Source organism: Juglans regia, chromosome 3 (assembly GCF_001411555.2).
Source record: "Juglans regia cultivar Chandler chromosome 3, Walnut 2.0, whole genome shotgun sequence".
In the NCBI taxonomy this organism is placed as follows: domain Eukaryota; kingdom Viridiplantae; phylum Streptophyta; class Magnoliopsida; order Fagales; family Juglandaceae; genus Juglans; species Juglans regia.
In genome coordinates this window covers 29,950,371-30,094,549 of record NC_049903.1, presented here as the reverse complement: position 1 = coordinate 30,094,549, position 144,179 = coordinate 29,950,371, and the positions used below count along the sequence as shown (strand labels likewise).

Below are 144,179 nucleotides of genomic sequence, written 5' to 3'. Positions count from 1 at the left end.
TAAGAAGGGTAGAGCTGCAACTGGAATCAGAGAAGGCATGCCGGAGGAGGGAAAAGATGGAAGAGATTGAGGCAAAGGTGAAGGCTCTCAGGGAAGAGCAGAAGGTTGCTATGGATAGAATTGAAGCAGAATACCGGGAACAATTAGCGGGACTGAGGAGGGATGCAGAAGCCAAGGAGCAGAAGTTGGCTGAACAATGGGCTGCAAAGCACTTGCGTCTTTCCAAATTTCTTGAGCAGATGGGCTGCAGACCAAGGCTTGCAGAGCCTAATGGCCGATGAGGAAGATCTATATACACAACACAATGGGGTTGGTTGTAACATGTTTATCTGAATCGTCGTATGCTTACCTTGTTTGCTTGATCATGTGTCCATACTGCTCTGATATTCTATTATATAGGTAATACGCGTCTTTATCTTGCACTGTCTATTTATTGGCTGGACCGACTGAATGAATGTAAGGCAGCATTTGCTGAACCTGGGTTTACTTGCATTTTCCTTTTTCTTTTTAGCTGTACATTATAATTATATTCGCATTGTTGCTTTTCTTTCCCGTGTCTTGGGCGAAAACTCAGACTCGTTTGCTGCCTTTTTTATGTTAGACCCAATTTCATTTTAAACGCAATTAGAGCACTCATCTTCCGAAGTAGAGGAGATCGAACTATGGAAGTGGCCTTTTAAGATTTATCATCTATGTGCCTTTAACTTGTTATAGAGCCACTCATGTAGAGCATAAAGGAAGATAGACAAATGAAGTGGACCTTGCAACATTTGTAACTGCACCCGTGAGTTGCTTGAGTAGTATTAAATTCTAATAAATGTTATGAGTTCCACTTCATTCTTAATAAAAAATTTCATTAATATATGATTTTCATAATTATCAAAATACACATCTTATCGAGAAATTTGAATTTTAATATATATATATACCTTAGAACATCTCTATATAATTGCTTTATAAAGACTTATTCCTTGTATTTTTAATTCACACTAAATAACAAAAACGTGGTCTCTAAAGTTTCTCTCTCTCATTGTCGTCCTCTTTTTCATTTTGATAACGTTACCGTGAAATACTTCTTTTTGTTACATTATACCTCTAATGTTATTTCTATCATGAAATCTTTACCAAGATTAATTCAACCATATATATTTTGTTACAAATCAATGCCTTTCGAGCATCTTTGTTAGCTGTTGGCCTCTTTAATTTGATTCTCTGTTAGTCCAATTATTCTTTATAGTATTTGGGAACATAGCAGCTTGAAGCCACATACCCGTTTTGTTGATCTTTTCATTTTTGATCTTATAGTTGAGTACGGCCATATTTAGCCCATTAATAAATGATATTTACAGTTCTAGGGTTTGCAAGTCCAACGCATTTCCTTGATCTCATTTTCATGTAATTTTTTTTAATAAATAAGGACGCATGCATTGTATTCAATTCACTGCGAATAATAATAAAGTAGTTCTCAAAGTTTCCCTATCTCATTATCCTTGTCTCTTCCATTTCAATATATATTATATTCTAATCTCCATCACACCCACATTTCCGCCCTCGTGGTGTGGGATTGCATGGGAGGACATATTGTGCCTCTATCGATGAAGTTGAGGCACTCCAAAAGTCAATTGCCTTCCTTGTTGCGGGCTCATGGTAGGTGTCAGTTTTACACCACACGGGCAGAATAAGTGATCTTCTTGTCCTAATATCGTGTGGGGATCTCAACGTGGAAAAATGAGAAACCCAAAGTTATTGTAATTTCCATTATTTTTTTAGTGTCTTCATACTCTTAAACTATAAACTCATACTACCGCTGTAAGACTCAAGTTATTTTGTACTTCTTTTATGTAATGTTGCTCAAATAAATTTCTATGTTGCCTAGATAACTAATCCGGGGGATATGTAACGCCTCACCTAAAAAGATCCTTAGGACTTGACATAGTAACCATAACTTTAGCTAAATACAAGTTGTGATTCCTAAGAAAGGAGAATTTTGGAGTTTGAGTTGGCAAAGAAACTTACATTATCAACTTAGTTAGTATTTTTAGAAAATTCTAGTGCAATATTGATTTTGACCAAAGAAGCCAAGAGGCTAATGGAAGAATGACAAGTGGCATTGATGAGCTAAGTGATTTGATTAAAATACTAGAGGATTTGGGAAGGCTCGAGAGGTTGGTTTAATAAGGGCCCTAGCTTATTAGGTAAGACGAGAGACTAAGGCTTAAGTCTAACTTGTTGGACACAAGACTATGAGCCTCACTTATTAGACACAATATATTAGGCCCAACCTAGTAAGCATAAATTTATTGGGCTCAACTTAGTAAGATTCAAGGCCATCAGCCCAATTGAAGAAAGACCCAAAATCGGGATCCAACCTAGTGGACTATTGAGGCCAAGGAAAGGCCTAATAAATATAGACATAAAGCCTATTGATAAGTCCACATCTAGGCCCACAATAAAGGCTTGTCCATATGGCCCAATAAAAGCCCAACACTTGAAGCCCTAGCCTTGTATTCCATTTCACTATTCCGAATGAAACCCACGTACACTATACTATCGGTTTCCATCTTACCCAAACCCCCAACCACATGCCCCTAAGGTTCTCTTCCAACCATGATAGGGCCCCTAACTTGAGTTAACATTGCTATTCATCTCACCCATGAACAGTGACTCAAGTATCATGAATTTACATAGTTTTCTTGAAATCTTTTTTTTCATAATTTAAGATCTGAAATTTTTATCTTTTACACTTGTTTTGCATCACTCTTAGACAACCCTTGAATGTTAGAATTAACCCAACCCATGTCACTTGAAGCAAAGACATGTCAATGCCACCGGAGCTCACCAATGGACTTCTCGGTGCAAAACCGAGTGACCCACACAACAAGCCACCAAAACCAACGTCTCTTCAGAAATTTTTCAAGAGGTATTCTGCACCTTTCAGCCATCATTATATCCCCTAAAACCAGACCTAAGACTCGTTCAAAAACAATTTCATAAGCTAAGCCAAAATCACCACTATTCACCTAAGAATTGAAGCTTTGTCCCAACCGTATACCCTTGCTATTTCAAGGATTTTCTGCACCTAAAATGGCCACCCTCTCATGCCACCACCTATGCACCTTTCACCCTTAAAAATTGCTTCAAAGCACTCAATTACAAGCTTGGACAGTCCCCTTTTATAAACCTCAAAACCGATTGGCAAATGAGAAGGCGAAGTGACTCATATTGACTGAAACTATGTGCATCCAAAACTCTTCCTTCATTTTCAGCTCAAACCCAATCAATTGGCAACCAACCCCACCTCTCCCCACCTCTTTACCCACCAGATAAATCCACTCAATGGTGATTATTATGCCCTCAAATCAGACCAAGAGGCTGGGACAAGAACGGGATCAAAACTGCACAGCTTTGAAGAAGCAAACCTGTCGGCCATCACTTGTTTGTCTTTGTGATTTTTGGTTTCAAACTTCTAAACCAATGCAACACCTGCACCTATGGACACCTTCTAGCACTAGACCATGGTTTAATCATGCGAATTTAGGTAACTATTCAACTGACCAAGCCATGACACAACTGAATTTTACACTCAACACTCCACAACCCACTTCCACCACTCACCATACTCACCCTTAAGCTAAACTGTGTCCCTTCTTGACTCTCACCCCTCCATGGAGTCCTATAAATACCTCCCTTCACCCTCACTTCTTCACACAATTTCCTCTAGTGCTCTTGAGAGCAAAACACTTAAAGTGTGAGAAAATAAATGTTGGACCCGAGTAGCTTGAGTGAGTGTGAGAAAAGGTCATGATTTTTGTAGATATTGCCTTATCTTTTGTTGGGTGTTAGATTGACATGTTAGGCTTTGAATTATGGTATGAGAATGAGGATTTGATTGAGTTATGAAAGGTTTTACATGAAGAGATGCATTTCGGTTCATATTTGAAGTTGTGTTTGAATAAATTGTTTTGGTATGAAATTTTAGACATGACATGTCTTGATATGATCTTATATTTTTTACTAATGTCTTGAAAGATTTACTGAAGGCTTAAATTTGAGAAAAACAGCATGTCATAATAGAATTATTAATCAATATCTTATGTTGATCATCAAGCATGTTTCGGTTTTCACTTGGTTGAAGTATATTTTATGAAATCATGGCTAAGTCTCCAAAACATGAGTGATAAGCATCTAGAAATACTTTGTTATCAAAATAAGAATTAGAATGAATGATTTTTTTTTATTATTATATATATATTTTATTGAAGGAGGACGGAACTTTTGGATCTTTATTGAAAAAATCATCACTTTTGACAGATGAATACCATGATTACAATCAAATAACCAACCAAAGAACTTTTAAAACCAACCCGCACTAGTTTATAGACAGCCAAAAAAACAAATCTGTGCAGGATCAAGCAAAACTGTGTAATAATTCTACCACGCATCTTCAATCCAAAAATCATTGAACCTTCCGTAACTTTGCCAAACCACTTCACTCAGTTCGAATAATACCCTTCAACCTGTGTGTTAATTCCTCTGTTGTATACCAGTCCATATTGCAACCACTACTTCCCATCTGAGCAAGGAAATCTGCTGCCATATTCCCCTCCTGAAAGACATGTTGAATTTGAAAATTCAACCTAGCTAAAAGACTTCTGACTTCCTCCCAGAAATTCTTCAAGTACCATATGTTGCATTTTTCCTTTTTTAATCCAATTAACAACCAACATTGAGTCCATCTCAATAAGAATATTTTTAAAACCCATATTATGGCACTTCTAAATTGCCGTCAACAACGCCAGCATCTTCGCCTAATTATTAGTGCCCCGATCCTTACTAGCAGCAAAAGCAAACCTCAAAGTTCCACCTGAATCACGTAGGATCCCACCAACACCTATGTCCCCTAGATTTTGCAAACAATTACCAGCAACATTTACTTTGAACCACCCAGGATGTGGTTTATGCCATGAGACAACAATAATTTTTTCTTTTCTGTGTGTTCTAATCGGCAAGTGCAGCAGAGTAAGCACCTCTACATCTCTTCTCCCCAACCAAGAACCAGCTTTCAACTTAATTCCCACCCAGTTGACCCAATATTTTATCAAGTGCCACAAAGAACTTACGGAAGCTTTATATCCTTCCATCCTTCCATTCATTTAGGTTTTAAACCTCATATTGACAAAGAGAAACTAGAAACATCATGCATGCACACAGTTTGAAAGTTTTATGATGGTTTGGTGTATTCAATGCATAAGTGTTGGGATAAACTCGTGTGGCATGAATCTAAGTTATAAACATGCCTTTAAGATCATATTTTTGGATTGTTAATTGATGAAGTTTGATCACACATGCATAGATATAAGCTATAGGTTTGAAATCACTAAAATGGTCACCAAAAGCATGCCACACGTTGGGTATAAATTTCACGGTAGTTATTTGAATCTTGTAATTCTAAGGTCACATATCAATTAGAACATAGAAAATATGAGGTTTGTGAACGTTGGTGAAAATATGAGGTTTGTGAATGTTGGTGAAAGTTTAGAGCCTAAGTGGCAATTTCAGGAAATGTAGGGGCATTTTTGTAAATATCATTGTTTGACCCCTTTTGATTATGAGCATTTTCCTTAATTATGCAATTCCTAACTTTGAATAACTTTTATTACAGCCGCACCAATTTCCTAAGTACCCGGAAAGTTTGTATAAGCACCAATTTATTTATGATTCTTGTATAAGCGCCGCATTCATTTTATTAAATATCATTGAGCATGAAATATCATATGATACATCCTTAAGCATTTGATTACTTGCTTATATGATATGTAAAATTCTCACTATTTTAGTATATTGCATCTATAAATGTCATTTTTCATGAAACTTACGCATATGTCATGAAATACATTTTTCAAGTATTGTAGGAAAATAAATTTTGTCAAAACCCCAAAGGCTAGGATGAGAAATTATCCTAATGGAAATCCTATGTCCACTCTAAAGTGAGTAAAAATAGAGTGGTAATCCTTGGGTTGACAAAGAACTGTCAATGGCTTTCGAATAGATTTTTTTTAAAGAATGAGAGCGAAGTCATTTGTGACAACGAATGCTGATGGGTGCATACATTATGATATTATGTTATGATGATGATATGTTATGATGAAATGTTATGATACCAATGCATTGTGTAACGAGTCTGTAGACGACGTTGTTCCAACGTGAGTTGTACTACGGTTATTAGCAGGTACTCATAGTGCATATAGGAGAGTTGTAACGATACTATACGTTATGTTATGTTAATGATGGCTTGAATAACGAAGAAATGTTATGTTTTTTAAAAGATGAAGTGAAAACTGTTCTATGCAAGAAAATGTGCATCAAAAGTTTTTGGAAAATGCTGAGGAATCTCGATGGAAGACAAATACGGATTTTTCTGCATGTCTAGCATGCATTTCATGTTTACCACGTGCATATCTTACCTATATGCAAGTTGGTTGTTTAACTTACTAAGATTTCAAGGAATCTCACTATTGTAGTTCCACTACCATTCCACCTAGAATGGTAGACGTTGTGTCAGGACTGGCATACGACGAGCAGGATGAACCGTTGGCTTTAGATGGTTGAGAATGGGCCCGATCTTGAGAATAGGGTTCAAGAGATGCAAACCTGATTTTAGTAATTAATGTAAGGAGTAAGGGTTCAAGAGATGCAAACTTAGTATTTTAACGAGGTTCGAATCCACTACCAACGTTGTCGCCTCAAACTAAACCTTGAGGATTTTCAAATTCACTATTCAACCTCTTTTAGATGAAAATAGAAGCATATTACACATTTGAACATAAATGCTTCAAGGAGTTTGTGTAGAACACTTTTACGCATATAATCACCTTACAATTGGTGATTTGGCTATTGCTCTATGTAGAACTTCTATTACACTCACAAGGATTAATACACTTCTTTACAGTTACAAGAAAGTTGATAATGAGTAGATTATCATAATACACTCTTAAATGAGTGAAATGAAACAATACAACACAAATTATATCTCTTTATAAAATGAATAAGTGATAAGGCTTGATACTTAAAAAGGGTGAATGAACATAAACATAATTTATATTCCCCAACAATTGGGATGTTGGCACACCAAGCTTACACATAGCTAATCCAATGCCCCTTCAAAATCTTTGGGCTTCCTCTATCTTGGACAACCACTTGGGCTGGCCCACAACCTTACGCAATAATTAAATATCAATAGATGCCCCCCATGGCTATATTAATGAAGAAGATATACATTGGAAAATGATAAACTTTCAATTCTATTTCAAATTAAGGTTAGTCTATAAAATTGAGATTAATTTTTATGAAAGGGCATAATTACATGTGTTGTTTATAAAATAAGACGTAAAATATTTAGTAAAGAGTTGCAAATGTACCATTACCCATAAATAGTAGTTGATACCAAAGAACTTTTAAAACAAAGTACATATAGAAACAGATTTTGGGCGGAAATGAAGTAGTAAAGTCCATAACCAGTTACAGACACAAAATAAGTTATAAGCATAAACAAAGCCAATAAACCTCATGATTGTAACTTGGGCACAAATTTTACAACCCCTCATTGTTTTGGCCATTGTTATGATGGAAATATACAACCTCATGATACAGGGGGTTGTAAGGAAGATGGTTGAGCACACTACACTCTTCATTATAGTTCAAAATGGCTCTAAGGGATGCATCCAATCTAGCAATGTTGTCTTTCTCTCATACAAGTCTTGCTTGATCATATATAGGATCGCATGTAACATAATCTAAGAATTGGACTATACCTTTTTTCCATTCTTCTATACTTGTCTTCTCAATAATCGCCTTGTTGTTTCCTGCAATCATTCAATCAATTAGAGTAAATAGTTGAAGTAACACCAAACACTATTTTTACTATATACATCTTGTAATTAGCAACCATACAGTTACCTTCTGGTTGTATTGGATTAGTTGAAATAAAATCTTGGGCTGGGGCTACACTGCTTTGTCCTTCTCCTAATGGTGCAAATCACCCCCTCAAGGTTTTTGTTATTACTGAAGGCAAAATACAATCCTCAAATAGCACTACACTGCTTTTTCCATTCTTCGAGATTGGGTGAATTCTCCACTATCACTATGTCGTTTCCTACAATCAATGATAGTAAAAAATGTAGAGAAACACCAAACTCCACTTTCACTATCCGCATCATGTAATTATTGATATAGTTACCTTTTGCCTCTAGTATAAGGTTAGTTGAAACAAAATTTGGGAAGACGATTACATTGCTTTGCCATTCTTCTAGATTTGGCTGCTCTGCTATCCCTCTATTGCTTCCTGCAATTAATGAAAGTAGATGATCATGTAGAGAAATACCAATTACAACTTTTATTGTCTTCATAATGTAATTAGAAATGATGTAGTTACCTTTTGGTTCTAGTACAGGATTAGCCAAAATGGAGTCTTGGGCTGGGGTTATATTGCTTTGCCATTCTCCTTGTGGCTCAACGGTCATTTTTTTATATTCCTATAATTAGTGAAGCTGAAATAGAACCTTGAGCTTGGGATACGCTCTCTTGTCCTTTTCCTTTTGGCTCCGTGTTCTTCTTCTTTGTTCTTGCAATCATTGAAGTTGAATTAGAACCTTGGGCTAAGGCTACACTACTTTGTCATTGTCATTTTGGCTCAACGTTTCTCTTCTTGGATCTTGCAATCAGAGAAGCTGAAATAAAATTTTGGGTTGGGGCTATACTGCCTTTTCCATTTCCTTTGGGCTCAACTTTCCTCCTCTTCTTGGTTCCTGTGAAAAATGGAGTTGAAATAGAATCTTGGATTGGGGTTACACAGTTTTGTTATTCTCCTTTTGGCTCAAATCTCTTCCTCTTCTTGGTTGCTACTATCAATGAGAGAATACAATGTAAAGGTAAACTAACAATAAGATATATATATATATATATATATATTAGATAGGAAACATAGTCCACAACAAGTAATTAACAACAGTGCAGGTACCTTTTGGGATGGTTTCTTCCATGTCAAAGTAATTAAGCAGATTTTTATGTCCTGCATCCAAAAATTCCTCAACCACCTTTATTTTCCTAGCTTGTTTCTTAGACTCAGATGAGTACACTGTTTACTTTTCTACTTCACTAGATCCATGGTTCAAGCTATTGAAGCCGCTAAGAAGTGCTTCACAGTTTCAATTGTATCTCCTTCATGAACCTTGGGTGAGAAACATTTCTTCTCCTTTTTTAATTTACAATTGCTTTTACAAACGAGAGATATCCACTTTCTCTTTAGTATTTTCTCCCTATATTCATATTTATGTGCCTAAAAAAAGGTATGTACCATCAACATAATTTACAATCATCAAGGACTAATTTACTACGAAATTAATATAAATATATATATATATATATATTTATATGCAACTCACTAAATTATCTCCTTCTAATGCTCCCTTGTTTACCTTTTGCATTTTGTCCGGATAAGCCTCGTATAGTAGAAAACTGACAACCTCAATGGTCAACCTGAACATTCGGCATGCCTTTTCGTGATGGTAATAGTGCATCCATGGAAGATTCCATCATGTATATACATAAATGTAACATATAATTTACCAAAACTAACGTTTTAGTTATGATCCTTTTCATGGTAAATAGATAGATACCATAGGATTTTAGATGTTCGTATTTGAATTGGTTTCATTAATAATTTATTTTGCTTTAGAGTTAATACAAACCAATAAAAACTAGTATTACCAGAACACGAAGTGAACATATATAATTACCAGGTCAAATCTTCCATTACTACGTTGTTTGTGTTCAATTCTCCATTTTTCAAGCCTCTCAGAAAAAGAAAACTGATGTGTTGGCAACCTATGTCATTGTAAGAAAATCAAGCAATCACTACAAAAATAAGGTAACTTTGTCGCATGCGCACACACACACACACACACATATATACGTTCACAGAGATATACAAATGATGCAAAATTATTTTGGTTTTTGAGTTACTTAACAATTAGTAGCTAAAGAAAATCAATAAATAGGCTATAAGAAAAATACCTTGTCCACCATTAATATAACATCAATGTCACAATCTTCAGGTAGTAATTGGAAGGATACTTGAATTTCTCCAGCTAGACGAGTTGGTGTATGCTTTTTCTTCAATTTTGGTGCAACCAATTTGAGATACAAGTGCAAAAATCATGAAGTTAACGATGCTATATATATGAAGATGGATGAAACTAAATTAACCAATAAATAATATGCTATTCAAATTACTAAATCAATTTTTTATCACAAAGTTAACATGTAATCAAGTGAATAGAACAAGAAATTAAACTTACGACAATCATTTCTCTGAGGAGTTGCACTAGCCAACTATATATGGTTAGTGTTTTTTTTAGTGCATAAACCCTGATCTTGTACTGGATTTGTAACATAGGGTTGTATCTCCCACCTTGTTAAGTTTTCCAAGTCATTACCGGAATTTTGGGTGTTGTTCTCATTCGAGATCAATGAAATCTTAACCTGCATGGAGAGAGAGAGATAGAGATTGAGATCAGTAATGAAGGGAGAGATTGTGTGAAGGTGGTGGAACAAGAGAGAGCTTATATATGTAGGAAAGCCCAACGAGTCCTTCCAGCATATTGATCACGTACCTTTTTGTAACCAAATAAAACATTTTGGAAATGACACCAAATAAGTTTCTAATTTCTTTTCTAAATAATTAAAAATTTAGAATGTTGTGTACATTCCATGCAAAGTAATTCTCTTAATTACAGTATCTAAAGATTCTAAACCATAATTCTTAATGCAAGAATAATGTGAGACAGTAATTAACCATAGTTACTATGTTTACCAAATTCAATGAGGAAAATGTTGCCTTCTACACCATTAATATTAAATGTGAATACTAGAAACCATTAGTTAATTTTCCTAACTCTCTATTCGCTAATTTTTGTTTCTTTCCAGGTTATCTTTTCTTTTATGCTTCTTTTTCCTAGTATTTTTCTCTTACAGTGGGGAGCAATACCAAAGTTTCATGTGATTCTTATTTGGGATCTACGTACGTACCATGCAATATCTATGCATGGTGACTAGTACTCTTCAATCCTATGGCATATCATGTGCTAAAAATGCGGCGACTTTTAAACTAATTTAAACGAGTTGCCACATATATAGTTGCAATATTTATCTTCTATATATCAATGCTATAGAAACTCTAATACCTTTTAAATAAACTCAAATTATGGACCAAAAGTATGTGATATTTACTCATTATGAAGTGATTCTGTTAATGGTATACGATTAACGGTCTTGTATTAATGACTATAGTCCAATCTTAATAGATTATGTCAAATCCGACTTCATTAGCATTACATAGCAAATGATTAATTAACGATTAACGATCAATGATCGTGTCTTGTAATTAATTAAATTCTTCAAATAGATCCAATTATAAAAGACAACAAAAAATGTGCAGGTATATCATATTAAACTAATGTTATCAATTAGAAATACTTCCTACAACTAACACGTGTCTAGTCCAACGGGAACGCGCAACAAACAAACATGAGTTGCTCTATCGAAACTACCACTGGACAAACTAATTAGTGATTCTGATAACTATAAACGATTAACAGTCTTATATTAATGAATACAATCCAATCCTATTTGATCATGTAAATTCAATTTCATTAGTATTAAATAGAAAATAGTTAATGGTTAACGATCATTGACCAGGTTTTGTAATTAATTAATTTAGTCAACAACATGGCTCCAATTATAAAGATGACAAAAATGTGTAGGTTTACCATTCTATATCAATCTTATCAATTAGAACACTAAGTGATCTTATATTAATGGTAAACAATCGATTAATGGTCTTAAATCAAAAAATGCAAAAGAACTTAATATGAGCTGTGAACTTACTTCTATTAGTAGTAAATAGTATATAGCTAATTGACTGTCAACAATCATCTCTTGTATACTATATATATCTTATTTGAATAATGATGAAGAATGTGTTAAACTCAAATATGTCTCACAAAATAAAATGTAATGAGAAGAATTGCAAGCAAGAAGGACATGAGGACACTGAGCATCAAAGCTACAACACACAAAGCAACATATGCAGTAGCAAAAGCACTTCAAAATAATTTTCACAAAATTAAAATCATAAAAATAAATCCACTAAAATTTCAACCAATTTTAAAACAAGAGAATAAATTTTAAATTAATAAAAATAATCATTCATTAAAAATACACTAAAACACGGGGTGTTACATGTGTAATTAAAATCAGATCAAAGAGAATGAGATTTTTCTCTACACTGCCTATGCATTTCGAGTTTCTCTTCATGTTTTAACATGGTATCAGAGAAGGACATCTCTCCTGCTGTGTTTTCTTGACTTGCAAACAAACTTCATCTCAATAATCATGACATCCTCTTCTTCTTCTTCTCCCTCTTCCCTTGAGGATCAAAATAGTCTCTTCTTCCTACATCACAGTGACAATGCGAATAATGTCATTGTCTCACCCCCATTAACTGGTTCAAACTATATTTCTTGGAGCAGATCATTTCAACTTTCTATTTCCATAAAAAACAAATCATGTTTCTGGATGGCACGATCACCACTCCTGATTTATCAAATTCTTCCTATGTTTCATGGCTAAGATGCAACAACATCCTTCTTGCGTGGATCCTAAACTCTGTCTCAAAGGACATTGAATCTCATGTCTTTTTCTTGACTTCAGCCAAATAGGTATGTGACAAGCTTAAGGAGCGTTTTGCACAACCTGATGAGGCTCGGATCTATCACTTCCAACAGAAAGTGGCATTGTACAAGGACACCTCTCTGTAAGTGATTACTTCACTCAACTTAATGCTATTTGGGAAGAGTTGCATAGCTATAGACCTTTTCCATGTTGCACTTGTGGGAAGTGTACCTGTGATGCTTTGAAGAATGTTGGTGAAGTTCCACAAGGAGATTATGTGTTTAAATTTTTATTGGGGTTAGATGACAGTTATGATGCTGTGAGGGGACATATCATTTTGTTAAGTCCCTTGCCTTCATTGGATAAAATTTTTTCACTAATTTTGAAAGAGGAAAGGCAAAAGCAAGCAAGGAATACATCTTTGCCCATCTCAGAACCTTCTACCTTGCTTGCCTATAAAAAATTTACAAAGAAAAAGGACAGGTCCAACCAAGTTTGCCACCATTGTGGCAAGGTTGGACATACAAAGGAGAAATGCTACAAGTTGGTGGGATTCCCACCAAACTTCAAGTTCACCAAATCAAGAATTGGAAACACCTTTGCTACACCTTATTCTGCAAATCAAGTTGCTGCTCAGATTAATGCCCCAAGCCATGAAGCACCTGCTCCAAGTGTCTCTCAATTGAACCTCTCTCAAGCACAAGCACAACATCTTATGGATCTTGTCAATGCTCGATTTCCTCTACTCAACTCAGGATAGAACCAACCTATACTGCCTACTCCTACTCCTATCAAACCCGTAATTTCATAACCAAATTCCTCAAACACATCCTACTCAAACCTAGCAGGTAACCATCATTGTCTCTCCTCTCTTTCCATGACCAATAATTACTCTCATTTCAATGATGTAAATCCTTGCAAACACAACTCATCCACTCACTTTAAACACTCTGATGTTTATGTCACACCATGAATCATGGACACAGGGGCCACTGATCACATGGTATGCTCTACCTCTTTCCATGATAAATTTTCTCCTTGCATACAAGCATTTGTACAGCTTCCAAAAGGTACAAGGGCTCAAGTCACACACATAGGAACTGTTAAGCTATCAGGTTCTATGTTACTGACTGATGTCCTATGTGTACCCTCATTCACCTTTTATCTCATCTCAGTTAGCAAGCTCACTCAAAAACCAAATACATGTCTGTTTTTCTTAAAGGATCTTTGCTTCATTCAGGTCCCCTCTTCAAGGATGACGATTGGACTTGCTAAGGTTCATGCTGGCCTCTATTATCTCCTGCCTCTCTCTCATGACAGCAACATCAAACCTTCTTTAAATCTTCCAAATCAAGCTCGAGTCAACCAAGCAACTGTTCAACATGATTTTAATATATGGCACTTTAGATTAGGACATTTATCTTCACAAAGAATGGGTTTAATCCATTCTCCTGTTCCTAATGTAAAGTCCAATGACCTACCTCATTGTAAAATTTTTCCTTTGGCCAAGCAGAAACATCTTCCTTTTCTTCCAAGTGTATCCACTAGTTCATTTCCTTTTGACTTAATCCATTGTGATATATGGGGCCCATATTCTCAAGCATCAATTCAAGGTTTTCATTATTTTTTAACCATTGTGGATGATTATTCAAGAATCACTTGGGTTTTTTTAATGAAATTGAAATCAGATACATGACCTATCTTGCAATCATTCTTCTAGCTAATACACAGTCAATTCAATAGCAAAATCAAGAAAATCAGAACTGACAATGGCCTGGAATTTGACATGACTGATTTTTATAAAAACAATGGCATCATTCACCAAAAATCATGTGTGTATACCTCTCAACAAAATGGTGTTGTTGAGAGGAAACACCAACATCTTTCGAATGTAGCCAGGGCACTCCTTTTTCAAGCTGGATTGCCTACTCCATTTTGGGGAGATGCCATCTTAACAATAGCCTACATCATCAATAGGATCCCTACACCTTTCCTTTCTAATAAATCACCCTATGAAAAGCTCTTTTCATCACCACCCTCCTATGATCATCTTCAAGTTTTTGGTTGCCTAAGTTATGCTAGCACTCCTAAGCACCACAAAACAAAGTTTGAACCTCGGGCTAGGCCTTGTATTTTCCTAGGATATCCTGCAAACATCAAAGGCTACAAGAATATATAATTTATCTGTTGATGCAATTATTAGGGATACCTAGTATGTGATCTGCCAATTAGTTGCAATATATATATATATATATATATATATATATATATATTGTAGTCCAGAGTTGGTAAAAAGGTAATTAATTTTTCAGGTTGTGACTAGTTTTCTCCACTCCATTAGCAAATTACATATGGAACTACGTACTTTTGAACCCATCTCACCTAAACTAGTACTCCATCGACAAGTTATCATGGGAAGCTTACCATGCATGCATTTCCCTAGCTCAAATCATCATGATTTATTGTTTTTTGTCACAGTATATATAGTATATAGTTGACTGTCTAATAAAGTGCGTTAGACATCCAAAATTAGCACAATATATAATAGTAATACTATGTTTCGTATGAGTACTCTTTCTTTTAGAATGGCCATGTTTTGTATTATATATAGTTGAACTCAGAATATTTCGAAAAGAAATAAACTAGATAGTCAATCAGGGGTCGATGCAGGTCGATGGTCTATACCCAATCAACTCCAGAAGTCTTTCTTCAATCCATTTCTCCTATTGCACTACTGGCAAATAAAGTTTCCGGTAGTATATGGCATGCAAGGTTTTGTCACACATTAAATTGCTTAAAATTGTTGACTTTTGTGAAAGTTGAGTTTTGGGCAAATCTACTAAACATCTTTTCATAATTGTAGTGCTTTCACCTCTTTCTTTTTACATGTTAAAGAAATTAAACGGATTTTTATGTGCTTCATCCAAACATTCTTCACCTCTTTCTTTTGCTTTTGGCTCAGCACTCCTCTTCTTTGTTCTTGCATTCACCGAAGTTGAATTAGAAACTTGGGCTAAGGCTACACTACTTTGTCCTTGTCCTTTTGGCTCAACTTTTCTCTTCTTGGTTCTTGCAATTTGTGAAGCTGAAATAAAATCTTGGGTTGGGGCCATGCTGCTTTTTTCTTTTCCTTTTAGCTCAACTTTCCTCCTCTTCTTGGTTCCTATATCAATCAATGGAGTTGAAGTAGAATCTTGGACTGGGGTTACACAGCTTTGTCGTTCTCCTTTTGGCTCAAGTCTATTCCTCTTCTTGATTCCTACTATCAATGAGAGAATAAAGGTAAACTAACAATAAGATATTTTTTATTTTTAGATAGGAAACATAGTTCACACAAGTAACTAACAACAATGCGGTTACCTTTTGGGGGTGGTTTCTTCAATGTTAAAGTAATTAAGAAGATTTTTATGTGCTGCATCCAAAAATTCCTCAACCGGTTTTCTTCTTCTAGTTTGTTTCTCAGACTCAGATGAGAACACTGTATACTTTTCCACTTCGCTTGATCCATGGTTCAAGCTACTAGTTGTAGAACTAAGAAATTTCTCATATGAAGCCGCTAAGAATTGCTCCACTGTTTCGGCTCCATATCCATCATGAACTATGGGTGAGAAACTTTTCTTCTCCTTTTTGGATTTACAACTGCGTTTACAAATGGGAGATATCCACTTTCTCTTTAGTATTTTCTCCTTATAATCATATTTATGTGCCTGAAAAGAGGTATGTACCATCAACATAATTTAAAATCACCAAGGAATAATTTACTAAGCAATTAATATATATATATATATTCATATGCATGAACTCACTGAATTATCTCCTTCTAATGCTCCCTTGTTTGCTTTACGCAGTTTGTCTGGATAAGCCTCGTAGAGTAGAAAATTGATAACCTCCATGATTGACCTGAACATTCGGCATGCCCTTTCGTGATGGTAATACTGCATGCATGGAAGATTCCATCATGTATATACATAAATGTACACATAATATACCAAAACTAACTTTATAGTTATGATCCTTCTCATGGTAAATAGTTAGATACCATAGGATTTTAGATGTTCATATTTCAATTGGTTTCATTAATAATTTATTTTGCTTTAAAGTTAATACAAACCAATAAAAATTAGTATTACCAAAACAAAAAGTGAACATAATTACCAGGTCAAATCTTCCATTACTACGTTGCCTGCGTTCAATTCTCCATTTTTCAAGCCTCTCAGAAAAAGAAAACTGATGTGTTGACGACCTATGTAACTATAAGAAAATCAAGCAATCACTACAAAAATAAGGTAACTTCGTCACACACACACATACATACGTTTATAGACATATAGAAATGATGCAAAAGTATTTTATTTTTTGAGTTAGTCAACAAGTAACTAAAGCAAAATCAATAAATAAGCTACAACAAAAATACCTTATCCACCATTAATGTAACATCAATGTCACAATCTTCAGGTAGTTGGAAGGATACCTGAATTTCTCTAGCTAGATGGGTTGGTGTATGTTTTTTCTGCAATATTGGTGCAATTGATTTGAGATGCAAGTGCAAAAATCATGAAACTAAATTATATATATATATATATATATATGAAGATGTAAGAAACTAAATTAACCAATAAATAATATACCATTCAAATTACTCAATCAATTTGTTATCATGAAAGTTAACATGCATTTGGAATAAAATTTTTATTGCATGGAAATTAAAAATGTCATGCGAGATGCTTAAACTCGACCGAAAATTCCTATGTGTATAAGTAAAAATCTAATGGAAGACTTATGTAACTAGTTTGGCTACCACATTCGGTGTTATAGCATTGATGGGAAAATCGTGATCTGCGACATTATAGGATATTGGGACAGCTACGAGTACACCATCTGTTGTTCTTTGTCCAGTTTGCACAACCGATGTTTGTCTTAACTTTGACGTTGATTGCTATTTCAAATAAAAGATGAGAAATAGTTAGCATGGGTTGTGAAAATCATATATATCGCGCATATATAATCATGTTGTAGTACTACTCATGTTTGACCAACATTAAACTTAACATGTAATCAAGTTAATAGAACAAGAAACTTACGACAATCATTTCTTTGAGGACTTGAACTAGCCGACTATGGTCGGGATATTTTTTACTGCATAAACCCTGATCTTGTACTGGACTTGGAACATAGGGTTCTATCTCCCACGTTGTGAAGTTTTCAAAGTCATTACAGGAGTTTTGAAAGTTGTGCTCATTCGAGATCAGTGACATGTTGACCTGCATGGCGAGAGAGTGATAGAGATTGAGATTAGTATCGAAGAGAGAGATTGTGTGAAGGTGGTGGAGCAAGAGAGAGCTTATATATGTAGGAGAGCCCAACTTGTCCTTCCCGTACTGATCACGTACCTTTTCGTAGCCAAATAAAACATCTTGGAAATGACACCAAATAAGGTTTTAATTCTTTTCTAAATAATTACAAATTTAGAATGTTGTGTACATTCCATGCAAAGTAATTCTCTTAATTACAGTATCTAAACCATAATTCTTAATGCAAGAATTTGAGACAGCAATTAACCGTACGTAGTTACTACGTTTACCAAATTCAATGAGGAAAATGTTGCCTTCTACACCATTAATATTAAATGTGAATCTAGCTATCAATAATATTAACACTGTATGCCTGTTAATCCCACCTACTAGAAACAATTAATTAATTTTCCTGACTCTTCATTCCCTAATTTTTGTTTCTTGCCAAGTTTTCTTTTCTTTTAAGCTCGTTTTTCAAAGTACGATAATTACAAGAAAACTACTTATTTGCAGCCAGTTAATTCTAACGAAAATGACTATTTACAGCTAAAATGAGTCTGTTTTTATCACAAATAGTCTTTTCGTCACAAACAAATGGCAAAAAATATCCGTTTTTCTTGTAGTGATTATCTCTTACAATGGGGAGTAATACCAAAGTTTTAGGTGATTCTTATTTTGGATCTACGTACGTACCATGCAAGATCTATGCATGGTGACTAGTCTTCAATCCTATAGCATATATATCATGTGCTAAATATGCGGCGACTTTTAAACTAATTTAAACGAGTCGCCACATATATAGTTGCAATATTTATCTTCTATATATCAATGCTATAGAAACTCCAATACCTTTTAAATAAACTCAAATTACAGACAAAAAGTATGTGATGTTTACTTATTTTGAAGTGATTCTGTTAACGGTAAACGATTAACAGTCTTGTATTAATGACTATAGTCCAATCGTAATAGATTATATCAAATCCGACTTCATTAGCATTAAATAGCAAATGGTTAATTAATGATTAACGATTAACGATTAACGATCAATGATCATGTCTTGTAATTAATTAAATTATTCAAATAGATCCAACTATAAAAGACAACAAAAAATGTGCAGGTATATCATATTAAACTGATATTATCCATTAGAAATACTACAAGAAAACTGTTTATTTATGGCCAGTTAATTCCAATGAAATGACTATTTACAGCTAAAATGAGTCTATTTTGGTCACAAATAGTCTTTTCACCGCAATTAAATGGTCACAAAAGTTAATTTTTCTTATAATTAATTAATTCCTACAACTACCACGTGTCTAGTGTAGTGGGAACGCGCAACAAACAAACGTGAGCTGCTTTATGGAAACTACCACTGGACAAACTAAGTGATTCTAAAAACTATAAACGATTAACAATCTTATATTAATGAATACAATCCAATCCTATTTGATCATGTTTATTAGCATTAAATAAAAAATAGATAATGGTTAACGCTCAACACCATGTCTTGTAATTAATTAATTTTGTCAACAATACGCACAACGTATAAGAAAACTGCTTATTTGCGATCAGTTATTTCTAGCAAAATGACTATTTCCAGCTAAAATGAATCTATTTTCTTCACATATAATTCTTTTCATTGCAAAAGAATGGTCACAAGTTCCCGTTTTTCTTGTAGTGTTATGGCTCCAATTGTAAAGATGACAAAAATTATGTAGGTTTATCCTTCTATATCGATCTTATCAATTAGAACACTATGTGATTCTGATAATGGTAAAAGACTAATGGTCTTAAATCAATAAATACAAACGAACTTAACAGCTGTGAACTTAATTCTATTAGTAGTAAATAATATATAGCTAATTGACTGTCAACAATCATCTCTTGTATACTGTATATATCTTATGTCAATAATGATGAAGAATCTGTTAAACTCAAGTATTGATGATTAAATCTGGTAGTGCATGTTTGCATTGATTTATTTCTTCAGAAAACTCATGTTTGAATTTCTTTTACTTATCATGGGTACGTTTCGCCACACTATTGCATATTATTTAAAAGAAAACGATATCCATCACAAAATTACTGTAGCACTATGCAAAAAAAAAAAAAAACATTTTCAGGTTCGAAAACAATACTTCATTACAAACAGATCAGATGAAAAGTTAGGCAAACGGAAAAACATATTACCATATCTTTCCGGATGTATATTGTTCTGGCATTTTCTAAGCACTCCATAAGCTTTGAAATCGGTGCATTCCACATGTGAGTCAAATCTAGCTTCGGCGCTCGAGTAAGCATACGGATTAATGGCTGGGTTTCGCAATGCTGTCAAAATTTAAATCCACGAAATTTGTAAAGTGAGAAACTCCTGATAAAGAGTACAACAGAAAAGAAAAAAAAAAAAATCGATGTCTAATCAACTTTACACAATCATCCTCATGTTAGCAAGTCGAACAATACAACGAACACACTACTAATAATTGGCCCAATATTTTTTCATCCTCAGGCGCGCAGCAACAAAAATGATGTTCAGTGATATTTCAAATCTTCTGCTGTCATAGGCTTCTGAAACTTGTAAAACAGAACACTCAAAAGGGATGAAATAAGCGCTTGTACGAGACATTCACTTGAACATCGAAAAAAGGAAAAGAAGGAAGAGGCCGCTGAGAGGGGATCGGGTTAAAAACAGAGATAAATTTTAGTTTATAAAATAAAAGTAAATTGACGTGTAAATTATAAAAGTCATGCGTTTTTGTTTTCTTTTAATTAATTAAGAGTAATGTTAAGAATAAGTACTTCTGAATACACAAATTTTATATAAGATTTTTGTAAAAAAATGAGCCCACAAAAAAAACTATGAACCTTGAAGATTTACATACTGATCATGAAATATGATATCATGGAATATCATGTATCATACTATTTATGATCTGTTTTCATGTAAACTCAAAACAACCACTTCCCTTGTGCATGCAGTACTTCATCTTCTTGGCTACCCTTAACCTAAAGTTGTTTGCTTTGCAGCGTTTGATGTAGATTTTGAAAGATGATGAAAAGAGGGTACCAAAAATATTTTCAAAACCGTGAAACTCTTCTTCATGAAGAGATAGCGAGAGAGGAACAAACCCACCAAAAATGAGATATTTAAGCCATAAAAAAAACCATTTATGTGCTTAAAACTCCACACTTTATATATAAACTTTTACAAAGCATTCAAAAGTAGGGGAAACCTAGCTAGCTAAATTACCTCATGTTTCATTATTTTGAATCGCATGAGGGAACTATGTTGCCCCCTTTCGAGGTAACAACCCTTCCAACATTCCGATGTGAATGCAGGCACAATGAGTTGTGTATCTGCTTCTGTGTTATTTTCATGAGCGCTGATCTCAGAAATAAGCACCATTGCGACCCTAGAGAGAAATCTTGAGAGAGAGAGAGAGAGAGAGAGAGAGAGCTTGTGTGTGTGAGAGAGAAAGCTTGTGAGAGAGAGATGGGAGTGACCTTCATCCATGCACAGTTCCATCTATTTATACTAATCTTCGTGCATGAAGAAACGTACTTGGAAGCCACGTGCTCGTTGACGAGGTGGCGAGCTGGTAATTTAAGGTTCTGGGTTGTCTCCTTGGATAAGGTAATTGATGTCATAATTGACTTCACATTTAGCACCTAGCTAGACATGAACGTCTTACGAATAGGGGTGAATACTGCCATATTTTAATGCACTGCCCTAAAATCCATATAGACAGTAATAATCTTATATTGTAAATTTATTTATTTTGGGTCGAGACTCTTAAAGTTGGTAAATAGTTCTAAGATTTTTTTTTTTTTTTCAAATGTTATTGTCATTGATTTAAACACACACAACTCAGCATAATTGTGCTAATATAAACTTCCAATTAAAGGCTTAAACATTAAATTGTAGGATGAAAAAAGAAGAAGTAATACTTTACGTGAGATTGCTAGCCATAATTAATTTGATAGTGAAGTGGCCTGGGGCCACTAGAAAAAACAGTAAGAAAATCAAACCTTTGTTTTCCTACCAATTATGGAATACCATATATAGTACTTCAACTTGGCAGATATGCTTAACCTCACCTAGATTACGTTTTAAATGCAAAGATTCAACGTCTGGCCGTCTATTTATTTTACGTTTTATTAATTTATACACTATGAAAATTTAATGCACCGCAAAATATATATATATCTACTTAAACATTATTTCTCTTTTCTTTTCTACGTTCTTTCTTAGCAATGGAATATTTAAACCTTAGAGAATTCACATAACTAATTGGCCTCCACTCACGATTAAAACAAAAGCCACTACAAGAAAAATAGTCTTTCTCAGCGGCAAAAATCACTTGCGACTAAAGATTCGTCGTAAATAGTGGCGATTTTAATTCGCTGCAAAAGTATCTATTGTGGCGATTTTACCATTCGTCGCAAATTAATTCGTTGCAAATAAGTGAATAGTAATTTCAGCATTAGCATTTCGAATACATTGCGTTGAATTTCAGCGGCAAGACAAAAATCGCAACAAATAAGGGTTAATTGCTAGAAAAGACCTATTTTCTTGTAGTAAGATGACTAGAAGAACTTGTTTAATTTGACTTAGAATTAATATTATTAATGGTGCTAACCAAGATTTTGGATCCGTTTAGCCTCATATTTTGTCAAAATGAAGATATTACCCATAATCTATCAAAGTGAACATTTGAACTTCAAAAAGATTCAGCTACCACCTAAGTACAAAATTTCCTTCTCTAAAAAAAAAAAACAATACAAAATTTCATAATTATTCGACAGAAAATGTCATATTCTTACCGGCGAAAAAATTAAGTTTGTGTACACATCTTTATTGGCGATTTTTTTATACCATATGCGGCGATATAAAATCGCCGCAAAAAAGCTTTTTTGATTAACTCAAAAAATCTGACAGAAAATTATTTTTTTGCACTAGACAAAAAATGAAAATTCTGATTAACGGGCAAATTGTTGCCTGAAATAATGTATCTTGACGATTTATAGGTGTTTTGTAGCTACTTTTGCTCACTGCAAAATGAACATTTGAACTTCAAAAGGATTCAGCTACAACCTAAATACAAAATTTCCTTCTCTCAAAGAAAAACAAGTACAAAATTTCATAATACCGCTGCATGATATTGTTGATCATCATTAATTAAAATAAAAAAAAACAAGAATTTCTATACTACAATAACTTTTGGATTATAATTAGCATGTCAACATTTCATCTGGCTGAATATAATAAATGGATAGAGTTCATGTATTGTCCTAACGTTCAATTACAATTAACTGTCATACATCTGAAATCGTGAAGTACTCTATAATCATCTCCAAATATAAAGATGCCAAAAATAATTGATGAATTGAGTGATTTTGCTTAACGACTATTAACTATTAACAGTTTTGTATTAATGAATATATTATATCAAATCCAATTTCATTAGCATTAAATAGAAAATGGTTGACGGTTAATGATCGACGACTATATATTGCTATGGTCTTGTATTAATGAATTAAATCCAATCCTACTAGATCACGTCAAATTTTATTTCGTTAGCATTAAGTAGAAAATGGTAAACAGTTAACGATCAATGATTATGATGGTGGCTCTAAGACTGTTCATCCAAGCCGGGTTTTGTTCCAGCCCGATCAGAACCTGGATAATTGGGTTCCGGTCCAAAACAAACCCGAGCCGATACCTGCATAGTAAAATCCGGATAAACCTGATACTTTTTTTTTTTTTTATATCCGGATTCAACTTCTTCTTGTTCAAATTTTGTGATCACGCCACAATATTACAATATTAATTACGAGACCCCCTGTATGCCACTAACATAATCTTCAAAGCCCAGAAGGACCCTCAAAAAGTTATACTCGACAAATATTACATAATTTTTTTCCTTAGAACCGCACAGATTGAAGAAGTATAGAGACAACAAAAATATGTTTTTGTTCTGCCATAGCCGTCTTTGCAGTGCGGGAAAGCAAAGAAACCCCACCTCCCATAAATGAAATAAAACTACGACTATACCTTTTTGTTCTGGCACCCACTTTTTGGGTCCCTCACATTTTGTCTTTATCTATACCTTTTTGTCCTTGTTAAGTTGTTCCCTTCTTTTTTCCTTCTTAATGTCGTCTTCATCGTCACTTTCTTCTTCTGAAGATGAGAATGACAATGGTAATGGCAGTCCCAGCAAAAGAAGAGCGGAAGATTTGGGTAATCTCTTTCACGTAGCATTAGGAAAAAGAAATACTATACTAGTTATCTGATTTTTGTTTGAGTTCTAATTTTTTTTTTAAAAAAGGTTCAACTCGAAAACCTTGATTCATCCAGGTTCTGGCTCAGGCTAACTTGGTCCAGATTTCGGCCTGGATTTGAAACCTTGATTCCAGTCCAGGTATACCTGGATTCCCGGGCCAAACAGTCCTAGATGGCTCCCATTATAAAGACAACAAAAATGTGCAGGGGTCTAAACTAAATTAATCTTATCAATTAGAAGATTAAATGATTTTGATAACTGTATACGATTAACAACCGTCTTATATCAATAAATATAAACGGATTGTTATACATGTCAACTTAATTCTATTAGTAGTAGTATATAGTATAGTATATAGCTAATTAAGTACTGTCAACAACCGTCTGACCTTAGATCAATATATATATATATATATAATGATGAAGAATGTGTTAAATTAAATATTAAAGGTTAAATCAGGTAGTTGGTGTTTGCATTAATTTCTTAATATCACATATATAATCTACCAAAGATTTTCGACAATATTAATTGCATATCATTTGTAGCAATATATATATATATATAGCAAATATATTTTTCAAATTTAGAAAACAATATTTAATGCATTGAACAGCTTATTCATTACTGAATTTTGCAGTAAGATGCTCTTCTTTTGTATATAAAGATAATAATTTGGTTTCTATAGATGGATTATTATATATTCCATGTACTCAATATATAGTTTTTAACAGAATAATGTGAATCTAAATTCCTTTAAATAAAATTAAAGTGTAGTTTTAGAAAAATCAAAAAATTCCAAAAAGTCAAGCTATAGTTGTATTTCTTCTTTGATTATTTCTCTTTTATTTTCTTTTTTCCTTCTTTTATTAATAGGATTCAACATTAAAACATTCACAGAACCTGGCCTAGCTCCACTCCCGGTTAATTAACTCAAATTGATGCATGTTGATCAATTTGAGTGTATTTGAATCAATTTGATAATTTAATGACTTCCGGTTAGATATTGGGCTACGTAGTTTAATGACTTGGACATAAATTATAGCTTGACCAAATATTCATATTAATTTTAACCATGTTGTCTAATTACGTACGGACTTATATTTAAAAATTAAGTAGTACTTGTTGTACGTGTGACAAAAACATTTTCCTTTGGGTGGATCAATATATAGTTATATTAGTTTGCTAGTGATGTGGAGGTCGACACTAACGATTATAGCCAAAAAACTAAGAACATGTTAATATTGCACATCCCCCAAACTATATATATATCTAGTTATATACCAGGTTCCGACCTCAATTTACATTTAAAAGTACCTGATCAACATGATTTCTTCAATTTGCATAGCATGATGTGATCATTTAGGACCATGCAAGGAGTCTTTTAGATTCAGGTATGATTAATAAACAGTTGATATATCCCATTTTCTCTTCTTCAAATTCAAGTTACGAGTGCGAGTTGCATGTAGGTGTGAGATCTTAATTATGATCCTAATTAAATTATTAGGATATGTAATCGGCGTTCGAACAACAGTCAGACATAATGAACTCCTTGTTCGAATGGTTTCTGACCACATTTGAACATTAATTACACCTATGCCTAAAGACTATATTGAACTAGTAATATATTGAACTATGTTTAAAGGTCTTGTACTAGAAATATGTTCGAATACACAACAAAATGCATTCAAACATAGTGCATGGTCGAACACTAAATTTAACGGTCGAACGTTTCTCTATATCAATACGTTCGAACAATTTGCTTTCGATCGACCACGCAACCAAATGCATTAGAACATACTTTTATAGTTGAAAATTTAACCGTCCTAAAAAAATTTACTGTTCAAACGCTATCGAATTGTTTTGTTCAATTTTGTCACAAACAATCTTTTGGAACAATGATATTGGGACGAACTTGAGACGATTTGTTTTCATTCTAAAAAATCTTTTGGGGTGAAATCGTAGTTCTTTTAGAGGAAAATTTTTGTCCCAAAAACTCTGTTTTGTTGTAGTGTCTCTTACAACAAGATCATTCGGTTATGATTAATAAATAGTCGATATATCGTTTTTTGTTCTTCTACAAATTCAAGCAGGCGAAAGCTAGCCAATTATATATACTCTCAAGATCTTAATTATGATCTTAACTATTAGGATATGTAATAGAATAATAACTTTATTATTGTCATTTTTCGTATTTACTTTCCATTCAAATAATAGAAAGTAGATATTATGTCATAAATTGGCTGAATACAATGTTTATTGCTGGAATATTTAAAACCTACTCTATATGGTGAGCAAAAGTAGTATAACTGCCAATTAGTTGCATTATATTGTAGTCCAAATTTAGTAAAAGGTTAATTTTTCGGGCTATGACTATTTGCCTCCAATCCGGCTATTTGCCGCCATCAAGACTTTTTGTGACGCCATATTTTTGACAACCTTGCGATGAAGGATTTTAGGTCTTTCTTCCACCAGTAGTACTCGCGCGCGGAAAATACCCATATATGTTGTAGTATCCACTAGCAAATTACATCACCCAAATCAATAATTTTTTTGTCACACAGCAATTTTAATTAAGTTTAAGTCCACTAGTAGTAGTCGGTTTTCTCTCCGAGCATTTTGCTCTCTACACAGCCAAAACCCATCGAACAAAATTCAGTCTTCTCCACCCAGAGGTGGGGTGGAGCTTCGGCTCCTTCCTCCCTCTTCCCATCTGGCTAGTCCAGATACAGTACAACTATTCTTTTTCCAATGTTTTTTTTTTTAAATTTTCTATCCAAAGCAAGGAGAAACGCCGATCTGCTACCTAGCGGAGCCCAACGACCACCACGCGCACCACTGCAGGATTTCTCAACCACTAATCCTTCAGATAACCGAAGAATTTTGCAAAACGGAGCAGCGCATGAGCCACATGCGCGGATCAAAGAATGCGTGAGACCCATGCGCCACTGTACAGGGAAGCTCCTGTTGATTGATATATTTCGCTGAAGATAATTAGTAATAGTTACTAGATCAAGCAACCTTAACTACATGGAGTACTTATAATTAGAGCTCGATATATTCTAAAGTTTTAAACAGGAGATCAGGAGTACTACTTCATTCAAAGAAAACAATACAGAATCAGACATTGGACAAATTAGAATTGCATTGAAAACATACAGTACTACTATATTTATAGCTAGATATATATATATATATATATATATATAGAAACTTATAAAAGAGTATGCATGGCAAAGCATATGAAATAATGATTACTGTGTCATGAAATGGAAGTTTTTGCATGCAACTTGCCTTACCAACGTGTGCTAGCTAGCCTTAGCCAGCTAGCACCACTAATTCTCGAATCATAGTCATTGCTTAGCTAGCTAATTTCCCAGCTTCTCATTGCATATATACTTCATTCCTTTGAGAAATCATATTCACTTATTTATCAAAAGAATATCTAAACCTAGGTCGATCATGGGCTGTATGAGAGCTTTATGCGTTCAAATGGAGTATGTATATAATAATGTATCATGTAGATATTCTGAAGAAATGGACGAAAACATGTATAGACAAGTACTAGCTACATCGATCATAGTAAGACATTTTGATACATATCATGTGTGTGATTGTGTGCGCGCAACAGAAATGCCAGTTCTAATCTACTAATCACTTATAATGTTATTGTTACCACTACACGAAATAAAGCTATTTGCCCACACAATAGTACCCAATGATATATTTGTAGCATTTTATTTTTATATGCATTAAAAGATAAGAATCTCTTCTTTTTTCTTTGCATCTCTAAATAAAATAACCAACTATGTATATATTATGTACATATATAGAACATGTAGAAACTCTCTGACAATTAATACAAGGGTCTCACCTGAAATTGTAGCTACCTTTTCCATGATTCAGAAGACTAACGAGGCCATTTCAGAAAGTCTCTACGTACGCTAGCTCTTTAGTCTGGTATATAAAGCTAGCTTCCAAAATCACAGTATCCAATGTGATCAAAATCCAACACTTGTCAATTTGATCCTGCCAAACAAAGTATGCACCAAAAAGATGAGGATTATGCAGGTGAAACACCATATACACTTATGATTTTTATATGAGAAGTACATAAGTTGCGCTTATCGGAACTGGTAAATACCAAGTCCGCTGCACTCACCCAAAGTGATTTCGTCTATGATATTTTGCATTCAGCAACTTCATTGACAAAACAAAAAAAATTAAGAGAATAATGATGAAACAAGTTATTTTTTATTGGTCATATAAATGTTGAAAGATACATAAAAAGTAACAATGTAAGAATAAGAATAAATGAAAATCTACAGGTCAGTCATGCACTAATAATATTATTAAAAGGCTACGTATGTACTGATAACTTACCTTGTTATAGCAGTTTCATTGTACATTGATGACCAAGAACTTCCAATGTGCATGTTGGCAACAAGAGCAATGTACATTGCCAAACAGAAGCTACAAAATATCCTCACAACCAAAAAATATACTACCTGCCCCACACCAGTAATTGATGTACAAAAGAGGAGGTTTTAGAGATATGGGAGACATTTTGTTGCTATATTACTTTAACTTTCATCTCCTTACCAAAATTCACAAAAAATGGTTACCCTCAAATTTAGTAAGCGGCTATGCAGGTCCCTGAGTCTCTCTACGAGACTTTCCCTGGGTCTGCCTCTCTAACTCATATCTCTCCATAAACTTGTCGTACTTGACTTGTTTCTCTATTAATAGCATGACATTCACTCGTAAGTCATCATGTAAAGCTTTATAATGTGCAGCTTCTTTCTCACTTCTTTCTTCACATTCACTTAATTCTACTATTCGGACATTAGTTAATTACCTAGATTACTCGGGAATAACCATCTCGCCGAGACCCTGTACATACCCTGGCCTGTGGCCCAAAACTTCCTTAAATATTGCTGCTGCTGCCTCCTTAGTCCGCTTCTCAAGCTCCAGCTCTACCATCTTTACTGCCATTTCATTCTATCAACCATTGGAAAAAATACATAGGTTAGGTGCTCATAATATGTACTTAGCACTAAAAATATAGACATCGATTTATCTCGAACATCATAGGATTTTACTTTAACACTCACATATTTCTCTTCCGTCATGGGAGTCACAAATTTGTCATTCTTCTTTTCTTTGACCACCTGACTTCTTTAAAGAAATCAACTAAATTATCCTCATCCCCAGACTGCAAATAAGTAAATTACACACTAGCTTAGATTGAATATATGAATATCATTATGGTGTACAAATTAAAGGAGTACAAGTAGCTAGCGTTCACAATAGAGAACTCAAATCTGCATGAAATCTCTCATTCAAGCTATCAAATTAATTGTTGAGATTAGACTTACAAAGTACAAACAATAACGATTGTCGAGTGTTTTTTCATAACTAAATTTGCAAGCAATTATATTAGTCATTGATATATAGAGAACACAAAGGAAATACACAACTTTGAAGAAGCCTAACATATCAATTAGCACAAAGAAATAATAATGCTACATACAGTTGATGTAGCATCTTACAACCAAAATGGAGACTTACCCTCATATCCATTAGCTGCACAAATGACCTTCGTCCAGCCTTGTGATTGTTTTGTTGCTTCTCCCTATTACTTTTATTTCGTTCAGACATCCGCTGCAGTCACACAGGACATGATATACATCCATTGAATGTAGAGGTGTCGAGGATTATATGACTAAAAACATAAGTGGATATAGTTGACTATTTTAACAAAAACTAACCGTCCTAACTAACATTTAATACAGGTGACTATTTTACCAAAAAAATTCCACAGCATGTTAATTAAGTATACGACTGCCAACTTACCTTAAAGTCCTCGCTTGAATATCAAGCACATAACTTTATCTAAGTGGCTGGAGTCACCAACGGTGGCACATTCGCAAGTGCTTCTTCATTGCTCTCATATTGCTTGTAGGTTCTGTGTAAATCATCATAGCGAATCGCTTGCGTAGTGTCTTCGTAACCGTATCACATTGGTTCTTCTTGGTCCAATTGAGGGTGAAGTCAGCCTACAGACAAACATCAAGAGTATTAATTATAATCTCCCAACCCTGAGTTTTATATTACCAATTTTAAGCTTTCATCTACTCTATTTGAACATGTATTGCACTACCCTATTTTTACCTGAATGCATGTAATCAATTCTTCCTTCTCATTAGCAAAAAATTTACAACCTCAATGGTTGATCGGAATTCTCGGCATGCCTTTTCGTGATAATGGTAATACTACATGCATGGAAGATTTCATCGTGTATATACATATATGTACATACAATTTACCAAGATTAACTTTTTAGTTATGATCATTTACATGGTAAATTGATACCATAGAGTTTTGATGTCCATATTTGAATTGGTTTGGTTAGTAACTTATTACCTTGCTTTAGAGATAATACAAGCCAATAAAAATTAGTATTATTAGAATAAATAGTAAACATTACCAGGTCGAATCTTCCATTAATGTGGTCAACATTTAATTCTCCATTCTTCAGGCCTAAAGGAAAAAGAAAATTGATGGATCAGTTAACCTAATTTATGACTACAAGAAAATTAAGCAATCACTACAATTGCAAGGTAACCTCGCGAGTGCACACACACATATACACATGGATATAGAATTGATGTTAAAATATTTTGTTTTTTGAGTTACTCAACAAGTAACTAAAGCATACCACTGAGTAGGCAATAATAAAAATAACTTACAATTAAGTTAAGCTTCTGAGATAAGTGATGATTTCACATAAAATCAGAGCATAGGTTATGAGTTTAAATATTGACTTTATGCTTTATTCAATTTAATTAAATATTTTACATGTTGAATCCACTCATTAAGACAGAGTCTAGCCTATACATGAGGGAGAGTGTTAAAAATATAATACAAATATATAGATTTACCTCTTCTCATTATCTTAACCTTTTAAGATAAGTGGTAATTTTGCATGCTATGTCTATTTTGCGCAATCGATATTTGTTTTAACTTTGACGTTGATTTTGTTTTAACTTTGACGTTGATTGATATTTCAAATAAATTAAGATGAGATATAGTTAGAATGGGCTGTGAAAATCATATATATCCATATATCATCATGTTGCAACACTACTCATGTTCCACCAACTTCAAACTTCACCGACAATCAAGTGAAGAGAACAAGGAACTTACGGGAATCATTTTTCTAAGTAGTTGGACAAGCCGACTGTGGTCAAGGTCTTTTTCCCTTTATCCTATACTAGATCTAGAAGATTGGATTGTATCTACAACCTTTTGATGCTATCTAATTCAATACTAGAGTTTTGAGAGTTGTTCTCATTCATAATCAGTGACATCTTGACATGCACACAAACACGCGCGCAGAGAGAGAGAGAGAGAGAGAGAGAGAGAGAGAGATCATTGTGTGAAGGTGGCTAAACAAGAGAGAGCTAATATATATAGGATATAGGAGAGGCCGACAAGCCTCTCTAGTACTAGTCACGTTCCTTTTCACAGCCAAATAAAACATTTTAATTAGAAATTTATAACGTTGTATAAATCTATACAAAGTAACTGTCTTAATTACAATATCTAGCTATGTTTTATAATGATGATTATATCCTATTGAGAAGTTGTGTAAAAGTTTTAAAATAATTTTCTCTAATTATTTTATCAATCTAATCGGCCTCCTTAGAAATACATTGAACAAAACGCCCTATATATCTTTTATAATAAAGTGGTTGTTATCCATTAATTATAGCGAAATTGAGAGTTCTATTCCTTAGATTGTAGTGTCAACAAAAACTATATTTATGACTTGGGGTTAGATTGGCTACACAGTTTATCACCTAGTCATAATTTTGATCAGTTCGTGAATTGTACGTGTCATTGATCTCTGTTCGGTCATACAACATGCGGTATTATGTGCTAATTAATTTGAATGTTGAACAGCTTATAAGACATAAATTATACCGTTACCAATTAGTAATCGTATTAATTTAAATGTCTAATTACAATTTACATGATAAGGACTTAAATTTAGACATTAAGTACTCGTAGTGTGACAAAGAATTTTTTTTTTTCATTTGGGCATGGAATATCTCGCTATATTTATATCGTTTGGCAATGAAAATTTTTTCATTTTTATTTAACATGTAAAAAACTATCAATTTTTGCGGGGAGATGGTTACGCCTCGCAAATTCATTTTTTTTTTTTTTTTTGCCACACAAAGATTCACTTTTAACAGTTGATAGGGTGGTGTTGGGTAAAAATTATCATCCATCTCATATCATTTACTTTCTAAACATTACTCAAACACAAATATTTTCAAACTAATCATTTCAATTTTTCCAAACTTTCAAACAAAAAGTAAAAAAATAATTCAACTTTTTCAAATTTCAAAACAAAAATTATATTCTAACAATATTGTAACCTTAGAATATTTTTTATTCAATTCTTTCTCTCTTATTTTTCAAAATCTAAAAAATACTTAACTATTTCATTACTATTCACAAACCATCTTAATATTATTTACAAAATTCTCATCTCATCTTTTTTTTTTCTTCTACAAATACAAGCAGAACGACGAGTGCCAATTATACGTCGGTACGCAGAGATGTTAATTATGAGCATAATTATTAGGATATGTAATAGAATAATAAATTTAATTTATTACTGTCATTTTTCGTATGTACTTTCCATTCAAATAATTAAGTAGATATGTAACGATCCAGTCCAATAATACTAAGGTTGAAATATTAATAATTTTATTGGGCTTAAATTATATTTAATGTGTCATATTGGATAAGCCCACGAGCAATAGATTATTGAGGTTGATTATGAGTTTTAATTAGGCTCAATAATTAGATTAAATCTTATTTATTATTTATTGAACGAGTTAGACTCCTTTTAGAATTTAATGATCGGCCATTAGAAATTTATTTCAATTTAAAATCATCACTGATTGAAGTCCCTTACGCAGTCTTAGTGACTGTTAATCCCATATTGAATGAACTACTAGATTATATTTTTAAATTCAAACTCTTTTTTTGAATGATCATCTTCGAGTCCAACTTGAACTTGTCGATGTCCTATTCCAACAGGGATACAACGTACTCTACAAGTCATCTTCACGCTAAAACTCCTTAACCGACTTTCTTCTCAAACTCTAATCCATACACGTCTCTACCTTCCACTAGGATTCATGCACCAATAGAACTCTCTTACAATTCTACAAATCACCTTCAAATTAAAGCTCTTAAACCGACTCCTTATATATATACTCAGCCACATGCACTTTTCATGTATCTCATTCCTCTTCAAGCCCCAATATAGCTTCTATTTACCCAAAATCACGCAGAGCACCTCTAGTCCACCAACATCCTTCTCGTTTTCTCTCTCTTTCTAGTTCACCTGATTGATTTCATACCGAAAATATTGGATTAACGCTGCGAGTTAAGTAACATGATCGTACCCTTATACATATGTACGGTAAATGACAAGTCTTTTATAAAAAATATTATGCATGTACCCAAGTCATGATTAATTTGTAAATACCATGATTTTATGCATAAGTTTCGTGTTAGTTGCAAAACATGCATAAAATATTTTATGAAAATCCACGATTTATGTGAAGATTATGCATTAAAATATTTATAAAAATTCATGATTTTATGAAAGGAACTTATATCGAAAGATTTATGAAAAATCATAATTTTATGTTAGGAAACATGTGTCACAACATTTCATGAAAGAATGTGATTTCATTTTAAATCTATAATATGACAAGTACGCAAGTATGATTATGATGAAGTATGAATGATAAAATATGTAGCGGTCTATGTTATGATACAAAGAAGGTACCATATGTTATGCCCATATTGCATTGATATGTTGTACATAGTGGTAGAGCATCTAGTGTATCTTCCTATGTATGGATTTAACAACCCGCGGCCACAGGCAAAATCGAAATCTACTTAGATCACTAAACCTAACTCACAGGGGTCAACAGTGGGTATCGGCCTATGATAAGTGAAAAATAAGTTCATATTCATGTTATTTATGTATGTATTTATGAGTCTGCATATTTTTTAAGAAACCTTATGTTTATTATGTTTATTGCATGATAGTATTTGACTCATTTTTGTATGTTTTTATGTTTTAACCACTACACGTGATGATTTTTATGAGGATAGGACTACAAGACAAGGGAGGCAAGGCATAGGCCTAGACAGTTTATGTTATGCTTAATTTTATGATTTTATGCTTAATAAGTTATTTTGATAAGCACCAAATACTTTATTAATTTTAAATAAGTGCTTCTGCAGACTCTCTTTTGGATTTTAAATATTTGATAAAGATTGATTTATTTATTTATGAAATATTTTGTATCTGGTGCTTCGTTAAGAAGAAAAAAATTTTAGTCAAAATTTAGTAGCATACCGGTTCTCTGAAAATTCTAAAAATGACCTTATTGGAGAACAGGGTATTACAAGATATTATGTAATAAATTGGTTGAATACAATATTTATTGCTGGAATATTTATAACCTGCTCTATATATTGATTGAGCAAAAGTCGTATATATGTGATCCGCCAATTAGTTAATATATATAGTTCAAAATTGGTAAAAAAAATTTAATTTTCCTAGTTTTGACTAGCTGTCTCCATTGTTTTAGAAAATTACATATATATGGAACTACTTACGTACTGGCCATCGCACCCAAATCATTATTCTAGCTGTGGTCACACAACAATTTTAATTAAGTTTAAGTACTCCACTAGTAGTATTGGTATTGTTCGGGTTAATGTTTATTAGGTCCTGTTTGAATTTAAAGATGAGTTGAGATGGTTTTAGACGAGTTAAATAAAATATTATTAGAATATTATTTTTATTTTTATTATTATTTTAGGATTTAAAAAAGTTAAATTGTTTATTATATTTTGTATGAGAATTTGAGAAAGTTGTAATGATTAGATGAGATGAGATGAATTAAGATGAGTTTCGAATCCAAATAAGGCCATGTTTGGAATGGCCCATGTTTTGCTTTGTTGATCCTAGAATATTGCAAAATTAAGGAGATAAACTAGTCAATCTTTTGAGTCTACATATTAAATCGAATTCAAATAATATTCATATTTTGAGTTGAAGAATAGTTAGACTAATTAAAATGTGTTCTAGGTCTATTCTCAGTTGCCAACTAATCATCACTGTTATCCTGCATGTCTTCCATCCAAGGAGTTTCATTGTCACGGATTTGAAGAACACTCGGATGATACTTAAGGGGTCGATGGTCGAGGTGATCTATACCCAATCAATCTGTATTGCGGTAATTTGAAATAAAGTAATTTCTAGTAGTATATGGCATGCATGCATGCAAGGTTTGGTCACACATGACTAAATTGCTTAAAACTTTCCTACCATGTTCAACTTATTTGAATAATACTATTGACTTTTGTGAAAGTTGTGTTTTTGGCAAATCCACTAAACATTTTTTCTATAAATTTTGTAGTTGCACCTGATCTTCATTTTTACATGTTAAAGAAATTAAACTGATTTTTATGAGCTTCGTCCAAAACTTCAACCGTTTCCTGCCATTTTCTAACTTCTTCTTGAGACTCAAATGAGAAGCATGTATAATTTTCTAGCTCATTAATGCCATGGTTGAAGCAACCATTTGCATAATTGAGAAATTTCTCATATGAAACTTCTAAGAAGTGCTCCACTGTTTGATCAGTTGCGTATCTTTCACGAATATTGGATTAGAGACATTTCTTGATCTCCTTATTTGAATTGCAGTTGCTTTTATAAACTAGAGATATACACTTCCCCTTGAGTATTCGTCCTCTATATTTGGATTTTTGAGCCTGAAAAGCGGTACACAAATCTGAATATATTATCTCCTTCTAATGCCCCCTTATTTGCCTTTTTCAATTTGCCTGGATAAGACTCACAGCAAAAAATTCACAGCCTCAATGGTTGACTGGAATGTTCGGCTTGCCTTTTGAGACGATGATAATACTGCATGCATGGAAGATTCCATCGTGTATATACATATATGTACATATAATTTACATATAATTTACCAAGATTAACTTTTTAGTTATGATCTTTTACACGGTAAATAGATTAACTTTTTAGTTATGATCATATATGTACATTAGATTGTAGTGTCACCAAAAGACTATAATATGACTTGGGGTTAGATGGGCTACACAATTTGTGACCTAGTTCTAATTTTGATCAATTCGTGGCTATGGTAATGGTTCCTGCATCCTCTTTGCATATGGGGACAATTTATTTACTTCTACCATAGAGATCATGTTTCATAGCTCAAAAAAGAAGGTTGTGGTTTTGTCCACAATGTTAAACCATGCGCATGCTTGTGCACCTAAAGGTCAGATTGAAATTGAAAAATCATACTTCGTATCACCTCAAGTTAGAGCTTGGCTTGTTGGACATGCGACAATACATCTAAATAGTGTTCTTTGTTGAATGCCGAAATAGGCTTCGGATCAGCCACTGTTTGGCAGAAGTCGGAGCACACTTTACATGTCGGGAAAAAAAAATTTCGCTCCTCTCATCTCTGTAGATAACTCATTTCAAATTCTTTCCCCCCCCCCTCCCCCACCCCCACCACCCGCATCGCCCGTCATCTCCCCCACCCCCGTGTCGCCCATCCTCTGCGAGATTTGATAAGGGTGGTAATGGGGAGACTCGTGGTGGCTCGGGAGGAGCACGGTGGTGCTAGGGTGGCTAAGGTCATGGGTGAGGAATACTGTAAGGGAGAGGGAGAGAGAGAGAGAGAGAGAGAGAGAGAGAGAGAGAGAGGCCTTCGACTGACTAGGTGGTGGCTAGGGGAGGTTGAGGTGGAGCTAGTGGTGCTGTTGACTGTCGAGGTGGCAGTACGGTGGTGCATATCTAACCTTGAGGGAGAGAGGACTTGTGAGGGAGAGGGCATGTGAGGGAGAGAGGAAGGTCTGCATGGGCTAGTGAAGGAGGGTATGGTTGAGGGGTGGAGGTCCGGCGTGCTCGTGGGCGGCGATGTGCCACCCTTGGTGGCGAATTTGAGCTGCGATGTGGGAAAACTGTGTAGAGAGATAGGGCGTGCGTGTGAGGAAAGAGGAAGGAGCTACGGGCCTCGAGCAGGGGGAGGAGGAAGGGCTCGATGGTGGTGTTCGGTGGCTGTGGTGGGAGGCCCAGTCAATGGCAGCGGCGGATCTAGGCTGTGACAGCAAGGACCCGCATGAAAAGAGAGAAACGGGAAGGATAGGGAGAGGGGCTGCATTGAGAGGGAGGCCAGGGGACGCGGGATGCGTTTAAAATAAGTACATCCACGTTAGGTTTAGGGTGTGCTTAATAAACAATGGTTGACGAGTAGAAAGACTCTAAATTTAATCTTCTTGAGCTTTATAAGCATTTTTTTTTTTTTTTGAGTCAGGGAGGGGGGTTGAACCCAAGACCTCCATTTTGGAGGTTTGGGTGTTATGCTATCAAGTCATATGTCTTTTGAACATAAAATGAACCATTAAATTAATTTTCGTTATTCATCCAATAACCTATTCAGTATATCAAATAACTCCGAGTTCGTATGATTAATCCATCCTCCTTTTTATTTGTTCAAGTAAAAATTTTTCTTCCATTCCTTAAAAAAATAAAAATTTTATGTACAATCACTTTTGCATACTCTATGTGCACTCTATTGATGTGATTGACTATATTTTTTTAATTATATTTAATTAAAATAATGCAGCCAATCACATCAACAAAGTGTCAAGGAGTATGCAAAAGTGACTATATATAACAAAATTTTAAAAAAAAATCATCCAATTTTTACTTGCATTAATATAAGAGTAATTCTACATATAACCGTGAAGTGCGTAAAAGTCGTATAATCGCTTTGAAAAAAAGCAGGGTCCACTATTAGAAAAAATTAATTTTTTTCATATGAGTCTCATATTTTATTCATTTTTTTTAAAGTGACTATTCGATGATTAAAAAAATTCACAATTGTAAATATTTGTTTGGTCTATTGGATAATGACTTACCGAGAAGCTTGGTTCTCGGGCCTGCTTGCAACTAGGGCTATGCATAATGGGCCGTCTGCCCGATCCGTCCGAAGGATCCTACTTTTCCAACCCGTGAAAGGCGGGTTCATCGGGTCAAAAGTGAAAGACGGGTTTTAGGAAAAATAACCCGTCGAACCTGTCGAATCCGAAAACACTGAAGTCTAAATGAAAACACTCTATTCTTCTCTCCACTGCAAAAACCCTAGTCACTATCGCCATTCTCCGTCGCCATTCGCAGAGGTCATCGCTGAGGTGCGTTCTCTCTCTCTCTTTTGCAAACAACCCACTACACCATTTACTTTCGTTTTCCATGTTTGGCCTGAATACAGTGTACCCCCCTCCCCCAATCATCTTTATATATTTTGGTTTTTTCTGGGTTGATTAATCTTTATAGCTTAATTCCTCCCTTATTTGTTCCCATATTTGTCACTCGACTTAATTCCTCCCTTTAGTTTTCGATTTTGGTTTGGATCTCGGTAGTCGATCCACTGATTTTTCTTTTTTTCCAATTTGGGTATATTTTAGATTTTGGTTCGGGTATCGTTTGATTTTCCATAGAAGTGTTGATTTTGGTTGCATTGCTACACAAATCTTCTAACTCCTCTTACAAGATATATAAGTTGGAAGTTTTACAACTCTTAAACATAAGATATAAGTGTTGATTTTGACTCTGTAATTAACTGATTGCTGGGATTCAAGCAGGTCTGTGATGAGAGGCCTGGAATTTCTAAACTCAATTTGTTCATCAGATTTGTAGAAATCTAGTAGCTAAAGCTTCATAAGATTTTACTAGATTGGAAATCTTATTGGTTTGGAGATCCTTTAAGATGTTAGCAGCCCAAAAAATATTCTAGCTATAAAAAATTAAGAGAATAAGATGATTGCTTCTTCCATAAATACTGCTTAGAGATCAACTAAGTTTGCATGTTTTCTCGATATTATTATTGGAAAGAGATGAGTCGTGCCTGTCCCAAGAAATAGTTTCCAGTTTGAATGATGAAGAATAAGCCAACAAAGTCCACTCTCTCTCTCTTTCTTTTCTTTTCTTTTCTTTTTTCCATTTTCTTTGTTCGTATATATTTTCTGTTTCTCTCATGCATCCATTGCATTGTTTTTAATTTCGTACCGTATCGGCCGGTACGGCCGAAATTTTTCGTTTCGGCCGTCCGGCCGGTACAGGTACTAGATATATACCGTACCGGTCAAAATACCGGCCGTATCGGCCGGTACCGGCCGTTTCGGCCTAAATTTCGGTCTGTACCGGCCTATATTTCGGCCGGTACCGGCCGATATTTCGGCCTGTGTTTTTTTTTTTTTTTCATTTTTTCAAACTACAAGTTTATTTTTTGACCCCCAATTTTGGATTAGACTATTTATAATTTATATGTATGTATGTATTTATATATAATTTATTCATATATAAACTATTATTTTAGAATATAATTGTTATATATATTTATATATATAATTTATTCATATATCGACTATCCCGAAACGGTACACGAAACGGTACCGGTACCGAAATATTTCGTTCCAGTGTCTTGACCGGTACGCCATCCGGTACGGTATTCAAAACATTGATCCATTGTATCTATTTGTGGAATTATGGGTTTTGTTGTCCTTTAAACATATCTCTTTAGTGGTCATTCATTGGTGCTAGATTGCTTTATGTTATGTCTGACAGTTCCTCTCCCCATTCCCATTCCCAAACAAATGGTCACTAGAATTGAATCATCACTTGGTTTCTCTTTGATCATCTATTCATCTTAACTACTCAACGATCTGTGATAGAACTAGGTAGTAATAGTTTGTTGTCTAAAGTTTACAAAGTTCTATGAAACCGTTGAATCTGTGATAGAACTAGGCCTCCAGTTGTATTATTAAAAGAGACAGAACTTCAGAATAGGCAAGTGTATAATAAAACCATTAGTTGGCAGTCACATGGTATGATCAATATGTTAAATTCGTACAGAATTTCTTATATAATTTAGAGGTAAAAGGTCAACCTAGTCTCAATGTATTTGTGATTATATAATTTTTATTTAATCATATTAGTATAATGAAAAATATACGTGATTGATAGTGGTTTCTCTTTTTTTTTGAGTTTCTTTAGATCATAAAAATAGAGTAGTTTGCAGTTCATATTCTAATATCTTGATTTTTATATGTTATATTATATGTCAGCTCATATATGGATTGCTTCGAAAGTGACACTCGTACAAATTTAAAAATAATGAGATTGATACTCCTTTGGAAAACTGATCACAAATGATTTCAAATATTAACTTGTCTAATGACACAAGTCTCTCAGTCCCTCCTCGTAAAAGGAGGGCAAATAAGGATCCCTCAGCAGTGTGGGATCATTTCACTAAAATAGATGGATGCCCTTTAAATGACCCAAAAGCGAAGTGTAATTATTGTCACAAGATTTACTCTTGTCATCCCAAAAGACATAGTACATCAAGTATGCTACAACATCTTGGTACTTGTAAGCAACATCCTCATGGAATTAGACTTACGGATCAACAGACTATGAGTCGTGAGGGGGCTCTTGAGGGAATTGGAGATAGTGATGTTAATAACTCGGCAAATGCACATAAGTTTGATTCAGAAAATGTAAGAATGACAATTGTTGAAATGATAATTTGTGATGAGCTTCCATTTAGGATAGTAGAAGCCCAGGGATTTAGGAAAATATGTAGATCACTTAAACCAAGGTTCCAATTGCTATCTCGAACTACAGCGGCGAGAGACTATATTAAACTATTTAAAATGGAGGAGGAGAAGTTAAGGAAAATATTTAAGACGGTTGGGCGGGTTAGTTTAACCACTGACACATGGACGTCGATTCAAAACTTAAATTATATGTGTCTTATTGCACATTTTATTGACTGTGAATGGAAACTACACAAAAGAATTCTAAACTTTTGCATGATCCCTAATCACAAAGGAGAAACTATTGGAAAGTATGTAGATTCATGTCTAAAAGATTGGGGTATTGACAAGATCTTTACTGATACAGTTGACAATGCTTCCTCAAACGATGTTGCCATTGAGTATTTGAGGAAGTTCGTAGGAGGTCATTTATTGGAAGGGAAGTATATTCACATTAGGTGTTGTGTCCATATTATGAATTTCATTGTGAATGATGGGCTCAAAGATTGTGATGATTTAATCACAAGGGTGCGCAATGCGGTTAGGTATGTTAGATCATCTCTCACAAGAATGGATAAATTCAAAAAGTGTATAGAGAATGAGAAAATTGGTTGTACGAAATTGGTATGCCTTGATGTTTTCATAAGATAGAATTCGACTTATCTAATGCTAGAAGTTGCAGAAGCATTTAAAAAACCATTTCTGCGATTGGAGAAGGATGATGATTCTTTTTTTCGTTATTGTCGTAGTGTGAACTAGAGCCCTCCAAACTTTAGTGATTGGGAGAGAGTTAGAGTATTGATAAAGTTTTTGAAGATTTTTTATGATGCTACTGTGAGACTTTATGACTCTTTGTATGTCACATCTAATGCATATTTCCAAGAGTTTTGTGGTATCCAATCTCATTTGTCAAAAATGTGTCAAAGTAATGATGCAGTGTTGAAATATATGGTAGCGAATATGAAGATTAAGTATGATAAATATTGGGGATCAATCGAGAAGACTAACTTGATGATATTTATTGCTGTTGTTCTTGATCTAAGATGCAAATTTAATCTTTTGCATTTTTGGTTCAAAAAAATATATGGTGGTAATTTAGTCGAATAAATGATGGCAAAAATGAAACAATTAATGATTGACATTTATGAAGAATATAGTGTTGTGTATGGGAGTTCAAGTGGAGTTTCCTATTTTGAGTCTCCTTCCTCAGTTGATCCTAGTATGATTGATTCTGATTCTCAACAGAGTTTTTGGGTTGAGTATGAGCAAGAAATAATTGAAACTAATTTGATGAACAAACCAGAGATTGATCAGTACTTGGAACGTGGTTGTGAGACACTAGCTCCAAATTTTGTTATTTTAGATTGGTGGAAGATCAATGAAGTAAAGTATCCTATTTTGGCAAGAGTTGCACGAGATGTGATGGTCATTCTCGTTTCTACTGTTTCTTTTGAGTCAGCCTTCAGTACAAGGGGTCAGGTGCTTGACCCATTTCGTAGTTCACTATCTCCGAGAACAGTCGAGACACTCGTTTGTACACAAAATTGGTTGAGGGATCCAATACCCATTGATCTTCGTGCCTCATTAAATAATATTGAAAGCTTTGAGGCGGAATTGGGTAATAAACTTATTTCTTATTTACATATTTATTAAACTTTTTCATAATGTTTATTTTTATATCATTTAATAATTATCATGTGTTTTTTTAGAGTTTGATCCAAAATTAAGTTTTACTTATGTTGATAAGGAGTAACTCAAGACTTATGGTTTGCATGATGGTATGTTTTTCATTTTCACTCTTTTGTTAGAGAAACTAAACCACTTTGTATTGATTTGGATGATTTGATGTGCTATTATTGATTTGGTGTTAGACTTTTTCACAATGATATATATAGAGGAAGAGATGATAAGCTGATGTTATTTGATTGTTGGATGCTCCTCAATCCTTTATCAGTTAATGTTCATATTTTTGTAATTTAGATAGTTTTTGTAATAGATGGCTTATGTACATTTTTTTTATTAGTTCTAATGAAGGGGTAGTATGGATAAAGTCCATCCAAGGGCTCCTTGTTTTTTTGTCTTTGCATATGCTTTTTTTTAATTCACATCATGCCTTTGCACCTTTACTTCTTTTTTGGAAGAATAAATATTCTAGTTCTTTTGGTTTATTTTTTTGAAAGATTAATATTCTAGTTCTTTTGGTTTTTAATTTTTTTTTTCATTTGGTTTATGTCAATATTGTTTTGATGTCTTTTGGGATCTTAGTGAACCTGTTTTGCATGCTATATTTTTATTCCATTAAGCTGTAACTTAACACAGGTCACCAACATTGATATTTAAAAAATAAAAAATAAAAATCGAAGACCCGACCCGCACAGTACCAGGTCAGGTTGGACCGGGTTGGCACGCAAACAGTCCTGGGTTGGTTCGGGCCCAAACCCAATTAGATGGCATCGGGTTGTAGCTCTACTTGCAGCACTATAACTTCAACAGTTACAAGGCGACCTTTTAACTTCATCCTACAAAATTCCAAAGATATCATCGACATTTAAGCTCTTAATCAATTTAATTGATGATGATCTAATGTATTCGTTCCTAATATATAACTCTAGTAAAAGTTTAATTTAAAGAAAAATAAATGGGCATACATCTCCCTCGCTTTCACCATTATTTGAACAGTTTTTGTACTTATCATCTCACACACCACACACCATCATTCTTACACCACATATTTAATAAGAGAAAAAAATAAAAATGATAAAAAAAAAATTAAGTGTAGTGTATGGTATATGGATGATGAGTAGAATTTTTCATAATTTGATTCTTTCTATTCATAAGCCGGTACGAGAATACACCATCTATATCATTGTTGTGATAGGATTTGATTTGCAAAATTTAAATTTATAAAATCTTTTACAAATCAAATCATGTTATATTAAAAGTATAAAATGTAAGTTTTACGTACCGGTTTATAAATATTTTTTTTAATTTATGGTTTTTTGGGTTGGATTCTCAAATTATGAAATTTATTTTCGGTTAAAAATAAATATTCTTTAGCTAGTATTTTTGTTTGGACTCCGTTGTTTATAAGAGAAATAGAGATGTAAAACAAATAGACACAAACATTAAACACCCTAAACCCTATAATAATCTCATATTATTAGGGTGCGTTTGAATGTTAAACTGAGTTGAGTTGATAAAATATTATTAGAATGTTATTATTATTATTATTTTAATATTTTAAAAAATTGAATCATTTATTATATTTTATATTAAAATTTAAAAAAATTATAATAATAAATTAAAATAAATTAAGATGAGTTTACATTCGAAACCAAAAGACCGACTCAAAGTTATAGTTAATAGCTATAAGGTTTCCTGCCGAACCCAAAAGACCGACTCAAAGCCCGACCTTAATGTTCAATCCAACGGTCGAGAATTACCCGCGAACCACAATCTCCAAACACGTTCGACATTTAACGCGGTACCCTTGCTTGGTTGGAACTTGGAAGGAGCTCAGAGAGAGAGAGAGAGTGCCGTTTGAGGTTCAAACTTTGATCCCTAACGTTTTGACGAACCGTCAACGGCTGTTAACCGATAGGGCCCCTCTTCCAGGAATTTGATAACGGTAATAATCAACGGAGACGTCGGTGCTTTACTTACGTATCCGTTAACTTATATCTGCTAAAAATAAATAAATATTATACAATCAGATTTCTTGTCACTTCTCTCTCTCTCTCTTGTTTCAACGGGCGAGGATTTTTCGAAACGAAAGCTCGTTTTCTTTCCCAGGGAAGCTTTTCATAGGCTCCAATTTATCGGTCTCTTCGATTAGCTCCACTTCGATTCCCGCCAGTTCTCAGCGAGCAGAGGTGCTTTTTACTTCCGCAAAACAATTTCTTCTTTCTTTTTTTGTTCTCCAAAAGCGGTTCTTCTGTATTTTATTTTCCTTATTTTTTTCTAGTGTTTTTCCGAACCGGTTTTGGATTTTCTCGAATACCTGGAGTTCTGATTTTTAAAAGATTTTTTGGGTCTTCTTTAGAAATCCTAAATTCTTTGTTTCTTCTATCGGATTCTTGGTCTTACTCGTAGGTTTTGATCTGATAACTGATTGTAAGATCTGGGTTATGTTCTGTTTTCGTCTTTGGCGGTGGGGTTTTGTAAATCTTCGCCACGGGTGGGATTTTTAGGGTTTTGGGTGATTATGATTTGTTTTGTTATATAGTTTTTTGTTTATTTATTTATTTAGTTTTGGACTGCTATTTTTATTCATTAGGATTTTGGGTTTTAGAGATGATTGTGTTTGTAGAAGGATGAGATGGCTGAGGTGAAATTGGAAGAGTGTTGTCTTGAGAATAAGCAATCGACGGCCGCTTCCAGCTCCTCTGTATCCGAAGGCAGTGGTAGTGCAACTCTCAAGTCCCCAGGGACGTGTAGCCCGGCTCCAACATCACCTTCTAATCGGTACTAACCATTCAACTACTTTAATTTTGAATTTAGTTTTAGTCGTATGCGCTGTTGCTCGAAATTTGAGATAATTATTTTTTGTTCTGTCTTGCATGGACTTTTCTAAAAAAGAATAGAGTTTTTCTTTTTATTAATCATCTTTGAAAGTGTGTAATTGATTTTCTAATTGTGTTTCTGTACTCTGCCTATTAGTGGTGCTTTGTGGCTATTCTCATCGGTTGCTATCCTTTAAGTAAAGTATCTGGCTAACGACCATTATGTAAACTTGGTCTTGCAGGAGGGCCACTGGCCCAATTAGGCGAGCAAAGGGCGGTTGGACTGCACAGGAGGTTAGTATTCACTATTATACGAAGTTCTGTATATTATGATGAAGTAGGTTTTCCTACGATCCTGTGTGTCAGCCAGCTTATGAAAGTGTGAGATCAATGCAAAGCAGTTTTTATCTTATCTGCATATATTTTACGAGGTGTATGGTTCAGGAACTACTGGTTTACCACCGATTTTGTCTGTGTCATACATGTGGATTGATAAGATCTTTGAAACTGCTGTCCTATCACATGGATGTAGCTCATACATACTTGCGTTCACCTGTATTCACTTATTATAGCGCTGCCATATGTTCACCTGTGTTCACTTATTGTAGCGCTGCATATGCTGCTTCAATTTTTTTTTATTAAACTTTCTGGGCACGTGTTACTAACAACATATTCACTTTCTGTAGGATGAGACGTTAAGAAATGCTGTTGCAGCTTTTAAGGGGAAGAGTTGGAAGAAAATAGGTCCTCTCTCTTCCTCAGTAGTGCCTTGATAATGGTTCTTAAATTTTTGCTGCTTCAGTTGTCTACATTCTTCGAATGCAGCTGTTTGTTGTGAATTTCTATTTTTACGTGGCCATTTTCATGCTGCACTAAAGTAACAACGATTCTGTTTGGAAAACATGTTTACTCAGAATTTAGAATGGTGAACTAGATACGTCATGAATTAAATAGTAGAATAAATATTTTGGTCCCGACTGATATAATCTAGGATCCACTCTCTGCCCTTATTAGTAGTAGGCGAATAGTGACCCTAGAAATATTTTGGTTGAGCATAAAAAATATATAGATGGAGGGATACACAATATTAAACTTGCGGTACCATCCAATGTTAACTTTGTGATATTTAGTACACATACTCTTTTATATAATTAGTGAAACCTGCCTAATATATGGATACAATTTTTTGCAGCTGAGTTTTTTCCTGATAGATCAGAAGTCCAATGTCTGCATCGATGGCAGAAAGTTCTTAATCCAGATCTAGTAAAAGGGCCATGGACTCAAGAGGTTGGCACCCAGCTTTTTCCTTCCTTTCATAATTTTCCTTGCATATTCTGATTCAAGCTTTAAAATTCCTGTTCTTTGTGTGGTTTGCAGGAGGACGATAAAATCATTGAACTGGTGGCAAAATATGGGCCTACAAAATGGTCTTTGATAGCCAAGTCTTTGCCTGGTCGTATAGGGAAACAATGCCGTGAGAGGTAGTTTTATTAAGTGATTGTGAATAGCTGAGCATTTTTGTTTTTATAGTTTCAGTTGTACATTAGTGCATCATGTGTATTTCTCAAAATACGGTATTCAAAGTCATTTCTCCCCATTTCATATGATGATGATGATCATCATCATTAATAAATTTCCTGAGTCTCTATTTTGATAACATTGATCTTCTAAATTTGATTTCTACATGATGAAAAATAAATGGTTTAACCTCTGTTTGTATTTACGAAAGCAATGTTTCTGATATCTTCAGGTGGCACAATCATTTGAATCCAGATATAAAAAAGGATGCTTGGACTTTAGATGAAGAATTAGCTCTCATGAAAGCCCATCGGGTACATGGGAACAAATGGGCCGAAATAGCTAGGGTTCTACCTGGAAGGTACTGGTTCTTGTTTGAGCTATATTTTTTTTTTCAAGGAAGTTGAATGCTAAATTAAGGTATTAATGAGGTTGACCAAGAAGAAAATATTCCAATTAATAAGGTTTATGTGTATAGAATCTCATCTCATTAGTCCTAACGAGGTAAAATATTAACATGTGTACTTGTTCTCTCCCACCATCATGTGTGCACACAGCCAAATGCTTCTCGTTATTGTGGTTCCCAAAAATATAAACTGTTGCACAATTTTTTTGGGACTTACATTCTCGATATGAAAGTGTAAAATTCAAATAACTGTTCTCATCTGTATTGGGACTTCTTTTTTGCTGTACTGTTGACAATTCGGGTTGATTTCTTTTGGAATTTTCAGAATGTTTTATGGTGTTATTTACTTGGTTGTCAATTGGATGTTCAATATGGATGAATCATTATATTGAGTTCTGAGTAGATGTTAAAGGTCATGTCACACATATCTGTTCTTTTGAATGATGTTTTTTGGGACTTATGTTATCTGTTTGAAGGTGTAAATTTAAACAACTCTGCTCATCTGCATTGGGGACTTCTTTCTTGCGGTGCTATTTACAATTCGGGTTGATTTCTTTTGGGATTTTCAGAATGATTTTAAGGTGTTATTTACTTGGTGCTCGATTGGATGTTCAATGCGGATGAAATCATTTTAATTAGTTCCAAGTAGACATAAAGGTCATACATATCTGTTCTTTGAATTAATCCCTCAGAACAAGAATTGAAGGCAATAAGAACCGAAGCAAAGTTGATAGTGATAATAAAACTTTTAGTTTCTATTACCTGTACTGAGATCCAATGAATGATGTTTCGCTTTGATGTATTAGTTTTAAGTGAAGTCTCTATTTTACTTTCTTTCTGCAGAACTGACAATGCTATAAAGAATCACTGGAACAGTTCCTTGAAGAAAAAATTGGATTTCTATTTAGCTACTGGGAAACTTCCACCAATCGCAAAAAACAGTCCCCAAAATGGTTCTAAAGATGCAAATAGATCCTCTGCAAACAAAAACTTGTTTGTTTGTTCAAATAAAGGCTCAGATTCAACTGCCCAATCATCATCAGGAACTACAGACATTTGTAAGACAAATGAAAATAGCAAGGATCAGTTAGTGTCCTCAGCCCCGCCTCCTGATATGGGTGCCTCATCAAATCCCATCCCAAATAGTTCTGCTGATTCTGAATATGGAGAATGCAAGGCAGGATCATCCAATGTGGATCTTAGCTGCAGCAACTCGGGATCATTGCCAAATTTTGAGAATTCTGGAATCAACAGTGAGCAGAAGATTGAGAATTGTGCAATCAACAGCGAGCAGAAGATTGAGAATTGTGGAATCATTAATGATCAAATGTTTGAGAAATATAGAATCAATGGCGAAACTGATGAAGACAAAGTTAATGGAACACCTTTGCCATTTGAAACGCCAACATATGGTTCTTTATACTATGAGCCACCACAGTTAAAAAGTTATATTCCATTGGATGTGGGTCTTATGAACTTGTGTTGCATTCAGCATGAATACAACCCTAGTTCAGTTGTGTCGCCTATAAGTTTCTTCACTCCACCTTGTGTGAAGAGCAGTGGTTTAAGCATGCAAAGTCCTGAGTCAATATTGAAAATGGCTGCTGAGAGCTTCCCTAATACTCCTTCCATATTGAGAAAGAGGAGGACAGAAGATCAAAAGCATCTGCACCGCAGTAAAGTTGTGAAAGCAGATGAGGAATTGGTTGAGGATGTTGTTCATGCTTCTGATGAACAGAAAAAAAGTAAAAACAATTTGGAGAAATCTGATTCTGTAGATGGGAGTTTGTGTGGGAGTCCTACTTGTCATGGTAACAGCATTGGTGAGGCTAATATTAAGGCTTTTAATGCATCTCCTCCGTATAGGTTAAGGCCCAAACGAACTGCTGTTTTCAAGTCTGTGGAGAAACAACTTGAGTTCACATTTGACAAAGAGAAGCGCGACAGTAGTACGAAATCCAAGGAATTATCCAGAAAGGGAAGCTCCCCTGTTACTCCAGATTGCTCACATGCAGCAAAGATTGGAGTGACCTAGGGATTTTATTGTAAGTTCTCATTTCACTTACCCTAGTTCTTTTAAGTTCTGGTCCATTGGATCTTTTGTTTGAACGACTAATTCGATATTCTACTGTGGCTCCTTTGATTATTTTTCGTTTTGTTTAACATATCATCAAAACAAAAATTTGTTTCTGTTCTGCTTGAGGATGGACAGTGGATACTACAATGAGAAATTCTTATATTTTGAATGAAAGTTATTGATGAGTCTGATCACTTCTCAGTCTATGACATATCTTTGAATGCACTTGCTGATTTAAATCCAGGATATTTGCACAGACATCTAGGATATAAGGAGAAGGATATCTCAAGACATGTCACTGTGGTTTTAGTACTTTAGAGCTTTACTTTTCCTGGTAACAGCTGTGTATGCACCTTTAAATCTCTTTTTGTTGGATAGCTGCCCACAACAGTCCTCAATTTTCCAGTTTTGTAGATTTTATTAACTTTTGTTCTTTGTCCTTTTCTAGTTAGTAGGGTGTGTTTTTTTTGTATAGAATCTTTTGTTTTTGTATAGTTCCTATTTATAAAATTGACTTATCAACAATATATACCTCTTTAGACTGTTTCCCTTGCCTCCGTTAGCCTTGTATGTTTGGAACTTAACTCATCAATATAGTTAATGCTTCTAGGAAATTAAACTTGTACCTACATAAGATTCTCATATTCTGTTATCTGTTGGAATCCATGTACATAACCGTGGCTCCCTTTCCAAATAGAACAAAGTCAATTAGAGTATAAAATAAATGAATTGATTTTGACTTGAAATGTCTACCGACTGTTATAATATCAAGGTTAACTAGTTGGGTCTTGCTAAGTTCAATGATTATTTGATCAGATTATACTCTACTACCATTAAGTTATTAACTAAGCTTGATTTTGTTTGAGCATAAATTCCTAGGTTTTGTGTTGATACATTCTGCTTTACAAATTTGTGGTTCTGAGACTGAATTGGTCCAACAACTAATCAGCTAATGCAAACCTGAAGAAACCTGATGCAGCTTTAATGCATCTTGAACCCACAGTTGGTACAAGCTACTTGACTTGGCAAAGCACGGCTTTGATTTATTTGTCTCAGTAACATGAGTTAGTCACAATCAGTGTATTTCCGATTCAAAAATTCCCTGTTGGGCTGATATTGTTCAAGAACCGAGTGAAATAATAGAACTGTAATGTCCCAAGGGAGGCCCAAGCCACATCTAGGCCCATACTCCAAATGACTAGTCAATGGTATAATTGGAGCCGTTGGAATCATTATAAAAGCAAGAACTTCTCCCTTCCAAGCAATGTTGGATCCCCATACACCACCTACACTCACTGCTCATAGTGAGTATGGGGTATCACAATAACCTTCGAGGACTATCTGTGGATGACAGAGGAGCTCAAGAACTTCTTTATTAACACTCTCTTCCTTGGATTGTATCTATAGACTTTAATGGACTGGTGTTCATAAATTGAGGATTGATGTTTATATTTTATTGGCTAGATTCTTTCCTCCTTCAGCTTATACATTTCTCTATTTGGTTAGTGATGCAATGAAACTATGAACAAGTTCTCCTATATTTCTCTAACATTATTTTCTTTTTTTTGTTTGCTTGTGTTTTTTGAGTTAGGGATAATGGCTGGACATGTTTTGAAGTTGGCTGACTATTTCCTTCAATATGGTGATCAAATTATGAATTCCACAAAGGCTGCTCAAAAGCAATGGGTGATGACTTCATTACACGCTCAGAACGATATCATCATCATCATCATCATCATCTTGCAGATGACACAAGCGCTGCTGTTTTACTAGGTACACGGACAATTTTTTTCCATCATAGCTACATGGACAAAAGTGAGTGGCTGTAGGCTTCTGGTAAGTGTAGAATAAGAGACGAAAGGTCCCAAATTACCTGTGAAGATATATTTGACTGTACTGGAATTGTAGAGATACCCCCATCGTATTAGGAGAAATGATGCTTGAATGTTTTCAAAAACAAAAATTTAGCACACCCCCCCGGATTTTCATGCCTTTTCTGATTCTTTTCTGCATACAATCTTGAAGTGGGAGGTACCAATGTAATTGATGAACTCATAAGACCCCCTGTATTTAAAAAATCCAAGTGTTACTTTCAATGGTGCTTACTAACGTGTATTCAGCATGGCACTTTCTTTTTCCTTGTTATTCTTGGCAGATGTGTATGATGATCACCATTTTATTTTATTTTATTTTATTTTATTTTATTTTATGTGAGAGCCAATAGCAAGCTACTCTGATGGTCTCTCTTTTATTTTCTGATTTTTTTTTTAATCTTTTTTTTGGTTCCTAATCTTCCTTAAATAGTCGATTTTGAGTGATGGATGATCAACCTCTCTGTAAGTTTAATTTTGAATTTTTATTTTTATTTAAACACGAGTTGATTTAAACTTATCATCGATTATATTTTACGCTCACAAACAGTCCCTTTATTTTTCGAACAAGTTTTATTCATGATGAGTTACTCAATTTTGACAAAATTTATTATTTTTATTATATTGTATAATGTTGACAAACAAATTGAGTTTGTGCAATAGGAAATATCTTTATTACATACAAATGATCATATCCTTAAGGATTTAAATATATATCATATTAATTAGGAACAGGATTTCCTCTAGATTTTTTAATATTAGAAAAGATAATAAATACGAAATTATACAAATTGAATTGAGTTGTGACATTTAAGAATCAATTATAATTTGGGTTTTTTTTATTATTATTAAAATTGGATGTTTGAAACAAATTCTTGACCAATTTCGATGGTACAAGAGTTTCAATGAGTTTTTCGTAAGTACAAATCGAATAACTCAAAGAAAAAATCTCAATCTGATGATTCATAAAAATTGTTTGCATCGGGATTCAAATCTTAGAGTATATCATCAAAAACAAAAGTCTTACCACTTTAGCCAAATCATCATTCTATCATCCCTTGATGAGATATCAAAATGATGAAAAATTATTTTTTATTTATTACTTTTATATCAATAATAATTTGATACTAAAATAGAGGGGTTGAAAGGATGATTGTTGAAGGAACGATAAATGGTATTCTTTTTAAAACTTTGATCTTTCATATTTAACTTATCTTTGCGTTTAAAATAAAAACAGTAGGAAAAAAAATAATTTAACTGATGCAAAACAATAGTCCCATTGCCTATAAATATGTGAATTTGATGATAAATTTAACCTAAATGGACTCTTTGAGGCAACTCAAGTGTTAAATTGGAAGACATTAAAAGGAAAATCCAAAAATGGATACAGAATCAATGAGTTGAGATTAAAAGATCATGCAAATTTAATTAAATAGCTGGGATTAAGGTTAAATCATATATAATTCGAACTCGATTTGACGAAACAATAATACCACACACAATATTCAGAGTTGATGATTTTGTCAAAAATCATGAACCCGACACGAACACCGATATGGAATTAGCATCATAAGATTGAGAAATTTAACCCGTTTAATTAAAAATAAAGTGGATTAAGATTGACTAATATATAACCTAAATCAAACTTGAGACGATCCAAACTTGATACCTACTCCTAGTAAATGCCAATGACCTCTATTGATGGCTATTAAGGTCTTGCCAACAAAATAAAATCGTTAAAGGGGGTGCTGCCAACTCGTGCTCCTATTGAAGAGCATGGTCAAGATTCAAGACAGTACACTCCAGTCTGTCCTAAACTCCAGGAAACACTTGCACAGGCCATAAAGAAAACGAACAAGGGTTTAAAAAGATAAGCCCCCACGAGAAATCAGTGAATTAATGAACTGCTACATCGGTAAAGGATGGCCTTTCATGCACAAGATGCCCATCTACAGAGGGATTTCAACTACTTACTTACATAACCATAAGGAAAAGCAACATGTACGAAGAAATGTAGATTTTCACAATATCCTTAAAGCGGCAGCAGCTCATCATTGATGTGATGATGAATTCCCACCTAATGAAACATAGCACAATCCGCTAAAAGGGGGCTGAACAAATCTCAGCTAGAGTTCTTTAAACATTATGTGGATACTTGTAATGTAGAACTAGAACTAGAAGATTATGCCCTATTGGCATGCTCTTGTTATTAATGATGTAATCATAGAACTAGAAGACATGCCTAGTTGTATTGGCCATTTGGTCTCTACTTGATGAATAAATTCTTATTGTTCATTTCAAAAAAAAAAAAAACCTCTAATCCATAATATACCCTTTCCCTTCAAAGCACATTGCCCACAAGGTGAGGAAGTTTTTGACGAAGCTGCCAATAGGGCTCCCAAGTCCCAAGTGCCATCTTCAACACCATCACCCTGCCACTTTACTAACACCTTAACTAAGGCTCTGTTGTTTACCTCCCTACTATGGCGTTGAAGAATTTATTGAGGCTTAGTCATAAGCTCTCTGTGTAGATCAACTAGTGGAAGGGTAGAGAATGGTGACACATGCTGGCCTAGCTTCTTTTTCAAACACAAAACGTGGAACACAAGATGAAATTGAGTCTGGGAAGGAAGATGAAGCTATAAGCCACATTACCACAATACCATTCCGTGGCGACAATTTCAAATTTCGCCTAACTTCCAAAGAATGTTGTCTATAGGTTTGAAGCTTGAGATAAACCCAATCTCCCACTGCAAACTCTCTCAGTTCTGTGTTTATCATATTGTAACTTCATCCTCTCCTATGCAGCCATCAAATTATTCTTCATTGTAGTCATAATTTGATCTTGGGTACTTTTCAACAATTCATCAACTACTTGATTAGGTGTTAACCCCAGGTATCATGCCTGTAACCTCGTAGGAGGCATACCGTAGACCACTTCATAAAGTATGTGGTTGATGAATGAAAGGTGGTGTTATACCATCATTCAGCCAAGGGCAGCCAATCAGACCATAATTGGAGCTTGTCTTCTAAAAAACAACTAAAAAATGCTCTAAGCATTCGTTAACAGCCTCAATATGGCCATCACTTTGAGGATGATAAACCGTAAAATAAGATAGATTCACACCTTGTAACTTGAATAATTCCCTCCAGAAAGAGCTAGTAAATGTAGATCCCCTAGATGAAACAATGCTTTTAAGCATGCCATACAATTTAAAAACATTATCCATAAATAAGAAAGCTACATTGGCTACTCTAAAGGGATGTCTTAAGGCTCGGAAATGAGCATACTTTGATAATCTCTCCACCACCATCATAATGATAGAATACCCCTTTGATATAAGTAGCCCTTCCACAAAATCCATTAAATATATGTCCATATTTGTTGTGGAATCGGTAGGGTTGCAATAAACCAGTTGGATGCATGTCTTCAACTTTATTTCTTTGACAGACTTCACATTCTCTAATGAACATTTTAACTTCAATCTTCAACACAGGCCAATCGAAGTCAGCTCTTACTCGATGTAAGGATATGTGAAACCTTGAATGTTTTGCAGGAGAGCTAGCATGGATAAAATACAGGATCTTCAATTTCAACTCAGCACAATTAGGGATGTAGATTCTTCCTTTCTCAAACAAGTTGCCATATTTAAAAATGAAATATGAACTAGAGGAGGAACCCTCTTGTAGCAAGGTTAACTGTTGTTGTACTAATGGATATTCCTTATAAGCAACTTTTAATTCTTCAAGCCAGATTGGATTTGGGAAAGTTATGGCAACTAAGGCTATAGTCTCATCAATGTTATCCCTTCTAGACAAGGCTTCAGCCACCTTGTTTTCTACGCCCTACTTGTATTCGATACAAAACTCATATCAAAGCAACTTAGATATCCATTTCTATTGAGCAAGTTTACAAACTTTCTGTTCTAATAAGTACTTCAAACTATTTTGATTAGTTCTGACTATGAATCGGCCTCCAAGCAGATAAGATCTCCATTTTTTTACTACTATTATCAAGGCCAGTAGCTCATTTTCATACATGGATAATTGCATATTCCTACATTTTAAGGCTTGACTGAGAAAAGCCAAAGGTTTCTGCTCTTGTATGAAAACAGGTCCTAGTCCATTTTCACATGCATCACACTCAATTACAAAAACTTTAGTAAAGTCAAGTAATAATAACACTGGTAATTTTGTCACTACTTCCTTGAGTTGATTAAATGACTCAATTGCAACTTCAGTCTACACAAATGCATCCTTCTTTAACAAGGTTGTCAAATGGGCAGTTATTAAACCATAGCTTTTGATAAACTTTCTATAGTAACCTATCATACCCAAGAAACCCCTCAATGATTACACATTCTTAGGTAATTGCTAGTTTACCATAGATTCCAACTTCTTAAGGTCTACCCTAACCCCTTCCTCAGATATTATATGTCTCAAATACTCTATTTCAACACAAGCAAATTTACATTTAGACCTCATAGCATATAATTGATATTCCTCCAATGTCTGCAACACAGTGGATAAATGCACCAATGGGATTATAAATCCTATGTAAACAAGGATGACATCAAAGAAAACAATGACAAATTGCCTTAAGAATGGTCTGAACACATTATTCATATGCCCCTGAAATGTATAAGGTGTATTAGTGAATCCAAAAGGCATTACAAGGAACTCATAATGACCTTCTTGTGTTATAAATGTTGTCTTGTGAATGTCCTTCTTCTTCATGCGAATTTTCTGATATCCTGATCTCAAGTCTAGCTTACAAGACATAGTTGAGCCAAAAAGTTCATTGAGCAATTCATGTACCACAAGTATGGAATACTTGTCTTTTATTGTAGCTTCATTCAACACACTATAATCAATGCACATCCTCCATGAACCATCAGTCTTCCTTACTAACAAAACAGGAGAAGAAAATGGGGACTGACTTGGTCTAATCACACCAGACTCTAGCAATTCTTTCACAATTTTTTCAATTTCAGTCTTTTGATTATATGGGTATTGATTATAAGGGTCTCACACTCACTGGTAATGCTTCTTATTTCAAGGGTATTTGATGGTCATGAGTTCTCTGTAGAGGTAAACCCTTTGGTTCCTCAAAAACCTTATTAAACTATCACAACAACGCAAAAATAACCTGACAGCCAGCAACATTAGAGTCTTGAGGCACTGCAACAATCCCAACAGCGCAGAAATAACTGAAACTAGCTGCAGTAGTAAGCCCTCTTGCTCTATTTAAGAAATTCTTGAAATTTCCCTATCATCAATTAAGCTACTATATGTGGAGGTGAGACCTTTCAAACATATTAGCTTGCCGTTGTAAGTAAATTCCATCTCTAATTCCACAAAGTCCCATAGAATGGGACCCAATGACAAAAGCCACTTCACTTCTAACACTATATCACAGCCTCACAGCGATAGTGTAAAAAAAAAATATCAGCGCATAGGTTGTACCTTGCACCAGTATGACAATTGTATGTGCAAGCCACTGACATGCTTATATTATTATTAAAAAAATCGAGGAAGAAGAGAACGCAGACGCAAAGAAAGTTTCTCAGTTCACTTCCTCTCTCTCAAGCAGCAAAGAAAGTCTCACGCAGACGTCTACCTCTCTCTCATATTTTGTTTAATCTTGCATCTTTTTTCTCTCATCGTTACAGTATCGGTATCACGCTTATCATTCGAGAAAACTCTTGGCCGAAGCCTTGCACCCTGCTGGTGAACCCAGAGCAAACTCTTCACCGCCGCACTGCCCACCCACGGTCTTCTTCACTGCCATCGCCGAACAAGTACTCCATAAACGACTCTTCTCTCATCTCCCAGATTTACTTTGATTTCTCAAGGTAGGTTCGCATCTCTTAGTATGTGAGTTGTTGCTATATTGTTTTCCTCTCAGTTCTTTTCCTCTCTCTTAGATCGGTTGTCCACCGACACTTCTCGAGTCTCATTCTTAGCAACAATCCCTGTTTCCCGTTTCCAATTCTCTCTCTGTGGGTTTTTTCTTTTCCGCTACATGCACTGTTTCAACACTAGCCCTGCACATATCAAATTCCCAAGCATGTGAAAAGCTGCTCTCTGTTCGTCAATGGAAAATGATCCTTGGCATCCCTTTTGACAATCCTTTTTTACACAAATTATTCTTTTTCATTTTTTTAATTTATACTTTATTTAAATAAAAATGACTTGTTATTGACATGCTAAGTAGCATCATCCGTTCGTCAATTACCAGGACTAAATAATTGTAAATGCTTAACTTGCGAAGCCTGCTGCAATTGCCAGAGCAGCAAGTTCAAAAATTCCATAAACTGAACTCTGCTAGTGGAAGTAGACTCCAGAGCTCTCTTACTCAATGATCCCACTTGAGAGAAATTATAAATAATCCATAACATCTATCATGCCCGTTTCTATCCCCTGTCGATTGCAAAACTCAGTTGGGATAAACAAACAAATTATTCTTCTTATCATAAAGAAGGGAGTAACAAGGAACTTATAAATAAATCAAATCCGGGTGTTACAAGAGTTCTATGCCGCAAGTTGTCCAAAAACACTTTAATCTGTAGTAGCTGCTCCTTGGTTTAGCTCCGCAAATCTCATGCCAACACGCATAGAGTGCTTCAGGAACTTCTCGGCACACCGACGCACACACGTCTCCTCTTGCTTGGTCAAGGATTTCCGTTGGAAGGTGTCCACACAGTCCATGAAACATCTCTCCACCAATGAATTATACATCCTTAGACTGTAATTTGTTTTCATCAAGAAAACAATAGGACAAAATTAGAGGCCTTAAAACTAGAACAACATTAACGTCTTTACTGAAGATTTTACTTTCTCGTCTCACAATTCAAAACTGGCAATTTTTATAACTAGAGAAAAGAACAAGTTCTATTATACAAACACATAAGAAACCAAACCGATGAGATGAATTACATTTATCATTTATAAGTTGCAATGAGAAGTATAATTTGTATCCAAGCACAATGCAGTCCTTTCCCGTACTTAATTAGACGCCGTTATTATAACACTAATTATTTCCTTATCTGTCCACTACTAAAAGTTGCAGATATTTCTGGCTGCTAAAAATATCTGAGAACTATCCGAAGAAAGAGAGAGCCTCCTTGGCCACACACTTTACACATCCATCTCTCAGGGCAAGGTCAACAATGTAAAATCTAGATTAGATTAGGAATGATATTCTCGGAAGCATTCTTGGTTGGGTCTGTGATATTTATGGACATATAAAACACACCATATATAGAAATTCCACAGACGATTCTTGCTTATTATAGCATATTCAATTTTTACAAGGTCCATGCATATAGGCAGACACGGTAGAGGTTAGAACAGTGTAAACAATGTTTTGCACTAGAAATACCATGTAATGGATATTTAAAATCAAACAAGAATATAGACTGGAGTTTTTTTAAGGAAAAAACACAGACAGACTATGCTATTGAAGAAGTCAAAACATTAGTCACAAAGGCCTCCATCAATTGTGTACAAACAAAATAGGAGTTCAAACGCAGGGTAAGAAACAGCTTAGCAGTGGAGATATTAGCCATTCCTTGGAACCAGTAAAAGTCAAAACATATCAAACTATTGATGCACAAATTATTCAGTTCTCTAAATGTGTCATCAGCTCACTGATCAACACGTCATATATCAGCCATATAAGGTTTAGAATATAGGATTGATACCCTCCAAATGGAATGGTTTTGAAGGCTTCTATGTACTGTTTCATTGACTCACGTCTTACAAATTTATTCTTAATCTTATAAATCGATATCTTTAAGATGAATAGCTGGAAAAACAACCAAGCATTTTCAGCATTTTGGATAACACAGTGGCAACCCTCATATTAATTAGCATCATTTCCCAACAAGATAATCGCCCATTATTTTTCAATTCCATTCTCTTGCGAACTAACTACCCAAAAAATAACGAAGAAATTTCTTTTCTATCACCGCCCCTATAATTCCTTTTTCCTATCTTTGAGATGAAACTTCAATCGCAATGTTTACCTCTGAAAATCCCAATCTAATTAAGCATGCACATATCACTGCTTATATCTTGAATAAATTTAAAAGACCACAAGAACAAAAACACATTTGAGTTTGAATTCCCGTGCCTTTAAAGTTCAAAACCTTAAGCCCATAAAAAACTGCTGAAGACTAGAGTTTTGTTAACGAAAATGGAAGTAGCGGTACGATTTTGCAAATATAAATATAATCCAGGAATTGATGGGATTGGTTAGAGAGAGAACCTGTCGCGGATCTGAAGCTGTTCGATCATGGTGGACATTCGAACCTTATCTTCTTCAGGAAGAGACTCCAAGTCTGCGAGCATGGTTTTGTCCATCTTTGATTCAACACCTCTCGAGATTTAGGGTTTAATAGCTCTGCTTTCCCGGCTTAGAACGAATAGGAGAAAGTGGTGCCTTTTTAACCCGGTTCCACGTCTTAAACGCTACAACAAGGGAACGCGTAATGTTTTATTTTTTTTTATTTTTTTATTTTTTTAATCAGATAACGGGTAACGTTATATACGATAGAGTCCACTCTATTTAAATAAATAAATAAAAATGAGCATTATTATTAAAAACATAATTTTTTTATATAAATTTTACATTTATCTATTTTTTAAAAAAGATATAAAAATTACACACTGCAAGACTATAAATATCATTTATCATATAATACACCACAATTTTCATAAAATTTATTTAATATGCAATATTTTTTATTCATCATCTTTTTAATTATCATATTTTTGGATTATATTTAGGCTAAAAAAATATATAATTACTTTAATTATTTGACGTCACTTTTAAAATTAATAAAAAATATTAATGATAACATTTTTATTATTTAAAATATTAATTTAAATCGTAATAAATATTATATAATTAATTTCATGGGTCTTTTTCACTTTTAACTTTTAAGAAAAATGATTTGTATAATATTAAAATGTGTAATCTTTTTTTTTTTATCTAAAGTATGTAATTTTAAATTCAAGAGAAGTGTTATAAGCATAAAAAAATTCTATAAAAATAAACTAATAACTGACGTGATACGTTAAATTATAAAACTAATTCTATAAGTCTCACAACATAATACACCTTAAAATTCTTAGAAAATCATAACATAGTGCATTTAGACTAGACTTGACCAGACACAATCATATGGCAAGCATATGTTATTAACTTTTCTTGGTACCATATGTTTTACTTTTTAACTTCTCCATCCTCACCACTGGTTTGTCCTGTAGGCTCCTATATATTGTTGCCCAGTTCTTCCCATCACTACGAGGATGAACCAAATTAGGAATAAAAACTTAAAAAAAACAATTAACCAATAAAAGTAACATCATTTTATAAAAATACCTTTATTTTATAATATTATTATGTAAAGTGTTGTAAAAAATATTGTGCTTATATCATTACTCGACCCGCGCATCTCCAATCCTTAATGGTTGTCTTAATTCCTTATCTTCTGCTTTTAGTTTCCATTGCCTTTTGCAGCCATCCTTGATTTTCCATTAAGTTAAGTAAAAAAGATTAGGACTGACGGACTGGTTAATACTTCTAATTTCCTTTCCTAGCTAGCTAGCTGCCTTGCCCTTTACTAGTAAGTAGGCTACTACTACTACTTCCTTTGTTTACAAATGGATAACAAATTTCCTCAACAATTAAAAAAGTATAACCAAAACTGACATTTTTAATAACTCCGAACCTTCAGAGCAAAAAGAGTAGCATGCAACTTACCAAACTCTTAAGAAATAACACAAAGTCCTACTCTTAGAACCCTCGTGCGAGCTTCGTTCCCCATGTAAAGGCTTACATCTCCCTCACTTAGCATCCTGAACCCCTTGAACCTACAAAGAATTAGACACATGCTCTTCTGGTATCACCCGAGGGGGGATTCAGGGGTGGTGGTAATGATCGTTTTTAGTAGTATGAGTAAGACTAGGAGTTGGGTAAAAAGGTGTTTCTATCTTATATCCTCAAACAGTTGTTTTTAAGGTATTAGCTGTTGATTGAGGGTATTAGAGGGAACTCGTTATAGTAGGGCATTGGTGTTTTTATGTAACCCCTCCCTACTACGACTTGCCTTGCACATTCTGTTTTGTTCGCATGTAAATACATTTATACCACACGTCATTCACGTGATATGATTTGATTTAGAAAATAAATTTTAAAATTGAAATCTTTCAAATCAAATCATGTTATGTGGATGTAGTGTGGTGCATGACACTAGAGGTCGTATAAATAGCCATAAATAACTATGATATGATATCCTTTGAGATGGGATAAGGGAATTCCTATTATTTTGTTTTAATATTCTCTTTTATTCTCTTATTAAAGAAAAAAATTGGAGAATAAAATAGCAAGGAAAAAATTAGTAATAACCCAAGTAGGGATAGCTACATTCAATTCAACATTTTGCTCATTCCAACTTAATAGATTAGGTTTATCATTGCTGAAATTGACCCCAAAAAAGTAGGTATAGCTAGTCCATTAATAGCCAAATTCACATTATAAAAATCTCGATCGAACTTTCCTAATATAGGGGCTTCCTAAAAGGATTTACTAAATTCGTCAATTTATACCAAATGATCAAAATGACCAATTAATTATTAAAACAATTCCTTTGTGGTGATAATAAAGGGAACAATGATATCATAGGATCAAAATCTCATAATGGAGAAAGATAGACACTTGAAGTAAGCTCTACCATTTTTATTTAGCATTTAATACCACTTAAAAGATGCACACAAACATCAATAAATATTGTAAAATTCACTAAATTTAGTGCTTAAACTCACCCTATAACATATTTTAGAAATCATATACTATACATATCGCTGCTCACCTTGCCTACTTCTAGTAGTAGTGTCCTATCTCCTTTGATTTCCCTCTTCCCAACGATACCATTGATAAGATCAATCAGCAAAACATTAGCCCTTGACATGCGCTCCTTCCATTCATGTTCATTACAGTTTAGGAATGTACAGCTATAGCTTTCTGTATATATGTTTCTTACCTTCCCTGTATTTATTTCCTTACTTGTAAGTCAACTATAAGCGTATATAGAATACAAGCTCTACTTTGTCATCACTGTGTGGGACAGTTTATTCTCAAGTTCTTTATGGTATCAAGAGCCTATACAGTGAAATTTAGAGAGAGGTTTTTTTTTTCTCCCTTAAATGGCAAAATCGTCTTCTTCAAACATAGAATACCCCTAACCCATAACACAAAATGTCACCAACTTTGTCTCTCTACGACTCACACCAACCAACTTTCTTCTTTAGGAGACTCAAATGCTCAACATTTTGGAGAGCTATGATCTCCAGGAATTCATAAGTGATGAAACACCCCAACCTCCTTCAATTGTTGAAGGTGCAGAAACTAGGGTGATTTCCATCCTGACATTCCTAAAATGGCGGAAAACAGATCGCCTAGTTAAAGGATGGATCACTGCCACACTATCGAAGGAAGTCCTCGGTATCGTCGTTGGCCTCAACACTGTTGTTGAAGTCTGGAATGCATTGCTGCATTCCTTTGCGCGTGACTCATCCTATCGTAGCCTTGCTCTAAAGCAGAGGCTCACTTCCATTTCTCAGGGCACGAATAGTTTACCAGTGTACTTGCGCCGCTTCAAAACTATTTGTGATGATCTTTTGGCCATTGGGAAGCCAATCTCCAATCATAAAAAATCGTGGTGACTTCTTAATGGTCTCGGCAAGGAGTATTAGGTCTTCACCACTACAATGATGCGTCCGCCAATGCCATCATATTTAGATCTTGTTACCTTACTCGAGAGCTACACTAAGCGTAACAAACTGGATGCACCTCCTCCTCAAATGGCCTATTTCACTCAGAAAAATAATAAATACAAGAAGAACAACCAGACGTTCAATTCAAAGGGACGTGGTTTCCATCAAGGTAACTATTCTTCCTCAAAACCTCCAAATACAAACTCAAGACATCAGCCATCCTCTGCCTCCACTCCAAAAAATGGTCCCCAAGTATGCCAGATCTGCAACAGGCACAATCACACAGCCATCAAGTGCTTTGATCGGTTTAATCACTCCTTCCAAGCCAACAATATCCCACAAGCACTTGCTGCAATGAAACTTGCAGAGACTCTCAGGACTCGGACTGGTTCCTAGACTCTGCAGCCATTGATCATGTTACCAACAATCCAGGTAATCTCTATGACATTAAGCCTTATACTGGCTCTGATGGCCTTATGGTTGGAAATTGAGTATCTCTTCCTATAACACATACTGGAAAGGCCTTCATAGGTTCTCATCTCCAACTCAATGATGTTCTTGTTGTGCCTACTATCACCAAAGATTTATTGTCAGTTAGCAAACTCACAACAGATTACCCACTTATTGTTGTTTTTTATGGTGATGGCTTTATGATCAAGGAGAAGGCAACTTAGAAAATTCTAGCGAAAGGGCATAGGCGTGGTCGACCATATGCATTTGATGGAGACCCAACTACATGTTTTTCTTCATGATTTCAGAAGACAGATTCTGCAAGTTGGCATTCACAGCTTGGACATCCTCACCAACAAGTCTTGGATTACTTGCACTCAAATAAAATGATTTCATTTTCGAAATCTAGTAGTCATACCATCTGTGCTAGTTGTCAAAAAGGAAAATCATGTAAACTTCTTTTTCTTCCAAGAGATAATAAAATATCATCTCCTTTTCAAAAGATCCATTGTGATGTTTGAGGACCTACCCCAGTTTTGTCCAGAGAAAAGTTTCGGTTCTACACCATCTTTGTTGATGAGTTCACTAATTTTACATTGTTTTTTTCCAATGCAACATAAATCTGATCTACTCAACTGCTTTGATGTTTTCTATAAGCATATTGAGTGTCAATTTAATGGAAAAATTCGTATATTCCAAAGTGACGAGGGTGGTGAATTCTCATCGCATGCCTTTGCATCTTATTTACAATCAAAAGGAATTGTTCACCAATCATCTTGCCCACGGACACCTGAACAAAACAGCAAGACAGTAAGAAAACATTGAAACATTACTGAACTTGGACTCACAATGATGTTCCATACTCATCTACCTGCATGTTTCTAGACCGATTGCTTCTCTACAACTATTTTTCTCATCAACCGACTTCCCTCCAAATCCCTTAGCATGGAGTCACCATTCTATCGACTCCACAATAGACATCCAGATTATCGGAGTCTTAAGGATATTGGGAACTCGTTGTTTTCCCTTTCTTGGCAATTATCGAGATACAAAGCTTAACCCAAAATCTATTCCATGTGTCTTCATCGGGTACTCAAACAAGCACAAGGGGTACAAATGTTTGCATCTTCCCACTGGCTGTATCTACATATCACAGCATGTTGTATTTGATGAGTCCGTCATGCCTTACTCATCACCAACACACCTATACGGCCATGCCACTATTGATGGAGATTTATCATTTTTTTTCGATTGGGACACAAGCTGTACAACTCCTACAACAACTGTTTTGCCACTGTTTACATATGCAACTCCACTACCATTGTCGCCATCTCCTTCAGAACCTAGTGCAGTACCATTGGCCCTCTTCTTGTCGAACCACCAATTGGGGTGGTGATCCCAATGACCGAAACTCAACCTCTAGCTTTGGTGTCTTTCTTGGCAACTATCTGGTATCTTGGAGTGCCAAGAAGCAAGTTGTAGTCTCTCGATTCAGCACTGAGATTGAATATCATGCAATGACCCTTTGCACATATGAGCTTTTTTTATTACGTACGCTCTTTAAAGATTTGTGAGTCCTTCTTTTGTAGCCTCTCTTAGAGTGCCTTGGCCTTAGCTTCCAATCACGTATTCCATACACGAACTAAGCACATTGAGGTTGATTATCACATTACTCGTGAGAAGATTCTCAATGGCAACATCCTCCTCAGATGGGGTGTTTGACATCTTCACCAAGAGTCTCTCCACTTCTTGGATTTGCTTCCTTAAATCCAAGTTTCTGGTTTAGCCCCTCCTCATCAGTTTGCAAGGGCATGTTAAACCACACAATTCAGCAGGCCACATAAACTCTCCCACTACCACTTCAACCACATCAGTAAAGGAAATTGTGCAGCAACTTCAGCACTCATCACCTCGTGTCACAACACCATTTTCTAGCACAGATTATGACAACAACTCAGAATATATGATCCACATGCCTAATTAATAGAGATCAATCCTGACACCAACATTCAAAACCCACTAATTCTAGATTCTCAATTGCTGTAAATTCTATGTATAGGAAGCTACATATCTATCAAATATTGTACATTTGTCAAGTTTGATCGTTCCTTTCTAGTTTACATGTACAACTTATCTATATATTTGAAATGCATTGAATGGTTTTGATTATCTTGATCAAAGCAATTTTCTATCATATAGGATAGCACACGTTTTATGACATAAACAGAGTTGAGAAAAACATCTACCGTCTATTATAAGTTTGAGAGACCTAAAGTGAGTAAGGAGAGTGAGACCTATCTCAAGGGTGTGTCTTGATTCTCTCTCGGTCAATCCATTTTGTTTTGAAGAGTATGAACATGACTTTTGATGGTGAATCCCATGCTAGACCTAAAAGGATTGAAAACACATAGCGTACTCCCCCTCCAACATCATATTGATGTTTATGTATTCTGCATAAGAACTGATTTGCAACAAATGCTTTAAATTGACAAAGCATTCCTATGTCAAATTTGGATGGAAGAGTGTAAAGTCACATGTATCTTGAAAAATTGTTCACAATGATGTAGTACTTACACTCCCCAATGGAAGGAAGAGAGGCAGTCCAAATATCTATGTGAATCGATTCAAAGGGAGAAATTGACACTCTTGTAAATGCAGTAAATGAAAACTTTTTACAAGATAGTATTATGATGAATTGGTAATTGAAAGAAGAAAACATTGCTACTGCATTATCGTTAAAAAAATATTTGAATAGAAAGAAGATTGGTTGAGACCTTGGGACAGTGTAAAATGTGTTAAAATGAAATTGAGTTTGAGAGGGATGTATAATGGAGGAACCAGTGTTCTGAATATTGAACCATTCTCCATCACCAACAACAATTGTCTCGTGACCCTAATAAAGATATTGAGCGGTTAGATTTTCGAGATGATGAGTGGAATACACGTTGGCCTGGTTATCAGCATACCAAAGTCGATCTTGAAGCTTATAATTGAAATGTGCTACCAGTGCATCAAGTTGAGAAGGTAGGTGGAAACCATGGTAGGAGTAGTCCATTCGGTGGAAAAAATTAAGGGTTTGATGATTGGTCTTGCCATGGATTTGGCACAAAGCCTTGTTAGTTTTCTTGAAGGTTTGAACATATATATGTTTGTTGCTATATCTGGCATGCAATGAGTAGAAATAGAAGGCTTGGGAGATGCCAAAGGCTTATGGCCTGATGGCACAAGACCCACATCTCCAAAATGGAGATCATGGGTTTGACCCTCCTCCCCTATTGTAAAATAAAAAATAAAAAGCTTGGGATGCCCATTTTGAGGAGAAAATCTATATGTATGAGGATTTTTGCCATTCTTTTTTGAATTGTTAAGGACCATTTCAAAGAGAAAAATACTTGTTTGACCTGAGAAGCGCCTTATTTTTGCACAAAAAGTGCAAAGAACAAGGAGTTTGGTGTAGCAGATCGCTATTGTTGGATAATAATTTCATGATGAGTAACTCGATCATCTAGATATTTAACAAAGGACGGAGTAATATCTCGTGTGGCTAAAGAAACAGATGTAATGAAGGGCATGATCATGTTCAACCATATGTGGAGAAACTGATCCTTTTTCGCCCAAGTAGCATTGGTCAGGATTGTGATAACTTTTGTGAGATCCATAAATTCTTGTATTTATAATTCAATACATATATATATTTTATTTTGTGTGTTTTCGGTTTGGACTTCTTTTATTATTGTATTTTTATTTTACTTGGGTTGTGTGTGTGTGTGTGTGTGTGTGTGTTTTAAGTCAAGCCCAACCCATGTGAGTGATAACCCAGCTCGTGCGTTTATTGAACCCAGCCCGTGTAGCATCTGAAGCCCAGCCTTGTGATTAGAGGGCCCAGCCCGTGCGGAAGTTAGGAACCCATCCCCTTATTGATCCAAATGGCGCCATTTTGGTGTGAATCCCTTAGGGTTTCAAACTTTTTCTCCTTGCGTCGTGCGATTTCTTCTTCCTTCTTCTTTACTTCTTCTTTCTTCTTCTTCCTTCTCGATTCTTCTTCTTCCAGCAGCTACCAATGCCATTTTCTTCCCTCATTCAGTGCACGGCAGCGCAGAAAAGTACTTTCCCTCACCACCAGCCACCACCTCCTTTCCTCCACCTCATGGCAGCTCTGTGTCGTTCAGTGGAAGCTCCGTTGGCTCACTGTCTAGCTGCCACTCCACGCAGCCACCATCTTCCACCTCCTTCTTCCGTTTTCTTCTCCGTGTCGTGAGGCAGTGCACTACAAAGAGTTTTTGTCCAGCTGCCGTGCCACATGTCCACACTTTAGCCTTCCTCTCCTCCACGACTTGCGCTGCCAGATTTGTTTTCTCTACCCGTGAGGCACGCAGCCGCTTGCTACCGACTTGGTTGGCCTATAAATAGGTATGGATTCCTCTCTTCTCAAGGGATTCGAAATTTGTTCATCTCTCTTTCTTTCTCTCTCAAACCGAAATCTTGTTTTCCAAATTTTGTGGTTGTTGTCCCGTAAGTGTTGAGCCTTTTTGCCGTGAGCACCACCGCTAACCACCACACTTAGTATTTTTCCCATGGTTGTTTGACCACTCTGAGAGTTATCCGTGTGTTTCAACTTGTATTTTGACTCAACCCGTGAGTTGAGAGGCCTTTTTGGCATTGCTTCGCCTTGAGCTCCGCCGTATGCCGCCACTGTGCCGCCACTTTTGGCAACACCCCCTTTCGAGCGATCTTTCAGAAATTCTCATCTTCGTGAGTGAGTAATTTTTCATCGCAATTGTGAGATTTAAATTGACATTATAATTGGCATTATTTGTAAATTGTTGGATTGTTGGAATTGGGCCTTAGGCCGTCAAAGTGTTGGGATTAAATTGCAGTTAATGTTGGTGTTGGGCCTTGGGCCGGATTGGAATATGAGATTACGCATATAGTTGTGAAACTGTATATTTGTAAATTGTTGAGATTTTATGTAAATGAGATATTTAATATGTCATCCAATAATTGTTGTACACACTCTAAGCACTGGTCGTTAGGGTGCGTGATCCGTGTGGTTATCATTCAGGTGTCACGAACTCCACAAAAATAACGCGTGAGGGTCGAGGACGCCACAGGTGGTATCAGAACAGTCTGGCTCTGGGTAAAACCATAAAAATACCTAGATGCAGTACTTCAAAATTTTATTGTTTATTTAAATTAAATATCGAGTTTTAAAATACGCATTTTTTCAGAAAGATGGACCGATCAGGAATGCCACATCCAGAACCTAAGGATGACTTGTCTTGTATTGATGGGAATCTCGCTATGGCTAGAGCCTTAACTCGTATGACAGAATTTCTTCAGCAGAATTTTCCTCCACAAAGGTAGCAACAGAATGATTGTTCGTATGAACGCTTTTTAGCTCATAAAACCCCTGCTTTTTCTGGACAAGAAGATCCACTTCGTGCTGGGAGATGGATTAGTGATCTTGAATTTGAGATATGTGGGTGTACTGAAACCCAGAAAGTGCTATACGCAAGTTACCTGCTGCAAAGTGATGCAACTGATTGGTGGGGGACCAAGCGGGAGCTTCTTGAAATGGAGTTAGGATCAATTGCAGCGGTATCTTGGGCGCGTTTTAAAAATGAATTCAATGATCGTTTCTTCCCAAACACTATGAGGAAACAAAAGGCCCGAGAGTTCAACAATCTAGTGTAAGGGGAGATGACGGTCGAGCAGTATGCCCGGAAGTTTATAGAACTCAGAAAATTTGCTATGCATTTGATTGCTACAGAAGAAATGCGGATCGAGCGATTTCAGGAGGGTCTACGGCGAGAGAACTGTAGACAGGTCGCTTGTCTGCAAATCCCGACCTTCTAGCAGTTAGTGGAGGTTGCTACGATTGCATAGCAGGAGTTTATTGACCCTATTGCTGCTCCGATTGGTCAAAAGAGAAGAGATTTCGGGGAAGGTAGTAGTTCCGGGTCTGCACCTAAGTTTACTACCAGGACTGGGGCTCAACCGCAGATGGCCACTGGGGTACGAATGGGAGGATCAGCTCTAATATGTGGCAAATGTAATAGGTCGCATGTATGTGAGTGCCGTCTGTCTGGGATTCAGTGTTTCAGATGCGGACAAATAGGACATCTTGCCCGCAATTGCCCTACCATGATCCAAGCAAACCGAGGCGGTTACTATGGTGGAAGGACTACCCCAAGGCCAACTGTTCAGGCTAGAGTGTACGCAGTGACCCTTGGTGAGGTTGATGATGAAGCTCCGGAACCCAGAATGCTAGAGTCATCACAGGTACATATTTCTATCCAATCATTTAAAATTGCTATACCGTGTGATTTGATTTATAGATTTTATCGATAATTTTAATCCCTTTAGGTAGAGTTCGACTGTATGAATTTTATGCTTGCACCTTGTTTGATTCGGGAGCATCTCACTTGTTCATATCTATCACTTTTGCATGAATGTGCAACCTAGTTTTTAAACCTTTATCGCAGTTTTTGGTAGTGAAATTACCAAATGGAGAGACTGTGTGGTGTTCAAAGGTTACCCTAGGTTGTCCTATGATTATTAGTAGAATGACTCTTAAGGCAGATTTGATAAAGTTTAAATTACTTGAGTTTGACAATATTTTAGGAATGGACTGGTTATATCAGTATTTTGCCAGCATTAATTGCCGTAGTCAGATAGTTAGTTTCCAACTACCCAAAGGGAAGTATTTAGAGTTTGCAGGAAGTAAGATAAAGTCAAAACCTGCAGTTATATCTGCCATTCAAGCAAGTAGAGACTTAGCAAATGGAGCGAATGCCTTCTTGGTTCAAGTGGTTCTGCACTTTTGGAGAAGAAATCTTTAGCAGATATTCCAATTATGAAGGAGTTCTCTGATGTGTTTGTTGATGATTTGCCAGCTTGCCACCTGTTCGTGATTTGGAGTTTGTCATCGATCTGAAAGCCGGTGTGGCACCAGTTCATAAGGCTCCGTACCGAATGGCACCAACAGAGTTAAAAGAGCTGAAAAGTCAATTGCAGGAACTAGTAGATAAGATGTTTATTCAACTTAGTTATTCACCTTGGGGAGCACCAGTGCTATTTGTTAAAAAGAAGGATGGTACCCTTAGAATGTGCATAAATTACCGAGAGCTCAATAAGGTAACCATCAAGAATAAGTACCCTCTACCTCAAATTGATGATTTATTCGATCAACTCCAAGGCGCAACTACTTTTTCAAAGATTGACTTGAAGTTGGGATACTATCAATTGAGGATAAAGGATCAGGATATACCTAAGACTGCCTTTAGGTCTAGGTATAGGCAGTCTTAGGTACATTATGAGTTTAAAGTGATGCCTTTTGGATTAGCCAATGCCCCTACAGCATTTATGGATATGATGAATAGAATATTCCGACCCTATTTGGATTCCTTTGTGATAGTTTTTATTATGATATATTGGTCTATTCTCGAGAACCGGAAGAGCACGCCAGTCACCTCCGATTGGTTTTGGGTAAGTTGAGAGAACATCAACTTTATGCAAATTAGAACAAGTGTGAGTTTTTGTAGGAGGAAATTAAATTTCTTGGTCATGTTATGCCCCGAGATGGAGTAGCAGTTGATCCAAGTAAAGTCTAAGCTGTCTTGGCATGGCCACGTCCTTCATCGGTGCACAAAATTTGGAGTTTCTTGGGACTTACCGGTTACTATCGCAGGTTTGTGGAAGGCTTTGCTCGATTGTCTGAACCTCTCACTACTCTTACCAGGAAAAAATGTGGAGTTTGTTTGGTCCGACAAGTGCGAGAAGAGTTTCCAAGAGTTGAAAAAGAAGTTAACTACAACACTTGTTTTGGCGCTTCCTAAACCACACAAGTCGTTTGTGGTTTTTAGTGACGCTTCCAAATTTGGTTTGGGATGTGTTCTTATGCAGAAGGGAAGAGTTGTGACGTATGAATCCCGCCAATTGAAAAATCATGAAAAGAATTATCCCACGCATGATTTAGAGTTAGCATCTGTGGTTTTCGCTCTTAAGATTTGGCAATACTATTTATATGGGGAGACTTGTGAAATCTACACTGATCATAAGAGTCTTAAACATCTCTTCTCGCAGAAAAATCTTAATATGAGACAGAGAAGATGGTTAGAATTAATCAGTGATTATCAGTGTGAGATTAAGTATCATCCAGGAAAAGCAAATCAGGTTGTGGATGCGCTCAGTCTGAAGTCTTTTTCGGTTGATGAGGCTGAGTCACCAGGGTTAGACTCTATTCTTTTTGGTATGAGGAGACTTCTTGCTGAAAGTTTGCAGTAGGAAGAGGTATTGATTTCAATACATGATATACGAGTTCTTGATTTTGAGGAATTAAAACTCTGCAAGAAAATGACTCTAAGTTGTTAGATATTAGAGAAAGAGTCAAGAAGTCACAAGGACCCGCGCATTTCAGTCTAAGCAAAGATGGCATTCTTTTATTCCAAAATTTTCGGGATATTCCTACAGGTTCAGAATTTAAAGAAAGAATCTTGGCTGAGGCCCATGAAGCCCCTTATTCAGTTCATCCTGGAAGTACAAAGATGTACCGAGACTTGAAGAAAAGTTTTTTGTGGGAAGGATGAAGAGAGGCATTGCTTTGTTTATTGCAAAATGTACAACTTGTCGGCGGGTTAAAGCTAAGCATCAGAGGCCTGCTGGCCATCTTCAACCCATCCTTATTCCCGAGTGGAAATAGGACGCAATGGATTTTGTAATAGGACTACCAAGGATGCCTAGTGGGAAGAATTCAATCTGGGTAATTATTGATCGGCTGACCAAGAGTACCCATTTCTTACCTATTTCTAACACTGATACTTTGGGAAGTTTGACTCAGTTGTATGTCAAGGAAATTGTGCGTCTTCATGGAATACCCAAGAGTATAGTGTCAGATAGGGACCCACATTTCACGTCTCATTTCTGGAAGAGTTTGCAGACAGCTTTGGGCACCAAGTTGAAATTTAGCAGTGCTTATCATCCTCAAATTGACGGCCAATCAAAACGCACTATTCAGACCCTTAAGGATATGTTGTGAGCTTATGTTTTGGATTTTAAGGGAAGTTGGGAAAGTCATCTGCCGCTGATAGAGTTTGCTTATAATAATAGTTTTCAAGTGACTATTCAAATGGTCCCTTATGAAGCTCTATATAGGAGGAAGTGCGGATCTCCTATGTTTTGGGATGAAGGGAACTTGCTTGGACCAGAAATTGTTCAGGAGATGAGGAATCGGGTTCAAATTATAAGAGACAATATGGCAGCAGCACAGAGTCGTCAGGAAAGCTATTCGGACACGAGGAGAAGAGATCTATTATTTGAGGAAGGTGATTGGGTATACCTCAAAGTTTCTCCAATGAAAGACATTAAACGTTTTGGTAAGAAAGGGAAACTTAGACAGAGGTATGTTGGCCCTTTTCAAATTCTGGATAAGGTTGGACCTATTGCTTACCGTATTGCCTTACCAGAATATTTTGGAAAGATTCATTATGTGTTCCACGTGTTGTCATTGAAGAAGAGTTTTGGATAGCAAGAGTCACGTTTCGTTGACCCAGGAAGCATTCAACTCCAGCCTGATCTCATGTATGAAGTTATTCCAACTCAGATTTTGGACAGAAATGAGCAACAATTGAGATCCAAGATGATACCTCTAGTTATGGTATCATGGGGAGATCCTTTAACTCAGGATTTCTCGTGGGAGAGAGGGCAGACATGAGAAAGTTTTACCCTTATTTGTTTGGGTAGTTTTGGATGTTTGTTTTTCTTTCTCAAGCTTGTGTTGAGCTTTGTAATATATCTTGTTTTGGAATCAATAAAGAACTTGCCAATTTCGAGGACGAAATTTATTTTAAGGGGGGAGGTTTTGAGATACATAAATTCTTGTGTTTATAATTCAATACATATATATTTTATTTTGTATGTTTTCGGTTTGGACTTCTTTCATTATTGTGTTTTTATTTTAATTGGGTTGTGTGTGTGTGTTTTAAGTCAAGCCCAACCCGTGTGAGTGATAACCCAGTTCTTGCGTTTATTGAACCCAGCCCGTGTAGCATCTGAAGCCCAGCCTTGTGATTAGAGGCCCCAGCCCGTGCGGAAGTTAGGAACCCAGCCCCTTATTGATACAAACGGCATCGTTTTGGTGTGAATCTCTTAGGGTTTCAAACTTTTTCTCCTTGCGCCGTGCGATTTCTTATTCCTTCTTTTCTTCTTCTTTCTTCTTCTTCCTTCTGGGTTCTTCTTCTTCCAGCAGCTGCCGACGCCATTTTCTTCCTCCATTCAGTGCATGGCAGCGTAGAAAAGTACTTTCTCTCACCACCGGCCACCACCTCCTTTCCTCTACCTCATGGCAGCTCCTTTTCATTCAGTGGAGGCTTCGTTGGCTCGCTGACCAGCTGCCGCTCCACACGACCACCATCTTCCACCTCCTTCTTCCATTTTCTTCTCCGTGTCGTGCGACAGTGCACTCCGAAGAGTTGTTGTCCAGCTGATGTGCCACACGTCCGCGCCTTAGCCTTCCTTTCCTCCACGGCTTGTGCTGCCGGATTTGTTTTCTCTACCCATGAGGCACGCAGCCTCTTGCTATCGATTTGGTTGGCTAATAAATAGGTCCGGATTCCTCTCTTCTCAGGGGATTCAAAATTTGTTCATCTCTCTCTCTCTCTCTCTCTCTCTCAAACCGAAATCTTGCTTTCCAAATTTTGTAATTATTGTCCTGTAAGTGTTGAGCCTTTTTGCCGTGTGCACCATCGCGAACCACTGCCCGTGTGTTTCAACTTGTATATTTGACTCAACCCTTGAGTTGAGAGGCCTTTTTGGTACTGCTCCGCCGTGAGCTCCACCGTGTGCCGTCACTTTTGGCAACACCCACTTTCGAGTGATCTTTCAGAAATTCCCATGTTCGTGAGTGAATAATTTTTCATTGCAACAGTGAGATTTAAATTGACATTATAATTGGCATTATTTGAAAACTGTTGAATTGCTGGAATTGGGCCTTGGGCCGTCGAAGTGTCGGGATTAAATTGCAGTTGATGTTGGTGTTGGGCCTTGGGCCGGATTGGAGGATGGGATTATGCATATAGTTGTGAAACTGTATATTTGTAAATTGTTGAGATTTTATGTAAATGAGATATTTAATATGTCATCCAATAATTGTTGTACACACTCTGAGCACTGGTCGTTGGGGTGTGCGATCCATGTGGTCATCATCCCGATATCACGAACTTCACAAAAATAATACGTGGGGGTCGAGGGTGCCACAACTTAGCCAATAGAACTAGTAATAGTGTGATGAGGGCACGGTCTTTTCCATTGGGTAATGCCACAACCATCGTTCCTCCTTTTCCCTTTTTGCTTCCTGCTTGATGTGGGTATGCCATGGCATGCTATTTTTTTCGTTCATTTTTACTTCTTTTTTTTTTTTCTTCCCACGTCGTCTTTCCCATTTTATTTTGTCTTTCCCATACTCGCCGATCACCTCTCTCTTTCTCTCATCATCTCCCTCAACTTGTACTGTCCCCTAGCTACTTCCCTCACTGTTCTTTTGTAATTTGTTTCTTGCTTTTATTCGTTCTCTTTCAGATCTTCTCAGATACTATCATCCAATTGATACTCTAATTACCTTCTATCCGTCCTTTTCCATTTTCATTATAGCTTTATATGGTCTTTAGGACATAAATGCATACCTCTTTCATGGTTTTTCTTTCAATTTCATATAGATCTGTATTTTCGCTGCAGACCCTATTTTTCTCTTTTGATTTCCTAATTCTTAATAGTATACATGTTTTAATTTTGATAATTACTGGACGGGTATTTTGGAAAAGAAAACATTTTCTAGACATAAAATCTACATCAGTTGCTTTGTTCTGATCGAGACTAAATTCTATGTGTTCTGCTTCTACGCTGTCTCGCTTTGTTTCAACGATATATAGATGATTTTTATGCTATTCTTTGATCGATATGGAATGGGACTATGTGCTTTTGCCTTTTTACTTTCTTGAGGTCATATAGCCATTAATGACGAAATGGATTGGAGGGAAAAGACGAAATGGGAAGTAACAATGAAGGAAATAAAAAATATAGCATACCATGGTGGCATACCCATGTCAAGCTGGAAGTAAAAAGGGAAACGGTGGCCGTAACATTTCTCTTTTCAATTAAACAGATTCAACACCCGATTCTTTAGAGACTTTTCGATTCCGCCGCTGTTTTTAATGCAGTAATTGTTCAGTTTTCTTTGCCTTTTTTTTTTTTAATATTAAATACAAATTATAAACTTCATACAAATTTTTTATAAAACAATAAATTCTACTAATGAAAATATTTATTTTACATTTTTTAAGGGTTTATTTTTTTATAAAAACTTGTATAAAATTTATCTGAGACTTATACAAATATATTTTTTTTTTAAACTTCATGTAAACGATGATAATTGTATCTAAAACTATAGTAATTCATTTAATCAAAATTAATGTTGCTTGTAAACAAAGGATGCGAGGGAGTTCACTAGTCATCATTTTCTTCCAAGTTTGAACCAGCCTTTGTACGAATCAGTTATAACCAAACGTCAAAAACTCTTCAGTTCACCGTATAATTATTGGTGTGCTTAAGACTTTAGGGTCGATATAATAAAGCCAAATAAATGCCCTTTCCCTTTCATAATGCCAACTACCACCAAATTACAGGAAGGCAAAACCCATCAATCCACCAATCATCATACCCGTCGGCCCTTTGCTTTCTTTTTCTTGCATTTACTTCCTCAAGCGATAAGGATAGAAGTAGGAGAAATAGATGGACAGAGATCCTCCAATTATACGTCAACAAGCAAGCACATGATATGTGAATCAACGACAAATTGTTGACTCGGATGCTCAAGTTTTTCCGATATTTTTTCAGATGAACCGGACAGAGCCTCTAATTCCAGGAAAACGAAAATGAACTGCTATTTTTCTGATTTAGACGAAAGGAGTATTCAATTTTTCATTGGATTATAAAAAAACCAACTCTTCCCACATAAATATTCGCCAACTAAAGCAGAGATCCCCCAACAAGCATACACGACTTAAGAAAGTTAACAGACACCAAGCAAGCAGCCAAAGCTTCAGGGTAACAGCAAACCTTAGACTAGTAAGCTTTGCAGAAAGAGAGAGCCATGCTACTTTATTTTTATCAATATCAGTCTTAAAAGGAAACGAAACATAGAGAAAACACAACACGCATACATAGATATGACGACTAAATGCTAGTTATTAGTTTCATAAAGGCAAGGCCATCTCTGCTTCAAAGACTAGATCTCTCTCATTTACAATTGCAAGGATCACAGGTGCAGTTGGATCCGCACTTGCAGCCATTCTCAGCCCCAACGCCCATCTCAGATCCCTCAAAGTGTCTGCGTAATCCAAAATGATGATATAATGAACATCAGTTTGTTATATAAATGATGGAATTATCAGTTTAAACGAGATAATCCTGCTATGAAAAACAAGAGGAAGAAAATGAAATAGAACATACGTCTTCTGGGGAGCAACACCAACGATAAGAGTCTCGGTGCTGGTGGTCTCTGTGTAGCTCATGTCAGGGTACATCTTGCATCTGCACAATCATTATCAAAGGGAAAAAAGAAACCCGTAAATCCATAAATTCGAAGATCTTCAGGAACGAAATGATTACAAAAAATCTGGATTTGTTCTCGTAACAGCTTCATCAAATAGTAAGAACTTTGGCAAAATGAAGAAAACAGGAAAAGAACAAAAAAAAAAAAAAACCAAAATCATGGTTTAGTTCCTCGTGAATATTCCATGCAAGTACCCATCAGATTACTTTAGGACAACTTTTGGTCTAAGCTCCGATCCAAAATAAACCAATAAATTCTTAAAGACATCTTTCAACCAAGATTTTATCTGAATAAATCTCAAGAAATAGACACTCTTGAGCATGCAAAGTGATTGATTTTCAAACACAACAAAATAAGCACCAACTTTTTGAGACAAAGTCAGATTATCCTTATCAAGCCTTGAAAAAGATACATGTCAGACGAGAGAGAGAGAGAGAGAGAGGCTCGAATAGAAGGTTACCCTCCACAGCCGCTGCCGCAGCTGCAGCTAGAACCGCAGCCACAGTTTCCTCCGCAGCAAGACATTTTCCGTTTTCAAGAAAGATGAAAATAAGAACTGAAGAAGATTAGTGCAATCGAGGGTAAGTATCAAATAATCAACCTCAACGAGTTTCTTGGGAGACCCAGGACCTTTATTTATAGCGTGATCGAAGAGAGAGAGCGTGTAACATCCACCGTCCACGTGTTGAAATCGTGCTTCGTGGTTATCCATGCATAAAGCTCCAAATTCCAAAGTCCAAAGCTTTGGAAGTATCCGTCGTTCCACTTCTCATCCCTCGTCTTTCCTGTCGTATACGCACAGCGGATATTGTGGTCACTTCACATTATATTAACGGATAAAATAATTAAAATATTTTATATTTTACGCTAAAATATTATTATTTCAAGTATTTCACTTGAAATGAGCGTGTCATCGTCCCTTTGACGTTTGAAATTTCAATAAAATTTCACTAAATTTCAAAATTAAATGATCATTGATGAGAAACCGTCCACGTTGCTGCGTTGGAAATTAGAGCATACAAACGATCTGATCTTATTATTATAATTTTTTTAAATTTTTATATAAAATATAATAAATTATTTAATTTTTTTAAATTTTAAAATAATAATAATAATAATAAATAATATTTTATTCAATTTATTTAAAATCATATCAACTTATTATTCAAATGAATGTTTAAACTGTCTAAAAGATTCTTACTCATATTTTATAAAGAGTTTTGTTATGTACAGTTATTTTTACATATTTTTTTATGTACTTCATTTGTCTAATTGGTCAAAATAATTATGTTCTATTAAAAAAATAATGTAATAAATTACATTAATAAAATATGTATAGAGTACGTAAAAGTCGCCAAATATAAAACTTTTGTTTTATAAAAATAAGTTTATAAATTTATATAATACTAATTCTTTCTATAATAAAAATAAATTTATTATAGAAGAATTATTTTTATAAGATTTATTTAAACCGAAACATTTATCAAGATAACAACGTTTGGGTAGAAAAAGATAAAAACTGGACAATTCCACCCGGTTCATGAGTGCCCACCCCTTGTTATGAGTACGACTTTTTACCAAACTCACTTCACCATATATAGTTGAATTTTTAGGCCATTTTTTTATGGATTATGCTTTTATATTATACCTTAATTTCACTTTTTACCAACCATTAGATGAGCTTTTATTTCTTAAAATAATAAATTTAAAAATTTATATATATACTAGCAGTAGGTAACGTCTAACGAACGTTTGCCTAATCTTTTTTTTATTATTTTTATCTAGTGATTGAGGAAGTATTTTTTTAATGATGTTGTAAATTTTTTATTTTTTTTAAATGTTTATGATGATTAAAAAAATACATGAAAAAAAAGAAAAGAAAAATAAAAAAATGAAATACACATTCAAGACATATTTTCAGACTACTTTTTCGTTAGTTATAGCAGTTCTATTTAGTTAATTAAGAATATTATCATATTTAAATTATGTTAAAATTCTAATTATTTATATAATTATACTTTTTTAAAAATATTTAACAAAATTTTATCATTTATTTAATGATTAAATATTAGTATTTTATAAATTAAATTTGATAATTTATTTATGATATGATATTTATATGTTAATTATCTATTTTAAATTAATTTAAATCAGTATTTAAATTTTTACCATTTGATCAAATTTGAAAAGTTATGATGAATGGTAAGATTTAAATCCTAAAAAATTTTATTTTCATCTCGCTTTCTCTTTCTCTCTCTCTCACCTTTTTTTTTTTTACCTAGTGATTAAGGAATTGTTTTTTAATAATGTTGTGAAGTTTTTATTTATTTTTTAAAATGTTTATGATGATTAAAAAAATACATGAAAAAAAAATAAAAATAAAAAAGTGAAATACACATTCAGGATATATTTTCGGACTACATTTTCGGTAGTAATTCTCTTATAATAATTTTTGTGATATTTTATGGTGATTTTGTAAAGAGGATTGCTGTGAGGATATAGAGATGGACGAAGAAGGGAAGCAAAAAATAAGAATATTGTTTATCATTGTTTATTACTGTTCATCTTACTATTCATCAGACGATAGACACTTTTAAATATAAGGAGATATATATACGCACACATATATAAAAAGTTAATTGGCATCCTAGTATAGTAAGGTCGGCAATGACAGAAGCGTTAGATCGGCCAGACGACAATAATTAATTAGTTCATATTTTTTTATTTTTTTTATTTTTTTTCTGTTTTTGCTATTTATTTGATTCAGTGATTGCGCTGATCTCTAGAATGAGCTTGGTTACTTTGAAATTAGTAGTACTTGTGTAAAATCCTGTATGGCGTAAGATTTTCTAATTGATAGAAAAAAATAAAGTGCAATTTCAAATATTAAAATAATCTAATATAGAAGAATAAAATTATTATTTATTTATATTCATCATTTATTATGAAATTTAAATTTTATTAAAAATTCAAATTAATTAGATAGTTTTTTTCTCTTAAAAATGTACAGTAAAATTTTATCATTTATTTAATAATGAAATATTAGTATTTTATAAATTAAAATTGATTTTTAGTGTATGATATAATAAACAGTAATAAGATATGCGAAAAAAACATGCAAAGAAAAAAAAAACAGTTTCTTTATTGTTCATTTAAAACTCAAAAATCAATAATTTTTTTCCACTTTTTCTTTCTTCCTCTCTCTCATTCCCTACGCACGATTGCGGTATTGTGTCGCATATTGGCATTCACACAAAACCAAAAAAAAAAAAAAACTCTTTACTGTTCATTACTGTTCATCATACTGTTGATGAACAGTAATAAGATATGTGAAAAAACATGTGAAGAAAAGAAAAAAAAAACATAGCTGCTTTACTGTTCATTACTGTTGATGAACAGTAATGAACAGTACACGTATAGACGCTTTTAAAAAAAACATGCTCAGAAAAAAAATAGTTTCTTTATTGTTCATTTAAAACTTAAAAATCAATATTTTTTTTCACATTTTCTTTCTTCCTCTCTCTCATTCCCTACGCACGATTGTGATATTGCGTCGCACATTGGCATTCACATGGACAAATCCAAAAATAAAAATAAAAACTCTGTACTGTTCATCATACTGTTGATGAATAGTAATAAGATATGCGAAAAAATATGTAAAGAAAAGAAAAAAAAAAAACACAACTGCTTTACTGTTTATTACTGTTTATGAACAGTAATAAACAATACACGTATAAATGCTTTTAAGTAATAAGCAGATATATATATATATATATATATATAAAAAGATGAAGTATATAGTATTTTCTTACATACTCGTGTTATTTTGATCTCCAAAATTGAGTACTTTTGTATCAAACTCCTCACGCGTATGTATCATTAAGTTGGCAAAAGCCTATACTCACGTGTATAAACCTACCCTCATCTTTTAGAAAAGGAAAAGCCGAAAGTTACAAGTTGCATTACACACCACACTTTCTCGATTTGCCACATTTATTATATTTGCAAGAACGATTCTACTTATCATTACTTACCCTATGTGATTTATCTTTTTTATTTAAATAGATATATATATATTGATATATAAATAAAAATATAAAAATAATAAGTCATATATTGATGTATAGTGTGCTGATGATAAACACCAATAGTGATATTTCTTTTTTCTATTTTCGTGTATTTTTATTTTTTTTATTTTTTTTACATTGACTAATAAAATCTAGTAGAGAAGAGGAGAACTTCATAGTTTTGATTTATTTGTTTACGCTAAATGGATACTAAATCAATTACCTCATATAAATTTGGGGAGGCAAATGTCAAAAAGGTGATGTAACTTCATTGAATTAGGACGAAAAGGCCTTCATTTTCAACATTTGGGGGAACAAGTACAAGCGCGCTCGTCACACTAATATCACAATCACAAGCTATCTAACACATAAAGCAATGAGCCCTTGGAAATTACCTCTCATATAATTTAGGGAAAATGATAGGCAGTCTGCAGACCGCTGGGGATCCCACTCATTTTCTAACTCTAATTTTTTTTTTTTATATAATTTTTTTTATTTAATAATTAAGAAAATAAATTTTTCTTAAAAAAATATTTAAAAGTGTTAAAAAATTATGGGAAGAAAAGTTTTAAATATTTTTTGTTTTTTTAAATCATTTTTAACACTTTTAAATATTTTTAAAAAAGAAAAAATTCATAATATTATTAAAGAATATTTTCTTAATCACTAAATAAATAAATAAAACTAAAAAAAAAATACAAGCCGGAAAATAAACGGCAGGATCCCTAGCATTGTCCACAATTTAAAGATTTTTGTTCTTTTTTGCACAAGAGCATGTATATTATCAAAAGATCTTTTTTTTTTTTAACATATTTTGAAAAATAATTAGATTTGAGTTGCATATATTTGCCTAAACATGTCGATTAGAAGTCGTCGTTTTGAGGTTGTAATGAGAAGGAAAATTGCTTAGACTACTACATTAATTTCTTATTAAACGAGTATACAAATTGGCGTGACAATGTCAAACTGCGTATCGATGAGAATAGCACTTAATATATTAATTTTAATCCCCATATAATACCGAATGTAGTAGAAGACGGCATAACTCAATAAAAAAAAATACTCATCGTAGACTTGCCAAATGATACAACTTTAATAATGGACCCTCCCATGTATCCACCATACTTTATGTTTGATTTGAGTAAAACGGAGATCATTATAACCACATGGGGAGTGTTAATGCCCAAAAATGGCGTAGTCCGGAAGGGAAGAAAAATTCATTGTCAGACCTATTGAGATGGGTTGGGCCTTGATCAGTGAGGTGTGAAGTCCTCGATGGTGATCTGGTGCGGTTGTACGGTATTCGTGCATACATCCATGATAGTGAACAATATTTAATTGCAGAGAAAATAAAGAAAGATGGATACACAGATTTACATGGTTCGACACTAAGCCTACGTCTATGGGAGTTTGGGAATGAGAGGTTATACTATAATATGCTTGTTTACAGTCTCTCATAACCTCTCATTTCTCATTGTACAATGAGGACTGGAGATTTACTTGTTGGAGAATATGTTATCTCTGAAACTCTCTGTCTAGAGATTGAAGAAGAAGTCCCTGGCCAAAAAGTCCCTCCAAGCATTCAAAAGAAAAGAAGTCCTTGAAACTGTAGACATGTTGTCTCTTTTATCTGACTCTCTTTATGTGTGCAATTCGGTAATAGTGAGTGATGTATACTTTGCATATCCGACCGTCTCTCCCTTTGTCATTTTCTTTTGACACCTCCCTACCTCCTGACACCCTCACATCTTTGTTTACTTTTTCTCTCTCATATCTTGTTTTTTAGTGATGGCACTCTGAATGACTGGTCTTGAGAATTATTTTGGGCCTAATATATTTTACTCCCACCCAAAAGAACTATGGGAACGAATATAATGCAAATTGTAGTACAATTTGAAGGGAAGTAATGAATATTAAGCAAGATATGTAAAATGTGCTAGTACAGATGCAAAGTTGTACTACTAGAAGTAGTAGAAGAAAGAGAGGCAATGCAAGAGATACCAAATTCTGTGGAGCTTTCGGCAGTAAAGAATGGCTCTCATCTTTGCTTCTCTTCCAACCTCATATCATTGCTTTATTTATTGTGTACGGGGTGGGGTATCCAAGCTTTTTAAATCTAAGTCGGCCTTTCCCTTTTTATTTTTTTTTATTTTTTTTGCTTGTACTATGTATTTAGGGAATCTTTATGAATTATTGTTGCTATTTTCTTTCACTTTAATATTGTTTCAAAATTTTCCTATTATTGCTGTAATTTTCTTAATAATATTTCCGATTTTTTTTAAAAAGAAAAAAGAAAAAAGAAAAAAAGTCATATAATGTTTCATTACAAACTTATTTAATTTTATATGTTTCTTGAAATCCTAATGTATTTAATTTTTTTCTCTCTACACCATGAGAAGACCTGTCAGACAGGCCGAATAATGGAGAGATCAAAGAGCCCACTTAGGTACAGAAGATATTCATATAATGGTGGGCCCTAAATGAAGTTCATCCGTTGGGCGTGGGTGGAATCATTCCCTTGAGATATGGTCCAAAAAGTCCATTTTCTTCTGCTTTTTTTTTTTTTTTTCTCAGCCATTTTCTTCTGCTTTTGTTCAGCCATCATTATTATTATTAATTTTTTTTTTTTGGGGGTCAATGGGAAGCACATGCATCTATCTCATCCTATACATGATTTATGCTGCAGCTTTTTCTAATATGAATTTTTTATATAACACCAAGGAAAAGGACTAATTTATCCTCCTCCATGATCATAAAAAGTGGTACCCAATTCATGTATACAAGTCCTTGATCTGCTTTGTGATATTATGGTTTTGCTAGGGTATTTGTCACATACCCATTTGTTACCAATGCCATCCGATCATGTTCCTGCTTTTTTCAAGTGGGTTTGAACTTTATATTAGGTGGCTTTGGGCATCTCTCAACCTCAAGAGTTAGTTCAAGAGGTGAGGCTTTCCCTCACATTTATAAACAAATCACTAGCTCCTTCTACAATCAATGTGGGACAATCCTAACAATCTTCCCTTCACACATCAGGCCCTGAGTCGGAGGCAGCAACAACTCGTTTCTCTTGTAGATTGTTAGGCCTGAGACTGTTGATAAACCTGGGCTCTGATATTAGTGTTAAGCTCAAAAGTTAGTTTAAGATGTGAGATTTTTCCACATACTTATAAATTGACCACTAGCTCCTTCTACAACTAATATGGGACAACCCCAATACTTTGAAGCTGAATTTCAATTTATTCTCTCTCTTTCATCCATAAAATTAATTAGTCCAGATGTCAATTGTAACACTGACTAGCTTTTAAGAATCTTGTTACAAATAATATCAGAGTCAATCCTAATTAAAAGTGTGGGATTTGAGTCATGTCAATCTCAAAGTGAACTCATGTTTTAACTCTAATTTTGGTTTATTTTAAACCAATATGTCTCTCATAGTCTCACCATATCATCTGGTTATATCAAAACCAAAATGGATGTGGAGATGCTTGGGTTGCATGCATGCTTCTATTCTTTCTCTTAAATAAAAAAAAACTGGAGGAAGATAAGATAAAGTTAGACATTTGAGTTATAAAATATGGTGTTCACTGTGTTGGGCACCTGTAAAAAGATAACCATATTAATTCGTCCTAGCTAGCTAGCATTATGATTTCTTGTCAAAGACTACCTAGTACTCCGATATTTCTATGAAGAACAAAAGGAAGCATCACTTGACTCAAATAATAGTGTTATCATGGGAACAATTAAGGGGCCCTTGCTTGCCTGGTTGTTCCCACTTCTATGGTATAATTAAAATATCCACGACATAAATTCGAGGTTGCCGTGCGCATCATGTTCATGCAGGAACAAAATGCAGATTACACTGGGACACAGCTGATTGTGGAGTGCTCTTTCTTTTTCCATCTGAAATCAAAACGGTGTTCGAAACTCGTAAATGAAAAGGAAAAAAAGAAAAGGAAGGAAAAGAAGAATAGAATAGAAAGGAAAAGAGGTGTCCTGTAAGAGTAACAGTATTAGGGTGTGGAAAAAGATCAAAGTCGCCCACCGTGGGGCTCGAACCCACGACCACAAGGTTAAGAGCCTTGCGCTCTACCAACTGAGCTAGACGGGCTTGACGTTCTTTACTTTGAAGAGAAATAATTTGATCACTTTATTTGACTTTATAAGAGCGAATCCGGTTTTCAGACAATACCCGGGGTCTTACTTTGTGCATTGATGAAAATTTTCTCTGTTTTCTTTTCGTTTTTTCTCTAAATGAGTCAAGGAAAGTGTAAGGAGATTTTTCCTTCACAAAGCCTACTGATCCTCGACCCAATACCCAGCTCAAAGGCCACCAAGTCCGCATAAGGGGCAAAACATCTACAAAGAAAAGGAGTTGAGTGGTCGACAAGACAGGTCAGTCTGACAACCTTCGGCCGCATTCAAAACCCAGAGACTTGTATAGAGTGGAGCGAAAAATGCATAAAGACTAGAGGTGTAACCGGTCCGGTCCGGTTTTGGATAAAATCTAGGACCGAACCGATATGTACCGGTTTTGTATTTTTCAAAACCGATTACGCACCGGTTACCCTCCTAAATCGGTACTTCTGGTTTTACCGGTTTCCGGTCCGGTCCGGTCCGGTTTTCCGATTTTTTTAAAATGTAAATTTCACAATTTTTCATTAAAAATTTGTTTATAAAAATAAAAAAATTGATTTAAAAAAAATATTTTATACTTTTATTAATATATTAGACTATATAATAGTATTAATATTAGACTATTGGTATAGTTATAAGTTATATATTAGTATTAGTTATAAACTTTTAGTGATTTAGTATTAACATTTTATGTAATAATTTATAAATTATAATAAGAAATTATTTTATATATGAATATATATGTTATATATAAAATTTCACATAAAAATTTATAATTATACATTATATATAAACCTTATATATATTAATATTTAATATATATATATATATATATAATATTTTGTATAAAACTTATATATAAAAATATTATTTTTTATTTTTTTTAATCAACTGGTTCGGTCCGGTCTAAAAAATCCCCGAACCGGAACCGGCCGGTTTTTACGTTTTAAAAACCGGTTCTGGACCGGACCGGTTCAAAACCGGTAAAACCGGTCCGGTACGGTCCGGTCCGGTCCAGTTTTCCCGTTTGAATTTACACCCCTAATAAAGACCCTCGATCCATCAGTATTAAACCATCTACGGCTCACAAGGGATGAATGCAAGGCCATGAAGCCACGCCATATTAATGACGCCACTACTAAACTACACGTCACATTTATGGTGCCGTCGCAGAGTCATGCCGCTTTAAAGGACTTTGACAGCAGAAACAATAGAAGAGGCATGACCTCTGTAAGGACAAGGATGATCTTCACCTCCCCCAACACACGATATAAATAACAAGCTCCATGTACGAGAAATTTATCTATTCCCTAGACTCTCTCACTTATTTACAAACTTCTAAAAATATTTACTAACTTTGGTATCGGAGACTCCACGGCTCCAAGGCCGCCCTCTCCTAGTTGCATTCTCTCCTATCTTTTGCAGACCCATTTTAGAAGACCTGATCAGTTGTAGGAGACTGACCCAAAAGTATGCGAAACACGATGTTAACAGAAAGAATAGGAAAGTTGTTCAACAGCTTCATACTCAATATATGTATTTGGTTTTACACATTACACATTGCATTAGCCAATGGCCTGAATCTCAAACACTGGGTTAGAGTGACAGATTCAGAAGTCAATAGGGAATCACTCAACTAAAAGGAGTTCATTTTAGGTGGCAAAGATTCATGGACGACTTAATATAAAAGGGTATAATGATTTGAAAAATCCAAGCATGATGTGTAAATGATGAATGATATGTTCTGACATACTCCTTGCAGCCATTTTTTATTGGAGTCTAGGGTTCTTCAACTCAGCAATTTTCGAAGTGGCAGCAATATTTTATGGAAGTCCAATGAACAATTTGAAAGGAACCTAACAATTAACAAAGTGTGTCAACACACATGAAGTCTCTTCTCAGTCCTTAGCAAAAATAATACAGATTATCTTCTTTCACAAACTGTACAGTATGTACCAATGCAACGAGCAACTTCTTTCTCCTTTTATCTAATTTTCTTTTTCTTTTCATGATGTTTTGAGTGAAACATCAAACGACTTAGTAACAGAAAAATTAGATGAAAATAAAAAGAACTTTATGGTTAAACAAGGTGAATAAGGCAACTCCACAAGGAACTTGTTCTCTAGCCACGAGCTCATGTCTAGAAAACTTCCTCTAACAGGTCGTCAAAAATCAAGTCCTCCAGCTCAAGCCCCACACACTCAGTCTCAAATTGGAGATTCATCCACCCATCACTCTTTGAAAGGTCTCTGCTCACATAGTAATCCAGTGACTGATCAGAATCTGGTCTTGAGCTCAAGTACCAGCTCATAAGTGTCCAGACTTCCTCGAGAACATGGTGTCCTGATGGCATTGGCCTGATGTGGGAAAGGGGAGACAAGAGCTTGGGGCAATAGCTGTATGATCTTCCAAACATCTCCATAAGTACCTCATTGATTAGATCAAACAAAAGTGGGTGACTGCAATTTCCAACTTCTTTTCCAGAAAATTCAGCTTCAGGGAGCAAACAGCCTTCCACTTCCTCGTACACTGACGGGTTAACCGGCTGGTCATCGGAATGCCATGTTGCCAGGGTCTCATTCCCACTGAACCCAGATAGCTCTAGTACATCTCTAACGTAATTGAATTCAGCTTTGTCTTTTGCATCTACTTCAAGATGCAGGGTTATATTGTGATCTGAAGGAGTATTAAAAGATTCCACTTCCTCATGTTCTATTCCACGGCCTGCAGCCACTTTGAGAGTATCCATGCCAGACTCATGTCTCTGATTGGCCAGATTATCCGGTCTGTAGGAATTCCTGTCCATTACTTCTGAATCTGCTTTTGTATAACAAAATTACACAAAACATCCATTTCAGCTGGAAAGCATAAAAGTTGGAAGAAAGGAGCAGGTGATTTTGCATAACTCAGTTTTCAGGGAACACATTAGAGTCGAGAGATGATTCGATCCAAACTGTACTTTAATGTTTTAATATATGAAAATCGAAAGTTGATGTTTACCTATGTTGCTTTAACCACAAAAAGATCCCATAAATGTAAACTCACACAAATTGATGTGGGTTGATGTGATATGTTAACTTGTAAAGTTAATTTATTTATAAAATAAATCTAACATATCATATGAAGGCATTTCAGTTTGCGTATTTATATTTGTAGGATCTCTTCGTAACTATAGCACTTCTCCTAAAATAATTAGCTGCAAGAAGTAGTCAAGGTCTTAAATCTTTTAGGCCAAAGGCAAGACCTTGCCATATAACATGATAACACAATCAAAGAATTATGTACAAAATGAAGGAAAAATAAGAAACAAAATCTATGGGGAAATATAATTTTGAAACTCTAATCTTATTTCAATATAATTTAAAATGATAAAACAAATAATCCACTTAAAAAATGGAAATGATGCAACGTAATAAATATACCTAACCTTTCTAACTAGCAAGAAAGAGACAGAGAGAGAATAGATGTTCTTGGTGTAGAGACAGGCAACTCTTGAATTGGGATGATAAAATATGACGTAAAGAAAACAAATTGACAAAAGGGAATACCTTTTCCCATGGAAAACTGTTCAGGGCTCGTGGTAATATCATTTATGAAATTAGAGTCAGGCAGAGGAGCTGGAATTAGTTCTTCTAGTTTAGCAATGGCTTCCTCCATGGATCCAATATCTTCTGCTATGGAAGACTGTTCAGGGCAGGTTGTGTCCTCTACAAAACTGGAGACCGGAAGAGAATCCCGAATTAATTCTTCCAATCTAGCAATGGGTGTTGATCCAACCTCATCAGAAATACATGATGAATTATTTTCCCCAACTTTTTCTTCAATTTTACTTCCTACAAGTTTGTCTGAATGCAACTCATTTCCCAAATCAATAGGAAGGTCTAGCCTGCTCCGTTTATCAAAAACCCTAGACATCATTCCTGAAGAAAAAGCACCAGAAGAGTCGCCACTCTGATAGATATACGATTTGAGATCAGGTAAAGAATGAACCCTTGACAGGGATTTTGTGGCGCTTGATCCTGAAGGTGAAGGTCTCTCTCCTGTAGTTAAGTTGGAACTCTCACTCTCAGAGATTTGATGTTTGGATTCTCTGTTAAAACTTGTCTCGTACAACTGACAATATCTGTCCATTGATTCTTTGAGGGATGATGCTCTTCTCATGTGACGTATTTTACCCTTTCTGAGGGAAGCAACATCACTATAATCATCCTCATAACTGCTTTGATCAGGACTACCTTTACCCTCTCTATTCACTGCAGGATCCTTCAGTTGACTGGGAATCTCCTTCTCCCATTCATTGGGAAATCCTTTGCCATGAGGAATTTTGTGGAGTACAGAATCCATAGCTATCCGATGCCTCTCTTTTCTGCTTTCCTTAATTACATGCTGTATCTTCTGTTTAATATCCTTGTAACGCTTGATAGCCATTTGATTCTCACGTATCTCACCTGTTTTTGTGTTTGGTTTTAGATTTCTATCTACATCATTCTCAACTTTTGATGGCATCGACTTCTGTGATTGACTCCCAATTTGCAACTTGCCTTTTTCTTTTGATGATCTGCCTGATGAGCTAGGCAAAGGGAATGACCCCCATTTAGTCAATTCTAATTTTGCACTCAATGCCTGTTGATTGTGGAAATGTTGGGCCAAAGGAGAGCTTGGATCATTCAAAACTTTCAATAACAAATTCTTGTTTACATTGATAATGTCACGAGCATCCAGGAATTCCTTTCTATGGAGCAAACCCTGATCTGCATGCACCAACTTCTTCTCCAACATATCTTGCTCTATGCTGTACATCTTTTCCACAAAATGTGTTTTGTTCTCTGTTACTAACTCCCGATCATACTCATCAATCTGGTCATTCTCCCGGTATTCTCCCATAAACATGTTGCCGCGCTCTTGATCATACCAATGGTCGCTTGTAATTGGGTCCTCAAAACACACCAAAGGGGGCGAATCCAATGTGCTGCTGGTAGCCGAAGAAGGATCATATTTTTGTTGAAAAGTTACGTGAGGGCTTCCAATATCTGATACTATATCAGTAAGTGGATCCATAATATGTAAAGATTCCAAATGATGAATGGAATCAATCCGTCGTAAATGTGATCGAGCCGGAAAGGTTGAACTCCGGTGTTGCCAGCCCTTCTTTCTGTACATCTCCTCAGAAATCATTGCTTTTATTCGGGCTTTAACAGAACTCTTAGGTGCTGGAGTGAATCGTGTCATCTTTTCTCCAAGCTGATGCATTTTCAAATCAGACAGCAATTATTTTCTTGGAAATATCTAAATTGGAAATCTATACATCGCAATTCTAAAACCAACAAGAAAGAAAACCTGACGTTCTTTCTATTCTAATCTATTTTTATGTAAAACTACTTTCGAAAAAACTACAAAATAAATCATGCGATGCTACCAGCAACCCTTTTGCGTCAACTTACGATACGATATTGGTCCATCTCAGCACGATTCTGTTTATGCATTTTAGCTTTACTGCAGTCATTGGTATCGTTACCTGGATTTCCAACTCCTACATGGAAGAAAACTTATTATAAATCAACATTTTTTTTTAATTAGGATATTAATGATATATATATATATAACTAATCGGAAATGAAACATATACAACCTTGACGATATTGCAGATATTTCCCCACACAGACATGAAAAAAAGGGGAAAAAAAAATAAAAAACAGAAAAAGATAGAGTTGCGTGCATGCATGCTTACCGGCCGCCAGTAAATGCCTACCGCCGGCACGCCTCATGTGTGTAAAAGTTTTCTTGGCATGACGCCAGTGATGGTACTTAATAATTTGAAGTATATTCCCAGTACATCCCGGATGATAATTACTTTCTATAGAAAGAGAGCGGTCTTTGTCTTCAAACTGCTGCTTCTTTCCCATTTCTAACAAATCAAAATGCACCAGCTTTCAAACCTGCTGGATCGGTCGAGCGACAAATAAACATTACTAGATTCTGCAAAATGGGATTATGACAGAAACAAAATGGATTGAGTATTACCTAATATCGAAAGAAATTGGTAAGAAATTAGGAATTACGTACGTACGAAACAAATGGGGATCGATAAGGTCGATTAGGAATTATTAGGAAGACGGCCGATAGCTAGGCTAGCTAGGCATTTTATGTAAGGTTCTATATTTGGTTGCAGAGAAAAAGGTAGGGAAATTATGCACCACAGAATTTTCTGGAAATATAGCCGCATATACTGCTGGATTTAATCACAAGCCTTAGACCTTTTCCTTTTCTTTATTTTTTTGGGATTTCTGTAAAAATCCATATCCATTGCCGGAAAGAGGAAGAGAGAAAGAGAGAGGATCGATCAGAGCATTCCATCCCCCAAGCTTTCGAAAGCTCTCGTGGCTGCCCTCCCCACGTTCTTGGCAGCTTGCATGCATGCATGCTTTGGGCTCTAACATGGTACGTGTTGGGATGTACTTCACGGTTGTAGTACTCTCAACTAACTTATAAACTGTCTAACCTCTCTTTCTCAGTTACTTGTACGGGAAGCTGTGACATTTGTCGTCTTCTTTTTTTCTTTTTTAAATAACATTTCATTACACTAAAATGAGATATTGAAGGAGGGATGCACACCCCAACAAAACACCACATTATAATTAATACCACACATATAATTAAAAAAAAAATAGAGCCAAAACATTTTATTAATTAATTAATTCACTACAAGAAAAATGGATATTTGTGAACTTTTTTTTTTTGCTACAAAAATGATTATTTGCGACTAAAATAGACTCATTTTAACTTTAAATAGTCATTTCGTTGAAAATAACTGGTCGCAAATAAATAATTTTCTTGAAGTTTTTACGCCAAACCACAATGGTTTTACAGTCTTATGACTAAAAGTCCACATTGGATAATGATCAGGCACTATAATACAATAATTAAACTCTACTTTTTCTTAATTATAAGTATAAAGTTTAGGGATAAATATTGATTTCACATGGTATCAAAGTGGATGAGATCATGAGTTCGTTCGAATCCTAATTTTACACTCCACTCCATTTAACCAAAAATTCTACGTATTTAGCCCACTTATTAATTAGAAGGACTTTGACCCATATAAATTATTAAAATCACCCTCTTCTCATAAACTTAAATTATAAGTGCTGAAGATAAGAATAATCCACATCTTTAATATGTTATTTTCTTTTTATAAATCTATTTTCAGTTTTTTATTTTTTATTTTGTGTAACTTTTTTCTAATTTGTAATTTTGTGGAATCTTACTTTTTGTTGTTTTGTTCACTTTTTAGATTTTTATAGAAGTTCTGTTATGTATTTTTTTACTAATTTTCTGATTGTTTGTTTATTTTGATAAATTGTTTTAAGCTTCTTTTCCAAAACCTTTCATTTTTCAAAACTATTTTTATATTAGTTTATTACTTTTTTAATAAGGTGGCTTATATAGAATTGAGATGACACTTGTCAACCTATTTATTGATTAAGTGAATTAAGGTTTTGAGCAAGTTGGTGTCCTAGAATAGTTCTTTTTTTTTTTTTAAGAAGATGACGGTACTATCCCAATTTTGTTAATATCCCTCATTTATGATGGAGGAAAATCGTGGTTACATTTTAACCCCTAGGAGTTACATATATTCAAAACTAACTAGAAGGACCAAACTCAGGCATCCAAAACCAGCTAGACATTATACCGTACATTAGAACAAAATCAGCAAACTAAGTAAAACCTCCAAAACTAACAAAATAACAAAAGCAGTAAATGATAAAGATAAACCAAAATAACATAAAAGGCCAGTAAGAAAACAAACCAGTGACCAAACCTATTATTTCTGACAGAGGACGTATAAACCAACTTTATCTCCTAGAATAGTTAAAATGCAATTTTCGATAAAAAAAAGTGATCCGACCAATGTGCCTCTACAAGAGATCCATGTTAGGCTAAAATGCCCTTTCCACACATACCAATTTAATAAAATACCTATATAATAAATCGAATTAGATATAAACAACCGGCCTGATCCAAATCAAACTAGTCGATGTCAATCAGAATTCTCCAGAACAAGCTTCATCTTCATCTACTTTCGCACTCCCAACTCTTTATTTATGAACATTCTTTTGTTCTTTCTCTTCTTCTTCTACTTTAGACTTTTTTTTTCCAAAAAAAATTGTAGAACCATGCTTGTTTGTCGACCATGGCATGACCCACACAGTAGAGATGGAAGGCCGCATTAACGTGATCAAATCTAATCACGGCGCAACCCGCGACCATGACAAAGATGGAAATAGAACAACTAGAAATTTCTTCACTTTTGCACCAGATATCCACTATGTTGTTGTTGTTGTGGGTTTGAGATGGACATTTCTGGTGGGTATTTTTGTCTTCGGCTTGATTGTTCTGAGATTGAGGTTTTTGGTGTGTATTTGTGCCATCAACTTGATAGTTCTGAGAAGGAGATTTTTGGTGGAAATTTATGCCGTGGAGTTGATCAGATACTGTTGGCAATTGGTACGCTTTACATGCTCGAGAGACAAGCTCCCATGTAATCCGAGCAATTTGATTGAGAGTCAAATACCTATGGAGATCAAGCACAATACTTGAGCTTGTAATGCAAGCAAAGTGCTCGCCCAACTGATGAGACATGTTGCTCACCCTCGACGGCAAGCATTTCTAACTTTTTTGCGCTCCGAGACGAGCACTTTTGCAAACATCACCATATCATTTTTTTAATGCTCGCCCCTAGGAAGAGAGCCTCTTGAGGCAAGATCTTTTGGTCGCCATTCAAGAGGAGCACTGGTTGCTTATCCTGGTGGGACACCCTTTACTTGTCTCGAGGTGCAAGGTGTTGTTTCTCGCCACGGTAAGTTCAAACACTTTTGCTCGGTTAGGTTAGATCACTCTTTGACTGCACTCGGGGTCTAGGAACCTTTGCTTGCCCCAAGTTGCGACCACTTGCATTTCTAGGACACAAAGTGCTCGTTGTTGTTGCTTGGCCTTCATGAGGAGCACTTTGCTCGAGGGAGCTCACCCTAGGGTTTGAGATCTCTTTGCTCGCCCTGCAGGAAAGGAGCTCTCACGTGATCTGAGCAAATTGATCGTAGGTAATTAAGATACATGCTTGGTAGCCTCTCTCCCTCGTGATTTAATGCCCTATACAAATCTCATATTGAATACAAGGACTTTTGCTCCCTCTGAGCAAAGTGCTCACCGCTGGGTGTAAGATGTTGTTGCTGACCTAGAACAAGCACTTTTGAAAACATAACTTTATTTATTTTTTTGAATGCTCAGCCTTAAGAGGAACACTTCCCAGAGCGAGCTCTTTTGCTCACCCTTCGAAAGGAGCATTTTGCTCACTTGGGGTTCGAGCATTCTTTGCTCTCCCTTCACACTCTTTCACGACACTTGACAAGGGGCGAGCACCATTGCTCTTCAAAAGGTGAGCTTTGGTGCTCACCTTGGCTGCAAGCACTTTCACTTACCTTATGTGAGAGTTGTTACAGCTCAGCTCGACGTTCGAGCACTTGTTGCTCGCTCGGGATGGAGATAGTCTTTGTTTATTTTGGTCTGATCAATTTTTTCAATCGTTGGGCTTTGAACACCCTTTGCTTGCCATGGGGGTCAAATATATTTGGAGATTGGAGGTAAGATTTACATGCTTAGGAGTCGATCCCCAATCAAATTGGTTGGATCATGAGGGAGCTCGGCTCTTGAGCATGTAAAGCATACCATGATCTCCAAAAGTATTCGACCCAGACCAAATTTTTCGGATTGTGTGGAAACTTGATTCCCTAGCATGTATAGCATCCTCGTTCTCCAAAATTATCCTACCCAAATCAAATTGGTCGGACTAGGGGGTTGTTCAAGAATAGAGTTGGTTTCATCTCAAAATTTCTCATGTCCTTTCTTTTCCAAATATCATTTAAATATTTCTCATTTCATCTCATTCCCCAAGCATTTCCAAGTGCTTGCTTCGAACATGTAAACCATACCCCGATCTCCAAAAGTATCTAATCAAAATAGCTTGGTCCAAAAGGGCACTCTAGTCGAACTAGTATTTGTAGTAGGGCTATCATTTAAAGCGTACCCCAAATCTCCAAAAGTACCCTGCCCCCAATCCAATTGGTCGGATCATTTGAGAGCTTGACTTCCAAGCATATATAGTGTACCCGTTCTCCAAAAGTATCTAATCTCGATCAACTTGGTTGGATTACGTGGAAGCTCAATTGACTCCTAAGCATGATATCATACCTATTTTTCAAAAGTATCCAACCTGATCAAACACATCGAGTTACATGGGAGCTCGACTCCCGAGAATGTAAAGCATACCCCAATCCCTAAAATATATATTTTTTAGATCGTAGTACGCTTTACATGCTAGATAGCTCTTGGCTGATCGAGATACTCTTTAGTCGTCGCGGTGGATGGGTAATTATGTCTCTCATGGTTTTCAAAATATCAATTTTTTTCCTTCAAATTTAAAATAGTGTATATAGGAGAACCCTACCTCCTATTAGTGAATTAATCCTAAATTTATGAGAAATTCTAGAAAACATACACAAAAAGTAAGAAACTGGACACTTTTTGGTTTTTAGTGTGTAAAGTCATGGAAATTTTTTTTAATTATTAATATTTCGAATCGTTGACTTTGTAGTTCTTGAGATATGATTACAATAGTATTTTTTAAAATTTTTGTGTAACTGCATGCTCTCAATTTGTGGAAGTCAACTCCTCATTTAACATTGAAAAAGTCTCAGTAACAACTATTGTTTTGTTGCATTCAAATTGCACACATTACGTGTCACACGAGCAGCCATTGATAATATAGAGATGAAAGAAATGATGATAGAGAGAGCATAGATGAGAGAGAGAGACCGAGTGAGAGAGAGAACCAATGAGAGAAAGAGCTGCTGATTAGAGAGAGAGTCCGAGATGAGAGAGAGAGAGTCGATGATGAGAGAGAGACCGAGATGAGAGAGAGAGTCGGAGATGAGAGAGAGACGGAGATGAGAAAGAGACGGTATGAGAGAGAGAGTTCAAGATGAGAAAGAGACAGTATGAGAGAGATTTGATGAGAGAGAGAGGAAGAGAGAAAGGGGAACTGGGGAAGGTCCAGTGCAAAATGATTAAAAATAAAATAAAATAAAAAACTAAACTAAAAGAGTAGAAGTAGCCACATAATATGTGCAATATGTGTACAACTCAAAGTTTTAAATTTCGTACCGTACCGGCCGGTACGGCCGAAATTTTTCGTTTCGGCCGTCCGGCCGGTACAGGTATTATATATGTTCCGTACCGGTTAAAATACCCATCGTACCGGCCGGTACCGGCCATTTCGGACTGAATTTCGGCCTGTACCGGCCTATATTTCGGCCAATACCGACCGGTACGGGCCGATATTTCGGCCTGTATGTTTTTTTTTTTTTTTTTTCGTTTTTTCAAACTACAAATTTATTTTTTAATCCCTAATTTAGACTAGACTATTTATAATTTTTATATATATGTATTTATATATAATTTATTTATATATAGACTATTATTTTGAAATATAATTTTTATATATATTTATATATATATAATTTATTTATATATCGACTATCCCGAAACGTTATCCCGAAACGCTATTTCGAAACGGTACCGGTATCAAAATATTTCGTTCCAGTGCCTTGACCGGTACAACATCTGGTACGGTATTCAAAACATTGGTACAACTACCGTAACTGCTATGTAACAATACTTTTTAATGTTACTCTAAAAAGAATTAGAAAAAGGAGTACAAAACTGACGAGAGATCGACGTAGGCTCCAAAGTCAAAAGCCCACTCTTCTTCGTTAGCTTCTCCTCCATCTCTTTCAGTCTCTATCTCTTCTTCGAGAGCACACCATGACCTAGCTAGCTAGAGCTTTGTTACAACACTACAGAAAAGAAAAGCAAATAAATAAATCAATAAAACTACAGAATCATTTACGTCTTTAATTGCCTGTTCTTTGGGAAACAATATCGGTAAGGCGTGCCATTGCCTCGATGCCGCCGGAGAGATCTCCCGGCGCCAGCATGACTTCCCAGTGATCCTCTCCGACCAACTCGATGAGGGCTTGGGTCATTCCTTCCGCTACTTCCCACCTGGCTTACCCCGGCTATTCTCTTCTTCCTCCACCTCCGAGGTGGACGGCTCCTTCGCAACGACTACGTTCAGATCGATATCTGGCGCCTCCGTCCGCGCCAACACCTCCACGCCTCTTTCCACCTCTCTCCCAGACCTTTGCAGCTCCTCCGTCATTGATAGGGCCTCCTCGTTCGCGAGCCCCACATCCTTCGCTTCCAGTCCTCTCCAACCACTCCCTCGATGCTCCATCGCTGGTTATGCTCCCTTGACAACGAAAACGTTTGTGTCGGGCCCGGTAGAGGAAGTATGCGGCAAGCTACAAAATGGATGCCCCATATACAAGGCTAGAACCGAGTCGGAGAAACCTCGTTTCGTTAATATCTTCAGAAAACTGATATTTCACATGAAATCCATTGCGGCAGTACTGGTTAAAGCTGATAATAATGTCAAGAAACCCAATTCGAAGAAAAAGAATGGGAATGTGACAGTGAGGCGTGGTGATAATTTGTATTCGAAACGGGGTGATGCTTATGATCAGGAAAGTCAGTATTCTATGGAGAAAGAGAAACTTCAGTGGGCGGAGAGGAAGGCAGGGGAGGATCGAGTTCAAGTGGTGATTTCTGAGGAACATGGTTGGGTTTTTGTGGGGATTTATGATGGGTTTAATGGCCCTGATGCAACTGAGTATTTGCTTTCTATTCTCTATTCGAATGTGCATAACGAGCTCAAGGATTTAGTTTGGAATGCCAAGTTTGAGCCCACATCTATCTTATCAAATTCAATTGAAGAGGATGATCAAACACAAACGAGGAATATGATGAAGTTTGGAAAGTGTAAATCACAGAAAATTCTCAAGGAGATTTTTATTTCTGTCGAGTGAAAAACACCACTCTCAGTTTCTATTGATTTCACCAAAAATATATACAAGTGTACAGATTCTATTATAGGAAAGAAAGCTAAACTTAAGCCTATAATTACAGAGCATTTACTCGAGAATCATCTAGCTGTTACAGAGGATTTGCCTGCTGTTACATGCACATTTTCAGCCTGTAAAGCAGGAATTGTGACCTTGATCTTGATTTGCTTGATTTGAGGAGTCTTCCCTTATACGCCCCCGCAAGATGGAGGTGCCATCAGCTAATCCAATCTTGATTTTGAGGAAGTCCATGCGTTGTCGTGATAGTGGCTTTGTCAATAAGTCCGCGAGCTGATCTTGAGTGTTGACATGTTGAACATGAAGAATTCTTTTTTGAACCATATCACGAACGAAATGAAGGTCGATCTGAATGTGCTTCATCCGAGAGTGCTGAATAGGATTATAGCTAAGTTGTGTGGCACCCAAATTATCACATAACAATTGTGGTGAAGCTTTGACAGGCAGTCCAAGTTCCTTGAATAAGGACAGCAGCCATACTGTTTCAGAGGCAGCATTTGCAAGAGATCGGTATTCAGCCTCGGTCGACGATCATGCTACAGCTCTTTGTTTTTTTGAACTCCAAGAAATTGGATTTGAGCCAAGGAAGCTTATGTATGCTGAGGTGGATGTACGATCGTCAAAATTGCCCGCCCAATCAGCATTGGAGTATGTGATAAGGTTGAAGCTGGAATTTTTTTTAATGTGAATACCATGGAAAATGGTATGTTTCAAGTACCGGAGGAGTCTCTTAGCAGCTGCCCAATGAGTGACAGTAGGTTTATGCATAAACTGAGACAATTTATTGACTGAGAAAGAAATGTCCGGGCGTGTTAGAGACAAATATTGAAGCCCTCCAATGACACTTCGAAACTCAGTGCTATCAAAGGATGTGGTGCCATCAACCAATTTAAGAGCCATGCTTGTAGACAATGGAGTAGATACCTCTTTTGCACCCATCATATTTGTTTTTGAGAGAAGGTCCCGAATGTATTTATGTTGGGATAGAAAGAGACCTGATTTTGTAGGGATGACTTCCATGCCCAAGAAGAAGTGAAGCTGCCCCATGTCTTTTAAGGAGAATTGAACTCCAAGTTGAGCAATAATATGAGATACAAAATCCAAATGACTGCCAGTGATTACCAAGTCATCCACATAGACCAATAAATAGCACAAGACAGAATTTTTGTTGTATATAAACAAGGATGAGTCAGCCTTGGAATTTTGAAAGCCGAGGCTCAATATTGTCATTTTGAGTGCTGAGTACCAGGCTCTAGGAGCCTGTTTTAGGCCATAAATTGCCTTGTGTAACCTGCAAACATGATGAGGCTTTGAAGCATCTTTGAAGCCCGGAGGTTGGGTCATATAAACTGTTTCAGTCAACTTTCCATGCAAAAATGCATTGTTGACATCAAGTTGTCTCAAGGGCCAGCCATGCATCACAGCAACTGGTAGGACAGTTCGAATAGTGGCAGGCTTCACAACGGGGCTAAATGTTTCTTTGTAATCCAATCCAGGACACTGATTGTATCCTTTTGCGACAAGTCGCGCTTTAAAACGATCCACAGACCCATCAGATTTTCTTTTAACGCAGAAGACCCATTTACACCCCACGGGTGTACAGTTATTCGGAGGAGGGACTAGTTCCCACGTGCTATGACGCATGAGAGCAGTGAGCTCTTCGGACATGGCTGTTCTCCAGTGTGGCTCACGAAGAGCCTGTCCCACACAGGTTGGTTCAATAGTGCTAGGAATGGGATGTTTGGTTGTGGAATGTAATTGTTTGGGTTTATGAATGTTATTCATTGACCGAGTGGTCATGGAGTGAATTCGTGTGGGCTGTTGTGCAGGTGAGTCACAGAGAGTGGGTGCGGTGCCAGGAGACAAATCGGTGTTGTGAGTGAGTGGAATTTCATGCGAATTGGATGATTGTGTCTCAATAACATGCGATGCAACGGAATTAGGGCATGAGTGTGCAGAATTGAAATTTTGGGAATTAGGAGAAGAGAAGAGAGAGGCGTTACCTGGAGGTGGTGCGAAGGAGTTCTCCCTTGCCGAAATCACTGGTGAAGGCTGCGGAATGCATGAAGGGACTCCGTGAATGGGTGCAGCACTTGCCGAGGACGACGAAGAGGCTGAATGCACAGAGAGACCATTTCGGGTTTCATCGAATTGGACATGCCGAGAGTGATACATTTTATTTGTTGATGGATCAAAGCACTTGTAGGCATTTTGGGCCAAGGAGTAGCCCACGAAGAGACAAGGAAGAGATTTGGGCTGCATTTTGTTTTTGTTATACGGTTTAGTGAGTGGAAAGCATAAACAACCAAATTTTTTTAGTTTCAAATAATTTGGTGGTTGTTTAAATAATGCTTCAAAAGGAGAGATATTTTGAAGAAGAGGAGTTGGTTGACGGTTTATAAGATAAGCCGCAGTGGAAAAAGCATGGGGCCAATATTTCAAGGGTAGAGAGGCATCATGTAATAGAGTGAGGCCCGTTTCCACTAGGTGACGATGACGACGCTCGGAAACACCATTTTGTTGTGGTGTATGAGGAGCGGTTGTGAGGTGGCTTATTCCATGAATTGAGAAATAGTTTTTTAGAGCCACAAATTCACCGCCATTATCCGAATAGATGGTTTTGATTTTGGATTGAAATCTGGTCTCAACAAGATGTTTAAATTGAGGAAATATTGTGCTAACACCAGATTTTGTTTCCATAGGATAAAACCAAATATATTTGGTGAAGTGATCAACCAAAATGAGATAATAACGTGATCCATCAATACCAATAGAATTGGAGGGTCCCCAAACATCAGTATAAATTAAATCAAGAGGAGCATGACTTTGAAGACTAGTTTGTCGAAATGGAAGTTTGTGGGCTTTATTAATGGAACAAGAATTACAAAGATGTGAAGCATTTTCTTTTTTTATTGGAAGAGAAAAAGAGGTGACAAGTTGTTGGACAATTTTATGAGATGGATGTCCAAGACGTTTGTGCCACCCATCAACGGAGGTCCTTTCATGCATGTTGACAACCATTTTTTGAGAAGACTGCACCATTGACTCCGGAAGGGTGTAAACACCATTTTCACACGCACCTTTGAGTAGAACCGCCCCCGTGGTCTGATCCTTAACAAGAAAAAAAAGAGGATGAAACTCCACAAAAACATTATTGTGGGTAGTAAAGTTATGGACGGAGATAAGATTTTTTTTAATATTTGGAACACAAAGAGTATCATTTAAGTGAAAGGTGCGTGTGGGGGTGTGAAAACTAATGAACCAATGTGAGAAACATGCAAACCTGAACCATCACCAATGACAACCTCATCCGTGCCATCATATTCAGAATGAATAGATAATTTAGCCAAATCACCAGTGATATTGTGAGAGGCTGCCGAGTCTATAAGCCACTTTGTTTCTTGAGCGGGTGAAGTGGAGGTACAGTTTGCCGTGGCTCCAGGAAATTGAAGACGAGGACAATATTTCGCAGTATGGCCCAACTGCTCACAAAGTTGACACTTTGGTGTGTAACGCCTCTGACCATTGGGCTTAGTCTTCCTATTGTCACGTGGGCCGTTATTATTTCGGTACTGGGCCGAGGAGTTCGCATTCGGGAAGGCTCCATTATTGCGATCAGAACTATGTGATTTTGAGGAGCCCTTAGAGAGATGACCTCCAGAGGAAGAACTAGAACCCGATCTCCGATTAGAGTAGTTGGCGGAGGCTACCAGCTGCTGAGAGGAGGCTTCAAGGCGGCGTAGATAAGCATCGTGACCCACCAGAAGATCATGTAACTCCTCGAAGTTGAGTGGGCGTTCCCGTGCGCGAATAGGAGCGGCAATCTCACGGAAATCAGCACCCAGACCATTGAGGATGTAAAGCGTTAAATCATCTTCAGAGATGGGATGATCGATGAGGGAGATTTCATCCGCGAGGGATTTGACAGTGTGCAGGTACTCTTGAATCGTCTGGCTTCCCTTCTTGATCAAGGTTAGTTCCTCTTTAAGTTGCATTGCTCTAGTCCGAGACTTGCTGGCATACATTGTGTGCAATTTATGCCATGCTTCTTGGGAGGTTTTGGCGATGGAAATGAATGGAGTGATGGTGGTAGTTGTGGATGCCAGAATGGCACTGAGGATAAGCTTGTCTTGTCTGATCCAGTGAGTTCTTTGGTGAGCGGAAGTGGAGGAATCATGAAGATTAGGGCAGGGCTTGTCACCGGTAACATAATCAATGAGATTATATCCAATGAGTAGGGCTTCGAATTGGGCACGCCATTGAGGGAAGGTAGAGGGTGTGAGTTTTTCATTGATTTGAGATGTAATGTTGAGAGCAATGAGAGGAATTTCAGTTGAAGAGGGTGGGGTTGTGATCGGATTATGGTTATTTTCAAATTGGGGGATCGAATTCTCGGTGGAGGATGGCTCTCCTGATACCATGATGAAGTTTGGAAAGTGTAAATCACAGAAAATTCTCAAAGAGATTTTTATTTCTGTCGAGTGAAAAACACCACTCTCAGTTTCTATTGATTTCACCAAAAATATATACAAGTGTACAGATTCTATTATAGGAAAGAAAGCTAAACTTAAGCCTATAATTACAGAGCATTTACTCGAGAATCATCTAGCTGTTACAGAGGATTTGCCTGCTGTTACATGCACATTTTCAGCCTGTAAAGCAGGAATTGTGACCTTGATCTTAATTTGCTTGATTTGAGGAGTCTTCCCTTATAGAATATAGATGAGGAAAACGACATGCTAAGAAATGCAGATATGGATTTGGATCCCTATTCAAATAGAAATGATCAGGTTAAGAATTCCAAGGATATGCGTGAAGGGTTGGGGATGAAATGGAAGGGAAAAAGTCAAAGAAGCTGGAGTAGTTGTGAATGTGATGTTGAGAGATCAGTAGAGCCTGAGAGGAAGCTGTTAACAAGACAGCTGAGTCATTTGGAGGCTGACAGGCCAATGGGATCTGATATTCATTCAGAGGTGTTGAGGGCATTGTCCGAGGCATTGAGGAAGACAGAAGATGCTTATTTGGAGATTGCAGATGATAATGTGGAGAAGAGTCCTGAGTTAGCTCTAATGGGATCATGCGTTCTGGTGATGTTGATGAAGAATGAAGATGTTTACTTGATGAATGTGGGAGATAGTCGTGCAGTGTTAGCTCAGGAGGCCGAACTTGATGATCTTGGGCCAAGGAAAATGCACCTGGACGTCAAACAGATTAGAGAGGACACTTCAAGAAATCACAAGAAAAACAGACTTTTGTGACCAATTTATTGCGACCAAAAGACTTATCGCAACTAATTTTAGTTGCAAATAATCATTTTGCTGGAATTAACTGGTCGCAAATAAGCAGTTTTCTTGTAGATCGATCATGGTTTTGGATGGGGGGTATTACCCAATTTAATTCCCCTCCAACTCACTACTGATCACAGCACATATGTGGAAGAGGTAATTAAAATTGCTATTCAGAAATTATGTTCTTCTGATCATAAGATGAGACTAAGGCCCTTTTGGATTTCAGGAAGTTCATAGAATTAGAACTGACCATCCTGATGATGCTTCTGCAATTGAGAATGATCGAGTCAAAGGTTATTTAAAGGTCACTCGGGCTTTTGGGGTTGGATTTCTCAAACAGGTATCCTATAAGAAGCATGAAAAAATAGGAAATTCGTTTTTAGTTCTAAGATGTGCAAACCTTTGAAAAAAAAAAATGTAAAGCACACTTGAAAGCCACATGAAAAGGCCCAATTTTTTTTAATAATAAGCCTCACTTTTTTCAAATGGATTGTGTTGGACTTGTACACCTTACGATTATATCTAATATTACTCAGAAACAAATATGCATATTGTAAACAATGATAGTTAATTCCATAAAATCTTTGCATGCAACAATTGAACGCTAAATAAAAACTTGAACATCTTTTTGGTAGTTAGATTTTAAATATGTTCTTTAAAGAGTTCTGCTACTATAAACTAATGTGTAAACAAATACCCATTACAGTCGTAAAGAAAAACTAAAACACATACATTTTAGAATAATGCTAATACGTCCTCTCATTTTGACTGCTTATGTATTTAATTTTTTTTTTTTTTACTTACTGATTAAAGAAGTGACTATTAATGTATTGATATTTTTTTTTAAAAAAATATTTAAATATGTTAAAAAAATATGAAAACGAAAAATAAAAAAAATAAAAAAGATAAATTTTGCATAGACGGCACACCCACCGGTCACTACTAGGCAGCAGCCTAGCATCACTCTACTTTTTATATTAGATGATATGATAGGTTTACACATCGGTTTTTTAATAGGATTTATTTATTGGCTTGGTTCTTTGAATGGCTAGTTACCCAAGGCCAAGGATATTATTTTGATAAGAACTGAAAATGATTTTCTTTGCATGCAGCCTAAGTGGAATGATGCACTTTTGGAGATGTTTAGAATCGAGTATGTTGGGACATCCCCTTACATCACATGCTTACCTTCACTCTACCACTACAAGCTTGGCCCAAGGGACAGATTCTTGATATTGTCCTCCGATGGGCTTTATCAGTACTTAAGCAACGAAGAAGCTGTCTCTCAAGTAGAATACTTCATCAATAAATATCCTAAAGGAGATCCCGCACAATACCTCATCGAACAAGTATTGTTTCAAGCTGCTCAAAAACATGGTAATTTAGTCAGCTTTGATGTTCATCCTAAACTTTAATTATGCTTATTGATGTGTCAATGTTAAATAGTTATTATTTGAATAATTATTTTCATTAGCTACTATTCACTACCCCACACCTTATGAAAAGAATAAAAAATAAAAAACTGTTGAGTATGGAGTGTGTGGATAAATAGTAGTCAATGTATAGCAAAACCCTTATTATTTTAGCTAGTGGTTGATACACAAAACTATTTAGAATATGCCATATCAATAAGTGTGACAAAAAATTATAAGATTTAGAATGAAAAATAATATTGTTTATGTACGGAGAGGTTTGGATTCAGAGATGAGGTTGAGATGGTTTGTGAATAGTAGAATAAAAGTTGAATTATTTATTATATTTGGTATGGGAATTTGGAAAAGTTATTTTAGAATTTGAAAATTTTGAATTGTTTATTATATTTTATTTAAAAATTTAAAAAAATTGTAACGATGAGATGAAATGAGTTGAGGTGAATTTTGAATCCAAACCTCATAAACAAAATGGTAGGATAGGGAAAAAAAAATAGTTAAAATCTAATAATGAACTCAGCTCGAGGTAATTGCAATATTGCAGATATGGAGTTGGATGAGTTACTAGATATCCCACAAGGGGAGCGCCGCCGTTATCATGATGATGTTTCCATCGTTGTTATTTATTTGGAAGGACGGATATGGCGTTCATATATTTAAAGATGAGAAATTATGCTTTCCATATTAGATTGTATCAAAATCTACTAATTTTGATATGAAAATTACAAAATATATAGTGGCTTTGATGTAACTTTAAATCATGTCAATTTGTAATATATATATATATATATATATATATATATATAAAATTCTCTTTATATAAAAGCTTAGCACAAGTCCTAGCTGATAAAACAATGCTTCTCAGTTTTTCCGTTAATCTTATTCATAGCTATAGCCTATAGCTGCAAGTGGCACTATATATAGTGATTTACATCCCCAAGAAGGGCATTCCCTTTAACAAAACTAAAAATTCTCTACCCTTCTTCATTTGTACATGTAGGAGTGTAAGAGAAGCAAATAAAACTAAGTTGCCGAACAATTAACTAGAAGAAGGAAGGGGGAGACAAAACTTTCTGAATTCAATTCATTCACTATCTCAATAATTACAAGAGGTGCTAGGTTCTGGTTTATATATAACAAAGAATAACTAACTCTGACAAGCCAAAGGTAAAAGGGAATATTCATCTAAGTGCTATAGCTACGTAACAAACTGTAGAATTACATAAAATGACATGATGACTTAATTACAATAGGACCATTTCTGGTAGTTTGAGAGGAGCATTATCACAAGCTGCGAGTACATGAGGTTGCAAGTCAGATGTCTTCATGGTAGCATTATCAGCTTGATCTTGATGAATTACATTAGAGGAGCTCATGTGATGAACATGCTGCTCTAATATCCCCCCACAAGATGGAGAATATATATTATCTATTCTCATCTTGGATAAATGAGCACACAGAGTGTATGAAGGGAGAGATTTAGTAAAAATATCAGCTAGCTATGAATGTGTAGAGACATGTGCAGTTCTGATTTGTTTTGCAAGAATTTGATCTCGAATTAGGTGGCAATTCACCTCTATGTGTTTTGTCCTCTCATGGAAGACGGGGTTAGTTACTATGTGAAGAGCAGCCTGATTATCACAATACATGTCAGCTGGTTGAGGATGAGAAATGGCAAGGTCAGAGAGGAGATGCCTCAGCCAAGTGAACTCAGTGGAGAGGGAAGCCATTGCACGATATATTGCTTCAGCCGAGGATTTGGAGACCGCAGTTTGTTTCTTTGAATGCCATGAGATGAGGGAATTACCCATGAAAACATAATAACCAGTAACAGACTTTCGGGTGTCAGGGCATGATGCCCAATCTGAGTCACAGTATCCTCTTAAGTGAATGGAGGAATGGGAGGATAGCAAGATACCTTGGCCAGGGGCATTCTTGAGGTACCTTAGAACTTTATAAGCTATAACAAGGTGAACATTAGTGGGTTTTTCCATGCACTGGCTGAGAATTTGAGTGGGATAATTGATGTCAGGTCTGGTTATGGTAAGATAAAGGAGCCTACCAATGAGTTGTTTATATGGAGTTGGGTCAGACAATGGAGAACCAGTGGTTTTGCTTAATCTATGGTTTTGGTCCATGGGAATTTTGAGTGGCTTGGATGCTAACTGTCCTAAGTCAGCAAGTATATCAAGGGTATACTTTCTTTGGCAGAGATGGATGCCAATAGGGGAACCTAGCAACTTCTATGCCTAAAAAATACCTTAAATGTTGAGGCCTTTTATTTTGAAATGGTGATTTAAGAAGGATTTTAAGGTGGAAATAGATTCAAGTGAGTTGCTTGCAACCACTATGTCAACTACATAAACAAGCAAAGTTGTGAAAGTGGCACCATTGATACAAGTGAAAAGACTATAATCAGCCTTTGACTATTTGAATGAGGGATGTAGAGAACTTGTCATACCATTGTCTTGAAACTTGCTTAAGTCCATAGAGACTTCTAAGCAGCTTGCAAACTTGTCTTGGGTTGCCCTTTTGATAGCCAGTAGGTCTTTTATATAAATTTCTTCTTGAAGTTCTCCGTTGAGAAATGCATTGTTGACATCGAATTAGTGAAAATGTCATCTATTAACAACAGCCAAAGCAAGTATAGTTTTGACTGTGACAATTTTAACCACTGGAGAAAAAGTTTCATGATAATCCACTCCTTCTTGTTGAGTGAATCTTTTGGCAACTAGTCTTACCTTTTTCCTTTCAATAGTACCATTGGATCTGTACTTGGTTTTGAATACATACTTGCAATCAATTGGGATTTTACCATGAGGCAGGTCAGGCAGGTCCATGAGAACCCAAGTCTTATTGAATTCTAGTGCATCAATTTCTACTTCCATTGCTTTACACCAATCAGGGTCTTTGACAGCTTGTCTATAGGTTTGTGGGTCTTGAGTGGATGGAATGGAAGTTAAAAATAAGGAAAAACTTGGTGACAAACAATCATAAGAAATGAAAAACTTGGTGACAAACGATCATAAGAAATAAAATGAGATAGAGGGAAAGAGGTACCTGATGTCATGACTTTGGATGGAGAAGGTGAGATGAAGGATGCTTGCTTGCAGTGAAAATCCTGAAGGTATTGAGGAGCTGTCCTTGTTCTGGTTGACCTTCAAAGTGGTGGTGGAGAAGCAAAAGTAGAATTGGAAGGGAGTTCAGGAGAAAGAGAGGAGTGTGGAGGTTCAAGAGGCAAAAGGGGAGAGGGTGAAGGATCAGGAGTCTGTAAGGGTGGGGGAAGTGATGGGATAGGTAAAGGAACAGAAGAAGAAAGTGATGTGGGTGAAGAGGAAGTGGGTTTGGAAATTGGGTTGGGTAAGAAATTGTTTGGTGGTGGAATGGTGGTATGCAAAGATGGAAGGGAATGATGAAAATGGAAGATATGCTCATAGAATGTGACATCTCGAGAGAAAAAGAGTGCTTGAGTGTTAAGATCAAGTAACTTGTATCCTTTTATGCCAAAAGGATAAACAAGAAAAACACATCTCCTGCCTTGAGGATCTGATTTCTTCCTTTTTTGTGAAAGGGTGGAAGCAAAACAAAGACACCCTAACACTTTCATATGAGAATATGTAGGGGGAATGTTGAAAAGAATTAAAGGGGGGTCTTATTGGACAGAACTAAACTTGGAACTCGATTAATTATATATGCTGCAGTGAGAATAAAATCAGTCCAGTATTTATTGGGAAGATTGAATTGTATTTTAAGAGCTCGAGCTATATTCAAAAGGTATTGGTGTTTTCTTTCAACAACCCCATTTTGTTAGGGTGTTTCTACACAAGTTCTATGATGGATGATTCCCCTTTTATGGAAAAATTCTTTCATTTGAAATTCACGGCCATTGTCACTTCTAACTATTTGAACTTTTGTGTGAAATTGTATATTAGCTAGATTGCAAAAGGACTCAATGCATTGTCTAGTGTCTGATTTAGCCTTGAGTAGATAAATCCAAGTGGTTCGAGAGAAGTCATCTACTATAGTTTGAAAGAATCTGTGACCATCATATGATTCAATGGAATTGGGACCCCATATGTCACAATGTATAAGTTCAAAAATGGTTTTACTTTGATGATTGCTCATTGGAAAAGGGAGCTTATAATGTTTAGCAATGGGGCACACATAACAAGGATTGTTATGAGAAATTATAAGGTGTGATTCTGAATTGAAGCATCTTGAATTACATTTAGCTTGGAAATGGGTGTATGACCCAATCTACAAAGCCAAATATATGCAATATGATCCATACTTGTGGAAATAGTAGAAACATAAATCTGTTTGTGCGGAAAAGTAGAAAAATAATTAAGGATGGCAGTAGGAGACACTGAAGCAGTAAGCAAATTGTAGAGTACATCCTTCATCTCACCCATGCCAATTGTGGTCCATGACAAAAGGTTCTGAATAAAACATGATTGTGAAAGAAAAACAAAACAGCAAAAAAGAGAGGTAGTTAGTTTTGTTGCTGAGATCAAATTAAAATGAAAATATGGGACACATAATATATTGTGAAGAGTTAATGTATTAGTGAGGTGGATAGTGCCAATATGTGTGACAGGTGCTGTGGTTCCATCTGGTAATTTAACAACAAAAGAGACAAGAGGAAATGGAGGAGAAGAAAGAGATGACGCATATCATGTGATCTGTAGCACCCGTGTCTATGATCCGTGGTAAATGGGTTGTTGAATGGTGTGTGTGAGTGAAGGAAGTGAGGGAAAGGGAAGTATCATTCATGGCAGTGTTGACTGAATGAGTGACAATGGGAGCTTTTCTTGACTGCAATAGGGACAAAATTTGTTGGTACTGATCCTTGGTAAAAGTAAGCTGAGTATCTAATGGTGGTTCTGGCTCAAGGGATGTCATGTTGGCATAGGGAGAGTCAGGTTGCTTACCTTTGTCATGTAACTTATAGCCAGGGGGATAACCATGTAGTTTATAGCATTTATCTGCTATATGTCCAGTCATATGACAGTGTGTGCAAGTTAGTGGTTGAGCATTTCCAGTCTTGAAAGAATTTTCAAGCAAGTGGCCAGAAATTTTGCAATAGGTACAATAAGGTCTCTCACGCTTTGGTGGTTGGGATGATTTGGAAAAAGGTTTGTAGGAGAATTGAGGTTGTTTGACAGCAAGAGCCATGAAGTCAGGGGATGGTATTCCAGAGAGAATCAAATGTTGCATTTCCTACTGTTGAATCATGGAGGAAATCTTGTTGATGGGAGGTAATGGGTCCATGAGCATGATTTGATCTCGGGTCACATTATAAGTGTCATTCAAACCCATGTAACACAATTTCTCTAATATCGATCATATAAAATAGCAAGTTTACCACAAGTACAATTAGGCATGGGTTCATATATGATAAGTTCATCCCATAAGATTTTAAGCTTACCAAAGTAGACATTGACAAAGTCACTGTCTTGTTGCAAACCTGTCAAGGACTTCTTCAACTGGAAGATGCGATGGCCATTTTGTTGAGTGAATCTATCTCTGAATTCAGTCCAGATTTGCTGAGCATCATCCACCAAGATAATGCTAGATTTGAGGGCTGGGTTAATAGAGTTGTGAAGCCTGGACACAATGAGGTCATTACATCTTTCCCAAGCTTCATGTAAAGGGTCTTTTGGGTCTATTGGTTTGGGCAAGGTGCCATTTATAAACCCAAGTTTATTCTTTCCACGCAGAGCCCTGCACATGGCTCTAGACCAAGTAGTATAGTTTTCTATAGTAAGAAGATCTGGAACTAAATAAAGGGAGGGAGGGGTTATCTCCATGTTCAAGTCTATAAGGGTTGACAATGTTAGTAAAATTGAGAAAAATGGATGTGTTGGATTTGAGTGTTTCTGTTGAAATGGGTGTTTCCATTGAAATTTCTCAAGAGAACCTGTCACTTGATACCATGTAAGAGAACTAAATAAAACTAAGTTGCCGAACAATTAACTAGAAGAATGAAGGAGGAGACAAAACTTTTTGAACTCAATGCATTCACTATCTTGATAATTACAAGAGGTGCTAGGTGCTGGTTTATATACATTAAAGAATAAATAACTCTGACAAACCAGAGGTAAAGGGGAATATTCATCTTAGTGCTACAACTACGTAACAAACTGTACAATTACATTAAAGGACATGATGACTTAATTACAAGAGGTCCCTTTCTGGTAGTTTGAGAGGAGCATTATCACAAGCTGCGAGTACATGAGGTTGCAGGTCAGATGTCTTCATGGTAGCACTATCAGCTTGATCTTGATGATTTTGATGAATTACAGTAGAGGAGCTGTGATGAACATGTTGCTCTAATAAGGAGTCCAAGTAACCCTTGTTGATTCTGATTTTTTTTTTTTTATGAGAAATGTATATCAACATCATAGCAGACCAAGAAAAAGAAACCTAAGAATTTGTCCTTGCTAGGGATCGGAATGGTTGGTGTAATATCCATATGGTTTTTTGGGAAAAGATGAACATAGTTATTTTTTTTTTAAATAATCACAGTTAATTCTAGCATATCGTATAGATTTTATGAATTCAAATATTTTGGAATTCTCAAATTAAATTTAAGATTTAGAATGAAAGAGAAATAGACACATAAAATATGCCTTACAATGCGATAGGCCTACTTCATGTGTCTATCCATCTTCTACTGTAAGCTCTAAAATTTTGATACGAACTCTTAAGGAAATCAAATTTGATTCTTATTACACATAACTCTCATTCAACGTGTCGAACCACCTAATCCGCTATATCAGTATTGTTACATGGTTAGGTATTATGATAACATTATGGTAAGACTTGAAATACCTTGAGTAACTTTTAAAGAAAAAATTTCAAGTTCAATTAATCATATGTGAAGTGCTATCAACACCCTCCTTCATGTGTAGGTCAATATTGTTTCTGGTCCTTATTACAAAATAAATAATATAGACCTTTATTCATTCTATAACAGAATCTAATACTATAAAAAAATATATAAATCTAATTCATCTCTTTAAATCAATTCTACGAAAAAAAAAAAAAAAAAAAAAAAAAAAAACTGCTCATTTACCAAAACCTGGTGCCATCTTCCTCCATGCTTCCTTCCATGACGCTATATTCCTCTAAAGTGGTGGTTCCCACTTGTTCTGTGCAAAAGCATTATAAAGAGTAAAGAATCCAGATACTTGCACGCGTCTCAAGTTTCCTTGACTTTTGCTCTTCCAATATTGTAATCCTTCAAGTGGGTTACAAATAGGGATATCTCTATTTTTTTTTTTTTTTATCAGCTTACGCGTACACGAATATCTCTGATTTAATGCACTTGCATAGTGCCGAACAGACTTCACTAGAAAATAAATTTTACTTCTACGGAGGATTTATTCTCCAGTAGAAGTTAAAAAACACTCGATTTCAAGAATCATTCGATTTGATCCTAGGGGTTTTTCTATTATCACCTTTGAAAAAAATAAATAAATAAAACAAGTCTTCCGTACATTTAATATGCATAATCCTAACAGCGTCATGTTAGCACCAGTAGATTCGACTTTGAGAGACGTGTTCCTAATTTAACAAATACAATACTTGAACAAGTTAAATTCAAGGCACATCCTGGCTTGCCTGAAATTTAGGGATTCGTAGTGTCGAATTGCACAGGGTTTCAGAGAATGAGAATAGCAGCACCCACTTGTCGTACTCAAGGGCTGTCAAAGAAGGGTCATAAAATGACTTTGTAAAGGGAATGCCTTGTAGCGCTTTGTAAACTAAACCAGCAAGAAGTAGAAGCCTCAGAATTCCATCCCTCGCCTCTGCCACCATAAGAAATAAAGCTATTTTCTCATTCCAAATCCTCGACGAAAAACACCAACACCAATAAATGGCTTGTGCAAGGATCTCGTGAAAGGCCAAAACTTTCTACCAGATAAACCTCTGGATCCCAAGCTCATGGCTCCAATGGAAAGGCCGAAATAAAAACATCATCATCGTGAAAACATTGATGGCTAGATATAGAATCCCCATGAAAATCCAGCTTCGATAGTCATTACTATGGGAATGAAGTACCAAGAAATAGAATGGTATGGTATAGTATCTGAACTCAATCAGTGGAGCAGGGACCAGAACCGCAGCAGTAGCCAAAAAAAAGGCCAACACCCATATCTTCCTCTCAACTTTCCCTACCAACAAAAGATACAAGCAAGCTCTCAGTGAAACAGGAAGAAACCAAATAAAAACAGGATTTAATAATCATAATATCATTTGCTTTGTTTTTCATACTAATGGGGGGAGAAAAGATAGAATATATATAAAATACAGGAGCTCTGCTGCTACATACTAACCCAATATACTGAGGATTGAAAACCATGAATAAACATAAAGCGGGACCAGAAGATACTTCATTGACCAATGGGCATTGATTACCTTCCGCCAGAGATAGAAAGGATAATGCCGATTGTCAGCAAGAAGATAGGGATGAGCTATGCTGAAACAGCCAAATTAACCAAGTGATGAAACTGCAACAGACACTAGGGTGATAACTAACTGCAAATCCTTTTTTAAAAGCAGCAGCAGGCTATATATCAAGGTTTGATTGTTCTGTTCATATTAAGCATCTGTATATGATATATTTTTTTTAAAAAAGTGTTATTTGTAAGCCTTTTTTAATCATCATCATTTCATCATCCTCTACTGCGATGACAAACAATTGGATAAATATTCATCATGTTTCACTTATTTGCCAACCATCATATTGATCTGTCAATTATCTAATGTTACATCAAAGAATGACAAGATGATAATGAATAATAGGTTTACGAACATCATATATATATATATATTTATATCAACTAAATCAGACCAAAGAAAAGCTTAGAGAATCTCAGGAGAAAAATGATCCTTTTGGAATTGCAAAGGTCATTAAGTTGATTTTTGTAAAACAATACACTGGTAGTCTCACCACAAGGAAAGTAATAATAAGTCCAATTCACATGTAAATTGAAGAGCATCCTCTTCAGTAAAACAAATGTTAGCGTTTCTCTAAAAGCATTTATTTAAGTAGTTATAGCAGACAAACAACAAAGTCCCTATATCAATTTGCTCAGTATGTTAATTGTTTCTCTGACCTGACCTGAAATAATGCACAGACAATAAGCCAAAGGTGACAGCTATAAACAATTGGAAGAAACTAATGGGCCTTCTCTTCCAAAATGACTGGAACAGGTCTACAAAATGACCTGAATTGTAGTGAATAGGAGCCACAGAAAGAGCAGAAACCAGACCAAAATACATGATCTGTGCAAAATGTGGGGAAACTGCATGAGCTTCTTTTGCACCTGCAATATTAGAATACACAGTGAGAGACAAAAGCAATAAAGGCCCTCCATATTCCGTGAAGTTAAAAGGAGCAGGAGCAGGAGCAAGCAAGATGAACAGTACCTAGAACTACACTCCCATTCCAACGAACAAAAGCCAAAAAGGCCATCAATACCATGAGAAAAGGCATAAAGGAAACCAAAAGCTGTTGCTTCTTATGCCATGATGTTAAAAGAATGACCTGAATCTCATCAAGCAAACCTGCAACACAATGCTGCTAAATGTAACATAAAGGTTGAGAATATTCTAAAAAAAGTGCATGGTGGGGAAAGAAAATCCAAATTCCATGTTAATTTTCCACATCATATAGAGAATATGATCCGAGTCTAGTATAACAAACCTTAATAACTCAGTATGTTAATTAACTATAAATAAAAACTCATTTAAAAAATGTGAAATCAAACCTGATATCTGATTTGCTGAAAATAAGCTTGTTCTTGGTATAGAATGCTCATCGGTATCCAAGGCAGTGCTCAACTTTCTTTTTCTCAAGTTCAAGGCCCGTGTGACATTATTTTTGGAAGTTATTCTTCCAGTTTTCCTTATTTCTGTGTCAATGTCATTTACTTTTACATTATTTTTCTGACGGGTCAGAGTAGTATCCATAACCCCAGCACATGCCACAAAAAGCATCCAGATTATATTTGTCTGTCGAATGGCAACAGCCAACGCACCAAGCTTCAGACAACAAAATAAGATTAAGTTCTTAATTTGCCACTGGAATGATATAAGTGCTTTTATGCATGACTTGATGTTCAAACAAACTACATGGTTAATGACAAAGGCTTGAGCTGAGTCCTTTACCAATGCACTGAGCCAGTATCTCTTCTTCAAACATGCAAGATACATAGCAAGCACTGCAGTTACCGATGCAACATCTGTATAATAGAGAAAAGAGAAGAACCAGTGGAGCGGGTATAAGGCTAGAACCACTGCATAAATTGTTGCTTTTCTTTCACTTACAGTTGGTCTCAAGTGGGTAGTTATCTCATATACAATAATACTGCATAATGCCGCCAAAACACCATTTACAGACCGAAGAATTGCAGTGGTACAGACTTCAGAAAATGATGGAGCTGCTTGTACAAGGAACATGCCTGGAAACAAAGAAGCAACATGGGCAAGTGAAATATAGTACCTGCAAGTTATAAATCGCAAGGATCAACTTCCTTATCACCAATTTTTTTCTGACTAGGGCAAAGTATACCCAATAAACTTTCAAAGACCTAGCAGTCTTCTTCGTGTTATTTTGACAGGGTATTTCAAAAGAAATTAAAAGTGTGGTGAATCCTGCATATGAAGTCCCTCGGCCAAAACTCCACATTTGATATTTCAACAGAAATGATTCATCAGACAGTTTACTTCTATTTATCAAAAATTTTATAGATTCATTAATGCTAAATAAAGTGACACAAATGTTACAAAACCTATAACCCTGCTTCCATATGATGTTTAGTTTGGTTTTCCACCCACAACTCAGGGTACAAGCTCAAGCATAGAAGAAGCAACATTCAAATGAATATTCATTGTTAAAGCAAGAAAACCAAGAGATGATGAAACTCTTTTCAACAGCAAAGGTAGACTTTATATTGCAACTCCAAGAAATTGGAGAAAGTTAAACTACAACCAATTAAAGCTCTCGGTATTATTACATGTTTCGTTTCAAAATTTTTAATTCAGAGTATCCCCAATTAAATATCAACTACTGGAAAGGGAAACAAAAGGGGAAAAGGGAAAGAAAATGCAAATAGTGAAGAGGACATACAGGCCAGGAGGAGTGGTAATCATGGGATCCCAACTTCTAAAATTGCCTTTACAGTACTGCTGAGCCTGTGGTATGTGGAATATCTCATCCTAACGCATCCATTGTAAGTACGTCAGTGCACCCAATATCAACAAAATAAAAAAATATAACCAGAAAATTTTCAAAATTTTATATTTTTTATCGTTTTGTTTTGGGTTTTACCATATAAGGCTCAGGAACAATGCGATTAACAAGTATGGAGACAGGAATGATCCACAAGCTCACGATCACTGCCACAGCTATTCTTCCCATCACGTGTGCTGAATGAGTTTTCAACAACACTGTATTGTTTCTGGTCACAAGCAAATGCAGCAGCAATGGCCTGAAGAAAAAGGGAGGGGGGGGTGTTAGAGGGGGGTGGTAATGGAATAACATCAGCAAGGTCCAGTTTTGAACAGATTTATGCATGTTATTGATAGATTTAGGTCCATTTGAACAGATTGTGAAGATGACCTCCATCCATAGTTCTTTTAGAAATAGAAAAAGGTAGAGAGTGAAATATTGACTGTAAAATATTCTATAAGGGTTCTAAATCCATAACAAAATTAGAGGGAGAGAGAGATGCACCAAATCCTCTACTGCAACCTTGCCCTTGGTATAAAAGTGCAGCTCTCAGATTTTCTGCATGGTAATGAATACCAAACCTGTGAATATTTATTGTAGGGATTTGGTCAATAATAAACATGACATGGAAAATTTGGACATATATAACTTAACAGTTTTATCTAAAGCTAAATGAAGCATCTAAAAGCTGGATTTTTTGGTTGTGCTTTGATGAGTGATACTTGATGGAAAAGTATCATGCCCAAAAGAAACCACCTTACTTTTGAACGAATTACAAAAGCATATAAGATCTACCCTAACTACAAGAAGAAATCACTTTTGTTCCTTAACAAGATTTTGAAGATACAAAATCCCTAGAATTGAGGTATTCTGGCACTTCTGTACAGTCTACTCAGCACAATCAAAAAGAAAATATCAAAAGTCAAATAAGACAATCTATCTTCAAAAGTTTCTAAAATGATATTGGCAACTGCTATGCTCCTTTGAAAAGTGAAGTTGGGGGCTCTAGGGTTAATTAACCCCAAACATTTTTCAATTAAATACAAATCTATAAGAAATATTTGCAAAGAAGAGTTTTTCATTGTCAAAACCAAACAGATAACCATCAGATACGAAGTTGAGATTCAATATCCTTTTTCCTTTGTTCTCACAGCACCCAAAGAGTGCACAGAATTCAATGTCTAGAAACAAAAACCCAAGCAACGTATAGCTACACCATTGACATCAGTCGGAGAAGGAAAAAAACAAAAAAACAAAATAAAATAAAGTTCAACTGATCAAATCATACTAACCAGCATCTTTATAGCAAGTTTTAAATTGTTTTAAGCCAAAGTTACTACTCCCCTTAAATTTTCAACAAGCATACAAGACAAAAAACCCCAAAATCACAAGCCTGGTGTGAAAATCTAGCTAGCAAGCTCTCCTCAGGAACCTATACATTCTCTTCCTGAACTGCAGAATCTTTCAGTGTTTTGAGGAACGCACGAAAACTGAAAACCCACCAAAACGCGCCCAGAAAACTACTACCTGAATATTTCACTAAATCCTCACAACACAACCTCAAAACCCTAAGCCTAAAGACCATTCTTATCAAACCTAAAATTCTGAAAAATTCGGGAAAAAAAACTAAAGACCAACCAAGCACAACCAAACGCACTGAGAAAGGTACAAATTCATAGAAAAACCAAAACAAAAGGTGAAAAGAAACGTAAATCCCTAGTAGTCAAAATTCTCAACGAGCAAATCTCGGAATGAAATTTATTAAGATATTATAGAAACACCTCCAAATCGATGGCCAAAGAAAGGAGAGAGCTTATTGAAATGGAGACCGGGCGGAGGAGGTGGCAGAATACTGTGGGCTGCGGCGGCACCACGGTGGGGCAGCCTAATAACGGGAGAGAGAGAGAGAGAGACTCACCAACTAGCCGAGGCGGCGACGGCGACGGCGCGGCAGCGGGCGGACTGGGTGGGAAGGGCTGTAGAAAACTCACAAGAAGTTCGAGAGAATCGGGCTGGGAGGAGACGAAATGAGATTAGGTTTTAAATCCTCATCTTGGCGGCGGTTTTATATTTCGCCGGTCTCAAGAGTCAAGATATGAAACGACTAAATTATAAAAAATATTGTTTTTGCGTCAAAATACAAGTCGCCGCAATATAAAATGGTTGCCAAGCGCCCCTTCATTTATTTTAGTTAAAAGTATAAGTTTTGACTATAACTTTAACTTTTGGCCAGGTAAATTTACATTAGACTAGCCATCTTAAAGTCAAATTAATAATATTTTATATTTTTTTTTTATATTTTACAAATACACTTCATATATTAATTAATAATTTACATTTTACTTAAAATTATTGTTTCCCAACTATTTGTTTCCTCAACCTAATATTAACATTTCATACTAATATTAACCGAATTTTTTTAACCACATCCATTATAATATCACTTCCAATAAAATTGTAAGTGTAATCAAATCTCACAATGAATCATGCGGACATCAAAATTGTGTGAGAGAGAGATAGAGACTTGATGAACAAAAGCATTCAAAATTTAGCAACACAGTCCCATAAATAGTCCACCAACACAGTCTCATATCCATATCCATAATATCAGACATCGAATTTGCCGCAAGGTCAACAACTCAATTAGCATGAACATGTACTCCTGATGACTCGATTAAACAAAAAACAAGCAAGAACAATTGCTATCAATATACAATAATTTCAATACTAACTAACCTATATACGTCAAATAAGTCTAGTTCAACTAATCAATCTATTGGAAGAAAAACATCTCGATTACTTGCAAGCACTTTATCCACAAGTAAACCACATATCAGCTTCCCTTCTTATTTTCTAATTCAAGTCCACATTGCTGGCACAAGTCAAAAGAAGCTACAAACAACCTGACAACTTGATTCCAGCCACATAAAAGTTATCAAAACTGTCCACAAATTACCGACAAAGATAATATCCACAGTCCACAAATTTAGTTGCTATCTAGCCACATATTTATCCAGCCCACATGTGGCTGGACAGCCACTAATTCTCAAAAAAATTAGTTCTATAAATATTACAAGTTAGATATCTACATAGTAAGGTGTCGAATGAGAGTTAGATCTACCTCCGGAATGGGACTTCGAATCCTCAAAAATTGCTAGTTGAATATTATGAAAATATTCTTGTTGCATGGCATTCATGCCACGTAGATCTAGCATCATCATCTTGCCTTCAAATTTCTTCTTCTCTAGTTCAAACTTCTTCTTCTTTAGTTCTAATATTTTCTCACTTTTTTGGTCTGCCTTGAGTTGAGCATTTCTCCGCTCTTCCATGGTCGTGGCTCTATTCTCGGTCATTTTAGCTAAGGAAATGCTGATCTCAGACTCTTTGCCTTCCATCGACTTCCGCTTCCTCTCCCTTTCTTTCTCAATTTTTTTGCCTAGAGGTCTCTCAGCAAAGACCTCTATGTTCTCCTCCACCGTGTCAAGAGCAGCTTCACCTTGTGGCCTTCTCCTCGTCCCAAGGGTGGAGATGTGTTGTTGCCATTTCTGTTGGTGTCTCAGAAGACACCAACAGTGCTCCATTGTGAAGTTACTCTTCTCTATCTCTTTATACATAATTTTTGCCTTCTCAATCTACAAATACATAGGAATATTGTTAGTTCATAAATCAGTCCTACATGTTTGTAAAAATTAAAGGAAAATGTTACATACCTTATCTTGCTCCGTTGCACTACTCGGATGCAATGACTCTACTTGTGCTAAAAATGCACAAAACTTATTTGTGCATTTCTGAATCGAGGACCACCGATTCATCAAAGAAACTACAGAACGGTTCACATTGTTCTGTTTTTTATAATCATGATAAAATTCCAAAATTCTTTCCCACATTTGAGTGGACTTTTGATCATTACCCTTTATTGCATCGATACTAATGTTGAGCCAAACTGCGACGAGGAGGTTATCCTCCTCTGCAGTGAAAGATGCACCCCTTTGAACTTTTTTTGGAGGTTGCCTCTTTTCACCGTCATTGAATGTTGCTTGGAGCACAACATTAGAATGTTGCGTTGGGGTGCTATTACAACCCTCTCCTCCACTTTGTAATAGAGTGGTGAAGAAGGGATCATCATCAATTTGTGTGCCCATCCTTGAAAAATATTACATTTTCAAGGAGTTAGAAAAGTTTAGAAATTTGAAAGTCCCACAAAACAACAAATATTACATCATCAATTTGTTTGGATAAGCTGGTTTGCAAAGAAATATGTAGAAAAATATGCAGAAAAACAAAAACACAAATCAACTTCTTGTTCTGTTTTGCAAAGAAAAACAGCAACTTTGCAAAACAGAACAATGCAAAATAGCAACAAAAATAAGTCTCTTGTTCTGTTTTGCAAAGAAAAATAGCAACTTTGCAAAACAGAACAATGCAAAATAGCAACAAAAATAAGTCTTTTGTTCTGTTTTGCAAAGAAGAACAGTAAACACATTTTATTCCTCATCTGTTTTGCGCAAAGAACAGCAAAGAAAACTTTGTTTTTGGTTGTGGAGTCAGAAAGTGTCTTAACGATGATAATCAATAATATATGTGGTGTTTTCCGGGATCAAATAGCATTGAAAGAAACCATCAATCGGGATAGCCACAAACGTTATATGTAGCGTCCAAGCCATTACCCACAAACATATACTACTACATAGACACATAAATACACCCTAAAGCATGCTTATATGAAAGGAGAGAGCAAACAATAACAGCAAAGTGATAGAAAACCAAGTACTGTATAGCAAACAAAAAAATATATTTACTGCATGTAAGCATTGGGATCATACACATCCACATATATATTCATGAGCATGAGATATGTATCTTATGTCATTTACAGAAAAATAACATAACTTGGGTTAAATTTTATTGCATAGCAAAGTGGGAGATTGTTTCAATATACAAAAACAATAATATGAGAGCAAAGCTAGCTAGTTCCCCAGGATTAATAATATGAGAGCACCCAAGTAACTTGAATTAAGAGCAAAAATGACATAAGCACTTGACTGTATAATAATTGTTGGCTTGATATGTTATGTGATTGTTTATTGGATATTGTGGGTAAGTTCTATTTAAAGCTTTATGGAGGTTCTATTTTTTAAAATAGATTTAAAATACATACATTAACTTCCAATAATCCTATTTGTATATTCTAAAGGCCATTACAATCAAAATTTTTATAAGTTCTTATCCCTATATTATCCTTATGGTGTTAGTTTTTTCTTAAGTTTGTTGGCTATTATGAATCTTTGATATGATTGCATATGACATTGGTTTGCTAGTTTTGGCAGTTTCTGGTTCATCTAACTTCAAAAGGCTCAGGAGTGGAGGTCTAGGTTGACTTTTGTTGGGACTTTTGATCTGTTTTTGCTCGTTGTTGGCATTTTTACCCATGCATCAGGTAATTTGAGCCAGTTCTGGTCTCTTTTGCCACACTCATTTTCATGTTCAAGGTCAAATGTGTCAATTAAACCATGCTCATAATTCAATCTTAAGCACAATTTGGTTTTTGGAACAGCAGGTGCCAGGGAGAACATGGCAACATTGAATGTGGCTGCTCGAATTGGCCTTTCAGACACAGAATGACCCAAGTTCTCAAAAACCATTATCGGTTTCATATGAAGTTCCAAGAAAGTTCTAACCCTCAATCAGGATTAATAATATGAGAGCACCCAAGTAACTTGAATTGGACATTAGCCTTTTGTTAAGAGAAGATGACTGCATTTAGTCTAATAATATGACTCAAGTTCTCAAAAACCATTATATGACCCAAGATGACTGCACCCAAGTAATAACATGACCCAAGTTCTCAAAAACCATTATCTATTTTAATTTCACTTAAAAATAGATGACTGCATTTAGTCTAAGACATGAAGTGTTTTGACGTCATAATATTTCTAAGAAGGATTAGACTGGCAAGAATAAATCTCAAGTTCAATATAGAGATCCAATTTCCATGAATGTCTGGATAAAACCAAAGGTGTAGTAAATGTAGTAAAATCTCACTTCATGTGTCTTATCTTTTTCACTCTTGGGTAAGCTGTGTTTCATATATTAACACCGAAAGTCCTACAGTCAATCTCTGTCCTGATAAAGCAATCTCTCACTTCATGTGACTTTCTAATTGCTAATTAAACTTGAGCCAATAGGTCCAAATCAAAACCCTTAATTAACACAAAAACAATAACAACAAACAATACAAAACCAAGTATTGTATAGCAAACAGAAAAAAAAAAAGAGAACCGAAAAAAAAAATACAAGCTCATGGGGTGTTGGCTGGCTGGACGCAATAATAAACAACCTCAGAAAAATCAGCAACACAAACTTCAGAAAAATCAACAACACTAATTGCACAAACTTCAGAAAAATCAGCAACTGTGTATAACCAGCTTACCCAAACAAATTCATACCCATTTCAGAAATTCATACTCAAATTAATCAATACAAAGCTTACCCAAATAAAGTTTCAGTAGTTTTACCAACCCAAACCGAGAGAGAGTGCTGCTGCGTTGTTGAGCCAAGCCGATAGAGAGAGACGAAATTGCATAACCGTGAAGATCGACCCAGGAATGAAGATAAAATCGATTGAGAAAGAGAGAAGAGGGACAGAGCGAGGGAGAGAAGAGGGAGAAGGGTTTCAGAAAAGAAAAATGGTGGATGGAGAGAAGAGGAGAGAGACGAGCGACGGAGCGAGGAAGAGAAGAGGAAGAACGGTTTCAGAAAAAAAAAATCGTGGACTGAGAGAAGAGGGAGAGACGAGCGATGGAGCGAGGGAGAGAAGAGGAAGAAAGGTTTCACAAAAAAAAAAATGGTGGACTGAGAGAAGAGGGAGAGACGAGCTACGGAGCGAGGGAGAGAAGAGGGGCGAGGCAGAAAAAAAAAATTGCGAGAGAAAGAGGGAAAGACGAGAGATGAGAGACGAGGGAAACACGAGGGAAATGGAAAACGAGGGAAAAAGAGAGGGGCAGTTGGGCGGATAGTGATAAAATATTCATTTGATCTTACTACAGGAGCTCGCCAACAATGGCGAGAGACTTAAAATTACTGTAGCATAAATTAGAAAATTATGCCTTTGCCGAGTCCAATGCCAGGGATTTTATAGTTGGACTTGGCAATGGCTAGTCCATTGCCAATGCCCTTATCTTGTAGGGAATTTCCTTGAGAGTCGGGGAAGAAAAATGAGAAGGATACTCTTTATTGTGGCAGTTTAAAGTCTCGTATTTTTTGTCAAGAATCCAATATTTTATTTCAAGATCAAACATATTCAAATTAGATATTATTTTATTCTATTCTTTCTTAATGATAGTCAATTGATACTAGAAAAGATGTTTAAAAGCAAAAATCCTGCAAATATGTTAATTAAGGCGTTGTTTGAATTTAAAAACTATTTCTATTCATAACATTTAATCATTATAATTTTTTAAATTTTTAAATAAAATATAATAAATAATTTAATTTTTTTAAATAAAATTTTGAAAGAACCTTGATTATGATAAAAGAATAGAAAAAATTGAAGATGAAAAAACTTTCTCAAATTTATAAGCCTCGAGCAAGCGAGTGAAAAAAAAAGAAAAATATTCATTCAAATTCGTGGGACTTAAAAGAGAGATAGACACAAATTTAAGAAAAATCTTACTCATCATTCTTACACCACGTACGATACATAATTATTTTTTCCTCTTAACAAGTATATAGTGTACAGATGATGAGTAAAAGAACTTATTTGATTTAGCATGAATAAAACTTAAAAAAATAAAAATAAATGTGATATGTAACGTGTGGGATGAATAATAAAAACTCATATTAAAATGATTTCACAACAATTGTTTACTATAGTGTGAATTCAGTAAGTCCATTATACGCGTATCTTTCTCTTAAAATTCCTTATTTAAATAAGAACTCGGGTGAGTTTGGATTTCAAACTCATCTCAACTCATCATTACAATTTTTTCAAATTCCAACACAAAATATAATAAACAAAACTTTTTCAAATCTCAAAATAATAATAATATTAAAAAATAATATTTTATCATCTCAACTCAACTCATTTCAACATTCAAACACACTAAAAATCTCTCTCTAGGAGATGATAACATTGAGAAATTGCGAGAGAAGATATGTCCAATGGGGGGCATGAAATTGATGAAGCATGTGCATATATGGCTAGTAATATTTTATTCAATTTTTTTAAAATAATTATACGAGAGTTACATAATTTATAGTTGTAAATATTTTTTCTCTTAAAAAAATAGTAACATCTAAGCACTCTAAAATAAAATCTTTTGTAAAAAAAAATGATATTTATAGTTTTAAATTATGTAAATATTGTGCATTCTTTTTTAAAAATGTGAGTTAATATGAAATTCAAATCAAAAATTAATTTTTTTAATAATAGATCTTATTCTTTTTTAAAAAGAATATGCGACGCTTACATAATTCATGATTGTATCTAACATTATTTTAATATTTACCTATTCCATAATTATAAATATTATTTCTCTTATAAAAATAAGGATTTACTAAAAATTTTGTTTTTTAATTTTTCTTGGAAGGACGATTTTTTTATAAAGAAAATGTTGGGAAAGGATCGGTATAATTTTATTTTTATTTAATAATTAAGAAATTGTTTTTTAATAATATTAAGAATTAAAAAAAAGTTTTAAAAATATAAAAAATAAAAAATAATGAAAAAACAAAAAAACAATATTTTTTTTTTTTCCTCTTATGGGACCCGTCTCGTTATACACACCTGGGTGTAGCACTGTAGTCTGTAGCACTCCTCTCCTTCGTTATTCACGTGCTAGTTCGGAGTTTGGTATACCTGCCAGTCGTTGTGGTTTCTGGCAAGTCGATTATTCTTACTCGCCAGTTGTTCTGGCGGGACAAGCTGGCGCTAGCTAAGTGGAGAGTGGTTACACGCGATAAGAGATGCGTTTGCTAATGTTTTCTCCTCACCACTATTTCATGAAAAATAATGCATTCCAGTAGACGCGGGTCCCCATGCAATACTGTGCACTCAAATCATGCTTTTATTTCTCTTCTCGTAGTTTCATCATCTCATAGCATTCTAGTTGATAATTAGCTAAAAATTAAATTTAATGAATATTTAATTATTAAAAAATAAAATATATTTATAATAGATTAAATATTTATAATTTAATTATAATAATTTTTAAATAAATTTTAAATTTAAAAATTACTGTACATACATCAAATATATATTTTATTAATTATTTTTCTCTCCCTTTCTTTCTATCATATATTTTATCACAATTAGTATATTAATTTGAGTTAGTGATATATTAATTTAATAAGAATATGATTATTAATTAATATATAATAGGTAGAATAGTAAAATATGATAAAATAAAATAAATTAATAATTAAAAAAATAAAATATTTTTGAAATTATTAATTATTCATTACTATATAATGAATAAATATATAATCTAATGTAGAGATTTGATGTGAATAACCAAAATTCAATTCATATTATATTATTTTATTGTTATATAATGAAAAAATAGCTATTCCAATATACAGATTTATGTGAATTGAATAGCTAAAAGTTAAATTTCTCTTATATTCATAAAAGAATGTCCTCTAACTTTAACTAATCCAATGAGAATGCTCTCACACACGAGTTTTCCCTCCATTAATTTATTCCTATTCAGTCTAAAATTATTTAATATTAGTAATGAGATATAATTTGTACGATTTTAAAATGTGCAAATTATGAGTATTTTTTTTAAATGTGTAAATCTAAAATTTATATAAAATTTATATTTTTTAGTAGAGTTTATTTTTTAATATCATAAAATTGTGTTTACCATTATTCATCAACTATTAAATCTAAGCTCTTTTGATTTTGAGAAAGTTTTATAAATTATGATTATGAAATTTCATGTATGGTCAGGCAATAATAGTGAAAATGAACATATAAGAATTATGTTTCTCTCTCTCTCTATATATATGTTAATGTCACGTTTCATACACATTTGAATCAATTTCTTGCAATTCGAGTTTTTAAAGCTGAAGTTGCAAAAACGAAGAAGAAAGAAGTTAAAAGAGGGCCATCTTGGGATCGAGGAGTCTCTGATGCTAAAGTCAGTAGAATATTTTGAAAGTTTGTAAATAATGAGTGTCTAGAGAGGTTTTTCGTACTTGAAAATTGCTACTTATACTAGAAGTTTGGGGGTACAGATCGTGCCTGCTCCTGTGGTGCACATGTCCTTTTTATTGTTCCGTTTTTCAGAATCCTTCAAATGCAGTGTGCTTCCGTGACAATACCATTAATGTGGCGTGTTACTCAGGTAGTGGTACTATAAATGCGGCGTAGTTTCCCGATTTGCCTTATTTTGCAAGCCATGTTGGTTGTCCATCGATGTTCCATTGTCAGAAAATCAAAGGTTCTCCGTCTTTCCCGTTCTGCCCTGTACAAGTCTGTCAAGACCCCATGTTTTGTGGCTTACGGCCAACCCACCAACCATGCCATGACAAGCCTTGATGAGCCCATGGCTAATGCCCTGACACTGTCATTCACAAGGCTGGACAGCCCCACGACCTATGCCTCGACACTACTGTTGGCATGCCCCGATTGCCGCACGGGCAAGGCCTTGATACTATCGCTGACATGCCTTGACAGCCTCTCGACACTGTCATCGACATGCCTTGATAGCACCACAGCAGCACCACAGGCATGCCATGGACCCGGCCATGACATGCCTAGGACGTCTACTAAGGCTAGTGACCAGGCCAGCGCCCGCACAATACACCCAAATTGCCTAGCGCTCGCATGCCTATGCGCAGCCCAACGTGCATGCCCAGCACGCGCGCACGCCCCAGCAAGCCCTGAGCCCCCAGGCCACTTGCCTCGGCCATGCCAGCAGGTAGCCCTAGCGTCTAAGCCATTCCAGCAAGCAACCCCAATGCCCAGGCCATGCCAGCAAGCAGCCCTAGCACCCAGGTCATGCCAGCCACACACCAACAGCCATGTCCATGACATGGGCCAGCCTAGGCCACCAAGGGCCAACATATGACACGAGCCAACATGGGGCCCACCCAAGACTCATTTTACAAGGAAACCTTTTAGGGTTTTCCCACCTATGTTATTGCTTTAAATATGACCTTAGACATTTCATTTTGTATCTTTTGGCTTTTTGATCATTTGACATTTCCATTGGTGGAACGGTTTGGTGTGTTCTTGAAGAACACTTTCGATTCTTTTGCATTTGGTTTTTTTTTGGTGCAATTCGTGAATCTCAATGAGAGGATTAACTCCTTGCAATTCGTGAATAGGTGTGGAATCGCTTATATTTCTTTTTATCAATCTTATGTTTTATCACCTTACAATTCGTGAATAGGTATTGATTCATTTTATCAATATTTTGTTATATTCCATTCTCTATTCAAAAATACAAAAATATATTGATGTTCTTATATTTTCTAGTTGTTCATATATTTTCCTTGCATTTTCTCACATATCACACACATCCTAAGCCTCCATCTTTCCAAGGCCATATTTCCCATAAGCTCCACTTACCAAAATTAGCCTTCCCTCATCCACATTATCCTTAGTCAAAATTCTCATTGCCTCCATCATTCCATACACATCTCTTGCCTTAGTTAGAAACCCTAGCCTTCCATAAGAACTACCTAAACTTTAGGAATCATAACCTTGCATCCCTTCACCCAACTAAACTCTAACCGAAACTCTAGAGTCCAACAAGGTAATTCCTACCTTTTAGGACTCTTTATCTCATATTCTAAATCTAATCCCTAAAATTACTTAATCACTCAAACCACCCAATCCCTAAAATCTCTCCATTCCTAGAATTACTCAAGTAAACCATTTCTAAATCCTTCTTCCATTTCCAAAACCGAAACCCAATCAATCCCTAAACTAATTCATACCATTTAGGAATCATAGCTCACTCATCTCTATTTTCCCAAATCCTACAAAAGATCCTCATCCTCTTGCCATAATCAAATCTTATATTCCATCTCCAAATCCCTAAACTCTAGGAACAACCCTAGACTTATTCAAATACCATCCAACTTCATCCTCTTATCATATCCAAATCCTATCTCCCTTATCTTACCTTAGCTAATCTCTAAACTCAAGGAACAACCCTGGACTCATTCAAATACCACCAAATCCTCCTTCCAAACCCTAGCAACCCATCCTAGACTCCAACCCTAGTCCATCACTTTCCAATTTCGTAATCCCCCTTAGCTACCACTCAAAACCCTCATCATCACCATTTCACCACTAAACACCATACCTCCATCAACTTAGGAACCCATCATTATCATCATACGTGCAAGTTCAAACAAGTTGGCAAGATACATCCGGTCATCGCAAGGCGAGGCGAGCTCACGACCACCCTAATGTTTAGGGACCAGACTAGGGTCCCTAACATTAATTGGTGCTTTCATTGAGAGGATTCATTAAGAGCTACCTTGCTTGGTGTTCTTGAGAAGTTCTAACTTCTCCTTGAGATAAACGACACGATAACTCACTTGTGGTATAGAGAAAAATTACAAATAAAATAGACCATGAAGAGAGGTATAGAGGACCCATGCAGTCCTCTCCGAAATTGCAAAGAAAATGAGAGGGCCTGTGTTTTTAATTCTCATGGCACAATTAGATCATACAATTTAATCACTTAGAAGTTCATTATTTATAAGAAGTAATAAATTGATGATGATCTTGGCATGCATGTTAGATAGCAAAATCAATTTTAGTGATATATGACCTTCAAATTGATTGAAATTTATATTTCTCACAAGATAAGAGTTTTCTTCCAAATTGATTCCTTCAAACCATCTATCTGAAACTCAAGTAGAGGAGTATCAATCTGAAACTACTACCAGCTAGGGTACGAAATGTAAGTCAATGGAATTAGAAGCTGAAGGGAATGGTATGAAGCTGAATTGGAACGCGGCCATTGATGATTCAATGGGTGAAGATTATGGCCTAGGATCGGATTAGAAGTTATGGTTAGAGACAGATAGAGAATTAAGGGGAAGTACTTCATTGCAGCAATCATACATGTGTAACTGCTTGCCACTTAATTAATTATAGCTAGCAGACCCTAAACCAGTTATGCTCTATGGAAATCCCTCACTCGGACATCACTAGTGATACATAATTCATGAGGAAGATGCGATGCTTTACGTATCATTCATGAGGAAGTTAGCAAGGATGATGAAAGTAGTAGAAGCTGCAAGTGTATATATATATATATATATATATATATATATACTTGGAAAAGAAAGCCAAAGCTTTTAAAAAGAAGCTTAACCAGATGGATATTAATCCCAATGATAGAGAAGAACTGTTTCGACTCCTAGAAACAGATTCGTCTGCATCATCGGAGATTCTTGAGTATAGTTCTAGTGATTCAGAATACCACTCTGAAGCTACAACTCCTGATCCCTCTGACTTAAAGCTAGGTTGCAATTGTAATTCTACTTGTTGTAAGCCTCCTAGTAAGACAATCAATGTCTTAACTAAAGATGAAGAACAAGAGAATCTTTTGCTAACCTTAATTTCTCAAATTACTAACCCAGAGCTTAAAGAAGATTATTTTCTAAAGCTAAAGAAGGTAATGCTACGTAAGGATCCTAAACCTTCTAATCAAAGGGTTAATTTTCAAGAAACATTTAAATACTTTAAATGTTCGAACAGTCGAACAAACCTATAGTATATCTAAATCCCAAGAAAAATGTTATCTCCTTAATGAGGAAGATATTAAAAAATACAAAAAAGAGGGATTTAAGTATATTCACGTAGGTTCTGTGCAAATTGCTGCTAAACCTCTAACAAGGTTAGGCATCAATGTTTCTGTTCTTTTCTGTTTAAGAGATGGCAGATTCCTCGGTTTTGAGGATAGCATTCTCGGAATGGTCCAGTCTTCTTTATCAGAAGGACCAGTCCATTTTGATTGTTTTCCAAACCTACATAATGCTCCGTAAGAAAAACAATCCGTGAGTGAACAGTGTTAGTACTGTTTAACCACGGGTGTCATCATTGTGTCTGGCGGCTGGTGCTGCTTTCGGCACAAAACGACAAAGCTTAAAGGAGACTGGTGTATCCGGTCTTCTTTGAACTCAAGTAGTAGTTTGGTAGCAATTATTCTTCGTCTGTGTCGATTCCAATGAATCCAGAATTTCCGAAGAAGTTGCTGTAAGAAGCCTCTGATGCAGTGTCTGAATCATCTTCAGATTTGCTTTGAGACTTTGATAATGATTCTTTTAAAATGTTGATTAAATCCTTTTTATTAAGTCTGTCGAAGAGTAAATCTGTTTTCTTCTTGGACTTAGAGGATTTGCTGGATGAACTGTCCTTGTCTTTTACTCCCCCGGGTTTTATTGGAGAAGTAGGGGCCTGAAGTAGTAGTGGATATTTAGGTCCTTTGGATGGTCCAGGCTTTTAAAAAGAAGCTTAGCCAGATGGATATCAATCCCAATGATAAAGAAGAATTGTTTCGACTCCTAGAAACTGATTCGTCTTCATCATCGGAGATTTTTGAGTATAGCTCTAGTGATTCAGAATATCACTCTGAAGCTACAACTCCTGATCCCTCTGACTTAAAGCTAGGTTGCAATTGTAATACCACTTGTTGTAAACCTCCTAGTAAGACAATCAATGTCTTAACTAAGGATGAAGAACAAGAGAACCTTTTGCTAACCTTGATTTCTCAAATTACTAATCCTGAGCTTAAAGAAGATTATCTTCTAAAGCTAAAGAAGGTAATGCTCCGTAAGGATCCTAAACCTTCTAATCAAAGGGTTAATTTTCAAGAAACCTTGGAAAGATTTTCAAAGAAAAAACCCAAGGATATTTCTGTTTCTGATTTACAATTTGACAGAAATAGGTTTGAAAAACACTTTTCCACTGGATTCCTGAAGATTTCTCAAAAAATCTCCAGTTTTATTCCAGTATTTTAATACAAACAAATTCCTTGGTTATCAAACCTATTCCTGACAAGGTTGATGCCAATAAATTGATTTACCACAGTGCCTATATCCATCGAGTCATCACCCAAGCAGAATGGGGACCCTCCCCATCTTCTACTAAAAGACTTGACCAAATAGACACTGCTTTCTCTTATTTTGATTATATTGATGCTTGGAAGCGCTTCATGTTCTTCCAAACTCCTGCTATGGACCATTCAAGGTTCTTTTGTTTTGATAAAAAATTCAAAGGAAATTTTCCTCTTTGGTTCATTCAATGGTGGAACCAATATGGATTAATTCCTAAAAATCTTCCAGATGAGCTCTTAAAAGCTTATCAATTTTTTTCAAACAAAGTTGGTCCAACTTTGGATCAACATTCCAGAAAATTTCACCATACTTTGCATTTCTGTAAGAAATACCACCTCCCGTAGATTTTCAAATGGAATTATGAAAGAAATGGTGATGTAATGACACGAGTTTATTTTACCAAATGGTGGGATAAATTCGCCCATAATCAAATGTTCGAACAGTCGACTTTGCCGCCTGATATAGTCAATGAAGAGGATTGCTCTTATGGAGAAGAACTATCTCCTGATCTAGGATCGTGGAAGATCCCAGATATTAAACCAACTGATATTTACAAAACCACTTGGTTGAAAAATACTTTTTTAAATACTTTAAATGTTCGAACAGTCGAACAAACCTATAGTATATCTAAATCCCAAGAAAAATGTTATCTCCTTTAATTGTGCATGTTTATCTGCTTTGCTTTATTCTTCCATATTCTCCTACCTTCTCTTCTTCTTCAGTCCCCTTCTCTCCATTCCGCTATTTTGGTATCAGAGCCAATCTGGTATCTAATTGTTGCATATTATTCTTCTTTTTTCTATCTTGTTTTGATCATCTTCTACCGGGTGCGGGAGTTTCTGCACTAGGTGGTTCGGTATTAAGTGTGAGAAACTGAGGGAACCCTTGTAAGACTCAGATTGAAATTTAGATATACATAGTACTATAGCCAAAATTTCTTTTTTAATAGTACTATATTTTTCTTGTGCAGGGTTCCAGGTTCCAGAATGGAAACGAACAATTTGTTCGGATGAACCCCTATTCATCTCTTCCTTCCATTTGAGTTTAACACGTTGTTTTTCTAAATCCGAAAATTTTGCAACATAGGCTTTTCGCCTTTGTTTGTTTTCAGACGAAGCAAAATCTTTTAACAAAGCAGGTAAATCAATTTCAAAAGATTTGTTCAAAATGTTTAAACTGTGATGAACAGGTGCAACAGGGGCTTGCATATCTGAAACTGTTGGAGACATAGAAGACGTATCTTCTTTGTCGGCTTCATCATTATGCTTTCTCTTATTTTGATTATATTGATGCTTGGAAGCGCTTCATGTTCTTCCAAACTCCTGCTATGGACCATTCATGGTTCTTTTGTTTTGATAAAAAATTCAAAGGAAATTTTCCTCTTTGGTTCATTCAATGGTGGAACCAATATGGATTAATTCCTGAAAATCTTCCTGATGAGCTCTTAAAAGCTTATCAATTTTTTTCAAACAAAGTTGGTCCAACCTTGGATCAACATTCCAGAAAATTTCACCATACTTTGCATTTCTGTAAGAAATACCACCTCCCGTGGATTTTCAAATGGAATTATGAAAGAAATGGTGATGTAATGACACGAGTTTATTTTACCAAATGGTGGGATAAATTCGCCCATAATCAAAATGTAATCCCAATACTTTTTTAAATACTTTAAATGTTCGAACAGTCGAACAAACCTATAGTATATCTAAATCCCAAGAAAAATGTTATCTCCTTAATGAGGAAGATATTAAAAAATACAAAAAAGAGGGATTTAAGTATATTCACGTAGGTTCTGTGCAAATTGCTGCTAAACCTCTAACAAGGTTAGGCATCAATGCTTCTGTTCTTTTCTGTTTAAGAGATGGCAGATTCCTCGGTTTTGAGGATAGCATTCTCGGAATGGTCCAGTCTTCTTTATCAGAAGGACCAGTCCATTTTGATTGTTTTCCAAACCTACATAATGCTCCGTAAGAAAAACAATCCGTGAGTGAACAGTGTTAGTACTGTTTAACCACGGGTGTCATCATTGTGTCTGGCGGCTGGTGCTGCTTTCGGCACAAAACGACAAAGCTTAAAGGAGACTGGTGTATCCGGTCTTCTTTGAACTCAAGTAGTAGTTTGGTAGCAATTATTCTTCGTCTGTGTCGATTCCAATGAATCCAGAATTTCCGAAGAAGTTGCTGTAAGAAGCCTCTGATGCAGTGTCTGAATCATCTTCAGATTTGCTTTGAGACTTTGATAATGATTCTTTTAAAATGTTGATTAAATCCTTTTTATTAAGTCTGTCGAAGAGTAAATCTGTTTTCTTCTTGGACTTAGAGGATTTGCTGGATGAACTGTCCTTGTCTTTTACTCCCCCGGGTTTTATTGGAGAAGTAGGGGCCTGAAGTAGTAGTGGATATTTAGGTCCTTTGGATGGTCCAGGCTTTTAAAAAGAAGCTTAGCCAGATGGATATCAATCCCAATGATAAAGAAGAATTGTTTCGACTCCTAGAAACTGATTCGTCTTCATCATCGGAGATTTTTGAGTATAGCTCTAGTGATTCAGAATATCACTCTGAAGCTACAACTCCTGATCCCTCTGACTTAAAGCTAGGTTGCAATTGTAATACCACTTGTTGTAAACCTCCTAGTAAGACAATCAATGTCTTAACTAAGGATGAAGAACAAGAGAACCTTTTGCTAACCTTGATTTCTCAAATTACTAATCCTGAGCTTAAAGAAGATTATCTTCTAAAGCTAAAGAAGGTAATGCTCCGTAAGGATCCTAAACCTTCTAATCAAAGGGTTAATTTTCAAGAAACCTTGGAAAGATTTTCAAAGAAAAAACCCAAGGATATTTCTGTTTCTGATTTACAATTTGACAGAAATAGGTTTGAAAAACACTTTTCCACTGGATTCCTGAAGATTTCTCAAAAAATCTCCAGTTTTATTCCAGTATTTTAATACAAACAAATTCCTTGGTTATCAAACCTATTCCTGACAAGGTTGATGCCAATAAATTGATTTACCACAGTGCCTATATCCATCGAGTCATCACCCAAGCAGAATGGGGACCCTCCCCATCTTCTACTAAAAGACTTGACCAAATAGACACTGCTTTCTCTTATTTTGATTATATTGATGCTTGGAAGCGCTTCATGTTCTTCCAAACTCCTGCTATGGACCATTCAAGGTTCTTTTGTTTTGATAAAAAATTCAAAGGAAATTTTCCTCTTTGGTTCATTCAATGGTGGAACCAATATGGATTAATTCCTAAAAATCTTCCAGATGAGCTCTTAAAAGCTTATCAATTTTTTTCAAACAAAGTTGGTCCAACTTTGGATCAACATTCCAGAAAATTTCACCATACTTTGCATTTCTGTAAGAAATACCACCTCCCGTAGATTTTCAAATGGAATTATGAAAGAAATGGTGATGTAATGACACGAGTTTATTTTACCAAATGGTGGGATAAATTCGCCCATAATCAAATGTTCGAACAGTCGACTTTGCCGCCTGATATAGTCAATGAAGAGGATTGCTCTTATGGAGAAGAACTATCTCCTGATCTAGGATCGTGGAAGATCCCAGATATTAAACCAACTGATATTTACAAAACCACTTGGTTGAAAAATACTTTTTTAAATACTTTAAATGTTCGAACAGTCGAACAAACCTATAGTATATCTAAATCCCAAGAAAAATGTTATCTCCTTTAATTGTGCATGTTTATCTGCTTTGCTTTATTCTTCCATATTCTCCTACCTTCTCTTCTTCTTCAGTCCCCTTCTCTCCATTCCGCTATTTTGGTATCAGAGCCAATCTGGTATCTAATTGTTGCATATTATTCTTCTTTTTTCTATCTTGTTTTGATCATCTTCTACCGGGTGCGGGAGTTTCTGCACTAGGTGGTTCGGTATTAAGTGTGAGAAACTGAGGGAACCCTTGTAAGACTCAGATTGAAATTTAGATATACATAGTACTATAGCCAAAATTTCTTTTTTAATAGTACTATATTTTTCTTGTGCAGGGTTCCAGGTTCCAGAATGGAAACGAACAATTTGTTCGGATGAACCCCTATTCATCTCTTCCTTCCATTTGAGTTTAACACGTTGTTTTTCTAAATCCGAAAATTTTGCAACATAGGCTTTTCGCCTTTGTTTGTTTTCAGACGAAGCAAAATCTTTTAACAAAGCAGGTAAATCAATTTCAAAAGATTTGTTCAAAATGTTTAAACTGTGATGAACAGGTGCAACAGGGGCTTGCATATCTGAAACTGTTGGAGACATAGAAGACGTATCTTCTTTGTCGGCTTCATCATTATGCTTTCTCTTATTTTGATTATATTGATGCTTGGAAGCGCTTCATGTTCTTCCAAACTCCTGCTATGGACCATTCATGGTTCTTTTGTTTTGATAAAAAATTCAAAGGAAATTTTCCTCTTTGGTTCATTCAATGGTGGAACCAATATGGATTAATTCCTGAAAATCTTCCTGATGAGCTCTTAAAAGCTTATCAATTTTTTTCAAACAAAGTTGGTCCAACCTTGGATCAACATTCCAGAAAATTTCACCATACTTTGCATTTCTGTAAGAAATACCACCTCCCGTGGATTTTCAAATGGAATTATGAAAGAAATGGTGATGTAATGACACGAGTTTATTTTACCAAATGGTGGGATAAATTCGCCCATAATCAAAATGTAATCCCAATACTTTTTTAAATACTTTAAATGTTCGAACAGTCGAACAAACCTATAGTATATCTAAATCCCAAGAAAAATGTTATCTCCTTAATGAGGAAGATATTAAAAAATACAAAAAAGAGGGATTTAAGTATATTCACGTAGGTTCTGTGCAAATTGCTGCTAAACCTCTAACAAGGTTAGGCATCAATGCTTCTGTTCTTTTCTATTTAAGAGATGGCAGATTCCTCGGTTTTGAGGATAGCATTCTCGGAATGGTCCAGTCTTCTTTATCAGAAGGACCAGTCCATTTTGATTCTGAAACGCATTGTTTCAGAATGCCACCATAACCAGTATATGGGCAGTTGATCAAATCTTACGAGGGAACGCCAAAGCTAGCATTATATTATTTTGAAGAGTATTGATGCATGCAGACACGGGCATCCGTGCATACTGATATATATATATATATATATATATATATATATATAGACACAGGCATTCATGCACACACGCATTTTATAATGTGTCTATTAGTGTGCATGAATGCCTATATCTTTATGATCATTTTTATATTTTAAAAATAATAAAATGATCGGCAAAAAACAGAAAAGAAAAAAGAAAAAACATCAACATTGTCATTAAATTAGAAATTTTTATATTTTAAAAGTAATTATAAAATGATCGGCAAAAAAATAAAAGAAAAAGAAAAAGCATCAACATTGTCATTAAAGAAAGAGCTGATTTCATCTCAAGAATTTTGTCCTTAATACAGCTAATACACAATTGAATTAATTGCACAAATAAATAAATAAGTACATCAAGTGATTGCACAAAACACCTAGATTTATCATATATTGAAAATATCAACTCCTAGGACTCTTTCTACCATTTCTCCTCTCAAAAAATGCTTGATCTATGGTCTTTTGGACACCAAAAGAGTACACGCATCATACCATCACACGCGCACCTAGTGTTGATTTACAAGTTTTACAAGATGAGACAAGCAGAGAAGTTGTTCAATAAGTGCGTGATGTTCACGCACGGCCCGCATGAGTACCGCGTGTCACCGCAATTCCATGACTGACACGCGCAGCATCGGCGGGTTCCATGGCTTTAGATCTTCTAAATGAGCATTACCCCACTCCATTCACATAGGCACATAGCCCTCACATGCCGATACAATGTTTAGTATTCTTAGGTGAGTTTGGATGTTGAAATGAGTTGAGTTGAGTTGAGTTGAGATGATAAAATATTGTTAGAATATTATTTTTTAATATTATTATTATTTTGAGATTTGTAAAAGTTGAATAATTTATTATATTTTGTGTTGAGATTTGAAAAAATTGTAATGATGAGTTGAGATGAATTGAGAGTATTTTATGATCCAAACGCAGCCTTAATTTGGTTGCTACCAACCATCGATATTTTATGTCTCTAGCTATCCCATTATGTTCCTATTTTTTTTTGAACAAGAACATGAAGACAATGAAATTAAGTGGAGTTCTCCTATCAAACGTACTAGAAACAAAAACCACAATATCTTTTCTTCCAAATGTGGTTTAAGCAATTGATAGTATCACTTCACTAATTAAGAATGGTTGACCTATGTAGAGACTTGGGTGGGCCAAGGCCCCCGGCCCCCAAAACTTAAAAGAAAAGTATTAATACAAACTAATTTTTTATAATTTAGTAGGGATGATATTAATCTCATCTTGTGATGGTTACCCTTTACAAAATTATCTTGACCCTATAGACTAAGTATTTATAAGCTCAACTTCAAAAAATCTAGCCCAATCTGAAAATATAACAAATAAAAACCATCTCATACAAAAAATAAAAAATAAAAAATAAAAATAAAACTATCTAATAAGATGATGACATGTTTTACCTACCACCAATGATAAAAAAAAGAATTCGAATGGTGAGCGGTGCTACTCTGCCGCCTGAGTTGCACTACTCCATTTGACCGCTATGCCATTTTGGCCTTTTTTTTTCTCATTTTTTTCATATTTTTTTAACATATTTAAATATTTTTAAAAAATAAAAAAATACACCAATGCATTAAAAATCACTTTCTTAATCCTTAAGTGAAAAAAAATTAAATACACAAGCGGTCAAAATAAGTGGGCAAAGTGAGATGGCAAACTAGCATTTTCCTTTAGATTTTGTTTGGAGCTTAGTAGGGTTGCATGCACAGGACGATTTTTTCTGCTCTACCGTCACAAAAGTTGTTCATTTCGATTCTTCCAATTCTTTGGAGAAAACGTAAAGGTTATGTAGACAAAGGTTTGGCTTCTTGCATGTATTGATGTTTGTTTAGTTTTTTAACATTTTTTTTAAGTGGAACCATGGGGTTTGTGATTCTTTAAATTCTAACAATGAATCCTATTACAGTTATTCTTTTAGGTTATTTACTTATAAAAAGAAAATATACATTATTTGATATAAAAAAGTTTTCATCGCTTGTATTTTTGGAATAGTTTTGTAAACAGTAAATTTCATAAATTTATATATGAAATCAAGTCCTAATACATGATTTTGTCTTGCCACCTCTAGTTTTAGCTACTAATTAGAATTCTTCTTTCTATTTCTGAAATAGATTGATTAGTACTTAGTTTGGCTATGATTATCTCTATTGAATAATTATTGATTTTGTGGTTGTAATTTGACTTTGAATTCATGTCTCATGAGTAATTAATTCATGTCTAATTTTATTTTATATGTTGTAATTTGACTTTAAATTTAGGTTCATGAGTTATTTCCAAATTAAAAACTATCAACTCATTCTTCAAAAGAAAAAAAAAAAATTGACATTCCAGAGCGTTTCTCTAAAACTCTAAGGGTTGAATTCGATGAACATCATCTTAACTCTCCAATGGTGGAGCCTTACATCTTCAAAACTTAGTTCAAAAGAGGTTAATATATTTTCTCTATAACGAGATTTAGGTTTACGTCCTCCTACGTGGGACTATCCAATCAATCAATGCAATGAAATCAGAATGACATATTTGTAGGGTCTATTATAAATATGTCTCTCGAAATACCCATTTTCTAGTTCAAAAAAGCATCTTCGTCGCTTTCAAGCTTCTTGGTTCACACAATTTGCATCTTGGCTTGAGTATTCTCTATCAAAGGATGCTACATATTGTTTACCATATTATCATTTTATAATGAAATCATCTGGACATCCTAGATAGGACGTATTTACTATTACGAGATTTAGAAGTTGGAAGAAGATTAACGATGAAGAATATTGCACCTTTTTTAATCATACTGGGGATGATCATCACTCTTATCATAATAATGTTGTGAAATCTTGTGATGATTTATTAAAAAAATTATAGTATAATGATAAAGTAATGAATGCACAAAGCTCTTAACAATTTCTCAACAATCGAGTCTAGGTAAAACATCTATTGATATTGTTCTATGGCTTGCATTTCAAGGATGTGCTTTTAGAGATCATGATAAGATCCCTAATTCATAAGATCAAGGTAATTTTCTTGAGAACTCTTGGTTTAGTATAATGATAGGGTTGTAAATGGGAAGACATAACTATGGACTTTGTGATCAGATTATCCCGAACCCCTAGAGGTAAGAATGCAATTTGGGTAAGTTAACTTGGTTGTATGTTAAGAAAATAGCTAGACTTCATGGAGTTCCTAAGACGATAGTGCTAGATTGAGAACCAAGGTTCACGTCTAAGTTTTTGGAAGAGCCTACAAGCAGCAATGGGCACAAAGTTCAGATTCGGTAGTGCGTATCATGCATATTGCACGATAGAAGGAAAGCCATGTCCAACACATTGAATTTTTCTATAACAATAGTTACCAAGAGACTATTTAGATGGCCCCTTACGAGACTTTGTAAATAAGGAAATGTAAATTGCCTTTATGTTAGGACAAAGTAGGGGAGGCTCAGATAATTGGGCCAGAAATTGTGCAAGAGATGAGAGAGCAACTTAAGCTCATAAGGAAAATAATGGCAACAGCTCAGAGTAGGCAGAAGAGCTATGCCGATGTCAGGAGAAGAGAGTTGACCTTTGAAGAAAATTATTGGGCATATCTCAAGGTATTACCCATAAAAGGGGTAAAAAGGTTTGGGCTGAGAGGGAAGTTAAGCCCAAGATATATTGGACCTTATCAGATATTACAGAAGATAGGCCTAATAGCATATAAGTGGCGTTGGCAGAGAAATACGAAGGGATCCATTATGTGTTTCACGTTTCCTTGTTGAGAAAAAGTCTCGAGTACTAACAACCCCATGTGATTAATCCAAATCTGGTTCCATTGCAATCAAACCTCACATATGATGAAAGACCAGTCCAAAATTGTACCATTGGTGAAGGTGCAGTGGAAAAGCGCCGGAAATGAAAAGTTTACATGGGAATGTGAGAGGTTCATGCGGGAGTAGTTTTCCTATTTATTTGCATTGCAGTAACTGACCATGATCGCACTAAGTAAGGGTAGAATAGTCAAGTCAAAGGCAAGAGCACATCTTTAAATGAGCCTTCGAACTATTATTTAGTTACAAACATCTAAAACTCTCAAACTGTCATCATGGTGTGAGAGAAGAGGACGACACGAATGGAAGCGGTGAAGTAATTTTATCGTTTCATAGAAAGACAATGTGAAACAGCAAGGCTAGAAGGAGAATGCCTACGAATTGAAGAGGAACACCGACAGGATAAGGAGAATCATTAGAGGGCTACGACCTCGATATCATATATGGTGGACCACGCTAATGAAATCGCAAGACAATGAGGGGAGAAACAAACGGTCCAGAAACGTGATGAACAACAAAATGACATGGGTGGAGATTTTTCAATGCCTTGTGATGCCAAATCTAGAAAGAAGTTAAGACACGAGAGAGCAGTAGAGACGGTTGCAACTGGAGCAACCAACAGAGAAGGCAAGATGAAAAAGCTCTTGTCTTAGTTGGAGATTATGAAGGTTAGGGGGTGAGCCGAGGGAAGGATTGGTCATCACCTCGACCGACATTGATAGAGAACGCCGAAGAATGTCCAGCTGCGTGCACATTCCTCGAAGTCCCATCTCGAGGGATAGACCTTATCGAATTTCAAGAACGAAAATTCTTGTTAAGGAGGTGAGGATAGCGTAGAAGCAGTGGAAGAGACTTCTTCCCAGGGGCTACGTACTGTGGAATATGAGGCAGAGGGACAGGCAAAGTGCAGCTAGTCCAAACTAAGGCAAGCAGGGCTATGTAGAAAGTCTGGCTAACACATCCCAATATCGGGTGATAAAGAAATTTTCACCCTATGACCGGTAAGCAATGATTGTGCTACCCGTACTCGATCGAGAATGAAGAGTTGAAAAGGCTGGTAGTTCTGGAAAATGACAGTTCCTAGAGAAGGGCAAGCTACAGGCGAAGGTGAGTTAAGGTCAAAGGAGAATATCGGTCAAGGATAAGAGCAATACGGATGCAAGGGCTCTTTGGGATTATGTGGAAATGCTCAGAGGCAGTAGGTGTCGTATGCAAAGGCCATATTCCATTTGAGGCATCACATCTGGAGTGAGTCTATGGAAGAAAAAGATTACAAACATGTAAGTCATATCGTATGATCTCAAAGGTATGGTCTAGCGCTATGTGGATAACCCTTATTAGGGAAATAACTGCAAGATTGGATCCAAGGCAAGCTACAACAGCGTGCTTCCCTTGTCCCATCGGTCATTCAACCTCTACAGTTCTTCAAGTCTAGTGGACAAATGGACAATTGAGATTAATATCTCCTTTCAAGTAGTCAGGAGAACACCTGACCTTTCCACCCTATAAAAGGCTTTGGACAATGGACAAAATCTCACTTTTGAGATTGTGAAGTGATAGATCTTCTTTGGATTCGAAGTGTTCAAAGAAATCAAGTGACTTCAAGGTTGCGACAGAGAGAGAGCAACGCCACCGTAGTATTTTAATATTATTCAGGTAGGTTAGCTCCTAAAATTTTATTGGGAATGTGGGGTAAATGTGTGTAAGTATATTGTAAGATTAGGCTTCACATATTCTATAACTTCTCTCTTTTTCCTATATGAAAATAATATATATCTTCTCCATTATGTTTATGGATTATCTTTACATGGTGATTTTGAGATGAAGAGTTTGAATGGTGGTGATTGTGATTTTTGGGTGCGTGAGTCTTTTTGTGTATTTATCATCATGGATGGGTTGAGGAGTCCCGCGCCATTCCTATAACACGTTGTCATGAGTTTCATTTAGTTAGAGAAAGTCCCTGTGATGATCGGGGTGGAATGTTTTCATATTGGTCTCACTTGATAAACATGTAGAGAGATTCCCCAAGTTAATCATGTGTGGTGTCTTTGAGTTGGTTGATCGGGTAAAGTGATTTTTTGGGTTAATCATGTGTGTTTTCTTCTAGTGTGTTGACCGGGTTGAGTGATTCCTCATGTCAAATTATTTGAAATGGGTGAGTTAGCTTACATATTGACTGGGTGGAGTGAGTCCCAGTGTCGAACTGTGGAGTGATTCTTGAATGGTATTTATATGATGAGATATGATGATTTTTACGTACTTTGATAAGATGGTGATTCTTCGCCTTGGTAATAATTATGCTCAAAGGGTGATTTTTTGCCATGCTTATATACTGATATTTTATTCAGAGTGTAGGTTCCTGGCCATAACTATGGATACATGTATTTATGCCAAAGGGTGATTCTACGCCATGCATAACTATATGTGTTCACAGATCATATACATGAAATGGTGCTTGCATAATAATTTACATTGTCTCTCATTAATAGTGTTGTCATAGATGTTGAACCAAACTATGGTTTCGTTTATTGGAACTGTAGACCTTGATGCAGATGTAGCCCAAGAAGAGTTCTCTGAGGAAGAAAGATCGATCTCGTCTGAGTCATAGAAACAGAGGCCTATCTCTGTTATTTGTTGTTTATATTTTGATAAAATGTAATGTTTAGTCAGATGACAAATCATGCTTGGTTTATCATACCTGGACTCAAGTGATGGTCAGATAATACTATATAATATTATTTGAGAAATAAAAATGACATGTGGATATTATTATCGTTAATGGACAAACCTCTTACCGGTTTAGACCTCTACTACATTTTTTTTTTTTTAGAAGAGTCGAAGGCCACATGTCCATTTGTGACTCCGTCTCAATTTTATTGATCAACCCTCACTTGTGGTGGAGGAAAATCGTGGTTACAACCCGAGGGCTGGGGGCTACAAATATTATAATAAAACCAAAACCCAAGCCTAAAAAAACCAAATAAACTCAACCACTATACAAATGCCTCAAAAAAAACCTTCAACATAACAACCTGCAAAACAAAATCTGCACAAACATAGAGTAAGAAATGAAATGATCAAATGCAACAAAAACATATCTCTCAAAAGACCAGCGCACATAGCTTTCTATCAACTGCTTCGGATTCTCCGTAAGTAAGGGAGGCCCCCTCTATCCAGCCTAATGTTTCCTCTAATAGAAGGAGGCAAATCAGGAAGAGAAAACCATGATCCCGTAATACCATTAGCACCCATTTTAGCTAAGCCATCCGCAACCGAGTTACATTCTCTATAACAGCGAACAAATGAAACATTAATCCCAGCTAGTCGAATCTGAATTTCATCCCAATAGTCTTCCATATACCACAAGCCACATCTCTGATTCTTCAACCAATTTAGCACTAACATGGAATCTAGTTCAATCTCCAAAAATAAAAAACCCATCAAGCCAATATATCGAAGCCCATGAAGTAAACCCATCAGCTCAGAATAATTGTTCGAATGATGCCCTATTGCTATCGCAAACCCACAAACCAGATTACCTGTTTCATCTCGAATAATTCATCTCGCTCCTGAAGGGCCCGGATTACCTAGAGAACAACCATCAACATTCAACTTTACCCAACCTTGCTTAGGCTGCTTCCACTTGACCGGGATGACAATCTCTTTCCTCATGACATTTAAAGGCA

The 144,179-nt window shown here is 35.6% G+C and overlaps 7 protein-coding genes, 1 non-coding gene and 1 pseudogene across 14 annotated transcripts in view; 3 read left to right on the top strand and 6 right to left on the bottom strand.

The window, feature by feature from the left end:
* The window catches only part of LOC108984614 (transcription factor AS1), a 4,212-nt gene extending 3,639 nt beyond the window's left edge, over positions 1-573 (top strand). Inside the window, exon 3 of the mRNA XM_018956630.2 lies at positions 1-573. This exon is cut by the window's left edge and continues 846 nt beyond it. Coding sequence (XP_018812175.1) covers positions 1-281 — 281 coding nt within the window. The 3' untranslated portion in view covers positions 282-573.
* Positions 574-44,758: 44,185 nt separating this feature from the next.
* On the top strand, positions 44,759-51,689 carry LOC108999016 (transcription factor MYB3R-3-like). 5 transcript variants are annotated; one of them, XM_035688618.1, is made up of 9 exons: positions 44,759-44,913; positions 45,351-45,505; positions 45,786-45,837; positions 46,230-46,287; positions 46,736-46,830; positions 46,921-47,024; positions 47,294-47,422; positions 48,311-49,512; positions 51,136-51,689. In XM_035688618.1, exons 2-8 carry the CDS (start codon positions 45,360-45,362, stop codon positions 49,500-49,502), a joined length of 1,776 nt encoding a protein of 591 aa, XP_035544511.1. In that variant the 5' UTR covers positions 44,759-44,913; positions 45,351-45,359; the 3' UTR covers positions 49,503-49,512; positions 51,136-51,689. The 5 variants fall into 5 exon arrangements, with proteins under 5 accessions (XP_035544511.1, XP_018831348.1, XP_035544513.1 ...); XM_018975803.2 differs by having other exon boundaries at positions 44,771-44,913; positions 51,132-51,689; XM_035688620.1 differs by having other exon boundaries at positions 44,800-44,913; positions 45,333-45,505; positions 51,138-51,689.
* A 5,994-nt stretch (positions 51,690-57,683) lies between these two features.
* On the bottom strand, positions 57,684-59,862 carry LOC108999012 (mitochondrial import inner membrane translocase subunit Tim9-like). Its single transcript, XM_018975796.2, has 2 exons — positions 59,688-59,862; positions 57,684-58,163 (listed from the first exon to the last, which is right to left on the bottom strand). Exons 1-2 carry the CDS (start codon positions 59,780-59,782, stop codon positions 57,977-57,979), a joined length of 282 nt encoding a protein of 93 aa, XP_018831341.1. The 5' UTR covers positions 59,783-59,862; the 3' UTR covers positions 57,684-57,976.
* A 16,733-nt stretch (positions 59,863-76,595) lies between these two features.
* LOC108999013 (metallothionein-like protein type 2) lies at positions 76,596-77,879 on the bottom strand. Its single transcript, XM_018975797.1, has 3 exons — positions 77,716-77,879; positions 77,153-77,233; positions 76,596-77,030 (listed from the first exon to the last, which is right to left on the bottom strand). The coding sequence occupies exons 1-3, from the start codon at positions 77,778-77,780 to the stop codon at positions 76,940-76,942; spliced, it is 237 nt and encodes a 78-aa protein (XP_018831342.1). The 5' UTR covers positions 77,781-77,879; the 3' UTR covers positions 76,596-76,939.
* Positions 77,880-85,360: 7,481 nt separating this feature from the next.
* Positions 85,361-85,433, bottom strand: TRNAK-CUU. Its single transcript has one exon. It is a non-coding gene; the product is annotated as a tRNA-Lys (tRNA).
* A 2,139-nt stretch (positions 85,434-87,572) lies between these two features.
* LOC108999008 lies at positions 87,573-91,362 on the bottom strand. The gene is made up of 4 exons (XM_035688776.1): positions 91,188-91,362; positions 90,901-90,989; positions 89,008-90,700; positions 87,573-88,276 (listed from the first exon to the last, which is right to left on the bottom strand). Exons 1-4 carry the CDS (start codon positions 91,360-91,362, stop codon positions 87,600-87,602), a joined length of 2,634 nt encoding a protein of 877 aa, XP_035544669.1. The 3' UTR covers positions 87,573-87,599.
* A 2,448-nt stretch (positions 91,363-93,810) lies between these two features.
* LOC118348037 (probable protein phosphatase 2C 23) lies at positions 93,811-105,871 on the top strand. The gene is made up of 14 exons (XM_035688775.1): positions 93,811-93,964; positions 94,200-94,316; positions 97,412-98,392; positions 98,495-98,608; positions 98,937-99,141; positions 102,374-102,465; positions 102,550-102,696; positions 102,809-102,931; positions 103,034-103,125; positions 103,209-103,740; positions 103,858-103,934; positions 104,008-104,121; positions 104,894-105,158; positions 105,756-105,871. Exons 1-14 carry the CDS (start codon positions 93,811-93,813, stop codon positions 105,869-105,871), a joined length of 3,129 nt encoding a protein of 1,042 aa, XP_035544668.1.
* Positions 105,872-112,645: 6,774 nt separating this feature from the next.
* On the bottom strand, positions 112,646-118,508 carry LOC108999020 (dol-P-Glc:Glc(2)Man(9)GlcNAc(2)-PP-Dol alpha-1,2-glucosyltransferase). 3 transcript variants are annotated; one of them, XM_018975810.2, is made up of 10 exons: positions 118,372-118,508; positions 116,958-117,034; positions 116,553-116,712; positions 116,352-116,440; positions 115,391-115,724; positions 114,991-115,264; positions 114,650-114,787; positions 114,342-114,546; positions 113,554-113,696; positions 112,646-113,391 (listed from the first exon to the last, which is right to left on the bottom strand). In XM_018975810.2, exons 3-10 carry the CDS (start codon positions 116,640-116,642, stop codon positions 113,132-113,134), a joined length of 1,533 nt encoding a protein of 510 aa, XP_018831355.2. In that variant the 5' UTR covers positions 116,643-116,712; positions 116,958-117,034; positions 118,372-118,508; the 3' UTR covers positions 112,646-113,131. The 3 variants fall into 3 exon arrangements, with proteins under 3 accessions (XP_018831355.2, XP_018831356.2, XP_018831360.2); XM_018975811.2 differs by having other exon boundaries at positions 116,958-117,011; XM_018975815.2 differs by lacking the exons at positions 116,553-116,712; positions 116,958-117,034; positions 118,372-118,508 and having other exon boundaries at positions 115,391-115,683.
* Positions 118,509-121,026: 2,518 nt separating this feature from the next.
* Positions 121,027-121,145, bottom strand: LOC118348120 (annotated as a pseudogene).
* Positions 121,146-144,179: the final 23,034 nt, after the last annotated feature.

Coding starts and splice junctions, on each gene's coding strand:
- LOC118348037 (XM_035688775.1), top strand. CDS start 93,811: ATGGACATTTCTGGTGGGTATTTTTGTCTTCGGCTTGATTGTTCTGAG. Junction 94,317..97,411: donor AGGTGTTGTTTCTCGCCACG/GTAAGTTCAAAC, acceptor ATAAAACTACAG/AATCATTTACGTCTTTAATT. Junction 103,741..103,857: donor AAGAAATCACAAGAAAAACA/GACTTTTGTGAC, acceptor TGTAGATCGATC/ATGGTTTTGGATGGGGGGTA.
- LOC108999013 (XM_018975797.1), bottom strand. CDS start 77,780: ATGTCTTGCTGCGGAGGAAACTGTGGCTGCGGTTCTAGCTGCAGCTGC. Junction 77,234..77,715: donor TGCGGCAGCGGCTGTGGAGG/GTAACCTTCTAT, acceptor ATGATTGTGCAG/ATGCAAGATGTACCCTGACA. Junction 77,031..77,152: donor GGTGTTGCTCCCCAGAAGAC/GTATGTTCTATT, acceptor TGGATTACGCAG/ACACTTTGAGGGATCTGAGA.
- LOC108999020 (XM_018975810.2), bottom strand. CDS start 116,642: ATGGGAAGAATAGCTGTGGCAGTGATCGTGAGCTTGTGGATCATTCCT. Junction 115,725..116,351: donor ATTACCACTCCTCCTGGCCT/GTATGTCCTCTT, acceptor TATAACTTGCAG/GTACTATATTTCACTTGCCC. Junction 113,392..113,553: donor TTCAATCCTCAGTATATTGG/GTTAGTATGTAG, acceptor TTTTGTTGGTAG/GGAAAGTTGAGAGGAAGATA.
- LOC108999012 (XM_018975796.2), bottom strand. CDS start 59,782: ATGGACAAAACCATGCTCGCAGACTTGGAGTCTCTTCCTGAAGAAGAT. Junction 58,164..59,687: donor CAGCTTCAGATCCGCGACAG/GTTCTCTCTCTA, acceptor AACAAATTACAG/TCTAAGGATGTATAATTCAT.
- LOC108999008 (XM_035688776.1), bottom strand. CDS start 91,362: ATGGGAAAGAAGCAGCAGTTTGAAGACAAAGACCGCTCTCTTTCTATA. Junction 90,990..91,187: donor TAGGCATTTACTGGCGGCCG/GTAAGCATGCAT, acceptor TCTTCCATGTAG/GAGTTGGAAATCCAGGTAAC. Junction 88,277..89,007: donor ACAGTTTTCCATGGGAAAAG/GTATTCCCTTTT, acceptor ATACAAAAGCAG/ATTCAGAAGTAATGGACAGG.
- LOC108999016 (XM_035688618.1), top strand. CDS start 45,360: ATGGCTGAGGTGAAATTGGAAGAGTGTTGTCTTGAGAATAAGCAATCG. Junction 45,838..46,229: donor GCGGTTGGACTGCACAGGAG/GTTAGTATTCAC, acceptor CACTTTCTGTAG/GATGAGACGTTAAGAAATGC. Junction 47,025..47,293: donor GGGAAACAATGCCGTGAGAG/GTAGTTTTATTA, acceptor TGATATCTTCAG/GTGGCACAATCATTTGAATC.